The 121,896-nt window shown below is 46.1% G+C and overlaps 4 protein-coding genes across 5 annotated transcripts; 2 read left to right on the top strand and 2 right to left on the bottom strand.

The window, feature by feature from the left end:
* Positions 1–758: 758 nt before the first annotated feature.
* On the bottom strand, positions 759–4,375 carry LOC125534926 (AT-rich interactive domain-containing protein 2). Its single transcript, XM_048697972.2, has 2 exons — positions 3,421–4,375; positions 759–2,388 (listed from the first exon to the last, which is right to left on the bottom strand). The coding sequence occupies exons 1-2, from the start codon at positions 4,105–4,107 to the stop codon at positions 1,549–1,551; spliced, it is 1,527 nt and encodes a 508-aa protein (XP_048553929.1). The 5' UTR covers positions 4,108–4,375; the 3' UTR covers positions 759–1,548.
* Positions 4,376–20,108: 15,733 nt separating this feature from the next.
* On the top strand, positions 20,109–21,152 carry LOC125541461 (uncharacterized). Its single transcript, XM_048704873.1, has 3 exons — positions 20,109–20,120; positions 20,254–20,335; positions 20,434–21,152. The coding sequence occupies exons 1-3, from the start codon at positions 20,109–20,111 to the stop codon at positions 21,150–21,152; spliced, it is 813 nt and encodes a 270-aa protein (XP_048560830.1).
* A 41,138-nt stretch (positions 21,153–62,290) lies between these two features.
* LOC125534929 (uncharacterized) lies at positions 62,291–67,286 on the top strand. Of its 2 annotated transcripts, none has more exons than XM_048697973.2 (7): positions 62,291–62,573; positions 64,952–65,187; positions 65,490–65,640; positions 65,759–65,880; positions 66,286–66,348; positions 66,480–66,569; positions 66,717–67,286. In XM_048697973.2, the coding sequence occupies exons 2-7, from the start codon at positions 64,993–64,995 to the stop codon at positions 66,795–66,797; spliced, it is 702 nt and encodes a 233-aa protein (XP_048553930.1). In that variant the 5' UTR covers positions 62,291–62,573; positions 64,952–64,992; the 3' UTR covers positions 66,798–67,286. The 2 variants fall into 2 exon arrangements, with proteins under 2 accessions (XP_048553930.1, XP_048553932.1); XM_048697975.2 differs by having other exon boundaries at positions 62,292–62,573; positions 66,501–66,569.
* A 3,414-nt stretch (positions 67,287–70,700) lies between these two features.
* On the bottom strand, positions 70,701–72,854 carry LOC125534930 (putative NAD(P)H-dependent oxidoreductase 1). Its single transcript, XM_048697977.2, has 2 exons — positions 71,980–72,854; positions 70,701–71,180 (listed from the first exon to the last, which is right to left on the bottom strand). Exons 1-2 carry the CDS (start codon positions 72,757–72,759, stop codon positions 70,953–70,955), a joined length of 1,008 nt encoding a protein of 335 aa, XP_048553934.1. The 5' UTR covers positions 72,760–72,854; the 3' UTR covers positions 70,701–70,952.
* Positions 72,855–121,896: the final 49,042 nt, after the last annotated feature.

Raw genomic sequence — 121,896 nt, 5'->3', positions numbered from 1 at the left:
GTTTTTGAACTTGTTTCAAATCCACAAACACTTTTCAATCCGTGAATATTTTTTTGAATTTTTGAATGTTTCTCAAATTTGTGATCTATTTTAAAATTCGGGAACAATTTTTCATTTATTGAACATCTTTTGAACTCATGATCTTTTTCCAAATCCAAGAAAGAAACTTTCACAAACATTTTTCACAAGCACAATCTTGGGAAACAGGTACTGACTTGAACCTTTGCAGCACCAAACCTACACAGCACAACAGAGAACAGCACCACCAAAGCTAATGGCCAAAATATTAAACGACGGGATGCATCACTCACACGGACAAGACTGCAGATTTCAAATGATCAGATGCTTGCTAGTTTACAGTTGCAAACTCATCTCAGATTTGGTTACAGTACTAGAAACATAAACATGGCCAGCCAAAAAAAATTAACCACGGGACGGGATGGCTAACCAAACCAAATACGTACGTAGAAACCAACCTCAATTCGCTAAGCTCCAATTTATTCTTCTTCAGATCAAAACCCACAAGCATAATCTTGGGAAACAGACACCGACTCAACAGCAGTCGGAAGCAGCAGCAAGACGACGCCGTCATCTTGCACCACCAAACCTACACAGCACAGCACAGCACAGCACAGCACAGCACCACCAAAGCTAATGCCTAAAATTCAAAAGTGGAACTAAATTCTAGTACATCAGATCAGACTATGCTAAAGCCGATTCCCATTTATCTGTCGGTTAATATGTGACAGAGGAGTAAATGTTGATAATATTTCCCAAGGTTGATAATACTATTTGACATTTATTTATAGCTCACAAGAAATAAAAGAAACAACTCATAAACTAAAACAGACATGTACTTATTGAGATGCCGAACGAAACCCAAAGAAATAAAACAGACATGCTCAGTCTACAACAAACAACAACTGCAACATTAGTTTCACAAGACTAACCTCAACATACCATTCCTATGCCTGCCATCACTCCATATCTAGAGAGAGAAATACGACCGGAACGGGCTACTGTGTACATGATGATGATGATGATGATGATGATGATGATGATACGGGCCATCACTCCATATACTTTTACCTACTGGTCAATGTACATGTCAATCCACAGAGGATACAGGTATACATGATGATGATGATACAAGTCAGTCAGGTTCTCTCTGATAACAACATAATATTCCACAATGTATACAACAGGTTAATCCTCTCAGCCCCAAAGACTGCAACTGGCTTGGATCAGCTCTGCCTCTATATATCCTCCTCATCTCTCACTTGTACAAATCAAGTTTACTGTTCCTGCAGTTCTCTGTTTCAAAAATAAATACCAGTGCATTTTTTTTACTTCTCGGATACAACATACAAGTCCATGTCAAAACTTGGATTGCTGGCAAGGCTCTGAAAACAGTAAGCAAAATGGTCTAACTCTTTGCTCACAGCAACTCATGTGCAATGTCAACCAAATCAATGAATGGGGGCCATTTATAAATCCAAACTCCTGAACAGGCTTCAACCAGCCTCCTAGAATGTGATCAATCAGCAACTACTCATCATCCAGATCCATGCAGTGAGTACTCTGAATGCAAACGGTGCGCTTGGTGCTGTCATACTTGGTTGCACTTTGTCCCATACGGTTTCCCAAAAACCTAAACTCTGTCTCTTCCTCGTCATCACTATCTATCTTCTTTGGTGCGGTCCTATTCTGGTAACACCTCCGCCTAAGCAGAAAACAATTAAAATAATAGCTCACAAGTTCTTTCCTCGGCTTCCAGCGGAAGGATGACTGAAGATGGTTCCATAAATTCCTTGCTGGAGATGGCGCATAGGTCTGCATTACAGCCTTGAAACTTGCCTCCTCTTCATCCGTCCAAGAAAGGGCAACCTCCTCGCCCATATGGTCAAATCCCCACTGGTAGAAAGCAGGGCCGAGTTCACGTCTCAGCTGCAGCCGCCTTTCTGCAATGTGAAACCTGACACATTCTACTGATCGCGGGACGTTGCAGCTGCAAACATATTCTCTGCCTTTGCCAATAGGGTCATGGTAAGTTCGGGTTATTTTGTTCTCATTTTCTGGAGGCCAGATGTTTGTGCCCAGCCATTTGAGGGTTTCCGGATCGCCGTAATTTTCAGGCGGAAAGCCAGTCCACTGTGGCACCACTGCTTGATAATTGGAGCCCACTAGTAGTTTGTTCCTCTGCTGACTTTTAGAATGCTTCAATTGTCCGTTCACACTGCTCGCCTGTTCTATGACCGTCGAGGATCCATTCACATCAACAACTCTTGTTAGTTTATTAGTATCCGAACCAGGTTGTTGAACAATTTTGCTGCATTGAACACCAATTCTGGCACAGGTGGTACTCCTGCAGCACCTGCAACCAGTTTCCTGCGCCATCAGAAGAAAAAAACATTCAGTGACTATGAATAAGATATGTATCCAGTTGCCGAGTAATCGGCTTGGCCAGAAAGGTAAGGTTTCATAGCTCTATTTATAGGGGACTATCATCTTCAAGGCAATAAAGCAAACAAAATATTTTCAACCACCCACAGTACCCGACAGGTAATATCCGGGGCCAAAGCATCAGGGAGATTTCATAGCTCTATTTATAGTATCCGTCATCCCAATGATACATGAGCGAACATCAGGGAGCAAAGATACTGTAGCTTAAATTGTGCACAGTGTAATGCTTAAGCAGGGTTAGGCCAGATTTTGCCCTCTGGTTGGTAGCACCCGCGTATCCCTCCAGAAGTTCTAACACAGAGACGGCAAATGGGAAGTTCACACATTTTGCCCGAACTATATACCACGTCACCAAAATGAAGATAGAAGTAGTTAAATGCTCCTTTTAAATACTCTTCTAAATGCTCTTTTACCAGCATCCAATCTGCACAATCAAAATTAGAAAGAAAAGGAACGGCAATGCTCCATTTGTAGGGTAGGTAGCCAAATAATAAATTTACAAGGGTGTCCAGGCCTTAATTAAAGCACTAATGAAAAGACTGGTAAGACCTGAAGCATGAATTTTATTTATTTACTTATGTTTAGGGGAAATCAAACAAATTATCTAATATGTGGATCTCCACTAGTACAGTCCAGTGGCACTAAGGCCTTTAAATTACCGACCACGAGCAATTTTCAGCTGGAAACAAAACGACAATCTTATCCTTCGGTACAGACGTGTATTTTTTACAGGGGTATTTAAAAGGAAAACGACAATCGAAACAGGGCCTAAACGTAGAAGATCAAAGGGATACAGATAGATGTTGCCAGCTAACATCTCTGTATGTATGTATTGCTGAAGTAATCCAGTGCCAATTCTGTATGTATGTCTGCCTATATATGTGCAGTGCAGTGATGCAATACCAATATGTCAAACATTATCTTCAGCAACAAGTTTATCAAAGGTGTCGGAATCACCTGCGAGAGCGCGCCGTTGGTCACGCTTGCGCGGCGTGCCCTCTTCCTGGACACCGCCTCCCGCGCCGCCAATGCCACCGGGAAGTATCCATCCGCCAACCCGGCGGCGATGGCGCCCTCCTCCGAGACACTCTCGGCGAGCCCCCTCACCCAATCCAGCATCCCAGCAATGTCTTCCCTCTTCCTCTTGAGCGCGCCATGCTGCCCATTGCAGTCCATGGACGGCTCCTCCATCTCAACTCCATTGGCACCGCGGACGCAGAGCAGCAGCTCCTGCCGCATCTCGTCAGACGGCGGTGGTTGTGCCTCCGGGAGCCTCTGGATCCAGCGCTCCAGCGCGCCGAGGTACTTGGCATAGATCAGCTTGACGGGCGCGGCGAGGGCCGCGGATCCGGCAGCTGCGGCCCAGACGCCGGCAGAGGGCGACGAGACCACGGCGTAGCCGCCGGCGGCGCGGACGGCGGTGAAGAGGCGGAGGAGGTCCACGCGGCGCCCGTCGCCGAGGGCGGCCGGGAGCGGGCGCGCATCGCGCTCGCCGGGGTAGACCTCGCCCAGGAACGCGGCGAGGATGGTGTCGAACACCTCGGAGGGGTCGGCGGCGTCGTCGGGGATCTGGAGGCCGACGCAGAAGCCGAGGAGCTGCAGCTTGCTGAGGACGGCGAGGGCGCTTGCGGCGGAAAGATCCATGGACGCGGGGGAGGCCTCGCCGGCGGCGGGGTCACAACGGCGAACAACGGCGGCGCATTTTCTCTCTCTTTTTTTGCTGATTTTTTCCTTCCTTTTTTTTTCTCTCTAGGGTTTGGGTTGGGTGGATGGGGAAAGAAAGTCGAGCCTGTGTGTTTAAATATTTTTCAAAATTTGGCAAATATTTGGAGCAATTACTTTAGGCAAATTTGGATAGTTGTGAGATCAAATAGCCATCTGGCCTGGTGGTTGGGGTCATTTATAGTATAATCCTAACAAGCCGAACAGATTTCGGAAGGATTCTCCTACTTCTAGAGATCTCCGGTGAGAGCCCATCGTCCATGAAAAGTAAGGGTAAGTACAACAAGGTGATGTAAGCGGGTTATCCTCACTATTAAGCGATTGTCTGCGGTCGTCGTGATGGTGCAACCAGCGCCTCCTCCCTCCCAGTGGGATCGCCTTGCTCCGACGCCGCTCCACGGCCCGCCACCCCTCGCGCAGACGTTTTGACCTAGATAGCGCTGCTCGACTATTCCCTCTGGCACCGCCTGCGTTCATTGCGTGGAGCCGCCGGCATGCACGACGTGGACGCCGCCGCCCCACCCTACAGCACCGCCGCTACCCCCTAGCATCATGTGATCCCATGAATCCCTAACATCCCCGTCGGTAAGTGAAAAAAATTGCAATGCCCCTAATCGCACTACATCGACCATGGGGCCCACCTTTCTCCGCTAGTCCTTCACCTGCCTCACCCCACTTCCATGCTCCTTCCTCGGTTCAAAACTTTAGCATGCTCTTGATCCGATATGAGATGTGGCTCGATGACGGGCCGTAAACAAGTTGTTGTTTCAGTCGTGAGCAACTAGGTGAGAGAAGCAGGCATCCACTATGAGGGGAGTAAAGAAACAAGCCAAAAGAAGTCAGGAGGAATCTCTTCACTTCTAAAGATCTCCTGTGAGAGCTCATAATCTATGGAGATTATCCTTTTACCATGCCAACATGCATGGATCCATTGTCTATGGTCACCTGGAGATTCGTTGCACATGTTTTCGGTTTTGTCGAAGTTTTGCCTTGTTTCTGAGTAGTACATAACTTTTTGACAGGTTTTCTTCATGTTTCAAAGTAATGTATGGAGTAAAAGGAGAATGCATCGCTAAACATTCTTCTAGCTTCACCTAGATTCTGCTTCTTAAAGAGTGTATCGTAACATTTCATTGTACCGCAGCGAGCAACGCGTGCACGAATCTCCAACACGTCGAATAGTGGATCCATGAACGTTATTTATAATATGCATGATAGAAAACGGTTCGCATCCTTTATGACAATATAAAAAAAGGTAAAATACACGGGATGTCCTAATCTTTTTTATTTGTGTCAAGTTAGTCCTAAATCTTTCAAACGACTATTTTGGGTACTAAAAGAAAGCAAGTTGTGTCATCGTTCATCCTAAAATCGCCCGCGTCCCTGCACCTGTGGCATGTTGAGCACCTCCATGTCGAACAAATCACTTGACTTTTTGTGAAAAAGACGCAACCGTTGTGATCATTTTCATTCCCGCACCTTTCTTTCCTTTCCCCTCTCAAATGCTTCTGGGCGGTGGTCGGCGGCAGTTTCTTGGGGCCATCTAAATGGTGGTGGGAATGCCAAGCGATGTCACTACCGTGGCTGGAAGCGAGCCCGTGGATCCGATTAAGACAGGAAACGACAAGCCCCCGACCACCCCCCCTCCACGGTACGGTACGAACCCTAGCTTTTCTTCCCAGCGATTTGGCCATTATTTTGAGTTCATTGGGACAATTATGTGTATATTCGAGTCTCTTAGGACATAGATTACATGAAGCATTGATATTAACCACATTTATGTACCACTTCTGTCCGATCTAGGAACTAGGATTTCAATTGATTTATAGTTTCTAGGAAATTTCCCTTTTTTCTCTCACCAGGACCACCTGAGGATGGTTTCGCAGTAGAAATTCATCATCGTGGTTCTGTTTGCGAGCATGGCTCATACAAGACATAAGTGGATGGCTTAATTAACAATTTCGATTACTATGAAGTAGATACTTGGTCACTCCTCTAGATTAAGGACTTTATTAAAGAACTTGGTCATAATGTTGCTGCTCAAGCTTATTGGTTGCTTTATGACAAGAGTCCAGATACTGGGTTGCGCATTATCGACAAAGAAGCTGACACATTAACTATGGCTTTAGTGGTGCCCGATGTTAAAAACTGTACGTGAACCATTTTGATCTTCGTGGTGATCTAGACCTAGATGACGTTTGCATGATTGAATCACCATCTTTTCCACAAGTGTTGGAGATGGTCGGGGGCTTACCTTGTTCCTGCTTAATCGGGCGGACATGCTCGATTCCAATCACATCGTTTGCCATTTCCGCCATCATCCAGACGCCCCATAGAAACTATCGCTGTCGTCGCCTAGCGGCCACAACACAGAAGAAAGGAAAGGAAAGGAAAGGAGCGGGAATGGAAATGATCACAACGGTTGGGTCTTTTTCACAAAAGTACATTTGCTCGATCGTGCCACGTTGGTTAGAGCGGCGCAAGCAAGTTTAGGACCAACGATGAGACACCTTGCTTTCTTTTAGGACCCAGATAGTCATATCAAAAGATTTAGGACCAGTGTATTTTGCTCTTTTTCATATTAGCATAGACGATGCGAAACATTTTCTACAACGCATGTTATAAATAACATGCATGGTTCCACTGTTCGATATATTATGATACACTCTTAAAGAAGCCGAATCCAGATGAAGTTAGCTAAAAATTTAGCGCTGAAATTCTTTTTAGTCCCTACATTACTCTCAGTTGGCATGCAGTTGGTGATAAATTGGAGGGTCCGACCTACTTGACAAGAAACAAGGCGGCATTCCATTGGCTTTTCCATGCTTTTTTTGTTTTATTTTTTCGCCAGTTTTTCTTCATTTCTTTTCTCAGTTTTCACAGAATTTTTATTTTCTTTCCTTTTTCATCTGTTATCTTTATTTCTTTGTTGGTTTTCATTGGATTTTTCCTCGTTTCTTTAGGTTTGTTTGTTATTTTATTGTTTATCATCGGTTTTCTTTGTTTTCTCTTGGGTTTCCCTTTTTCCTATACAAATTTTTGGTATATAACTAATAAAATTTTCTAATACATGTTTATTGTTTTATAAATTCTTGATTAACCTTTTTCAAATACCACAATAACATTTTTTAATGCATGGTCAACACTTTTTCTATACATATTTAACATTTTTTTCAAATGCTTGATTAACATATTTCAAATACAAGTTTTACATTTTATTAATACATTGCCAACATTTTTTATATTCACATTTTAACATTTTTCAAGTACAAGTTTAACATTTTTTAGTACATGATGAGCATTTTTTCTACACACATTAAAAAAATTCAACTACAAGTTTAACATTTTTAAATACACTGTCAACATTTTTATACATATTTAGCAATTTTCAAATACAATTTTAACATTTTTTAATACATGCTCAACATTTTTACTATACACATTTAAGAGTTTTCAAATACAAGTTCAACATTTTTATATACACATTTAATATTTTTAAATACAAGTTCAACACTTTTTCTATACACATTTTTTAATACAAGTTCAAAATTTTTTAATACATGGTCAACATTTTTTCTATACAAATTTATCATTTTTCAAATACAAGTTTAACATTTTTTTCAAAAGCTTGATTAACATTGTTTTCAATACGTGATCAAATTTTTCACACAGATTGTAATTTTTTGTATACATGGTCAATAATTTTCTATACACATTTAATATTTTCCAAATACATGGTTAACATTTTCCAAAAAATACTTAAAATATTTATTTCAATATATATATTTTTATAATATTTGAAAGTGTAAACAAATGTAAAAACGAAATAAAAACGTGAAAAACAGAAGAAAACAACGAGGCAGTTGCCACCCGTGCATTGGGCCGGCCCATCTTCTCACGCAAGTACTAGGCGCTTCAGCGAGCGACAACCTTCTCTTATGTGTACATATACAAAAAAAAAAGGTGAGGCGAGATATAGAAGCGTCCGTGTGCATCAGCCAAGCGTACATATGCGTACACATAAAAGAAATTTTGCACCAATCTAATGGACGCAACGGGTCATCTAGTTTTCAAAAAATTCCAAATGTTACATGCGGAGTATTAAATAGCACAGACAAAACATCCGTACAGAAAACTAAAAAAATGCATCCAAATCTTTGGGGCGCGGATGTCTTCTTCCTCCTACAACCATCGACGACACGCCATGAGCAAAACTCGTTGACGCCTCTCGGCCTCCATCTCATGGGAGCAAACTTGTTTAAAGCCATGAGCTTGTAGTAGCGGCGGTCAGGAAGTTGTCGACGTAGACCGGAAGATGTTGACGACCTTGATCTGCATAGAAAATCATTGCCCCGGAGAAGTAAACACCGGAGAGGGCCTGCATAATGCCCCACATCCGGCTATACGGGGTGAAGGAACACAATTCTCACACACTCACCGACGAGGCGGAACTAGCCAACCTTCATAGACTGAAACTGGAATGGGGGTACCAAGACGCCGCACCATCTGCTCCGCCGGACAGTGCCATCGAGATAAACGTCCAAGAGGAAAAACATATTCTAGAGAACCAAATCTAGGGACACATGACTCACAACGATGCCAAGAAGCACCATCGCCATGTGGACAAGGCGGGGAAGATTTATTCCATGCCGACAACCATCGACGAATGGGGACAAAAATTAAACTAGAAACGTCACCCCATCACCACCGTCTGAGACAGCGGGGTCCCGTCGGCGAACTAGCGACTGAACGGAGAGGGGAGCCTTGATCTCGCCACGAAGGAGGTAGATCGGCACCGCCGCCCTAGCTCCTAGGGTTTGGTGGTAGGGAGAAGGAGGAGAAAACACTTGGATGAACTAATATAATTGACTTTCGGCACTCCCTTTACCAACAGAAGCACCATGTCCAAGACCAAAAATTGACCAGCCATTTATGTTTTAATCGTATATTTAGCACAACACACAATTAAATGATCATATTGTGGGTGTTTGTTCTCTTGGGAAAAAATATACGCATATAATTTCCGTGTGTCCAGTAAACCCTTAGCTCCGTTTGGATGTCTCCATTGGAGAGCTCCGTATTGAATTGATCGGAATTCCAAATCGGTGAGGAAACTGAAATGGGATGAATATGAATTCACCTGTTTGGTTGTCCAGCGAATTGGCCCTTGAAATGCCTCTGAGATTTCAATGCAGAATCTTGTTTGGATGACAAACTTTGGAATTGCATAGCTACATTACCAGGTTATACCTTGTTCTACATCACTCAGAAATGAAATCTGACTATGAATGAATATATAGCAATAAAATAATTAAATATTCTAGAAATGCATCAGGAAACACAAATGGTGATACAATGACAACAATATTTTTTTACGGTAACATAACACAAAATTCGAAACAATAACAAATAGCACGTACTCTCAAATATGGTCTCGTACATGACATAAATCACAACAATTTAGAAGATAGGTCCAAATGCTTGACATAAACAGTTTCGTTTAGTTAGGCGCAATTGATCATAGCATGCCACTGCAGATCTATCATACATGCATTTAAGCAAATATTTCCTATTCCTAATCTTGTCCTCATCATCATTAAAAGTTCCTAGGTCCCTTGGTCCCCTATTCCTTTGTGTAGTAACAAATGCTAATGCAAGAGCACATGTTTCAACAAACAATCTAGTCAGAACAATTCTTTTCCTCTTCCGTCTTTTATTTTCTTCATTTATCCACTCAACCAACTCCAATTGATCCGGCATTGAGCTGTACAATTCGATTATGTAGGATGTAAAACATTGCAGCAAGACATCACATGCACAAATGCATAGAAAACTGGGGATTTCCACCATATACCTTCACTCGGCCTGCAGACTGAAGCTCGGTTCACATATCTGCACAATTTATAAATAAAAAAGTTAGTTAACAGAGAAGAGAAAAGGAATGAACCAAGTTACAGATAGAAGAATGGACAAAGTAAATCCTGCTGCTGGATGAGTCACCATGACCAGAGAGAGCAGGAAGAGCACGAGCTGGACTGGCCAGAGGAGACCTGCACCTCCGCGACCGAAGCCCTGCTGGTGGCTGTCGTGGTCCTGTTGTGACCGTCGCAGTCCTGGTGGTTCGGGACGGGGAGAACGGGAGGAGGGTGTTGGGGAACGTTGCAGAAAACAAAAAATTTCCTACGGCTTCACCAAGATCCATCTATGAGTTCATCTAGCAACGAGTGATCGGATGCAGCTACATACCTTTGTAGATCGCGAGCGGAAGCGTTCAAAGAACGGGGATGAGGTAGTCGAACACGACGTGATCCAAATCACCGGAGATCTTAGCACCGAACGGACGGTACCTCCACGTTCAACACACGTACGGTCAGCGTAATGTCTCCTTCTTCTTGATCCAGCAAGGGGGAAGGAGAAGTTGATGAAGATCCAACAACACGACGGCGTGGTGGTGGATGCAGGGCGTCACAGTAGCAGGGCTTCGCCTATACTACGAGAGAGAGATGTAACAGGGGAGAGGGAGGCGCCAAAAGGCTGAGGTATGATGTCCTCCATCTCCCCCACTATATATAGGGGTGTCTAGGGGGGGAGCCGGCCCTAGGAGATCCAATCTCCTAGGGGGGCGGCGGCCAAGGGGTGGGGGGCTTGCCCCCCAAGCAAGGGGGCGCCCCCCTTTAGGGTTTCCCCCAAACCCTAGGCGCATGGGCCCTTTTGGGGCTGGTGCCCTTGGCCCATATAGGCCAAGGCGCACCCCCTACAGCCCATGTGGCCCCTGGGGCAGGTGGCCCCACCCGGTGGACCCCCGGGACCCTTCCGGTGGTCCCGGTACAATACCGGTGACCCCGAAACTTGTCCCGATGGCCGAAATAGCACTTCCTATATATATAATTCTTTACCTCCGGACCATTCCGGAACTCCTCGTGACGTCCGGGATCTCATCCGGGACTCCGAACAACATTCGGGTTACTGCATATACATATCTTCACAACCCTAGCGTCACCGAACCTTAAGTGTGTAGACCCTACGGGTTCGGGAGACAGGCAGACATGACCGAGACGACTCTCCGGTCAATAACCAACAGCGGGATCTGGATACCCATGTTGGCTCCCACATGCTCCACGATGATTTCATCGGATGAACCACGATGTCGAGGATTCAAGCAACCCCGTATGCAATTCCCTTTGTCAATCGATATGTTACTTGCCCGAGATTCGATCGTCGGTATCCCAATACCTCGTTCAATCTCGTTACCGGCAAGTCACTTTACTCGTACCGTAATGCATGATCCCGTGACCAGACACTTGGTTACTTTGAGCTCATTATGATGATGCATTACTGAGTGGGCCCAGTGATACCTCTCCGTCATACGGAGTGACAAATCCCAGTCTTGATCCGTGTCAACCCAACAGATACTTTCGGAGATACCCGTAGTCTACCTTTATAGTCACCCAGTTACGTTGTGACGTTTGGTATACCCAAAGCACTCCTACGGTATCCGGGAGTTACACGATCTCATGGTCAAAGGAAAAGATACTTGACATTGGAAAAACTCTAGCAAACGAACTATACGATCTTTATGCTATGTTTAGGATTGGGTCTTGTCCATCACATCATTCTCCTAATGATGTGATCTCGTTATCAATGACATCCAATGTCCATAGTCAGGAAACCATGACTATCTGTTGATCAACGAGCTAGTCAACTAGAGGCTTACTAGGGACATGTTGGTGTCTGTTATTCACACATGTATTACGATTTCCGGATAACACAATTATAGCATGAATAAAGACAATTATCATGAACAAGGAAATATAATAATAATGCTTTTATTATTGCCTCTAGGGCATATTTCCAACAGTCTCCCACTTGCACTAGAGTCAATAATCTAGTTACATTGTGATGAATCGAACACCCATGGAATTCTAGTGTTGATCATGTTTTGCCCTAGGGAGAGGTTTAGTCAACGGATCTGCTACATTCAGGTCCGTATGTACTTTACAAATCTCTATGTGTCCATCTTGAACATTTTCACGAATGGAGTTGAAGCGACGCTTGATGTGCCTTGTCTTCTTGTGAAACCTGGGCTCCTTGGCAAGTGCAATAGCTCCAGTGTTGTCACAAAAGAGTTTGATTGGCCCCGACGCATTGGGTATGACTCCTAGGTCAGTGATGAACTCCTTCACCCATATTGCTTCATGTGCTGCCTCCGAGGCTGCCATGTACTCCGCTTCACATGTAGATCCTGCCACGACGCTCTGCTTGCAACTGCACCAGCTTACTGCCCCACCATTCAAAATATACACGTATCCGGTTTGTGACTTAGAGTCATCCAGATCTGTGTCGAAGCTAGCGTCGACGTAACCCTTTACGATGAGCTCTTCGTCACCTCCATAAATGAGAAACATTTCCTTAGTCCTTTTCAGGTACTTCAGGATATTATTGACTGCTGTCCAGTGTTCCTTGCCGGGATTACTTTGGTACCTTCCTACCAAACTTACGGCAAGGTTTACATCAGGTTTGGTACACAGCATGGCATACATAATAGAACCTATGGCTGAGGCATAGGGGATGACACTCATCTCTTCTATATCTTCTGCCGTGGTCGGACATTGAGCTGAGCTCAATTTCATACCTTATAACACAGGCAAGAACCCCTTCTTAGACTGATCCATATTGAACTTCTTCAATATCTTATCAAGGTATGTGCTTTGTGAAAGACCTATGAGGCGTCTTGATCTATCTCTATAGATCTTGATGCCTAATACATAAGCAGCTTCTCCAAGGTCCTTCATTGCAAAACTCTTATTCAAGTAGGCCTTGATGCTGTCCAAGAGTTCTATATCATTTCCCATCAAAAGTATGTCATCTACATATAATATGAGAAATGCTACAGATCTCCCACTCACTTTCTTGTAAACGCAGGCTTCTCCATAAGTCTACGTAAACCCAAACGCTTTGATCATCTCATCAAAGCGAATGTTCCAACTCCGAGATGCTTGCACCAACCCATAAATCGAGCGTTGGAGCTTGCACACTTTGTCAGCATTCTTAGGATCGACAAAACCTTCCGGCTGCATCATATACAATTCTTCCTTAAGGAAACCATTAAGGAATGCCGTTTTGACGTCCATTTGCCATATCTCATAACCGTAAAATGCGGCAATTGCTAACATGATTCGGACGGACTTTAGCTTCGCTACCGGTGAGAAAGTCTCATCGTAGTCAACCCCTTGAACTTGTCGATAACCCTTAGCGACAAGCCAAGCTTTATAGATGGTCACATTACCATCCGCGTCTGTCTTCTTCTTAAAGATCCATTTATTTTCTATGGCTCGCCGTTCAACGGGCAAGTCAGTCAAAGTCCATACTTCGTTTTCATACATGGATCCTATCTCGGATTTCATGGCTTCTAGCCATTTGTTGGAATCCGGGCCTGCCATCGCTTCTTCATAGTTCGAAGGTTCACCGTTGTCCAACAACATGATTTCCAAGACAGGGTTGCCGTACCACTCTGGTGCGGAACGTGTCCTTGTGGACCTTCGAATTTCAGTAGGAGCTTGATCAGAAGTATCTTGATCATTATCATTAACTTCCTCTCTAGTCGGTGCAGGCACCTCAGGAACATTTTCTTGAGTTGCGCCATTTTCCGGTTCAAGAGGTAATACTTCATCAAGTTCTACTTTCCTCCCACTTACTTCCTTCGAGAGAAACTCTTTCTCTAGAAAGAATCCATTCTTGGCAACAAAGATCTTGCCTTCGGATCTGAGGTAGAAGGTATACCCAACAGTTTCTTTAGGGTATCCTATGAAGACGCATTTTTCCGACTTGGGTTCGAGCTTTTCAGGTTGAAGTTTCTTGACATAAGCATCGCATCCCCAAACTTTTAGAAACGACAGCTTAGGTTTCTTCCCAAACCATAATTCATACGGTGTCGTCTCAACGGATTTCGACGGAGCCCTATTTAAAGTGAATGCGGCAGTCTCTAAAGCATAGCCCCAAAAAGATAGCGGTAAATCGGTAAGAGACATCATAGATCGCACCATATCTAATAAAGTGCGATTACGACGTTCGGACACACCATTACGCTGAGGTGTTCCAGGCGGCGTGAGTTGTGAAACTATTCCACATTTTCTTAAGTGTGTGCCAAATTCGTGACTCAAGTATTCTCCTCCACGATCTGATCGTAGATGATTTTTCTGTCACGTTGATTCTCAACCTCACTCTGAAATTCCTTGAACTTTTCAAAGGTCTCAGACTTGTGTTTAATTAAGTAGACATACCCATATCTACTCAAGTCATCAGTGAGGGTGAGAACATAACGATAGCCACCGCGAGCCTCAACACTCATTGGACCGCACACATCAGTATGTATGATTTCCAATAATTTGGTTGCTCGCTCCATTGTTCCTGAGAACGGAGTCTTGGTCATTTTACCCATGAGGCATGGTTCGCACGTGTCAAATGATTCATAATCAAGAGACTCTAAAAGTCCATCAGCATGGAGCTTCTTCATGCGTTTGCCACCTATGTGACCAAGGCGGCAGTGCCACAAATATGTGGGACTATCATTATAAACCTTACATCTTTTGGTACTCACACTATGAATATGTGTAGCGCTACGCTCGAGATTCATTAAAAATAAACCATTCACCATAGGAGCATGACCATAAAACATATCTCTCATATAAATAGAACAACCATTATTCTCGGATTTAAATGAGTAGCCATCTCAAATTAAACAAGATCCCGATACAATGTTCATGCTCAAAGCTGGCACTAAATAACAATTATTAAGTTTTAAAACTAATCCCGAAGGCAAATATAGAGGTAGTGTGCCGACGGCGATCACATTGACCTTGTAACCATTCCCGACGCGCATCGTCACCTCGTCCTTTGCCAGTCTCCGCTTATTCCGCAGCCCCTGCTTTGAGTTACAAATGTGAGCAACTGCACCGGTATCAAATACCCAGGAGCTACTATGGGTACTAGTAAGGTACACATCAATTACATGTATATCATATATACCTTTTGTTTTGCCGGCCTTCTTGTCTGCTAAGTATTTGGGGTAGTTCCGCTTCCAGTGACCACTTCCCTTGCAATAAAAGCACTCAGTCTCGGGCTTGGGTCCATTCTTTGGCTTCTTCCCAGCAGCTTGCTTGCCGGGCGCGGCAACTCCCTTGCCGTCCTTCTTGAAGTTCTTTTTACCCTTGCCCTTCTTGAACTTAGTGGTTTTATTGACCATCAACACTTGATGTTCCTTCTTGACTTCTACCTTTGCTGATTTCAGCATTGCAAATACCTCAGGAATGGTCTTTTCCATCCCCTGCATATTGAAGTTCATCACAAAGCTCTTGTAGCTTGGTGGAAGCGACTGGAGGATTCTGTCAATGACCGCATCATCCAGGAGATTAACTCCCAGCTGAGTCAAGCGGTTATGTAACCCAGACATAGTGAGTATGTGCTCACTGACAGAACTATTTTCCTCCATCTTACAGCTAAAGAATTTGTCGGAGACTTCATATCTCTCGACCCGGGCATGAGCTTGAAAAACCATTTTCAGCTCTTCGAACATCTCATATGCTCCATGTCTCTCAAAACGCTTTTGGAGCCCCGGCTCTAAACTGTAAAGCATGCCGCACTGAACGAGGGAGTAGTCATCAGCACGTGTCTGCCAAGCGTTCATAACGTCTTGGTTCTGTGGGACAGGCGGGTCACCTAGCGGTGCTTGTAGGACATAATCTTTCTTGGCAGCTATGAGGATGATCCTCAGGTTCCGGACCCAGTCCGTATAGTTGCTGCCATCGTCTTTCAGCTTGGTTTTCTCTAGGAACGCGTTGAAGTTGAGGACTACATTGGCCATTTGATCTACAAGACATATTGTAAATATTTTAGACTAAGTTCATCTAATCAAATTATTCAATGAACTCCCACTTAGATAGACATCCCTCTTCTAGTCATCTAAGTATAACATGATCCGAGTCAACTAGGCCGCGTCCGATCATCACGTGAGACGGACTAGTCAACGTCGGTGAACATCTTCATGTTGATCGTATCTTCTATACGACTCATGCTCGATCTTTTGGTCTTCTGTGTTCCGAGGCCATGTCTGTACATGCTAGGCTCGTCAAGTCAACCTAAGTGTTTGCATGTGTAAATCTGTCTTACACCCGTTGTATGTGAACGTTTGGATCAAACACCCGATCATCACGTGGTGCATTGAAACAACGAACTGTCGCAACGGTGCACAGTTAGGGGGAACACTTCTTGAAATTATTATGAGGGATCATCTTATTTACTACCGTCGTTCTAAGTAAACAAGATGCAAAACATGATAAACATCACATGCAATCAAATAATAAACGTGACATGATATGGCCAATATCACATAGCTCCTTTGATCTCCATCTTGGGGCTCCATGATCATCTTGTCACCGGCTTGACACCATGATCTCCATCATCATGATCTCCATCATCGTGTCTCCATGAAGTTGCTCGCCAACTATTACTTCTACTACTATGGCTAACGCGTTTAGCAATAAAGTATAGTAATTTACATGACGTTTCTCAATGACACGCAGGTCATACAAAAATAAAGACAACTCCTATGGCTCCTGCCGGTTGTCATACTCATCGACATGCAAGTCGTGATTCCTATTACAATAGCATGAACAACTCATACATCATATATAGATCATTCATCATTCATCACAACTTTGGCCATATCATATCACAAAGCACTTGCTGCAAAAACAAGTTAGACGTCCTCTAATTGTTGTTGCAAGTTTTACGTGGCTGAATAAGGGTTCTAGCAAGAACGTTTTCTTACCTACGTGAAAGCCACAACGTGATTTGTCAACTTCTATTTACCCTTCATAAGGACCCTTTTCATCGAATCCGCTCCAACTAAAGCAGGAGAGACAGACACCCGCCAGCCACCTTATGCAACTAGTGCATGTTAGTCGGTGGAACCGGTCTCACGTAAGCATACGTGTAAGGTTGGTCCGGGCCGCTTCATCCCACAATACCGTTGAAGCAAGATAAGACTAGTAGCGGCAAGAAAGTTGACAACATCTACGCCCACAACAAATTGTGTTCTACTCGCGCAAGAAGAACTACGCATAGACCTAGCTCATGATGCCACTGTTGGGGAACGTTGCAGAAAACAAAAAATTTCCTACGGCTTCACCAAGATCCATCTATGAGTTCATCTAGCAACGAGTTATCGGATGCATCTACATACCTTTGTAGATCGCGAGCGGAAGCGTTCAAAGAACGGGGATGAGGTAGTCGAACACGACGTGATCCAAATCACCAGAGATCTTAGCACCGAACGGACGGTACCTCCGCGTTCAACACACGTACGGTCAGCGTAATGTCTCCTTCTTCTTGATCCAGCAAGGGGGAAGGAGAAGTTGATGAAGATCCAACAACACGACGGCGTGGTGGTGGATGCAGGGCGTCACAGTAGCAGGGCTTCGCCTATACTACGAGAGAGAGATGTAACAGGGGAGAGGGAGGCGCCAAAAGGCTGAGGTATGATGTCCTCCATCTCCCCCACTATATATAGGGGTGTCTAGGGGGGGAGCCGGCCCTAGGAGATCCAATCTCATAGGGGGGCGGCGGCCAAGGGGTGGGGGGCTTGCCCCCCAAGCAAGGGGGCGCCCCCCTTTAGGGTTTCCCCCAAACCCTAGGCGCATGGGCCCTTTTGGGGCTGGTGCCCTTGGCCCATATAGGCCAAGGCGCACCCCCTACAGCCCATGTGGCCCCTGGGGCAGGTGGCCCCACCCGGTGGACCCCCGGGACCCTTCCGGTGGTCCCGGTACAGTACCGGTGACCCCGAAACTTGTCCCGATGGCCGAAATAGCACTTCCTATATATATAATTCTTTACCTCCGGACCATTCCGGAACTCCTCATGACGTCCGGGATCTCATCCGGGACTCCGAACAACATTCGGGTTACTGCATATACATATCTTCACAACCCTAGCGTCACCGAACCTTAAGTGTGTAGACCCTACGGGTTCGGGAGACAGGCAGACATGACCGAGACGACTCTCCGGTCAATAACCAACAGCGGGATCTGGATACCCATGTTGGCTCCCACATGCTCCACGATGATCTCATCGGATGAACCACGATGTCGAGGATTCAAGCAACCCCGTATGCAATTCCCTTTGTCAATCAATATGTTACTTGCCCGAGATTCGATCGTCGGTATCCCAATACCTCGTTCAATCTCGTTACCGGCAAGTCACTTTACTCGTACCGTAATGCATGATCCCGTGACCAGACACTTGGTTACTTTGAGCTCATTATGATGATGCATTACTGAGTGGGCCCAGTGATACCTCTCCGTCATACGGAGTGACAAATCCCAGTCTTGATCCGTGTCAACCCAACAGATACTTTCGGAGATACCCGTAGTCTACCTTTATAGTCACCCAGTTACGTTGTGACGTTTGGTATACCCAAAGCACTCCTACGGTATCCGGGAGTTACACGATCTCATGGTCAAAGGAAAAGATACTTGACATTGGAAAAACTCTAGCAAACGAACTATACGATCTTTATGCTATGTTTAGGATTGGGTCTTGTCCATCACATCATTCTCCTAATGATGTGATCTCGTTATCAATGACATCCAATGTCCATAGTCAGGAAACCATGACTATCTGTTGATCAACGAGCTAGTCAACTAGAGGCTTACTAGGGACATGTTGGTGTCTGTTATCCACACATGTATTACGATTTCCGGATAACACAATTATAGCATGAATAAAGACAATTATCATGAACAAGGAAATATAATAATAATGCTTTTATTATTGCCTCTAGGGCATATTTCCAACAGAGGGAACGGGAAAGAGGTGGATGGACGGGAGGACGGTCCTGCTGTGGCCGCCGCCGAGATGCACAAGGACGGACATGGGAACGGGAGGAGGGACTGGGGAAGGAGATGGGAAGAGGAGGAGGGAGTCGGGCCGAATCGGACCTATGACCGGAGCTGCGGAGATCCGTGGGCCTCGCCGCCGAGCTCCCTGGTGGTCGCCGCTCGTTCCTCCCCCTTCTTTTCCTTTTGCTCGAGGAGGCAGGGGATAAGGCAGCGAGGGGGTACGTTTTGCGGGAAAGGCCAATTCGGAGCAAATCGCAGCGCCAAGGCTCTGTATTGTGGAACGAAAGTTTGGTGGGAAGGAATACAAAGTTGGATTGGGTTTCGTTTCCAAGCGACAATTCACAGTCCAGCCAAACAGCTGAGGCCTTCTTTGGTTCGTAGGATAGAAATTTTATAGGAATAGGAAAATCATAGGAAGTGAGATGACATGCATCTCAATTCCTATAGAGGAAGAGATGTCATTTGGTGCATAGGATAGGAATTTTTCCATTGAGTCTAGGCTAATGTTTTTTTCCTCCAAAATGTGAAGGATTGAATCCTATCCTACATAGGAATAGGAATCCATTCCTACAAACCAAAGGGCTTCAAAGGAATTTTTCCTTTGCAAATCCTATCTTATAGAATTCCTATAAAATTCCTACAAACCAAAGGAGGCCTGAATTGTAATTTGGAGAATACCAAATCCATTTCAGGCATCTCAATTGGGACATCCAAACGCAGTGTTAAATGAAAAGGACCGTCTTCATTGGATTGGAGAAAAAGATTGGAAGGAGCTTATTTGCAAAGAAATTATTAATAGGAGGTTGGTGACAATCTGGAGTTACTAGCAAATAAGTACAGCTCTGACTAGGAAATAAATCAAATAAATTTGGCTATTGAAACTAACGAATTGCATGCCTAATCAGTTAATTGGGGAATTAGGAAACTCATTACTTGTCCCTGCAATTTATATGCCTCGCTCTCTTCTCCCCACTCAAGGCCTCTCTCTCTCTCTCTCTCTCTCTCCATGTAGGAAGCCACATGGAAAGCATGGCAGAGAAGGTCAGCACCCTCTTTCTCACTCTCTCTCTATGTGTGTGTGTGTGTGTTGTCATTTGCAAGATAGTGTATTTATGTTGTACAAGTGTTGCGTGTTTGTCTTGCATGTTATATGCCTGTGTTGTCAACGACACAGATCTCCACGCTGATCCTCAAGGTTGATCTTGGGTGCTGCCCGTGTTACAAAAAGATCCGCAAGATCCTTTGCAAACTCCAAGGTACGTACGCTGAAATTAACCTTACATCCATGCATGCTTCTGATCCTAGCAGACGTAATTTACAATTTTGATGGAAATGGATCTGCATGTACGTGCAGATGAGGAGAGGATCAGGACCATCTCCTACGACGATGGGAACCATACGATCGCGGTGGCCGGCCCGTTCGACCCGCACAAGCTCTCCTGCAAGATCAGGTGCAAGGGACGGAAGCTGATCAAGGGCATCCACATCCTGCAACACAACGGCGGTGCCGAGCCGCCGGCAATGAACAACGGTAAAAACAATCACAAGGGGAAGACCAAGGAGCCACCGCCATCATCGCCAATTCATGAGCCACCCCCGCCGCCACCCGTGGACGAGAAGCCACCGTCACCCGTGCAGCCGGCTCCCCCTGACAGACACGTGTCACCGGTGATGGAGGCGACGATCGAGGAGAAGAAGCCGGGGGAGAACCCTGCCGAGCTAAAGCTGCCGCCGTTGGGTTCTTCATCACCGGCGGCGGCGGAGCCAGTAGTGGAGCAGGTGAGGCCCGTTTCGCCGGTCGACGTGAAGCCACCGCCGGTGGAGATCCCTTCGTGGCCGGCACCACCGCAACCAATGGCAATGGGACACTGCGGCTGCTCCTGCTGCAAGCCGTGCTACCAGGGGTACTACGAGGGGTGCAGGTGCTGCAGCTGCGGCAGGGTGTACGGCTACGCCGTCAGCGTCGTGCCGACGCCGGCGGGGGCGGGGTGCTACGCAGGCGGGGGGTACAGCAGGTCGGCCTGCCAACTCTTCAGCGACGAGGATCCCACCAGTGCTTGCACCATCATGTGATTCTTCAGTCTTCTTTTGCGCATATTGTTTGCTGAGAAACCTTTTTTTTGTTTTAATTAAGGAATGTTTGCTGAGAAAGCTTTTTTTTGTTACTCCGTGTTGACTTTCAATAACTAGAACATGAAAGTGCGTCTTGCTGCGCCCACCCATGTTCAGAAAATAATGAAAGATATTTGGAAAATAATGATTACAATGACATTCGTGGTATAATTTTATTGGTTTGAGTTATGACACGCGGTGTGAAGGTCTCGCATGTTTGTTTACAAAATCAAACTTCCTACTTTATCTTTATCAACAACCCAAGTATTTCTCAAGTTGTGTATTGATTTGTCGAAATAACATTGAGAATAAGACAATTGTTAAGTCTTAGTTTAAACAGTGGTAAAACATGATGCATGAAATGCGCAATAACACTGATCTTGTAAGTGCACTACATGTTGTACTTTTGTTTGAGAGATATTGCATTGCACCAAAGCTCGTCAAGTACAGGGTAACCAACATTAGTTGGAAGATTAGGAGGTGGAATTGGATAAAGATTATATTACTTTGTAGAATGATTGTGTTGGTGATCAAGCCGTTGGAACTTAATATAGTAGACTAACTGAAAAGTAAAGTTGTTTATTCAAGTATGTTAATCTTAAAATACTAAATTGACACTTTTTGAAACATACACATCACCAACAACACCAACTTATGAAAACATGCAGTGCTAAACATGGGCATATCTACAACTATCAGCTTAACCAACAATACCAAAACTTATGAAAACATGCAATGCTAATATTGGGCATATCTACAACTATCGGCTTAACCAACAATACCAAAACTTATGAAAACATGCAATACTAAATTGTGATGTTATACTCATCTCCAATCCTTCTAGTGAAAGGAAGATATGTTCTATAATTATGGGTAGAGAAGTAGAGGCATTAGGTCAACTCCAACGCTCGACCCAAAATGGACGTCCGTTTTGTCCGGATTTTGTCCGTTTAGGTCAGGCAAAGGGGCGGCGTCCGGCCGTTTTCCTGGATGCGTTGGCAGCGCGCCCAACGCGGCCGACGCATCTGGTCCTCCCCCCCCCCCCCCCCCCCACGTGGTCGTTTTGCTGGATGTAGCCAATTTTTGAACTAAACATTGCAAGATAGTTTACATCCTCCTTGCACTCAAACTAATAGTCGTATGCTAACACTCCTTCCCAAATACGATTGAATACATGCCTAGTCGTTCGAAAGCGGCATCGGAAAAGATGGAGTTTGAATAGCGGGGAATCTTCAAAGTAATCGACATAGAGTTGGGCATTACTTCTCTCCCTGTTGCGGTTCAAGGACGGAGCATGGTCCGGGATTGATCCCCTGAACCTAGGTCGCTGCCTAGCAAATGTGGTCATTGGCGACTAATGCAAAAACCACAAGATCTTTGTCTTCTGACGACGAATCATCTACGAAAAAATGAAGTTGTTGAAAAAAAACCCGTCCCCACTATCCATGCACTAGTAGAAAAGGGGGCAAAGGTCCAGGCCGGGTCAGCCCATTAGTCCTGGTTCAGTCTAGAACCGGGACCAATGGAGGCATTGGACCCGGTTCGTGAGCCCAGGGGGCCGGCCAGGCCACGTGGGCCATTGGTCCCGGTTCGTCTGGACCTTTTGGTCCCGGTTGGCGGGACGAACCGGGACCAATGGGCTTGGCTCCTGGCCCACCACCATTGGTCCCGGTTGGTGGCCTGAACCGGGACCAAAGGCTCCCCTTTAGTCCCGGTTCATGCCACGAACCGGGACCAATGAGGTGCCTATATATACCCTCGCCCGCGAGTAGAGCACTCCAGTGCTCTATTTTTCTCTGGCCGACGAGGGGAGGGCTTTGTGGTGCTCTAGCTCACCTCCTATGCACATGAGGTGTTCGATGAAATGCCCGAGCCACACTAGTTAAGCTTTCTCCTCTCGAAGCTCGACCTCAAAACTCTAGATTTAGCGGTCCGTCACGCCCCACCCCCGTCTTCACCGCCGTCGATCACCCGCGCCGATCTCATCACCGACACCACCGTGGTGAGCCTCCTGTTCTTATCTTCTTTCTGAAAGGAAAAATATTCTTACTTGTATGTTTAGATAGATACTTGTATCATTTTCTTACTTTTATTATTGCATCTTATATAGTGCGATGGTTTTGGTATCCGCCCCCGTCGGCCCTCGTCCTGTCTATGATTCGGATGTGGTATATATATTATCTTTATAACTATTGGTTCATTTATTGTTTATGAAAATTATGCCGACCAACGTGACATAGATTTTATTTATCTAGGATGTATGTGAACCGGAAATTCCAACCGACCCTATTGTCGAGAGGTTAAATTTAGTTGAAGAAGAAAACAATTTCTTGAAGGAAAAAATAAAAAAAATTGAGGAGGAGGAGATGATATTGGAGTTGCATGTTGCGGATGTCGTCGATGATCACAAGATCAAGATGGATGCAATGCGCTTGAAGATTAGAAAGATTAGAAAATATGCCATTCATACCGAGGCTTGGTATCATTATGCCGTTGGATCAATTGTTACCTTGGTTGCGATTATGATCGCCTTTGTTTTCGCATTAAAATGTTTTACATAGTTTCAATGTAAGGTTTAATTAATTAGATGCTCTGGAGAGCTACATGTTGTTAGATGAGAACTATGTATGTACTTTGGTTTTAATGTGATGATGAACTTCTATTAATTTGGAAACTTAATTATATATAATGCACGCAGATGAACCGGCAATGGATGTACGGTGACAGACACACCTCCGAGTACATTAAGGGCGTGCATGAGTTTCTCGATGCGGTTGAGGCAAACAAGCAGAATGGTTTTATGTGTTGTCCATGCACTAAATGTGGGAATACGATGTCTTACTCTAACCGGAAAATCCTTCACACCCACCTGCTTTACAAGGGTTTCATGCCACACTATAATGTTTGGACGAGGCACGGAGAAATAGGGGTTATGATGGAAGACGACGAAGAAGAAGAGTACGATGACAACTATGTGCCCCCTGAATACCGTGATGCTGCAACGAGGGGAGCTGGTGAAGATCAAGAGGAACCAGACGATGTGCCCAATGATGCTGCAACGGGTGAAGCTGCTGAAGATCAAGAGGAACCAGACGATGTGCCCGATGATGATGATCTCCGCCGGGTCATTGTCGATGCAAGGACGCAATGCCAAAGTCAAAAGGAGAAGCTGAAGTTCGATCGCATGTTAGAGGATCACAAAAAAGGGTTGTACCCCAATTGCGAAGATGGCAACACAAAGCTCGGTACCGTACTGGAATTGCTGCAGTGGAAGGCAGAGAATGCTGTGCCTGACAAAGGATTTGAGAAGCTACTGAAAATATTGAAGAAGAAGCTTCCAAAGGATAATGAATTGCCCGACAGTACATACGTAGCAAAGAAGGTCGTATGCCCTCTAGGATTGGAGGTGGAGAAGATACATGCATGCCCTAATGACTGCATCCTATACCGCGGTGCATACAAGGATCTGAACGCATGCCCGGTATGCGGTGCATTGCGGTATAAGATCAGACGAGATGACCCTGGTGATGTTCACGGCGAGCCCCACAGGAAGAGGGTTCCTGCGAAGGTGATGTGGTATGCTCCTATAATACCACGGTTGAAACGTCTGTTCAGAAACGGAAAGCATGCCAAGTCGATGCGATGGCACAGTGAGTACTGTAAGAAAGACGGGAAGTTGAGAGCACCCGCTGACGGGTCGCAGTGGAGAAAAATCAAGAGAAAGTACTGGGATGAGTTTTCAAAGGACCCAAGGAACGTATGGTTTGCTTTAAGCGCGGATGGCATTAATCCTTTCGGGGAGCAGAGCAGCAATCCCAACACCTGGACTGTGACTCTATGTATGTATAACCTTCCTCCTTGGATGTGCATGAAGCGGAAGTTCATTATGATGCCAGTTCTCATCCAAGGCCCTAAGCAACCCGGCAACGACATTGATGTGTACCTAAGGCCATTAGTTGAAGAACTTTTACAGCTGTGGAATGGAAACGGTGTACGTACATGGGATGAGCACAGACAAGAGGAATTTAACCTAAAGGCGTTGCTGTTCGTGACCATCAACGATTGGCCCGCTCTTAGTAACCTTTCAGGATAGACAAACAAAGGATACCACGCATGCACACACTGTTTAGATGACACTGAAAGTATATACCTGGTCAAATGCAGGAAGAATGTGTACCTGGGCCATCGTCGATTTCTTCCGACCAACCATCAATGTCGAAAGAAAGGCAAGCATTTCAAAGGCGAGGCAGATCACTTGAAGAAGCCCGCCATGCGTACCGGTGATGACGTACTTGCTATGGTCAATGATTTACACGTAATCTTTGGAAAGGGTCCCGGCACACTAGCTGTTCCGAATGACGCTGAGGGACACGAACCCATGTGGAAGAAGAAATCTATATTTTGGGACCTACCCTACTGGAAAGACCTAGAGGTCCGCTCTTCAATCGACGTGATGCACGTGACGAAGAACCTTTGCATGATCCTGCTAGGCTTCTTGGGCGTGTATGGAAAGACAAAAGATACACCTGAGGCACTGGAGGACCTGCAACGTTTGCACGAAAAAGACGGCATGCCTCCGAAGCAGTATGAAGGTCCTGCCAGCTACGCTCTTACGAAAGAAGAGAAAGAAATCTTCTTTGAATGCCTGCTCAGTATGAAGGTCCCGACTGGCTTCTCGTCGAATATAAAGGGAATAATAAATATGCCAGAGAAAAAGTTCCAGAACCTAAAGTCTCATGACTGCCACGTGATTATGACGCAACTGCTTCCGGTTGCATTGAGGGGGCTTCTACCGGAAAACGTCTGATTAGCCATTGTGAAGCTATGTGCATTCCTCAATGCAATCTCTCAGAAGGTGATCGATCCAGAAATCGTACCAAGGCTAAGGAGTGATGTGGCGCAATGTCTTGTTAGTTTTGAGCTGGTGTTCCCACCATCATTCTTCAATATCATGACGCATGTCCTAGTTCATCTAGTCGACGAGATTGTCATTTTGGGGCCCGTATTTCTACACAATATGTTCCCCTTTGAGAGGTTCATGGGAGTCCTAAAGAAATATGTCTGTAACCGCGCTAGGCCAGAAGGAAGCATCTCCATGGGCCATCAAACAGAGGATGTCATCGGGTTTTGTGTTGACTTCATTCCTGGCCTTAAGAAGATAGGTCTCCCTAAATCGCGGTATGAGGGGAGACTGACTGGAAAAGGCACGCTAGGAGCGGACTCAATAATATGCAGGGACGGGCATTCTTGGTCTCAAGCACACTACACAGTTCTACAGAACTCTACCTTGGTGACCCCGTATGTCGATGAACACAAGAACAGTCTGCGCTCCAAACACCCGGAGCAGTGCGACGACTAGATTACATGTGAACACATTAGGACTTTCAGCAGTTGGTTGGAAGCACGTCTCAGAGGTGACAACACTGTTTGTGATGAGTTGTACTTGTTGTCCAGGGGACCATCTATGACTGTATTGATTTACAAAGGATACGAGATAAATGGGAATACATTTTACACGATTGACCAAGATCAAAAGAGCACCAACCAAAACAGCGGTGTCCGCTTTGATGCAACAACCGAGAAGGGAAAGGACACATATTATGGTTACATAGTGGACATATGGGAACTTGACTACGGACAAGATTTTAAGGTCCCTATGTTTAAGTGCAAATGGGTCAATCTGTCAGGAGGCGGGGTACATGTAGACCCACAGTACGGAATGACAACAGTCGATCTGAAAAATCTTGGGTACACTAACGAACCGTTCGTCCTAGCCAATGATGTGGCACAGGTTATCTATGTGAAGGACATGTCTACCAGACTGAGAAAAAGAAAAGATAAGGAAACGAATACATCATACGATGAGCCAAAGCGCCACATAGTTCTTTCAGGAAAAAGGGACATCCTGGGATGGAGGGCAAGACAGACATGTCTGAAGATTATGAAAAGTTTCATGAAATTCCTCCCTTCAATGTCAAGGCTGACCCAAGCATCCTGATAAACGATGAAGATTATCCATGGTTACGGCGCAGTAAGCAAATGACACAAGCGAAGAAAAAGTGAAGACTTTCTCCCGCAACTATTATGATGATACCATGCCAAATTTGTAACAGACGAGTATGCTATGCCAACCTTTTCAGAGTTCATTTGAAAACTATGAATTTAGGTCGAATTTTCTCTATAGGTGCATCTATGTTCATTTTTTTAGTAAAGTCAATCACAAACTTGTGATTCACACAAATTTCAAAGAATTCAAATTTTAACTATTCAAATTTGAAAACTAATGGCACTAACAGAAAGTTTATAATTTTTCTAAAACTAATGGCACTAACAAAAAGTTTATAATTTTGCTGACCTAAAAGCAAAAAGAATTAAAAAATAAAGCAAGAAACAAAAGAAAATAAATAATACAGAAAACAAAACAAAAAAACTAGAAAAAAATAAAAATAGCAACAATAAGTATTTTGTTGTAAGTAGAAACAAAATAAAATAAATAAAGCAACAAAGAAAACAAAAAAACTAAAAAAGTGTTTTCAAATTTGAAAACTAATGGCACTAACAGAAAGTTTATAATTTTTCTAAAACTAAAAGCAAAAAGAATTAAAAAATAAAGCAAAAAACAAAAGGAAATAAATAATGCAGAAAACAAAACAAAAAAACTGGAAAAAATAGGGCTCGCCCCTGGCCCATGACCATTAGTCCCGGTTTGTGCCACAAACTGGGACTAAAGGGTTGGCCCTCGTTGCACCCGGAGTTTAGTCCCACCTCGCCAACCGAAGGGCGCCCACACCTGTTTATAAGCCCGTCCCTCTCTGCGTTGTTGAGCTCCTCTCAAAGTGAAAATAGATGCCCCTATACAGGAAATTGGACCTAAATTCATAATGAATTTCTCTGAAATTCATAGAAATTGATTATGAATTTAGGTTTAATTTTCTCTATAGGTGCATCTATGTTCACTAACAGAAAAGTTTATAATTGCTGTGACCTAAAAGAAAAAAAGAAATCACTAAAAAACTATAAGTATTTAGTTCTAAGTAGAAATGAAAAAATAAATAGCAAAAAAGAAAGAAAAAATGCCTATAATATTTGTTATGACTAACTAAAATTACCAAATTGAGTATAATGATAAAACACAGTAATATTAAATAGCAAGAAAAAGAATGACTCAAAAATCAATTTTTATAATAAAGTTATTCATAAACTAGTGATTCACACAAATTTTAAAAAATTCAAATTTAAACTATTCAAATTTTAAAACTAATGGCACTAACAGAAAGTTTATAATTTTTGTGACCTAAAATAAAAAAGAAATCACTACAAAACTATAAGTATTTAGTTCTAAGTAGAAATGAAAAAATAAATAGCAAAAAAGAAAAAAAATGCCACCTACTGGGCCACCACGGCCTGAATACGACTAGAAACCCAACCATGGGCCAGGATTCAGGCCCGCAGTAGGCCCAGTAGGCCCACAGGCATTGCAGTGACAGATTAGGCCCGAAAGCCTGCAGTTGAGAGGAGCTCGAGAGGGTGCGCGCAGCAGCGCTTATAAACCACTCCCGAGCCCTCTCAATTAGCAAGGTGGGACTAAACTTTTGGGCGCGGGGCAGCACAAGGCCATTGGTCCCGGTTGGTGGGACGAACCGGGACCAAAGGGTGGCATTGGTCCCGGTTCGTGGCACAAACCAGGACCAATGCCCCCCTTTAGTCCCGGTTGGTACCACCAACCGGGACCAAAGGCCGCCGCTTCCCGCCCTTTGGGCTGCTGGAAAGAGGCCTTTGGTCCCGGTTGCTCGCACAAACCGGGACTAAAGGGGGGCATTGGTCCCGGTTTGTGCCACGAACCGGGACCAATGACTTTGCTATATAAGCAAAGACTTAGGAAATTTTCACATTTCCCTTGCAGTTGCCCCCGACGACGCCGAGCACATCGACGCCGCCAGGCTGCCCCGACGCCGCCCGCCGCCCCCGCCGTCGCCGTCGCCCGCCTGTCGTCGCCATCGCCCGGGCCCTCGCCGGCCGTCGCCCGTGCCCTCGCCCGACGTCGTCGCCCGCGCCCGACGCCCTCGCCGCGCGCCGCCGTCCCCTGCCTCGACGCGCTCCGCCCCTGCCCCGTCGCCGTAGCCGTGCCGCCGTCCCCTGCCCCGACGCGTCGCCGCCTCTGTGAGCACCGCGCGTCTGCCGCCACCGCTGCCGCCGTGCTATTTTTTTAATTATATACATGCTATTTTTTACATGTTTTTACATTTTCATATATATATATATATATATGTATGTATGTATTTTTTAGATATATGTATTTTTTTATGTATGTTCATATATGTATGTTCATATATGTATGTATGTATTTTTTACATGTTTTTTGTATGTATGTATGTATTTTTTCAATTGTAATGATGTTTAAAAAATACATATATGCAAAAGTTAGATTTTTAATTAGAAAAGTTTTATCTATATATGTTCTCGGATTTAGTACATTTTAGGTTAGTTTTATATATTTAGGAAGAAGGAATAGAAGGTTCGAAGCAGAAGGAAGAAAAGGTTTTATATATGCAAAAGTTACATTTTTAGAAAAGTTTTATATATCTAGCTAAAGGAAGGAGAAGAAAAAGAATGAGTGGAAAAAGGAAAATAAGAAGATGAAGAAAGGAGAAGAAGAGGAGAAAGAAGAGGAAAAAAGAAGAAAAAGAAGAGGAGAAGAAGAAAGGAATAGAGGAGAAGAAGAAAAAATAGAAATTTCTGTTTTTTCTTCTTCTCCTCTATTCCTTTCTTCTTCTCCTCTTTTTTTTCTTCTTTTTTTTCTTCGATCTTCTCCTCTATTCCTTTCTTCTTCTACTCTATTCCCTCTCCCGATAACTTCAACACGAGGGGGGGTCGATATACCCCTCGGATAACTTCGACATGAGGGGCGGTCGATATATATACCCCCTCTCGACTGTGATAACTTATACCGCGGGAGCACCCCCGACCCTCTCGGTCGACCAAAACTCTCGAGGACACCCAAACCCTAGAAAAAAACGATGTCGGTCTCCTACCCCCTCCCGCCGCGCCCCTACCCGACAAACTCTCTCGAGGCCACCCCAAACCCTTGAAGCGTTGTCGAGGCCACCCCAAACCCTAGAGAAGCAGCATCGAGGCCACTAATTAATATATATGATTCCTTACTATGATTAGCTAGCTAGTTCTACGTTTGCCACTAATATATCCATCTGTCATGTTTGAACAATAATTGCCATGTTGTAAATATTTGTAGAAAGTATGGACACCGCCCGAGACGAAGCAAAAGAAGCGTTGTTGAGGGACATAATCGCAGAAGGAAGTGATGCCATCTCGTTGTTTCTCAACGACACCGATGGTCTAGAAGGAAAGGGTGAAGAAGCTGGCTCCGATGACCTAATGCCGGTGCAAGAAGGAGAATGTGAGGATGGCTCCGGTGACCCAATGCCGGTGCAAGAAGGAGACCGTGATGACGGCTCCGGTGACCGAACCGAGTCCGGCCAGGTATATATATATATTAGTTAAGCCTGTGATGACTAGCTAATTGATGCATTCATTGTTTTGGTATGTACACATATTAATTAAGTCTTTGTTCTTTTTTCTAGCCCTCCAGATCGAGCACAACTGAGGTAAAGAGACGAGGCCCGAAGAAAAATTTGAGCTCGGATGAAAGGTTTGAGATCATAGCAATCGCGCCCGACGGCCAACCGATTGAACCCATCCGAACAAAGAACGCATTTGTTGCTCAGTGCGGGGTTCTGGTTAGGGACAAGATCCCGATCAGCATCCAGCAATGGTTAAAGCCGGCTACAGAAGACCCTGAGGTGTCTTACGTTAATGATATGCAGAAAAATGATCTTTGGACTGAGCTGAAGTCAAATTTCACCCTACCGCCAGAGGATGATCCGGAGAAGCCAGTTAAAGAGCAATTAATCAAGTCTTTTGCTCTTAAGAGGATGGCAGACCTATTCAGGAGGTGGAAGAAAGATCTGAATAGGTTTGTCGATAAAAAAGAGACACCAGAATTCAAGGGCAGATATGAGAAGATCAGAGATCACTGGCCCGCATTTGTGGCCAACAAGACATCGGAAAAGAGTAAGAAGATGTAGGTGACAAACAAGAAAAATGCTGCGAAGAAGAAGCTTCACCATCGCACGGGGTCAGGTGGCTACCTCGTAGCTCGGCCTAAGTGGGCCAAGGCTGAGAATGATCTGGTTGAAAAAGGGATCGAAGCAGAGACAATGAACTGGCCAGACCGTTGCCGGACTTGGTGATAACCCACAAGTATAGGGGATCGCAACAGTTTTCGATAAGTAAGAGTGTCGAACCCAACAAGGAGCTAAAGGTAGAACAAATATTCCCCAAAGTTCTATCGACCACCGATACAACTCTACGCACGCTTAATGTTTACTTTACCTAGAACAAGTATAAAACTAGAAGTACTTTGTAGGTGTTTTTGGGTAGGCTTGCAAGAAAGTAAAGAGCACGAAAATAAAACTAGGGGCCGTTAGATAAAGACACAACTAAAATAAATATAGCGAGTGTGGAAAAGTGATGGTAGGTGTGGCGAAATTGTCCCCTAAGCAATTGACTACTTTACTAGACCGATAGCAAGTATTATGTGGGAGAGGCCACTGCTAGCATGTTATCCCTTACTTGGAATTCTATGCACTTACGATTGGAACTATTAGCAAGCGTCTGCAACTACTAACGTTCATTAAGGTAAAACCCAACCAGAGCATTAAGATATATTGGTCCCCCTTCAATCCCGTATGCATCAATTTCTATGCTAGGTTGAAGCTTCTGTCACTCTTGCCCTCCAATACATAGTCCTATCAACATACAACTAACCCTATGGTGTGATCCACGCGCGCGCTCATATGATGGGCACCAAAGGGCAGCAACATAACCACAAGCAAATTAAATCAATCATAGCAATTCATCAACCACCAGTAGGACAACGAAAATCTACTCAGACATCATAAGATGGCAACACATCATTGGAAAATAATATGAAGCATAAAGCACCATGTTAAGGTAGAGGGTACAGCAGGTTGCGGGAGAGTGGACCGCTGTAGATAGAGGGGGGAAGGTGATGGAGATGTTGGTGAAGATGACGGTGGTGTTGGTGAAGATCGCGGTGATGATGATGGCCCCCGGCGGCGTTCCGGCGCCACCGGAAGCGAGGGGGAGAGAGCCCCCCTCCTTCTTCTTCTTCCTTGACCTTCTCCCTAGATGGGAGAAGGGTTTACCCTCTGTTCCTTGGCTCCCATGGCTTGGGAGGGGCGAGAGCCCCTCCGAGATTGGATCTATCTCTCTGTTTCTGCGTTCTGTCCTGGCTCTGTTTAACCGTTTCGCGTATATATGGAGATCCGTAACTCCGATTGGCCTGAAACCTTCGCCCAGATTTTTTCCGAATATTATCTTTCTTGCGGCAAAAGAAGAGTATCAACTGCCTTACGGTGGGCTCACGAGGGTAGGCGGCGCGCCCAGGGGGGAGGGGCGCGCCCCCCTGCCTCGTGACCACCTCGGGCACCGTCTCGCGTGGATTTTTCTTCTGGGATTTTCCATATTTTCCAAAAATAAGCTCTGTCCGTTTTTATCCCGTTTGGACTCCGTTTGATATGGATATTATACGAAACATAAAATATGCAACAGACAGGAACTGGCACTGGGCACTGGATCAATATGATAGTCCCAAAAATAATATAAGAAGTTGCCAAAAAGTATATGAAAGTGAATAATATTGGCATGGAACAATCAAAAATTATAGATACGACGGAGACGTATCACTTGGTTCTTCGGGGCTGGCGGAACCTTGGACACTGTAACAGGGAAGTGCATTTGGACGGACGAGCAACTTGACATACCCTTGAAGAAGCTTCGGTACTATATCAATGCAGCGCAGAAAGGGACGTTCCTTCCAGACAGAGAGAACGACGAGCTCACAAAGGCCCTCGGAAATCCTGAGCACCCTGGACGGACACGAGGCACGCCAGGCTCCATTCCGTGGAAGGCTGGGTTTCCGGACGCAGGCAGTTACAAAAGCCACGAGAGGAGGAAAAAAGTGTAGTAGACCGAACTGCAGTCGCTGCACGCAAGGGTACAAGCGATAGAGGAACGAGAAGCAAATCGCAGCAAACGACTTGCCGAAGCTTCCCCTGAAGCTACCCCGCCATCTCAGCGGAGAAGCAGCGTGGCTTCCACCGAGCTGCTTCAGCCGGAGCTTGTCTTGACGGCTCCTGCCAGCTATCCCGTGGATGCTATCACGGAGGCTCAAAATTGCCACCTTATGACGCAATGGATTAATATGAAGGTCAAGGCGGCTGTTGGCTCTGTTTTTCCTAATGAACCCGGCGCAACTTTTCACTGCCGGCCGATTCCAGAAGGATATGCTAAGGTGATGGTGGATGAAATAACAGAGGGATTTGAGGACCTCCCGCTTGACCATCCTACCGGAGAAGGGGAGACTCGGCTGGGTTCTTCTCTGAAGACTCCATGCCTATGGCGGAAGGAGCTCATCAACCTTCTGAACTGGACGCCTCCGCCTCCTCCTCCTCCTCCGGCGAGTCAGGGCACTCCGTCTCCTCCACCGCCTCCTCCTCCGGCGAGTGACGATCAGGGCCCTCGGACGGCTCCTTCTCCGGCGCGTGGCGGCACTCCGCCTGCACCGGCGCGCCCGAGCAGCCAGCCTCCTCCTTCTCCGCCTCGTCAGCAAGGGCGGAAGAGACCCGCCGCCGCTCCGGCAGCTGCTCCGGCGCGTCGTAGTCCTTCTCCTCCGCCTCGTAAGCAAGTAAAGAAGACAGCCGCTCCATCTGTTCGGCCGACGTCTAGCAGTACAGCCAGAGGCGGGAGGACATACAGATTCGGTCCTTCTCTGAAGACTCCAGAGAAGTTACCATACGAGAGGACCCCGGAGGAGAACGCGAAGATCGCGCGAACCGAAGTGGATGACTGGTTTCAAGGGTTGAAAGCAAAGAGACATCCACCTCCGGAGGAGAAGGTAGATCCGGTTAAAGTGAAGCGCACTCTGGCTGCCCTGGCAAAACCACCCAAGTCTCCGCCGAAAGGCAACTATGAGCGCATTATTGCAAAGACATGGGCCGAAGCGGAGCGGTCGGGAAGTACAGTCAGTGATCAAAGGATGAAAGAACGACGAGCAGCTGGGAAACAAATTGCCCAGCTCGGCGAACAAGCGAAGCAATCGTGCCCCCCGCTCAAGGTGCCTAGCGACATCGTCGATCCGAGGATGGTGCCCGGTTATAGCAATCTTGACGATTACCTGCCCGACGATGTACATTATGATCCCATGGAGGTGCAGATACACAGATACGAGTACGGGAAGCCTCTCGTCAAAGATGAAAAATCTCTAACAACGATGATGCGAAGATTGCATGATTGGTACTTGAAAATCTGCAGAGAGTCTGCGGGGGGAGTACTTTGTATGCGAGAGTTAAACCGGAGCATGACCTCGTTGGAATTGAACTGTTGCCTATTCCATTTGAGGAGTTCTACCGGTTTTTCAATCAATTGGCCCTCGATAAAGCAACGGTCACCTGCTACTGTCTGTAAGTACTACTACTTCTGTCATTAAGTCTCTCTATATAGCTCAGCTCTTTCATTGCATGTATTTATAATTATCCTCACTATATTATGAAGATTGAAGATCGCCGAATTGAAGAAAAGACAAATCGGTGGTATTGGGTTCGTTAACACATATCTCATAGATGCAAGTGAGGTTGAACATCGTCCCGAAGATACCGAGGCCAACTTGCTACGATCATTCAAAATAAATGAAAACAAAGATATAATACTCTTTCCTTACAACTTCAAGTGGGTGTTACTGTCTTGTGCATTCGGTTTCCCTTATATATTAGTCCAGGTTATAGTAATGTAATTGATGAGTTATGCATGCGTGTGCAGGTACCACTATATTCTCCTAGAGATTAGGCTTGAGCAGGGAGTAGTAACTGTCTTGGACTCTAAACGAAAAGATCCCCAGGAGTATGCGGACATGACTGAAATCCTCAAGAAGTAAGTTAAATCGATCATTATCCACCATATCAGCAACTTTGTTCATTTCCTGATATCAAGTAATTGTTTTCTTTGTCCGGCAGGGTTTGGAGAAAATTCACCAGAAAAGCTCTGGGACTGCCGAAGGAGCTGCAATTTAGACACCCGAAAGTAAGTACTATAGTAGCATGTTCCGCGCATCTCCTAGTGATTCAAGCGCTAGTTTCATCAATACCATTTGGCATTCTTGCTTATCAGTTTGATTGACCTCTATTTCTTGTAAAGTGGTTGTGGCAGGAACAAGGGAATGATTTCTGTGGATACTACGTCTGCGAGTCCATCCGCCACACGACCTGTGAGCGGGGCGGGTACTCTGACGAACAATATGAAGTGCGTAAATAACAATATTCACAATTTTATTTTATTACCATCATTTGTGTTGAGTTTCATTCATTCATATATATATGTATTGACCCCCTTCTTCAAATTAGATGTTTCAGATGCGGAATGAACTCCTAGCACCAGATCGCATGTGAGCAATTCAAGAGGAATTGGCGGGATTCTTTCTTGACCACGTGATCGCTGAAAACGGAGAATACTATGTGGACCATGCGTCCGTAATTTAGGAGATTATATTTGTAAGAGATAATTATTGTATATATGTAGCCGGTAGTGTCGGATAGATATACGAGAACTTGTTGTTCGACCAATATCTCGGAGAAGGAGAGGTGGTCGATATCACTTCTGTCTGTATGCATATATGTTCATGACGATCTTCTATTTCCTTTGTTTGCTTACTAGCTAGCTAGCGTGTCTAGTCCTCTCTATACGTATGTATAGTACGTAGCGTCGACCAAGCACGGACATAAGAGAGGACACTTCTCTCTATTAATTAGCTATCTAACACAATATATGAAATACCTAAATTAACCCCCCAAAACCCCCAACCCCCCCCCCTTTCAAAAAAAACAAAATGTTGACGCGTGGATGCCTATTGGTCCCGGTTGGTGCCACCAACCGGGACCAAAGGCCCTCCTGCCTGGGCTCAGCGCGCAGGCCGCGCGGAGGCCCATCTGTCCCGGTTCTGGTTAGAACCGGGACTAAAAGGTCAGGGCATTAGTAACGACCCTTTAGTCCCGGTTCAGGAACCGGGACAAAAGGCCCTTACGAACCGGGACAAAAGGCCCGTTTTCTACTAGTGATGGTACCTTGCGAGAAGTGTCGAACACCTTGCGGTCGTGGTGGACACGCGGCTGATGACGAGCACCTTGGCCTCCCAGCACATGCAATAGGTCTGTACAAGCATTGACGAACGGGCGGCAGGCGGCCTTGCGGTAGTAGGCAGAGGGTGTTGAGGCCGATGGGCGTCACCGGCGGTCGTGGCTTCTCTAGTATCGGAGGTGGCGACAAAAATTCCACAAAGCCGGCAAGAACTCCTCTGAAAATGGCTCGGGCAGTGGGATTTGTGTGAATGTGTTGGGGCTTGGGGCGGCCGGCCTGCACAACGAAGAAGCGGGTAGAAATATGGCGGCGGCTATGGCAGGGGGGAGGGGGCGGGGGCAGGTGCAAAGCCAAGTAGGGAAGGGGTAGGGTGCTTTCTCACCGACGGGCGGGCCAAGGGAGGACAAAGAGAGCACCCGCGTGCGTCCACGCGCTATCCGTTTGGGACACGAATGCGACCCAAATTTGGGTCGGAAATGGGTGGAAGGCGGACCAAAACAGACGCCCGCCCATTTGCGGGCACACGTTGGATCACGATTTGTGTTCATTTCGCCCCAAACGGGCGCGGGGTGATGATATGAGGTCGTTCGTAAGAGTTGGCCTTACGTTTAGGGGTTAGTGCTCAGCCTGGAATGTGTCAACATGTCAGATCCACTACTCACATTTCGCCTAGTTTAGGAGTCCGCTCGAACCTGCCCCTGTTCTGTCAACTCTCCTTATATAAATTCCCTTCTGTGTTATTTTCGTCTAGTCAAAGGGGTTGACCACTCCTCCTCCCTCTAAGTTACATGTGGAACCACACCAAAGAAACATAAAAACTCTATTTCTCTCTCCATCTCTCACCAGACTCCTCTCTCTCTCTCTCTCTCTCTCTCTAGGGTGGGGCAACATCATAGGTAGCTGCCGATCGACAGAGAGGAGACCGACCCAATGAACAAATGGTGTCTCCTATCTATTCTATCTTCCCTCTTTGTGTCATCTCTCTCACCTCCGACGGCAGACAACAATATGCTAGCCGGGGTGAGATGTCGTGAAACTTTAGCCCTTTCCTACTGCTACTTGTGAGCCGCGTTGGGATTTCCTCGAAGAGGAGAGGATGATGCAGTATAGTAGAGATAAGTATTTCCTTCAGTTAAGAATCAAGGTTATCAATCCAGTAAAAGAACCACGCGGAACCTTGTGAACAACACTGTTGGAAATATGCCCTTGAGGCAATAATAAAGTGGTTATTATTATATTTCCTTGTTCATGATAATTGTTCATTATCCATGCTATAATTGTATTGATTGGAAACTCAAATACATGTGTGGGTACATAGACAACAACATGTCTCTAGTGAGCCTCTACCGCACTAGCTCCTTGATCAAAGATGGCTATGGTTTCCTAGTCATAGACATGAGTTGTCATTTGATAACGGGATCACATCATTAGGAGAATGGCGTGATGGACAAGACCCAAACTATGAACGTAGAATATGATCATGTCAAGTTTATTGCTATCGTTTTCTGCATGTCAAGTATATATATGTTCCTATGACCATGAGATCATGCAACTCACTGATACCAGAGGAGTACCTTGTGTGTAACAAACGTCACAACGTAATTGGGTGACTATAAAGGTGCTCTACAGGTATCTCCGAGGGTGTCTGTTGAGTTGGCATGGATCAAGACTGGGATTTGTCACCCCGTATGACGAAGAGGTATCTCAGGGCCCACTCAGTAATACAACATCACAATAAGCTTGCAAGCAATGTGACCAATGAGTTAGTCACGGGATCTTGTATTACGGAACGAGTAAAGAGACTTGCCGGTAACGAGATTGAACTAGGTATGGAGATACCGACAATCGAATCTCGGGCAAGTAACATACCGATAAACAAAGGGCACAACATACGGGATTAGCTGAATCCTTGACATCAAGGTTCGACCGATAAGATCTTCGTAGAATATGTAGGAACCAATATCGGCATCCAGGTCACGCTATTGGTTATTGACCATAGAGGTGTCTCGGTCATGTTTGCATAGTTCTCGTACCCGCAGGGTCTACACACTTAACGTTTGGTGACGATATAATTATAGTTGAGTCATTATGGTGGTTACCGAAGGTTGTTCAGAGTCCCGGATGAGATCCCGGACGTGACGAGGAACTCCGATTGGTCTGGAGGTGAAGATCGATATATTGGACGAAGGGTATTGGAGTCCGAAATTGTTCTGGGGGTACCGGGTGATGACCAGCGTCACCGAAAGGGGTTTCGGGGGGCCCCGCTAAGTGTTGGGGGCCCCATGGGCAAAGGGGAGGGGGCAAACCAGCCCACTAAGGGGCTAAGAGCCCCTTCACCCCATCTCATGTAACCAGGAGGGGTGGGGCGTTCCCCTAGGGCTTCCCACCTCCCGTCTTGGGGGGCAAGTCACCCTAGGGGAGATCCCATCTGCCCTGACCGCCCCCCTAGGGGAAACCCTAGGGGCGCCCACCCCTCCTCCCTTCCCCTATATATAGAGAGGTAGAGAGAGGGAAGCCGCACCCAAAAAAGAGCACATCTCCACGCCGCGGCGCTGACTCTCCTCTCCCTCACATCCCTCTTCCTCTTTGTAGTGCTTAGTGAAGCTCTGCTGAGATTCCGCCACCACCACCACCACCACGCCGTCGTGCTGCCGGAGAACTCGAGCTACTACTTCACCATCACTCGTTGGATCGAGGAGGTGAAGGAGTCATCAAGCCGTACGTGTATTGAACGCGAAGGTGTCGTCCGTTCGGCACTTGGATCGGGAGTTTGCGGGACGGATCGTGATTGGATCGCGAAGACATTCGACTACATCAACCGTGTTTCTTAACGCTTCCGCTTAGAGATCTACAAGGGTATGTACATGCAATCTCTCCTCTCGTAGATGTTCATCTCCTAGATTGATCTTGGTGAGCGTAGGAAATTTTTTGTTTCCCATGCAACATTCCCCGACAAGCACCTCCACATAAAAGAACAAATATTTTCACCCAACGCAATCAAGAGGATTGTCAATCCCCTTGGCGGTTCATTGCAAGGATCAAATCTGATAATGGTTGATAGATAAACATAAATACAAAATAAAAGAATGGTAAATAAATTGCAGCAAGGTATTTTTGGATTTAATATATGATAAAGATAGACCCAGGGGGGCATAGTTTTCACTAGAGGCTTCTCTCTCGAATAAAAAAGCATATGGTGGGTAAACAAAATACTATTGGGCAATTGATAGAAAAGCGCATAGTTATGATGATATTCAAGGCAATGATCATGTATATAGGCATCACTCTGAGACAACTAGAACGACTCCTGCCTACATCTAGTACTATTACTCCATACATCGTCCGCTATTGTTGGGGATATAACCCCATGGTATGACCCGCCTGATTGGGCCGGGTTATCCAAGTGGTGGCTGATGAGCAAGACTAAAGATGGGCTATGACGTTCAAGACCTCAAGGCCTGCCAGGCGGCTCATAGAGTGGACCGACTCAGGGCCTAGTACTTGAAGGCGACGGCTCGTGGCCCAGAAGTATGAGTCTCCAAAGGAAGTTTCCTTACTTAGGAAGCAAGACAAGTAGGAAACATATTTAGACACAGGTTGTAATATGACCCGAACTCTGTTGTAAGCCTAGGGCCTCAGTCTATATATAAAGGGGAGCCCCGAGGCAGAAAGACTAAGTTATGAGCTCTCGATTACTAGGTTAGCCAAGTCGCATCCTTGTAAATGAGATCATCATCATCAATATCAATCAAGCAGGAGTAGGCTTTTACCTCCGCCATGAGGGGCCGAACCTGGTTAAACCCTGTCTCTCGATTTCTGATCAACCCCGTTCAAGCTACTACTTAGAGGCGATGGCCTCACAACTAAGTCCTTTCATGAGGACATCTACCGTGACAAAAGCACGACAGTTGGCACCCACCGTGGGGCTATCGCTCGGTGGTGTTGAGTTCTTCAAGGGATCTCTCCAAGGTATCAAGGAATACTCGATCAACCGCATGAAAAAGAGTCCTCGTGACAAGCTCTACATCAACGACTCAGGCTGGGGCCCCGAGGCTAACTCAATTGAGTACGGGTACCAAGTCCCCTTCGGCAAGATCCATGTCTTCATTGGCAAAATTGGTGAATCAGGACCCGAGCCGGACATCTGCACCAACATCGTCAAGCCGGCTCGGCACGCACAACCCGCTCGGGCTCAAGCCGGTCGGAACCACGTCTTCGTCGGCTTCACCCAGGGTGTTGAACTCGTGGAAAACTCCGTGTCTGGCGAAGAAACTCTTGTTTGCTCTGACGGTGAGTCATCGGTCAGGGAAACCAAGTCAATTCGCTCGATGTATGATGGGCAGCTTGGGGGCTGCTCCGATGATGAGTCGGCTCCGTTCGACCTTGAGCCGCCTAGTTGGACTACCATCTACATGGCAGGTACTGCACTGGCTCTCGACTCCTCCATCGTCGGCGCCATGGATGGAAACGGAACTTCGGCGACTAATCCTAACACGACTGGCCTTGTTAAATTAGCGACTCAAGTCCTCTTTGAGCTGGTCGCTTCATTAGCGATGCTCCTTGAGTCGCTGTTGAAAGCAGAGAACCAGGCAGAACGCAATCATTACCCACACTGATCATGGTCCATATGATGTCTTGTGAGTAGTTTGTTACATTCCTGAGGACATGGGAGAAACCATGTTGCCAGTAATCATGTGCGGTTGAATAATGTTCAATATATTGACATTATGTTGTGGTGTGATTCTCTAGTGGTGATGTGCGAACTTTGACTATATATCAATTCGTCGTTAAGGGCCTAGAGAGGAGCATTGTGTAACTATTTTATCTATGATGGGTAGTTGGAGTGACAAAAAATTAACAAACCCTAAGTTTGTGGACTATTGCGTAAGGGGCTGTTGGAACCCCGAAGTTTAAATGTATGTTGTTCAAGTAAGAACATACGACTCCGTTAGAATAGATGAATTCTTGCAAGATTACAACTCCATTACAAATATGATTTCTTGCATTCTTAACTCCAATATTCCACATGCTACTTCAAGCAGCATATTTACTTTCATGTGGTATATCTGGAAGTCTAGGAATGACAAGCTATTTTGGAGAAAAGAAAGCTCTCATCTACAAGTTTTTTATGCATCCCAAGCTATTGCAAATTGCATATCTCAAGAAGTGGGAGGCCATGAACAATCTCACAAAGAGGAGGGGAAATCATGTGCATGGGACACCAATAGATTTGCTACAACTAACAACAACAAACAGAGTCTTCACAGATGCAGCATAGACGGAACAGGATCAACACATGGGCAATTCAAGAACTGGATTAGGCGTTCTCATGCAGGTAAACCAAGGAGGCTCATGATTGAGCCCTGCTGGCTATGGAGCACATATGAGTTCAAACACTTCAAGTCTCTCGTAACAATGAAAATCATCTCTAGGAAGGTTGTCCCTTGAAGCTGCCATGTTTAAGCATGAAAGTATAAGGAATAGTAACTGTTAATGTAAATTGCTTGAATTATGAATGAATTGGCGCTTTTGGTTGTTTAAAGAAAATTTATTATGGACATGTCTGCCGATTGCACTTTGGTCACTGGACTACAACTGACGCTATTACGGTTGTGAAAGGACATGCGGTGCCCTCATGTGTGGTTTTGGTAATTGATGACACTCTCTATGGACTAATGGTTGCATTGAGTTATATTTGAAGGATTTGTCCATAGGCAGATTGAAAGGACATGCGGTGCCCCCATGTGTGGTTTTGGTAGTTGATGACACTCTCTATGGACTAATGGTTGCATTGAGTTATATTTGAAGGATTTGTCCACAGGCCCTTCTTGAAGTCCATGTGTTGGTTTCAAGGAGTTTATGAGTTGATCAAGGTGCTATTAAGGAATTATCCAAATATTGGTTATGTGAGTGTTGAGCTTATTGCAAGCATGTCTTGAAGAAGAAGATTGTGTGATCATTCATATTTACCTTCAAGACATCATCCAAATGAAGAGAGTTCAAAAGATTCAAGGTTGATCAAGACTAAGTCAAGAGTGAATCAAGTTGATCAACTCACAAAGCGTAGAAGATGTACCGCGAGGGATCAAGTGATCCCATGGTATGGTAAGCATTGTCCATTGTACTTTGTGTACTAACCCATGGTCTATGTGAGAGTTCTATGTGGGGTTAGGTACATGTTCATGGGCTTGCATCAAGAGGAAGATATCACTCAACCCATGGGGGATGACATCAAATTAAGGTTGTGTTGTGCAAGTTCAAGTGGAGCATCACGAAGAAATCATGCTTGTAGCTTGCCGTCCATTATGGTATCAATGGACCTGTGAAGATGTGCCAAAGAGTGGCTCACCCATAGTGGAGTATGGGGGAGCAATCAACTAGTCTTCATCGAGCGAATGCAATCAAGAAAGGTGGTCCAAGTTGACGGAGTCAAGATCGTCATCATCTAGCTCAAGTGGACTTCGTGCAAGGCAAAGGTTTGCCCTTGATAGGTTTTATATTTTACCGGTCTCATGGTGATAGTTTGGAGACTGGGTTATATGATCGATAGCCGTACTATCAAGGGGGGCTCTCAAGTGCGTAGCTTGATCGTATCATTCATCGAGAGATCAAACCATTGCATCCTTGCATCATGTTTCTTGGTTCTTGTTTGGTTCTCTTTGTGAGTCTTAGATCTTATGGTCATCTTGATGACAAGCTTGAGTTCATCGAAAACAGAGTTTGCATGCGTCTTCTATGATGTTTTCGGTGTTGGAGGTTTTACCGGTCTTATCCGAGGAAGGGTTCTCACCATTTTCTTTTGGGCCTTTTCTCATTTGCTTCTTATTGGTATTTCTATCAAGATTGTGTTAGCCCTTGTCACTAGCTTTCCAACAAACTTGGTTTCGTCGAATTCGGAGTCCATTTGCAGAAGTTGTGTCAGTTTTGGTGTCCTTAAAAGGGGCTGCTGTGGATGTAAATTTTTAGTACCGCTCTTGGGAGCGGTACTACCGCTTGGAGCGGTACTACCGTGTCTACTTCCGTGGCTACTTCCGGTCGGGACCAAAAACTCGTCACAAGTCCAGCGGTGGTAGCCACGGATGTAATTTTTTAGTACCGCTCGCAAGCAGTAGTACCTCTACCCTTAGCAGTAGTACCGCTACCCCTAGCGGTAGTGCCGTGAGGTCAAGCGGTACTACCGCTCCGACGGTTCTTCTGGCTTTTTTGCCTCCTCGCTGTTGTGTTTCAAAGGGCTACTACCGCCCTAGCGGTAGTACCGCTTGGTGCGGGCTGTGAGCATAACAGTTGGATTTTCCCCACCTATAAAAGGGGGTCTTCTTCCCCAATGAACCTTATCCTTTGAGCTCATGTTCTTACCCCATTGTTGACCTTCTTCGAGCTTGCTAACTCTCAATCCCTCCATGGATTCTTGCTAGTTTTTGAGGGAAAAGAGAGAGGAGATCTAGATCCACATTTCCACCAATCACTTTCTCCTCTATGTGAGGGGAACCCCTTGGATCTAGATCTTTGAGTTCTTGGTGTTCTCCTTCTTATTCTTCCTCTCATTTTCCTCCCTAGCATTAGTTGCTTCGGTGGGATTTGAGAGAGAAAGACTTGGGCACTCCGTGTGCCCTTGCCATTGCATTTGGTGCATCGGTTTGAGTTCTCCACGTGATACGTGGAAGTTACAAGTTGAGAAGCTTATTACTCTTGGGTGCTTGGTACCCTTGAGCTTGTTCCTCTTGGGTGCTTGGGCGCCCTAGACGGTTGGTGGTGTTCGGAGCTCAATCATTGTGGTGTAAAGCTTCGGGCAAGCGTCGGGGTCTCCAATTAGGTTGTGGAGATCGCCCCAAGCAATTTGACGGGTTTCGATGACCGCCCTCAAGGGTCCCTTAGTGGAATCACGGCATCTTGTATTGTGCGAGGGCGTGAGGGGATTATGGTGGCCCTAGTGGCTTCTTGGGGAGCATTGTGCCTCCACACCGCTCCAAACGGAGATTAGCATCCGCAAGGGTGTGAACTTCGGGATACATCGTCGTCTCCGCATGCCTCGGTTATCTCTTACCCGAGCCCTTTACTTATGCACTTTACTCTATGATAGCCATATTGTTTCTTGTCATATATCATGCTATCACCTAGTAGTTTATCTTGTTTAGCATAAGTTGTTGGTGCACATAGGTAAGCCTAGTTGTTGTAGGTTTTGTGCTTGACAAATTAACCGCTAGGTTTATTCCGCATTTTTTCAAGCCTAAACCATAATTATTTTAAGGCGCCTATTCACCCCCCCCCTCTAGGCGACATCCACGATCTTTCAATTGGTATCAGAGCCTTGTCTCTCTTTGTTAGGCTTAACCGCCTAGAGAGTAAAGATGTCGACTAGGGGATTAGGATTCTCCGACACTCTTAGTTTTGATGGCACAAATTTTGATGTTTGGGTAATTCGCATGCTTAATCTCTTTAGGGTCATGGACCCAAATTTAGACCGAATTGTATATATGGGTTTTTCTCCTCCAAAGGATCCCAAAGATTATCTTTAGAGGATGAGAAAAACTCTTATCTCAATGCTCAAGCTTCTAATGTGCTTTTCGATGCTTTGAGCAATGTAGTTATATTTCAACTCATGTCGTTCCGGGATGCTCATGAGTTGTGTACAAAGATTCAAGATAAATATGGCGTGTCCAAGATTTGTGGGGATGATTGTTCTCCCTCCACCTCCGGACGTGTTGCCTTCTCAACTTCTTCTACTTCACCTACATGTGGATTCCCACAAGGTAATTCTATGGTGAGTAGTGTTGGTCATTGCAATGATGATAGTGTGCTTATCATTGATGACTCTTCATCACTATCTTGTTGCAATGCTCCATCTTTGGATTTTAACACTTCGTGCACCTTACATGTTTCTCATGCTTGTGTTGATAGTCCGTGCATATCATGTTGAAATTGCTTGACTAAATCTCATGATGATATGCTTGCTATATCTTGTTGCCATGATAAAAATGCATGTATTTCCTCGAGTTGTTGTGCTAACAATGTAGAGGAAACCCAACACTCCATGGAACAAGATGTGGTCTTAAATGGTGCTTCAAGGGATCCTACATCATCATCTATTGCATTTTGCCTTATGGCCAAGGCTTCAAAGGTATCTCCCACTTTGAATCCCAATATATCTTGTGATGATATTGATGATGGCAAGTATGATGATGATGTTGATAGTGATGAAGAGAATGATAATGTTGCCTCCTTAAAAATTAAGGGGGATATGATTTTTAAAGATCTTCATAAGAATAAAATTGCTCGTTCCAACTTCATGGAAATCATGTCTATTGCTATTGAGGGCAAGAAATATATTGATGAGTTGGAATCTCGTCTTGAGGAGCATGATGTCGCCATTGAGAAAATGGAAGGTCATGAGCGTGATTATGCTAATGAGATTGCGGACCTCTCCCAAGCTCTTGAACTTGAACAAACCACCAAGGAATCTCTTGAGGAGACTTTTGCTCTAGAATTATCTAGAGTGAAGGAATCTCATGATAGAGCTCTTGAGGTGGCCAATGTTTTTGCAACTAAAAATGCTAAGCTTGACGTTTCCCATGCTAGACTCCTTGAGGATTTTGAGCACCTCGAAAATGGCTCAAGGGTCATCAAGGGTGAGCTCATCAAAATCACCGAGTCTCATGCTCAACTTAAAACTTCATATTCAAAAGAGCTTGTAAAGTTGCCTTCTCCTATTGCTTTTATTGATGATGCTTGTGTTGGGTTTCGTAGTAATTTCAAAAAAATTCCTACGCACACGCAAGATCATGGTGATGCATAGCAACGAGAGGGGAAGAGTGTGATCTACGTACCCTTGTAGATCGACAACGGAAGCGTTAACTTGGTTGATGTAGTCGTACGTCTCCACGGCTCGACCGATCAAGCACCGAAACTACGGCACCTCCGAGTTCTAGCACACGTTCAGCTCGATGACGATCCACGGACTCCGATCCAGCAAAGTGTCGGGGAAGAGTTCCATCAGCACGATGGCGTGGTGATGATCTTGATGTACTACCGTCGCAGGGCTTCGCCTAAGCACTGCTACAATATTATCGAGGACTATGGTGGAAGGGGGCACCGCACACGGCTAAGAATATGATCACGTGGATCAACTTGTGTCTCTAGGGGTGCCCCGTGCCTCCGTATATAAAGGCTCAAAGGGGGGGGGGCTGGCCGGCCAAGAGGTGGCGCGCCAGGAGGAGTCCTACTCCTTCCGGGAGTAGGACTCCCCCCCTTTTCCTAGTTGGAATAGGATTCGCAGAGGGGGGAAAAGAGGAGAGAGAGGAGGAAGGGGGGCCGGCCCCCTCTCCTTGTCCTATTCGGACCAAGGGGGGAGGGGCGCGCGGCCCATCTCCGGCCACCTCTCCTCTCTTCCACTAAGGCCCACTAAGGCCCATATACTTCCCAGGGGGTTCCGGTAACCTCCCGGTACTCTGGTAAAATCCCGATTTCACCCGGAACACTTCCGATATCCAAACATAGGTTTCCAATATATCAATCTTTATTTCTCGACCATTTCGAGACTCCTCGTCATGTCCGTGATCACATCCGGGACTCTGAACAACCTTCGGTACATCAAAATGCATAAACTCATAATATAACTGTCATCGTAACCTTAAGCGTGCGGACCCTACGGGTTCGAGAACAATGTAGACATGACCGAGACACGTCTCCGGTCAATAACCAATAGCGGAACCTGGATGCTCATATTGGCTCCTACATATTCTACGAAGATCTTTTATCGGTCAGACCGCATAACAACATACGTTGTTCCCTTTGTCATCGGTATGTTACTTGCCCGAGATTCGATCGTCGGTATCCCATACCTAGTTCAATCTCGTTACCGGCAAGTCTCTTTACTCATTCCGTAATACATCATCCCGCAACTAACTCGTTAGTTGCAATGCTTGCAAGGCTTAAGTGATGTGCATTACCGAGAGGGCCCAGAGATACCTCTCCGACAATCGGAGTGACAAATCCTAATCTCGAAATACGCCAACCCGACATGTACCTTTGGAGACACCTGTAGAGCTCCTTTATAATCACCCAGTTACGTTGTGACGTTTGGTAGCACACAAAGTGTTCCTCCGGCAAACGGGAGTTGCATAATCTCATAGTCATAGGAACATGTATAAGTCATGAAGAAAGCAATAGCAACATACTAAATGATCGGGTGCTAAGCTAATGGAATGGGTCATGTCAATCAGATCATTCAACTAATGATGTGATCCCGTTAATCAAATGACAACTCTTTGTCCATGGTTAGGAAACATAACCATCTTTGATTAACGAGCTAGTCAAGTAGAGGCATACTAGTGACACTCTTTTTGTCTATGTATTCACACATGTATTATGTTTCCGGTTAATACAATTCTAGCATGAATAATAAACTTTTATCATGATATAAGGAAATAAATAATAACTTTATTATTTCCTCTAGGGCATATTTCCTTCAGCTTGTGCTACTAACTCTATTACTTGTGAAGCATCCATTTTGAAGGAGAATGTTGAGCTACGGGCTCAACTTGAGTTGCTATCTAGCAAATATGGGAAATTGGAAGAAAATCATGAAAAGCTCTCAAACTCTCATGATGATCTTCTAGTATCCCATAATGTGCTAAAGATGGCTCATGAGGCCATGCTTGCTAACGTAACATCTAGTGAGCCTCATGTGGATACTAGCACTACTTCTAGTCAAAATGCTATATTGATATGTGCTAGTCCTTGTAATTCATCTACTCACAATGTTGGTACATCTTGTGATGAATTGCTTTCCTTGCCTTGTTGCTCTAACGATGAAGCTTATACTTCCTCTAGTTCTTGTGTTGAGACTAACCATGTAGAGGAAATCAAAGAGCTCAAGGCCCAAGTCACTTCTTTGAAGAAAGATTTGGAAAAGTGTCATGAAGGGAAGGCCACACTCAACAATATCTTGAGTGTACAAAAATCCCCCAATGACAAAGGTGGACTTGGATTCAACTCCAATAAGAAGAATAAGTCCAAGAGCAACAAGAAGAAGGTCCAAAAACAAGTCAAGAATTCGGCCAAGATCATTTGCTTCAAGTGCAAAATTGAAGGTCATCATGTTAGATCTTGCCCTTTGAAGAAGAAGGCCATTAGTGACAAGCAACAAGGGAAGCGGCCACAAGTTCACTCTCATTCTCAACCTCAACTTGAAGAAAGGCCTCTTCCCAAGAAAACTCAATCTAATGCTTCTCAAGCTGAGAAATCAAGTGAGAAGAAAGTAAAGAGTAGCCGTTGCTACCTATGTCGTGAAAAAGGTCATGTCGCTTCTTCATGCACAAATGGTACCTTATCCAACCCTATTCTAATTGATGATATCTATTCTCTTGGGAAGGATAAGGTTGGTAATGTGTTTGCCAAATTTTTTGGTGCTCAAAGTGGTGTCAAGAAAAGAACCATTTGGGTAGCCAAGCCTATTGTGACTAACCTCTTAGGACCCAACTTGGTTGGGGACCAACTAGCTCATAATTGATCAATAGGTGTTGTTGGAGGTCTTTGGAGACTTGGCTACATTATGAAGAATTAAGGGGACTTCATCATTCTTATTGTCTCAAGCCAAGTCATTCAGATTATCAAGTTTCTATCTTATATCCAATGTTCCTCCTTGCGGTAACTCGTGCTTAAAGTGTTTACATTGATAGTTACTTGCCCCTTTGCATGTTTGGTTTCGTTCCTTGCATGTGTTTGTATATGTTGTGCTTCCAACTTGATTATCTTGAGCAATCAAGTATGTGTGTGTTGGTTTGCACATCATGTACGTGTGTGTCATGTGTTGAGCCTTTTGCATCTTGTTTATTTCTTAGTTGGCTCTTGTGAGAGATTAATGGAATATCCCATTATGGGGAAGTGATGTGCTTTGTGCACCTCACAATTCTATAAATGTGTGTACATGAGTAATACCATCTAGTATTGATATTTCAAGATTATCTAGTCGCTATGTGGTATGTCTTCTCATGAGAAATTCAAATTCTAAATAGTCCATTAATTATCTCTTGTTGGATCCTTTTATTTGCCTCTTGTTTATCCTTAATTGGTATCACATTATGGGGGAGTAATATGCCATGTGTATATTACTAGCCTAGAAAATGTGTACATTTGAGATATTGTCACCTAGGGTTGATATTGTAAATTATCTTGTTCCTAGGTGGCATGTTAGCTCTACAAGTTGCAATTTGCTTTTTGTTTGGTGTGAAGATGATGTCGGATATCCTTGCTATCTACCACCGGGAATTATTTCCATTTATTTCTTGTCTTTTGACAATTGGTACTCACTTGTGTGGTAGAATTTATTGATCATCTTTACATTGGCTTTTGCTTTTATTTGCCTTTTGTCTTGCCTAGGAATGTATCAACTCCCTTTGTCTTCCATACCACTTGTGGATCTTGTTAATTTCTTGATCTTGTCTAGTGTTTTCTAGATATAGTGAAAGTGGTGATCCCACCTTGTGCATTTTGTATTCAAATGCAAATTCTCTATAATGCACTAGTCTTGGGGGAGCTATCCTATTTTCTATAAAACACTCATCTTGCGATCCTTATCAAGTGTGTGTTGGAAGGCAAGCCGTTTTCTTTTTAGTACTTTGTGCCATCATGAAACTTTGTAGAGAGCTTGGTTTGTTTGGAACCATCCTCTCTTTTGGGAGTTTGATATCTTTTATTTAGTGTGTATCAACGAATATCTCATTCCTCGATGTATCTATTATGGATATCCTCCAAGTGATGATTTATTCATTTAGTATCTTTTCTTCACTTGGTTTTTCTTTGTCATTTGGTATCGGTTCTTGAAAGTCTTGAGCATGCATATTAATTTGATGTAGTATCGTTGGCATGCTTTCTTTGTTTGACCCAATATATAGGGGAAACTCCACCAAGTCTCAAATTGGATGGGACATGCATGAAATTCATTTTCATATCTATATGCACATATTTATGTGGAGTTTGTCCTATGTATTGTTGGTTCTCTAAATCTTTGGTCCCAATGAGTTTGGGTACCATTTTGTTTGTATTGTTGTTCTAGGAACAATTGGAGATGCATTGGACGCTCGGCTCACTCACAAGGAAGGTGGTGTCGCCATGTGCTTACTGGAGTCAAGCTAGGATGATCAATGAACTAATATCCACCTTTAATTGGTATCTACTACATCCTTCCATTGATATCTCGGTAACAAGTATCATCATCTTCTTCATGCACTCATTTCTTGCATCAACCTTGTGTAGGTTGCACCATGGCATGTTTTTCATTCTTTCTTGTGATACTTGTTTTCTTTCTCAAAGCATCCCAACAATGATCTCTTGTTGCTAGTTGTGATGTCTTTGATGTTCGTGTGGTTGGAATTCATTTATATACAATAAGACCATATCTAGCCATGTCTTATGCTCTCAAGCAAATTTCTTATTGGTATATTTATGACTTCCTTGTGGATATCTTGTTCCTTCCTTTTTGTAACTATTTCGTGTGTATATCCTTCTTTGTGGATTGATATCATCATGATTTTCATCTACCTAGAATCTTGTACACTTGAGAGAAGTTACATCTCTGGTTGATATCCCTTTCTTTCATGTCCACCGGTTCTTTCTCATGTTATTTCTTTGGTGGCTCCGTGAAAGTGTGTGCCTTGAGTGCGGATCATTTCTCGTTGCATCTTGTTGCACTCTTGTGTGGTGAAGATCATTCTCCTCATGCTTTTCTTGACGAGGCTTGCCATCTAATTGGTATCCCTCGTCTTGATGAGGCTTTCGCTTTCTATCTTCACCATGGGTTGTCACAAGTGTTGGTTTTTCATTTTGCATATTTAGTGTGTTTGTGATCCCATTTGCTGGGTGTTTGTGGGGAGGACATGTCATGCACCGTGTATCTCATTTATCCAAGACTATGTTGATGCTTAATGCTCATCCTTATTTTAGTCTTCTCAAGTGCTTTGCCATGACTCACACACATCATTTTGGTTGAGCCTATTCTTAAGTTGCCTCTTTTACATGTTGCTCAACCACGTGTTTGTTGCTTGTGCTAGGATTTGTTTCCTACTTGCTCTCTTGCACTTGTCGTGAGGTTCTATTGATCTTGGGGGAGTGACGATCCTATTTTGTGCTCGGTGTATCCAATTACAAAACTAAACTGTGAACAAATCATGGGGAGCTTCTCTAGTTTCTCTAGAACACTCCTTTGCTCATATCATAACATCTTTTATTCATGTGGCACGTAGGATCATTGATCTAGTTGGTTCAATTGGTATCTTTTGATAGCTTGCTTCAATTGGTATCTTTTGATTGCTTGATTGCTTGTTTCTCTCTTTGTTATGTCTTTGTGGCATATCATTCTTTTGCAATCTTTGGGCCTCAATATATTTTGTCTTCCTCCAAGTATTTACCGTTGGATATGTGTATTGCATTCCACTCTCTTGTTGAGAAATACACTACTTATGGAGGACCACATATTATATTGGCCTTCTAAGCTTTTCGCCCATTTTGGCAATCGATGCCAATGAGGGAGAAGTTTCAGAGAGTTCTGTGGAGAAGGTTAGAGAGTTATCTCCTCTTGCTTTGGTTTTGTTCCTTAGCATTTTCATCTCATACGCATGGTGATGCATCCTTAGCATTTTCATCTCATACGCATGGTGATGCATAATTCCTTATATAAACTCTCTTGAAAGTGATTGTCATCAATTACCAAAATGGGGGAGATTGAAAGGACATGCGGTGCCCCCATGTGTGGTTTTGGTAATTGATGACACTCTCTATGGACTAATGGTTGCATTGAGTTATATTTGAAGGATTTGTCCATAGGCAGATTGAAAGGACATGCGGTGCCCCCATGTGTGGTTTTGGTAGTTGATGACACTCTCTATGGACTAATGGTTGCATTGAGTTATATTTTAAGGATTTGTCCATAGGCTCTTCTTGAAGTCCATGTGTTGGTTTCAAGGAGTTTATGAGTTGATCAAGGTGCTATTAAGGAATTATCCAAAGATTGATTATGTGAGTGTTGAGCTTATTGCAAGCATGTCTTGAAGAAGAAGATTGTGTGATCATTCATGTTTACCTTCAAGACATCATCCAAATGAAGAGAGTTCAAAAGATTCAAGGTTGATCAAGACTAAGTCAAGAGTGAATCAAGTTGATCAACTCACAAAGCATAGAAGATGTACCGCGAGGGATCAAGTGATCCCATGGTATGGTAAGCATTGTCCATTGTGCTTTGTGTACTAACCCATGGTCTATGTGGGGTTAGGTACGTGTTCATGGGCTTGCGTCAAGAGGAAGATATCACTCAACCCATGGAGGATGACATCAAATTAAGGTTGTGCTGTGCAAGTTCAAGTGGAGCATCACGAGGAAATCATGCTTGTAGCTTGCCATCCATTATGGTATCAATGGACTTGTGAAGATGTGCCAAAGAGTGGCTCACCCATAGTGAAGTATGGGGGAGCAATCAACTAGTCTTCATCGAGCGAATGCAATCAAGATAGGTGGTCCAACTTGAGGGAGTCAAGATCGTCATCATCTAGCTCAAGTGGACTTCGTGCAAGGCAAATGTTTGCCCTTGATAGGTTTTATATTTTACCGGTCTCATGGTGATAGTTTGAAGACCGGGTTATAGGATCGATAGTCGTACTATTAAGGGGGGCTCTCAAGTGAGTAGCTTGATCTTATCGTTCGTCGAGAGCTCAAACCATTGCATCCTTGCATCATGTTTCTTGGTTCTTGTTTGGTTCTCTTTGTGAGTCTTAGAGCTTATGGTCATCTTGATGACAAGCTTGAGTTCATCAAAAACGGAGTTTGCATGCGTCTTCTATGATGTTTTCGGTGTTGGAGGTTTTACCGGTCTTATCTGAGGAAGGGTTCTCACCATTTTATTTTGGGCCTTTTCTCATTTGCTTCTTATTGGTATTTCTATCAAGATTGTGTTAGCCCTTGTCGCTAGCTTTCCAACAAACTTGGTTTCGTCAAATTTGGAGTCTGTTTGCAGAAGTTGTGTCAGTTTTGGTGTCCTTAAAAGGGGCTGCTGCGGATGTAATTTTTTAGTACCGCTCTTGGGAGCGGTACTACCGCCTCTACTTCCGTGGCTACTTCCGGTCGGGACCAAAAACTCGTCACAAGTCCAGCGGTGGTAGGCACGGATGTAATTTTTTAGTACCGCTCGCAAGCAGTAGTACCGCTACCCCTAGCGGTAGTACCGCTACCCCTAGCGGTAGTACCGTGAGGTCAAGCGGTACTACCGCTCCGACGGTTCTTCTGGCTTTTTTGCCTCCTCGCTGTTGTGTTTCAAAGGGCTACTACCGCCCTAGCGGTAGTACCGCTCCTTGGAGCGGTAGTACCGCTAGGTGCGGGCTGTGAGCATAACGGTTGGATTTTCCCCACCTATAAAAGGGGGTCTTCTTCCCCAATGAACCTTATCCTTTGACTCATGTTCTTCCCCCATTGTTGACCTTCTTCGAGCTTGCTAACTCTCAATCCCTCCATGGATTCTTGCTAGTTTTTGAGGGAAAAGAGAGAGGAGATCTAGATCCCCATTTCCACCAATCACTTTCTCTTCTATGTGAGGGGAACCCCTTGTATCTAGATCTTTGAGTTCTTGGTGTTCTCCTTCTTGTTCTTCCTCTCATTTTCATCCCTAGCATTAGTTGCTTCGGTAGGATTTGAGAGAGAAAGACTTGGGCACTCTGTGTGCCCTTGCCATTGCATTTGGTGCATCGGTTTGAGTTCTCCACGTGATACGTGGAAGTTACAAGTTGAGAAGCTTATTACTCTTGGGTGCTTGGTACCCTTGAGTTTGTTCCTCTTGGGTGCTTGGGCGTCCTAGATGGTTGGTGGTGTTCGGAGCTCAATCATTGTGGTGTAAAGCTCCGGGCAAGCGTCGGGGTCTCCAATTAGGTTGTGGAGATCGCCCCGAGCAATTTGACGGGTTCCGGTGACCGCCCTCAATGGTCCCTTAGTGGAATCACGGCATCTTGCATTGTGCGAGGGCGTGAGGGGATTATGGTGGCCCTAGTGACTTCTTGGGGAGCATTGTGCCTACACACCGCTCCAAACGGAGATTAGCATCCGCATGGGTGTGATCTTCGGGATACATCATCGTCTCCGCGTGCCTCGGTTATCTCTTACCCGAGCCCTTTACTTATGCACTTTACTCTATGATAGCCATATTGTTTCTTGTCATATATCATGCTATCACCTAGTAGTTTATCTTGTTTAGCATAAGTTGTTGGTGCACATAGGTAAGCCTAGTTGTTGTAGGTTTTGTGCTTGACAAATTAACCGCTAGGTTTATTCCGCATTTGTTTAAGCCTAAACCTTAATTATTTTAAGGCGCCTATTCACCCCCCTCTCTAGGCGACATCCACGATATTTCAGGTTGCCGATGGCTTTAAGTGGTTCAGTGATGTCACTCCACTTGTTTGTGTATGGTATGGCGGGAACGTGGCATATGGTAAGATGGTTTGACCGCTGCGTGGGTGGACATTGTGGCATGTGAGTAGACAGACGCCTGGATTCATATGGGTCATTTTGAAGTTTGCCATGTACATCCAGACAAAAAAAGAAGGCCGTCATTCAATTCTCGCGGCAAGCAAAGAGGTCAAACTGAGATGCGGCAGTGCCCCCAGTGAGGATGGACAGGTGTGAAGTAGGTGTGGTCAAACCGGTTATGCCATTTGAATACGGTGCGGTAGACCAAATTTTCCGGGTGATTGGTGGTTAAGAACAATTTGAAGCCGCTTCGTGACCACATTTCAGGTATATTGATGTCTTTTTATTGTGTATAGTGAAGGACATTATTATTATTATTATTATTATTATTACTATTTATTATTATCATCATCATCATCATCATTATTATTATTATTATTTATTATTATTATCATCATCATCATTATTATTATTATGTGGCTTATATAGGTACTATATCTAGTATTGTAAGAAGATGTATGGGGCATGTGCAATGCAATGGGGATGGATGGATGCAGCGTAGTCAACCCCATTTGCTTTGGTTTGCTGCCCCCAAAACCAACCAACCAACCAAAAAGATGGATGGATGGATGGATGGATGCTGACTATACATTTACCTGCGTGTGTGTGTGTGTGTACTAGATAGAGTCCATGTGAGTGAGTGAGGGAGGGAGGGTGGTTAGGTGAGCAAATCCTGGGGCTTTTGTCTCAAAATTTGGTTGGTTTGTTTGTTTGAAGGGCCACCCCGCGAACCAAATGAAAACCCAAAACCCTCTAGTCGAGTCGCGCGGGAAAAGACGCCGACCCCCTGTCTTATCCCACCGCCACGTGGGTCCCATAGTTGGCGGACCTGGCTGTCAGTGAGAGAAAGCTAGCATAGCAGTGGGTGGAGTGGGGATGGAAGGGCGCGTCGGACCTGTGACCCTGCGCCTCACGGACTTGAGCCACCAACAATAAACCGTCCCCTCCCGCCAGCCGAAATCTTTTCCCACCGGAACAGGTCGCCCACCCGCTCACTGACAAAGCGAGCCCGGGGACAGGCGTGGCCCGCGCGTCGGTCACGCTGGCCTACACTCCATGCAGGTGGATCGCGGGTTGCCGACAGCTGGGACGGGACGCGTGTCCCCACTCTTCCTTGCTACGGACCGGCTTGCTTGCTTTAATATCTCATCTCAGCTCGGCTCGGCTCGGCTCGGCTTACCGGCTTGGCTTGCAGGGACAAGGGAGGAGCATGGATCGCACGCGAGCGGCATGTGCTGTGGGCCCCACCCCACCCCCAGATCTCAACCCTCCCTCTGTCATTCATTTCGTTACTAGTACGAGTACTAATAATACTCTACCACTATCTACAACTAGTGCTAAATCTTGCAATTATTTACTACTACATATACATATATTTATACACATGATTATATATACTCCTACACACACACACACGCACGATGGGATCAATGACATTCATTTATACTTGTATTTGGCGTCACACTCCCTTTACGATTCTCAAGATTTTAACATATATACCACCATTTACATATGCTCGTCAAATGAAATGCACCCTCCTCGCCCACTTCCTATATTCTCACCCCTTCTCCAATACATAGGCGAGTTTGGGGGAGAGAGAGAGAGAGAAGTGCGTGAAATCTTTCTGTACGAATTGTCGCAAAAAGGTTTTCAACAAGTTCAAGGTGTTGACTACGATGAGAGTTTCCCACTCGTATCTTTGCTTAAGTATGTCCGAATCATGTTAGCAATTGCCGCATTTTATAAAATCTGGCAAGTGGATAAACAAAATTGCATTCCTTAATGGATTTATTAAAGAAGAGTTGTTGTCAATCCTAAAGGTACTAACAAAATATGCAAGCTCCAGTGATCTATCTATGGACTGGTGCAAGCATCTCGGAGTTGGAATATACGCTTTGATAAGTTGATCAAAGCATATAGTTTTATACAGACTTGCGGTGAAGCCTGTATTTACAAGAAAGTGAGTGGGAGCATTACAGCATTTCTGATAAGTATATGTGAATGACATATTGTTGATCGGAGATAATGTAGAATTATTCTGCAAAGCATAAAGGAATGTTTGAAAGGAGTTTTTCAAAGAAAGACCTCGGTGAAGCTACTTCCATATTGAGCATCAAGATCTATGGAGATAGATCAAGACGCTTGATAAGTTTTTCAATGAGTACATACCTTGACAGGATTTTGAAGTAGTTCAAAATGGAACAGTCAAAGAAGGAGTTCTTGCCTGTGTTACAAGGTGTGAAGTTGAGTAAGACTCAAAACCCGACCACTGCAGAAGATAGAGAGAGAATGAAAGTCATTCCCTATGCCTCAGCCATAGGTTCTATAAAGTATGTCATGCTGTGTACCAGACCTATTGTATACCCTGCCCTGAGTTTGGCAAAGGAGTACAATAGTGATCTAGGAGTAGATCACTGGACATTGGTCAAAATTATCCTTAGTGGAATAAGGATATGTTTCTCAATTATGGAAGTGACAAAAGGTTCGTCGTAAAGGGTTACGTCGATGCAAATTTTGACACTGATCCAGATGACTCTAAATCTCAATCTGGATACACATTGAAAGTGGGAGCAATTAGCTAGAGTAGCTCTGTGCAGAGCATTGTTGACATAGAAATTTGCAAAATACTTACGGATCTGAATGTGGCAGACCCGTTGACTAAACTTCTCTCACAAGCAAAACATGATCACACCTCAGTACTCTTTGGGTGTTAATCACATAGCGATGTGAACTAGATTATTGACTCTAGTAAACCCTTTGGGTGTTGGTCACATGTCGATGTGAACTATCGGTGCTAATCACATGATGATGTGAACTATTGGTATTAAATCACATGGCGATGTGAACTAGATTATTGACTCTAGTGCAAGTGGGAGACTGAAGGAAATATGCCCTAGAGGCAATAATAAAGTTATTATTTATTTCCTTATATCATGATAAATGTTTATTATTCATGCTAGAATTGTATTAACCGGAAACATAATACATGTGTGAATACATAGACAAACAGTATGTCACTGGTATGCCTCTACTTGACTAGCTCGTTGAATCAAAGATGGTTAAGTTTCCTAGCCAGACATGAGTTTTCATTTGATTAACGAGGTCACATCATTAGAGAATGATGTGATTGACTTGACCCATTCCGTTAGCATAGCACTTGATCGTTTAGTTTGTTGCTATTGCTTTCTTCATGACTTATACATGTTCCTATGACTATGAGATTATGCAAGTACCGTTTACCGGAGGATCACTTTGTGTGCTACCAAACGTCACAACGTAACTGGGTGATTATAAAGGTGCTCTACAGGTGTCTCCGAAGGTACTTGTTGGGTTGGCGTATTTCGAGATTAGGATTTGTCACTCCGATTGTCGGAGAGGTATCTCTAGGCCCACTCGGTAATGCACATAACTATAAGCCTTGCAAGCACTGCAACTAATGAGTTAGTTGCGGGATGATGTGTTACAGAATGAGTAAAGAGACTTGCCTGTAATGAGATTGAACTAGGTATTGAGATACCGGCGATCGAATCTCGGGCAAGTAACATACCGATGACAAAGGGAACAACGTATGTTGTTATGCGGTTTGACCGATAAAGATCTTCGTAGAATATGTAGGAGCCAATATGAGCATCCAGGTTCCGCTATTGGTTATTGACCGGAGACGTGTCTCGGTCATGTCTACATAGTTCTCGAACCCGTAGGGTCCGCACGCTTAAAGTTCGATGATGGTTATATTATGAGTTTATGTGTTTTGATGTACCGAAGGAGTTCGGAGTCCCGGATGAGATCGGGGATATGACGAGGAGTCTCGAAATGGTCGAGACGTAAAGATCAATATATTGGACGACTATATTCGGACATCGGAAAGGTTCCGAGTGATTCGGGTATTTTCGGGAGTACCGGAGAGTTACGGGAATTCGTATTGGGCCTTAATGGGCCATGCGGAAAAGGAGAGAAAGGCCTCAAAGGGTGGCCGCACCCCTCCCCATGGGCTGGTCCGAATTGGACTAGGGAGGGGGGCCCCTTCCTTCCTTTTGCTTTTCCCTTCCCTTTCCTTCCCTCCTACTCCTACTACTTGGAAGGGCTCCTAGTTCTACTAGGAAAAGGGGAATCCTACTCCCGGTGGGAGTAGGACTCCCCTAGGGCGCGCCATAGAGAGGGCCGGCCCTCCCCCTCCTCCACTCCTTTATATACGGGGGCAGGGGGAACCCCAAAGACACACAAGTTGATCAGTTGATCTCTCCCAGCCGTGTGCGGTGCCCCCCTCCACCATATTCCACCTCGGTCATCGTAGCGGTGCTTAGGCGAAGCCCTGCGTCGGTAGCAATGTCATCACCGTCACCACGCCGTCGTGCTGACGGAACTCTCCCGTGAAGCTCTGCTGGAACGGAGTTCGCGGGACGTCATCGAGCTGAACGTGTGTTGAACTCGGAGGTGCCGTGCGTTCGGTACTTGGATCGGTCGGATCATGAAGACGTACGACTACATCAACCGCGTTGTGCTAACGCTTTCGCTTTCGGTCTACGAGGGTACGTAGACAACACTCTCCCCTCTCGTTGCTATGCATCACCATGATCTTGCGTGTGCGTAGGAATTTTTTTGAAATTACTACGTTCCCCAACACTTCTTTTGTTTTTGGGAGGCTGTATTGCCTGGCGTGAGCTCCTTAGAGACCTTTGTCGGTCCTGCACCAGAGCCCATGGGCTCTACATAGTGAGGAGCGCGTTCGCCTGCTGGCGAGCCTGAAGAGAGCCCGTCTATGTCGGTAGGCATAGGTATGATTCCCGAGGCCACGAGAAACCGTGGGTGTGAGTGTTGTGGAGGGGGTTGCCTTTGAGCCAGAACCCTCTCTTGGTGCTGCGCCATCCACCGACCCCTCCTTCGTGGCTGAAGGGGAAGACGGCGATCATGTTGTGCTCGAGGAGATGGAAGCCGCTTTGCGGGAGAGAAACAAGCATGCCCAGACTTTAGGCAATGCCTTTAGGATCAGATTTGGGCAAGCGATCCAACCCGGAATGGAGGTAATCCTTTATAGTAGCGCTTTGTACGCCTAGTTGCCCTAAGCCTTGAGTGTGGTTGTATGGAGAATTGAACTGAAGGTCGTAGATAATGGTTATCCCCCGGGTGCGGATCTTTGACTTTCTTGGATTAAAAGTGGTTAGCACCCGTAGAATTTGAGCAAGCCCAGGTGGCCGCCCCTACATTGAAGTGGTGGTATCCCCTCATGTCCTTGAGTACAGCTAGGAGTTTGTCCACCACCATCCAGAACGTCAGCGGTCACATCACGCCAAATACGAGTCGAGTAGCGAGAGAGCTTTGAGGAGCCGATGACGCGAGCATTAAAGCCGGCTCGCCCATTTCAGCTTTGCCAGGGGAGTGTGTATATATGTATGTAAACCGTGTAGTTGGAAAGCATTCACTCTCCCCTCCCCTCCTTTCTCTGGAAAATTGGACCATTCTCGCATCCTCTGCCCTGCATGCATTCCCTTTAGAAAAGCATGTTAAACGTTTCTGAATAGATGACATGTAGGCTTGATATAGCAGTGCCTAGGGTTTTGTGCACGCGGGCGGTCCTCATTGGCCCAAACATTCATTTATCCACTTGTCCACTCCCTGCTCTCTTTCTTCACTCCGAGGCAAAAAATATTGCCCTTTTCAGGTGGCCCTTTCTTGCTTGTTGCCCATGTTCAGAAAGATGGTATCAGGTGTGTCGATATACGCTTGTTTGCTTTTCTTTGTTTGGCCTTCAGTGATCGACATGACTAATCGATGAATTGGCTTTTCCGATGAGCAAGAGTGTGAAATCTTGGTGTATAGAAGACTGTTAGGATGGATATGATAGGGAGCTGGGACTTTCTTCACGCGGGCTTTCCCTCTTCCCCATTTCAGGTGGCCCCTTCTTAGTTGTTGCGAAGGATGATTGTAGGCTTCTTAAGACGAGCTTGATATTGCCCTTGTTTAACGTATAGGCAATTCTCCCCTTTCTAGTGCATGCATTCAAGGGATTTGAGCACACCTGGCCACCATCTTGCTTCCGAGAGCGCCATGAGCCTTTTGGTGTTTGCGCCAGTTGGTTCTCTCAAGTAATGTTGTCCAAACACCTTGAGCATTGCAGTAGCAAACCTGACGATGGCGTCTCCACATGTGCTTTAAGACATCCGGAGGTACTTGTCCACTAATCTGTGGCCGTGTAGGCAAGCATCCTCAATGCAGTCGTGCCATAGGTAAACATACTCAATGCAGCCGGGCACTTCTGATAGCCAGAGAAGTCAGTGGTTCCAACAACGTCTTGATTCAAGGTGAAGTAGTCATCGTAGGCCCGAACACCATTGCAGACCTTTTTTCGCATTCAAAAGTGGTGGTGAAAATGGTCCACTAACATTGGGATAAAGTGGTTGTCCATCAACATCAAATGCCCCGCGCCCTATTCTGATCTAGCACTCGACGTACCTGGATTGATCCCTTGAAATTGAGAACACGTCCATCCGCATATGCCCCACATTTGCAAGGACTTCCCTAATAATTGTCGTTTCATCCTCATTCGATGAGGACGAATTCAAGAAGTTGTCGTCCAAATCAACCATGTTTGCTTGAAAGTAAGGAAAAACTATCAACAATTTGTCCATGTCATCTGGCCAACCATTTTTGTTGGGCGTGGGGTCCGCCATGGACGGCACTTGCAGGGGTGGGCGGGGGATGGACGAGCGGTGGAACGGTGGGAGACTCCAAGGTGGATAGGTGTGTGTGTGTGGGGGGGTGAGGTCTGGAAAGGCCTGGGTGTACAACGGCGGCGAAGGACTGGGAGGGAGAGGATACATATAGCGCATGCCGAGGGAAGGGGGAGGGGTTGAGTGGGGCGTCGGTAGGGTTTTGGCCTTTTGGGTGGGTCGAGGATGTCGGAGTTGTACATAGCCCTGATTTGCGGAAAATGAGAGGTGCGGACGGACGTTTACGGTATGACGGGTTGGATGGCAAAACCCATAGTGAAGAGGTAGGTGTGGATTGGATGGGATTGTACGTGTAGAAGGAGGAAGCAAGAAGACGGTCCCCTATCGGGAGGGAAGGGAAGGGAAGGGAAGGGAAGGCAGTCCGGAGGAAAGGTGGATAGGAGGAGGATTGGCAGGAGAAGCAGCGGCGGAATTTCAGCAAGCCCTGGCCCCACATGGATACCTGTGATCATCCGGGTACAGGTAGCAGCATGAATGAGCACGTCAGCGATCACATCAAGGCAAGGCCATTCATTCGCAAAAAAAAAGGCAAAGCGAAGCCGAGCCGAGCCGAGCCGGTGGAGAGGAGACGAGCCGATGACGCCAGCCAGGCAGCGTCGAAGCCGGCTGAAAGTGAGTGTATGTATGCGGGCTCGGGCTGTGCAGTGCAGTTGGAAAGCATTCACTCTCCTCTGCAAAATTGGATCTCCACTTCATCACATCCTCTGCATTCCCTCCCTCCCTTTAGATCGATCGATCCGCGCAAGCAGAGCAAAGCAATTGCAATTGGATTGGATTGGATTGGCATCCGCAGAGAATTGCGCTCCTCTCCGATCCGATCCACGCAGTCGCAATTGCAATTGCAATTGCAATTGCCGTCCGTCCTGGATCGCCATTGCTCCCCTGGACCTGGATCCATCCGCCCCAGCAGAGCAGAGCAGAGCAGGTGAGACCTCCTCCTCTTGATCCGCCAGCATTCTTTTCTTTTCTTTGTTTCTTTCTTTCTTTCTTTCGATGGATCTTTCTTCTTTCTTTCTCTGGACTGGATCGCTCCAATTGCTGCTTTGCTTCCTTTCTGTTTGGATGGATCGAGAATTGTTGTTTGGTTTGGGGTTTAGCAAAGGAATGCTCAATTCGCATCAAGAAAAGAAAAGAAAAGAAAAGAAAAAGGATTTTGTTCAATTTAGATCCATCTGGTCTGGATGGATTCCTCCCTCCCTCGCATTCATCTGCTGCTCCCACTACCTAGTAGAGCCTAGCTAGCTAGCTACCTAACTGGATCAGCAACCAATTCTTTCTTTCTTTCTTTCTTTCTTTCTTTCTTTGGATCGCCGAGGCCCAGCATTCAATTCAATTCAATTCAATTCAATCAATTTAATTCATTCCCTCCCTCCTGGATCAGACCAGATCAGATCAAATCCGCTCCTTTCTTTCTTTTTTTACATATATACACTCCATGCCACTAGAGCAGAGTACTGCAGTGAGTAGTGTAATTGATTGATTAAGAGGTTCTATCCTATCCTACTATAGGAGTACTGGATTTCGCTCACACCAACTTTATATTGTTAGCAGCATGTCTATCCGTCTATCTTGAATATCCGTGTTTGCAATCTACAATTCGATTTGCACCACACAACTTCACTTCACCAGTTGATGCCCTCCATCTTTTACACTGTATACTACTACTGTACCACTACAATGCTAATAATTTCCATCCCAACTTCTCTACTGTAATAATTCAAAAAGAAAAAAAAAGCGAGTCAATTCTCGATCTTAAACCTATCCGATCTGGAAAATTCAACCATTGTGTTGTATTCCCACTTTATTTATTCATTTCATCCTGATCCGATCCGCTGCCAGATCGATCAATCTTCTTCTTGTTGAGAATTCAATCTCCTAGATCGACGATAGATCCTCAATGCGGGCATCTCCATTTCCATCTCCACTGGGAAGGGAATTGCATTAGGCCAAATTCATTTCATTTCATACTGTAATGTAAGCAGCAGCAGCAGATTCCAATTTCGATGCAACACTAGTACTACTAGTACAAGATGCAACTGTAGACTCACTATGCATGCAGATGCAGTCTGTGCGTGTGTGTGCCATCACTCGCTTTAATTGCCAATTTACTCTGCAAAATTGAATTTAATACTATAGTTGCTTCCAATCCAATCCAATCCATTGAGTGTAAGTAAATTCAGGCAGGATCCATAATTACTGTCCTGTCCATCAGAGAGAAGCTAGCAATCGGATCCTATTCCATCCATCCATCCATCGGGATTTATTTACTGCTTGGCTTGGCTTCACATCACATGCTAGTTGCTACTGCCCCAGCAAGCAGCTAGTCTAGTCTAGTGTAGTAAGTAGTATACGTACATTGGTAGACAGACACATCGCTTTCAGGATTGCTACCCCAGCAAGCAAGCAAGCAAGCAACAGGCATGCAGGCAGGCAATTCATACTGTATGATGCAGCTGGCTGGCTCCATGGCTGCCTGGTGGGTCCTGGCAGCAAGTTAGTACGTAGCGCCTTTGCCGGTTCATCGCCATCACGGTGGTCAGTGGATGATTGCTGTCAATCCGTTTGCAAATCTCCTCTCCTCCCCTCTCATCACAGATTTACATGGATGCCCAGATCCGGATCAAATTTGCTTGCATGGACGCGTCACATCACCTCCATCACTTTTTCAAGCCGATCCGCGTCGAATTTCTCGGCCCAAATGATTGTGAATTGTCTAGTGTTATTACGACTAAAATGGTATTACCTCTGTTCCTAAATATACAAGTCTTTTTAGAGATTTCACTGTGAACTACATACGGAGTAAAATGAATGAATCTACACTCTAAAACGTGTCTACATACATCCGTATATAGTCTATAGTGGAATCTCTAGAAAGACTTATATTTAGGAACGGGGGAGTAGTAGATAAAATTTGGATCGTGCGCCGAATTCCTCTTTCTCATGATCACTCCATGAATGAATTACCCTACCCAGTGCTGCTGCTGTGTTATAAAGTGTTTCTTTTTTTTTTGAAAGAAATTATAAAGTGTTCCTTGCTGCCACTAACTCTTCATCTAACTGCATCAACTCTTCAGTGTTCACTACTCCTCTGAATATCACCTGTTTCACTCTTGCACTCTGCTATAATAATTAATCCTCTGAATATCCATGCACTCTGCTCTGAATCTTGAGCTGATTTTGGCAACTTTTGGGTTCGTTCATGGTGCTGTCTACTGTATTGCTGTTGAGAGTTAACTGATACCATATTCCTTATGTTGAGCTGGCTGTGTGTGTGTATTGATTGGTTGAATTTGGTTGTTTCAGTTTCAGCAGGCAGGGAGGCGGCATCAGGCCGGTGAAGCAGTATGATGATGGGGACCGATGTGTGTTCTTCGCGGATGCTGTCGCTGCCCCGTTACGAGAGCGGCGACGAGGAGCTCACCGTGCTGCCCAGGCACACCAAGGTTGTCGTCACCGGTAACAACCGAACAAAGTCCGTGCTGGTCGGCCTGCAGGGTGTGGTCAAGAAGGCTGTTGGCCTTGGAGGATGGCACTGGCTGGTCAGGCTCCCTTCCTTCCTTTCAATTTTTATTTATTCAGGCATCCCACTGAAACTCTGCTTAGCTAGTGGCTGTTGCTTTATATTGATAGATATTGATTGACAATTGCAATGGAGTGAAAGGAATCATGTGTCCCTTTTGACTTCACTTTTCTTTGCACAAAGTAGCTAGTCAAGCAAGCAATTTCAAAGTTGAAGATGCATATATATAAATAAAGCTATAATAAAAGCATTATAAGTAGAAACCAACATCCATCCAAATATGGTATCCCTGAGATATTATTATCCTATTGGAAAAAGCAGGTTCTCAAGAATGGTGTGGAGGTGAAGTTGCAGAGGAATGCCCTCAGTGTCTTGGAAGCTCCGACTGGCAACGAGGACGATGATGAGATCGACGGCAGTAACAACTCGTTCTGCGGCAGCTTTGACATGGGAGACAAAGACATGAACTACTGTAAGACCATTTATTATGCCATCATTCAAAATGTTTGTAGCCAGAATGCATTCTATAAACTGTCTGTCTATCAGTGAAAAAAAACTGAATGTTCCCTTGTTGTGTGTTTTGCTCACAGCAAGCATCGAGTACCAGAAGCCAACAAAGCCAAGGGTCCGGCACACAAGGCCATGGTCTTCCTGCACGACGACGTCCAGCAGCCGGGCCAACAACCTTCACTCGACTTCGAAGCTGCGAGCGGTAATTAATCACTGTCCCTGTCCCAGCAAGTAATCACGACATGACAAGTAATTTGCGTCTGATCTGAGAGATGAGATTGGGCCATATATAATACTTAAATAGTATGATGAAAGGCGTGTGATCATCTCATCCTGCTGTGCTGGCTGGGATAATCACATGGCAATGGGCCATGGTTGGTTAGGCAGGAGTGTGGTCAAGTCGTTCTCATTGTCATTGCTTTTTTGCTAAACAAACTCGTGACTAATTTGTTGACAAGGCAAAAAGATGGATAATTTGATTCTTGGTGTATTTCAGTATCTTGTCTGTCTGTCTGTCTGTCTCATGGGGACCTAATTGAGTGTAGGGTGAGAGTTGCGCTGATTGGTGTTGTGATATTTGTTGTTGTTGTTGTTGTTGTTGTTGCAGAGAGTGAACCTGACAAAGCTTGGAACACCCACACTATGGAGATACTGGAAGCACTTCAACCTTGTAAGCACTCCTGTCCTATCCCATCATCCCATGTAGTAGAGCAGAGTAGAGTAATCCTTGAGCAGCAAACAATAGAATAGAATAGAATCCATGCTAAGCTTTCGATTCATTCCTGATATGATAAATTACAGGGTGGTGAAAAATGTGTGCAGGTGAGCATGAACCCGACTCCATCAGAGGAGCAGCTGTTCCATGGGGTCCAGCAGCATTTCCAGTCCCAGGTACAAACATACATACATACATACATTTTGTCTCAAACTTTGCATCCACCACTAGTAACTGAGAAGACTTGAGATGAGGAAGAAGAAGAATGTAATCATGTGTGTATTCCTTTGTCCCCTCCAAATGCTGAAACAACAAACAAGCAGCAATTGGATGAGTTGCAGGTGATCTTGGGGTTCATCCAGACGGCGAAGAGGCTCAAGACCCTGTACAAGAACAACTCCTAGCCCAGCCCTCCTTCCTCAGATGCATACATACATATGCTTCACCTTCACCAGTGGTTTCAGTTGCTTGCTGTTAGTAGAGAGAGAGAGAGAGGTTAGATGATGCATCATGTGGTTAAGTAAGTAAGTTATTAATGTTAGTCTCCTCCTTGGGAATGAAGCAAGTTGTGAACAGAGAGGGATTTGTACTGGCACATTTGATCAGTACAAATTCTTCAGTAGCTTCTTCTTCTTCCTCTTCTTCTTCTTCTTCTTCTTACTCCTTGTAATGATGAGAGAGAGAGCGCGCTCAAAAATGATGGATGCTGAATCATGTAACCCCTTGCTGCTGCTGCTGCTGTTTGTTATAACTGACCACCAAACCAAACCAATCTCAGTTATTTGGAGAGATACTAAATACTAGCAAGTATTATACTAATTAGTTAATGTGAAGAAGGTACTCTATGGATGGATGAATGAATGAATGAATTATATATATATGCCTCCTTTTTATTTGGTGAGTCAGCATTTTCACATCCTCTTGTTTTTCTACTAGTAGTATTTCAAAATTGATTCATTCCTCTATCTAGAAGAAGAAGAAGAAGAAGAAGAAGAAGAAGAAGATATCTTTGGTGTCTGCAAGGAGATCTGGACGTGCTACTATTTTTTTTTTCTTTTTTAATCTAGATCTACTACCAGTAGTAGTATAGTAAGCAGCTCTCTTTTTCTTTGGCCACCCCTCCCCTCAAAAGATGGGATGGTGTGCTGTCCTGGAATTCCGTGCCTGTGCCTGTGCCTTGGCTGCTCAATGAATGAATGAACCTGGTGTACCATGGGCCACATGTCATGTACTTGTGCCTGCTCTGCATGCGGGCCCAAGAGCAAGTGTAGTACTCCCTTCATTTCAAAATATAGTGCAACTTTGACGACCGGTATAATTTTTGCTTCTGTCGCAGTCGCTCTCGTTGGTTAAATTAATGATTAAAATTGAATTTCAGAAAGTTAAAGCATGAGAATAGAGAAAACACTATATTTTAGAACGAAGAAAGTATGAATATGATGCATGCACCTGGATAGGCCCATCCATCCATTGACCCACCGTGCTGTGCAGCGACCATTGCTGTTCAAGATGGGTGGACCGGGCGCACTGGACCAACAGAGACACCATTGCATGATTCTATCTGCTCCTATATAAAAAGAGACATGGGTGATTGTGGCGCACGGTGGAGCAGGAGCATGCGTGCGCCTCGGGCAGTGTGCGTGCAGGATAACAAATAAAGAGAAGAAAAAAAACATGATGATAAAGTGGGATACGAGTACTACTAAGGGCCTCTTTGATTCATAGGATTTTGAAAGCGCAGGAATAGGAAAAGTGTAAGGTTGGAGTGGCATGCCCATTTGAATCCTATAGAATTAGCAATGATTGTTTGATGCCACGGGAAAAACAAAAAAATTGTAAAAAGAGGTTGGAGTGGATGTTAAATTTCCTATGAAATGTAGTACAAAAGATTCCATAGGAAAAATTCCTATGGAATCCAATCCTATGAATCAAAGGACCAACATAGGAAAAAATCCTAAGGATTTCAATCCTCCAGAAATTCTATAAAATTCCTTTAAATCAAAGAAGCCCTAACCTCTGCCTAGTTGCTCAAACTTGGTTTTCTACCAATTCCAAGCCCATTTGCTTTAAAAACCAATCAATGTTTTTTTATGTATTCTTCTCTCCTTTTTTTTTACACAATTTCAAAGGATTCCTACCAACAGGTCAGGGCATCTCCAATCCAAAGTGGACCCCCAAATTGCCCGCAATCAACAGGCCGGATTAAGCGGTTAGGACACACTTTAATTTGCCATCCAAAGCCACCCCGAATCTGCCCGCGGACACGTCTGGTTATATCAAGTCTCACAAACCGGAAGCAAAGTAGGGGGCTTCGCGGGAGTCCGGATCAACCAACGTACGACTTCGACGCCACAGGTCCACCCAGAACCACACCCCCCATCTCCGTCCGTTCCCTCTTTCTTTGCATCCACTTCCTCCACCGCCTGCCCGCTTTGCCTACTCCACCATTTCACACCTCTCGTCTGTCTACCGCACGGGTACCATCAACCCTCGCGAATGCCATCCGTGGGGGTGATCACGCACGGCAAGTGTTCGGTGAAATGCTGGTGCTACAATTTTGACAATTTTTCCTTTTTCTTTGAAGCACTGGATACAAACACTCCTCATCCGATGAGGAGGATATAGTATGCGGATGAAAGACGATATGATGATGCAGGAGTCCTTGCAGACACGAAGCATGCAGAAGAGCATGTTCTCAATTTCAAGGAATCGACCAAGGGTCATCGAGTGTTGAACTAGAACAGGACACACGGGGGCATTTTGACGTTGATGGATGACTGTACTTTTGCCCCGATGCCCTATTTGTGAACAACTTTCGCCGACGCTTTCGGATGGGCAAAAACGGTGACGGCCGATGCCGTGAGCCAAAGCGAAGGTGGAGATAGCGGCAGTCCTCATGTTGGTGCGGCTGGAGGGCGTGACGACGAGGATTGATGTGTGCCGCCGAACACCCTGTGAACGACCTCCTCTTGAAGCAACACGAGAGAGCATGTTGTGTCCATGTCCGATGGCTGTTGTGTTGCACCAGCACCACCGTACGAATGTCCCGGCGCAAACCGTCCACAAAACGAGCAAGGAAGAAATATGGGTGAATAGAATCGGAGTAAGGCGTGAAATGATCATTACCTCAAATTTCTCTATGTAATCGATGAAAGTAGTGGTTTGGCGAATAGTATAGAATTGCCGGATTAGCAGCTGATGCGGATCGCATCCAAAACGAGTGCAGAGTAAGGAAACAAATGAGGAAACATTTTTTTTCCTGAATTGGCTGTAACCAAATGGGTGAAGAAATTGAGAGATGCCCAAAACGAAAACGATTGATTGATGGGTCACAAACATTTTGAAATAGTACTGTTTGCAAAGAGTTGTCCAGAGGTGCGGATTTTCACCAACAGGCACCGAGAAAAAAAGAGGTGGCTGGTGAGTGGAGGTGGCTGTAGAAAGGAGTATGGGATTGGAGCTGACCGGCAGCGTGGTAGATGTACGTACATCACCGTGGTTGGACTTGGACGTCAGCTCAGATACATGCTGTAGAAATGATCAACAAACACAAAGCACACGACCTTCATGACCAGACCATACATGAAGAAAATACTCCATCACGACAGTTTATACTCCCTACGTATCTAATATAAGTGTTTCTAGAGAATCTAATATGAACTACATACCACTGGCGGAGATTACTGCAAGTATGAGATTAGCCAAAACAATGAAGAAAATTTACTATTCGAGGATTAGATAAGGAAAAGATCAATCTTTGCCCTCTTAGTTGTTCATGTTTTGACATTCTGAGATTCCTGCCTAGCTCCGCCACTGCTACGTACGGATATATGTAGACATATTTTAGAATGTAGATTCACTTATTTTGTTCCGTATGTAGTCCGCATTGCTCTCAAATAGCATATACATATATGTTAAAAATAAAAAAAGGTCACCGTACGTTGATGTGCTTGACACGATTGCCAATCTCTAGTCTAGCATTGCAGCGAGATTACATACAGTTTGGTCCACCACGGGTTTTGTTCGTAAATGGGATCTTTTTTAATGTTGCTGTTTATTTCAAGGGTCTCTCTCTCTGTTTTAATTAACGCACACAAAATAGAACACATTAATATAACACGACGAGGTTGTTCTGAAAAAAAGGCTAAAAAAAGGGTCACACATAATGTTAACGCGTGAAAAAACAGAAAGAAGAGACAAACATCATGGTCAAAGTCAGATATCTCCATCACCAAGACCCGCCCGGCTATGAAAAGTTTAATACTACTACTAGTACATACGTAAAAAGTTGTTTTGACAGGACGACGATCGTTCATTAAAATGATATTACAATATTTGACTAGTAATCACAAATAGATACATATATTATCATATCTCAACATCCCCCAGCTCCTAAGAAGTGGACGAGCGAGGCAATACTTGATCACTAATCGCAAAATAGATACTACTTCCTTTGTACCAGAATACTTGTTGTTGAGGAAACTCATACTAGTTTTTGCCCAATTACAAGTATTTCGGTACAGAGGGTGTAGACATATTGGAGTGGAGTGATCATTCATTCATATCTCGCCGTCCCACAGCTCCTCGAGTGATTTGTAAGGTCCGTCAGGCGACACAAAGTAGTCCCCCTGGCACGCCCTTTTTTGCGGTATCGTGGCGATCATCGCTTTGTCCTCATCGCTCAGCTCCCAATCAACAAAGATGTCCATGTTGTGCTTGAGCCTCTCCTTGTTGAAGCTCCTGGCCACAAAGCACACGCCCTGCTCGTACACCCACCTCAATGCCACCTGTACGCACATACACATCATTGTCATCATGATCGACAAGACGTCTTCATTGATAACGATTATTTCTATCTGTCTGTCTCTCTCTCTCTCTCTGTACAATTCCAAACTAAGAAAACATACATAAGAATTTGAGTTTCATTGGTAGTACTATATAAAGCTTCTTTTACTACAAATATTACTAGTACTCCCTCCGGTCATTTTTAGTCTGCATATAAGTTTTGTTTGAAGTCAAACTATCTCTATTTTGACCAAACTTTTAGAAAAAATATATTAACATTCATAATGCTAAATCATTATTTTTAGATTCATTATGAAATGTAGTTTCATACACTATACATTTGGTATTGTACATATTGATATTTTTTTAATATAAATTTGGTCAAACTTTACAAACTTTGACTTGGCGAAAATCTAATATGCGAAGTACTAAAAAGGACCCGAGGGAGGGAGTATATTGGTAGTAATTTTTGCTGGACTTGGATTCATAATAATCCTCTGTTCTGGTTGTGAATGATTTATGTTGAGACATATGAAATGCATGCTTCATGTCTTTAATTTGTTGGTGGTTATGTTGATTCTCATATGGAACTTGTGAGTTAGACATACATCCCTAATGCTAATGCATGCATGCATGCACATCTTTCTGATGCGTGCTATATAGGATCAACTCGAACAGTCTGACAGCAAAAGCTGATTTCATTTCAGAAACTAATTAGTGTGATGATATGAGAAATTTATTTATATATTTATCTGTGATTTTATTTAGCAAAAAAGAAAAGAAAAGAAAAGAGATTACTACCTGGGCCACGGTCTTGGCTTTGGCGGCGGCGACGTGGTGCATGACGCCGCTGTGCATGACGGCGTCCGAGCCCCAGGAGGCGCCGTACGCGCCCAGCGGCGAGTAGGCGGCCACGACCACGCCGTGCCTCGCGCACACCTCCCGCACCTTCTCCTGCCTCCACCCCACGTTCAGCTCCACCTGGTTCACGGCCGGCGCCACCGCGGCGAGCGCCAGCAGCCGCTCCATCTTGGCGGCCGAGAAGTTGCTGACGCCGACGGAGCGCGCCAGGCCCAGGCGGTGGCACTCCTCCATGCCGCGCCACACGCCCTCCATGTCGAACTCCGTGTGCGTGCTCTTGTCCGCGGGGTTGTCGCCGGCGACGGGCCAGTGGACGAGGAAGAGGTCCAGGTAGTCGACGCCGAGGCGGGCCAGGGACTCGCGCAGCGCCGGCACGACGCGGCCCGGGCGCGCGTCGGGGATCCCGAGCTTGGAGGTGACGAAGAGGTCCTCGCGCGAGGAGATCCCGCCGGCGCCTGAGCGGACGGCCTCGGCAACGGCAACGCCCACGGCCGGCTCGGTGCCGTACATGGCGGCCGTGTCGAGGTGGCGGTAGCCGAGGCGGACGGCGTGAACGATGGTGTCCGGCAGGTCGGCGGGCGCGCGCGAGGAGCCGGTGCCGAAGCCCAGCACCGGCATGGCGTGGCCCGTGTTCAGGGTCACGCACGGGATCGGGATCGCCGTCGCCGTCGGCACGGCGGCGTGCTGGAGCTGGAGGTCGTCGTCGCCGGCTGCGGCCATGGTTGTTGGGACTTGGGAGTTTGGATTTGGGTGAGGATTGGGTTGGAGTTGGAGTTGGGCGTTTGGTTTGACTTGACCGGCCGGCTGCGTGAATGGTGTCCCTTTAAATAGCGCTCGTGCGTAAGATAGAGTATGCGTGAATGATCTTCTCTCTTGCTTGGGAGACAAGATGCTCGTTTTGTTTTCTTTCCGCTTTTCAAAGTCAAAGTCTAAGGGATCCTATCACTTTCGATTCTCTACGAGTTTTTAAAATTCACAACTCCTTGTTACGACTTAGAACTTTTATTTCATTTTAAAAATATCTTTTCAGGCATTTCTATCTCTCAAACTCCCTTTCTCATTTTTTAACCTCTCCGACTCTATGTCCGACACCAACATATGCGCCCCCCCTTCTACTCTCTTGTGTCACTATCAGTTCTCCTCCAACTCCCTTTTGACACTGGCATATGTCCGAGCTCCTCCATGTTGTATGACAGCGTGCAACACCGGCCCTCGGGCCACTACGCGGCGGGGATCTGCGCGCCCTTGCACGGGTGCGTGAGTGTGGCTCGGCACCCTCAACACCACGGAGGAGGCGCGTCCTCACGATAGTAATGCGCTCCGCTACTTCAGGAGCAAGGTGGTCCACAATTTTCCCGACTAGCTAGAAGATGAAGCATCACCGTTCGTTGAGTGACACCATGCGAGGAATGAAAAACCCTAACTTAAATGGACCTCCTACGTACTTGGTGACCTGTGCACCAGATAAAGAGGAATCGAGCACCCCAGCTCCCTACGCACGCGTTTTTGGGCCAGCCCATATGCGGAATTTGAATGTTTTTCACTAATTCAAAATATGTTCATGACTTTTTTTCATAAATTCAAAATATGTTTATGAATTTTCACAATTGCTCCCAAATTTCAAAAGAAGTTCATCGATTCCAAAAAATGTCATAAATTTGAAATAATGTTTTTATTAGAATCAAAAATATTCATGAATTTCAAAAATTATTCCACAAATTGAAAAAATGTCTGTCGATTCAGAAAAACTATTCGCCAACCGCGCTTGGATCGGTGACATTTACGGTGGCCTGGGCCGATGGCCATGGTGAAATTATGTCGACATCTGGCGTCACCTCCGGTGCATCAACCTCACTCAAATTGCAGACAAATTACCTGGCATTGGATTGGCCAACGAAAGTTTGAGCAACTCCAACGCACGAACACATTTCGTTCGCCCCTGTGCGTTTGGATCCATGCAGACAGAAATCTTTGCCCAATGCACAAACCCATTTGGATTTTCTGTTCGTTCCGTATCCGCTCGGACCCAATTCCAGTGCAAATTTGGGACGGATTTGAGTCCAAGACAGACATAAAGCAAAAGTTTTTTGTGTCCTCTTTGTTCGCCTTTATCCGTTGCATGCACCATGTGAACCATCTGCCATCCATGCCCACCATCCCATCCCATCTCTGTTCTCCTTTTCCACTCTCGTCTCCCACCCTCCCGCCCACCCCGCTCCAGACCACCAACCACGCCGCGGGACACAAGGCAGCCTCCAAGGGCAGCCTTCGTTATGCCAGCCGGCTGGCCTCCTTGGTGCCGTCTCTCTCTGGGCGGTTAACATGCATCGGCATCACTTCTCGCCGCGAGCTCCCCTGACTGCTACATGTTCGACGAAATGCACAAAATGCATCCACCCCCGTTGGGCGCACCTGACGATCCAAAAAAAATAGACACTGACATCCGCACGGCCGATCCAAAAGGCGAACAAAACGCGCGTCCGTTTGGGTCGGCCGGTTGAAGTTGCTCTTACTCCGCGAGCTCCTGCTATGAAGCTCTATTCATCGGCTCCACCATTGTACCCTCTTCTCGCGCCTAATCTGGACCCCTCACGACGACGCAGCCAACTTCTTCAGCTGTTTTTTTGGACCTTTATAAGTACCAAACGTTCGGATTTTAGCAATAGGCAAGAATAATCCCTACTTCACTCTAATTATATACATGCATGTATTAGAATGACTATTTTTTTCACGTGCACTTCTCTCTCTAATTACATGCATATATGCACTAAATGACGAAAAGCTGAGGTCATCCTAGATTCTTTCTTTTTTCAAACTTCAACATGTTTTGTAGCTTAAACCGTCGTCCCAAATTGAAAAAACGTCTTCACAAAAAAAAATCGTCTCGACCAGATCTTCAGAACTAAATCTCATGTTGATATGCTCTAATGACTTTTTTTCGGACCAAAAGTTACCACATCTGGGCTACATAAGTTATCATGTATGTCATACATAAGTTATTGTATCATTTACACAAAAGTTTTCAGGGTATGTTTTCAACAAACTTTTATCTCAGGGTCAGAAAGTGATTATGATGTTTGCCGCGAGTTATAAGCTTTGTTGTGTATATTATCATGTTGCACAAAAGTTATCGGAGTATGTTTTCCAACAATTTTCATTTCCTCGGTCAAAAAATTACCGCGATATTTGTATATGAGTTATCAGCTCTCATGTGTGTGTATTATCATGTTGTTTACACATGAGTTATTGTGAGATATTTTTTAAGAACATTTCCCCTGGTCAAAAAGTTACCATGGTCAAAAAGTTACCACATCTGGATGAAGTAAGTTATCAGCTCTGTTGTATGTATATTACCATGTTATTTACACACAAGTTATGAGGGTATGTTTTCAACAAACTTTTATACCGGGTCAAAAGTTACCGTGGGGTTTGTAGTGAGTTATCAGCTCTGTTGTGTGTATATTACCATGTTATTTACACATAAGTTACTGGGGTATGTTTTTCATCAACTTTTTTCTTTCAGGGCAAAAAATTATCGCGGTGTTTTTATATGAGTTATCAGCTATGTTGAGTGTATATTACCATGCTATTTACACATCAACTATAAGGGATGTTTGTCAACACCATTTTTTCTTGAGTCAAAAAGTTATCACGTCTAGACTGAGTAAGTTATCAGCTTTGTTGTGCGTATGTTATCATGCTATTTAGTATTACACATAAGTTATCGAGGTATGTTTTTCAACAAATTGTTATCCCGAGTCAATAGTTACTGTGTTAGATAACCATGTCCTCCGTTAACCAAAGCTTTGTTTCTAATCTGTGCGAGTTTTGGGTTGTAGTATAGTACTACTTGATGTTGAGCATATACCATGCATGATGTATGTGGTGCAGGGCTCTTAGTCACGGGACACTGTCACGTCCTTGAATCACTGGGCTGGGCACATCGGCCAGCACAAAGCTAACTAGCATGATGGGAGGCTAGGCTAGGCAGAGTGGGTGAAGAGACGGCGTGGGGAAGCGCGCGCATGAAGGAGTGGACGGGACGGCGAGTGACAAATATCCCAGAAAATGCCGAAATGGTTCTTGGTTGATTTTTCTTCATCTGCTTCGGGCGGTTGAGGACGTGTTTAGTTGCTTCCGCTGCCGGGTCTGGCTTAGAGAGGAAAAACGAGTCAAGCTGAGCAGGGCCAGGATAAGCAAAAATAGGGCCAAAAACGTGGGTGATCACTTGATTGGTTGCCTGCATTAGGGGTCTTGTCATCGAGATGCAATTTTCACACGGTGTTTGGTTGCATACATGTATTTGATTATCGACGTTAACAACAAAACTTAACAGTCATCAGGTTGGGCTTCACATTTCGTGAAACACTTTGAGCGCACCGGAGCTTCCACTGCCCATCGTGCCCACCACCAGCTCCTGGCGACCGTGGACGCGCCCGGCTCGCCGCGGTCGTGGACGAGCTTCAGCTAGCCATTGTTGAGGATCTTGCCGCGCCTTAAAATGGCTCGCATGGATGTCGTGCTGACGGCGACCGCCCAGCAGAAGAGCGAGGCGGCTGTGGCGCGTGGTGCGCGCCGTGCTCTGCATGCTGCCGCGTGGCCTGCTACCGTCCGGCGCAAGCTGGCCATGGACCTCGGCCTCCTCCGCCGCCGCAAGAAAGCCGGCAAGGCCCTCGGCGGCCTTTCTTCGGCGGGGTCGTCGTCCTTCTCATGCCATGCACTCGACCCGGCCCTCGCGGTGCACGAGCCCTCGCGCGACCACCGCGAGGTCGAGTTCAGCTGCAACAACACCCCTTTCTCCGCCACCGCCGCCAGGAGCCGCTACCACCGTGGCGACGAGGACCCCGGGTACTAGTGCAGCTACGACACGGTTGACAAGGACCGGTGGGCGGCAGGCATGGAGGGCGACAGCTTCGGGCGCGTGCCCTTGAAGGGCATCTTCTTCCTCTGCTGAAAGCGGAACAAGAACAAGGCCTCCTCATGCTCGTCCTCGTCCGCGGCGGCCCTGCGCCCCACGAAGCGCCAGGCGTGGATCTGGAGGCGCGCCGTGACGCGGTCCACGCGTGGGGGAAGCAGCCGCTCGCGGAGGCCGACCCAGACATGCACGCCCTCATGGAGCGCGAGAGGGAGCGCCAGGTGCGTGGCATCGAGCTCATCACCTCAGAGAACTTCATCTGCCGCGCCGTGCTGGATGCGCTCGGCAACCACCTCACCAACAAGTACTCCGAGGGCCACCTGGGGGCTCGCTACTACGGCGGGAACCAGCACATCGGCGGAGGAGTGCGCGCCGGACTGCACGGCGGAGGAGTGCGCGTTGTGCGTCCAGTACTCGGCGCGGGTGGCGGAGGCCTGCGAGTGGTCCTGGTGCCCCCGGCAGTCGGTGCGGGTGGGGGACACCTGCTGCTGGGGCCTCGTCGCGTGGCGTGACGGCGTGGTCGGCTTCGACTACTACCTGCGCTCTGCCTCGTCGCCTTGAGCGCTGCGGGCGTCGCGGCGAGGCGGGCTCGGTGGACGGATCCGGCGACGGCAAGTTCGACGGATGTTGGGGATACTACTACTGGACGTAAACCGGCCAGGAATAGCCGGATTAACTCCAAGAAGATCAGAAGCTCATGAAGACGTAAGGATGGTGGCGCTTTACGAAGACCCAAGGCCCAAAGGCGAGTTAAGGCCTGTAGATGTAAACCGACTTTCTCATGTAACTTGCATTGTAAGATAAGAAGGATAGAGACTGAACCGGATACGTTTATGATCCGGCCTCGGGACTCTGTAAACCGGCGGACGTCAACCTATGTATATAAGGGGACGACCCGGCAGGGGTTTAGGGACAACAGATAACAACTCAAGAGCCAAGCAAAGCGGATTCGCTGCCTGGTCATCGAAACCCCAGCAATACCAAACATAACTAGACGTAGGCTTTTACCTTCATCGAAGGGGCCGAACTAGTATAAAAACCCTCGTGTCCCTTGTCCAGTTTAACCCCTTTAAGCTAACCCGTAGTGATGGCTCCACGACTAAGTCCTTTCACGAGGACATCTGCCGTGACAAACCCACGACAGTTGGCGCCCATCGTGGGGCTATCGCACGATAGTTTCGATTTCTTGAAGGGCAGCTTCGAAGGACTCAAGGGATACGCTGTGGGCCGGATGACGAAGAGTCATTGCGGCAAGCTCTACATCGACGACGCAAGGTGGGGTCCCGAGGCCGGTTCGATTGAATACGGGTACCGGGTCCCCTTTGGTGGAATTCACGTCTTCATCGGCAAAATCGGCGAACCGGGCCCTGAGCCGGACACCTGCACCGACATCGTCGAGACGGCTCAGTGTGCAACCATTGCCCCGGTTCAGCCCACAACAAGGCATGTTTTCGTAGGTGTCATCCATGGAGCGGAGTATGAGGATGGACTAGCATCTAATGGAGAAACCCTTATCCGTTCCGATGACGAGTCTTCAACCGGAGAAACCGAGTCCCTGTATCATCTGCAGGATGGCCTGATTAGCGGAGGGTCCGATGGCAATAGTATTCCGGACCTCCTCGATCTGCCAAGCCGGGTCGCGGTCTTCATGGCCGGTACACAACCAGCGCAACATTCTTCTACCGCTGTGGAAATGCTCTCCGGTTCAGCAACAACAACGCTGGCGGAAGCAGGAGGCTCAGCACCGCCCCCGGCTTAGGTTTTGTCTAATTTATTCGATGCTTTGGCAACATTGCTGGCAGCAGAGGTGGAGGCAGCAAACCGGGATCAGCACAATGCGGAGATTGCAAAGATGAAGGATCAGATAACTTAGGCTAAAGCGGACCTGGCAGCAGAGAACGCCAGGATGGCTACAGAATGGGCCGAGTTAGAAGCTCAGGCCTACCGGCTTAGGCTGGATCAGAATGCTTCAGACAATGTCATGAGAAGATACCGGTCGCACCTCCCGTCGGGCTATGAACCGAGAAATCTCTTCAACACGCCAGGAGCAGGAACCAGTAACCAGCCAGTGGTAAACCGGATGGAGGCGCCGGCAACAGGAGCGCCGGTTCAGCCACGCACGATGAACCTGCCTCGTCAGAACAACATTGTGCCGCAGTATGTTCCGACGCCCTCGGGGCATTACTCCAACCCGTTGGATAACATTGTGGCTGCCGCTTCATGATTGGCAGCCCTCCCAACTGACGGCGAGTCACCAGTGGCGATTGAGACACGATGGGCCAGAGAGCTCCTTCAAACAGCTTTAAACCAGCGCCAGGCTTATTCTCATAGTCGCGAGAGGATTCATTCCACCCCCCGTCCGAGTCGGAGCTACAACAGACACGTTGAGGATGAACCAGCCATATCAAGCAGTGCACGTCACCGTAACTCGCCGCGAGGGCACAACCCGGCAGGTAGTGGTGCTAATGCGCAGGATGTGGTGGATCATGGTCGTGTACGTCGAGAAGCCGAGTTAGCAGCTCTACACGCCGCTCGTCAACCTACTCCGGTTCGCCCTACCGCTTTAGTGGAGCCAGGCGTGGTCTTCAGTTCTTTAGGGGTGCCGTGTCTTACCCCCGCTTTGCATAATGTACGACTGCCCAAGGATTTTAAAGGCCCTCGTAAGGTGCCCAATTACACCACCGATTTACAACCGGAGTCATGGGTGGAGAGTTATGAGATGGCGATGGAGATGCTGGACGTGGATGAAGCGGTGTGTGCTAAATACTTCACCATGATGTTGGAGGGGACAACTCGAACTTGGTTAAAGAGCTTACCAGCTAACTCTATCGAGTCATGGGCTGAGTTAAAACACCGATTTATCCAGAATTTCAAAGATACATGTAAGCAACCTATGTCAATTGTGGACCTAGCCGCTTGTGTTCAAGAGGAGGGGGAATCTACGACGCATTGGGTGAAGCGAGTCTTAGCTGTTTTGCATTCATCAGACCGCATTAATGCAGATACAACAGTTTTGATGTTGGAGGGCAACTGCCAGTTTATGCCATTAAAACTGAAGCTAGGGAGGCTCAAGCGTCACTGCAATGATATGTCAACCCTTATGGCTGCTTTGGTGAAATATGCCGATTCAGATAGTACCAAAGACCCCGAGTCTAAGGATGACAAACCGGGGAAAGGGAAAAAACACGGCAATACCAAGGGGCAGCAGCACAATCCGGCACGTGATACGTCTCCAACGTATCTATAATTTTTGATTGCTCCATGCTATATTATCTACTGTTTCGGATGTTTATGGGCTTTATTATGCACTTTTGTATCATTTTTGGGACTAACCTATTAACCCAGAGCCCAGTGCCAGTTTCTGTTTTTACCTTGTTTTAGAATATCGCACAAAAGGAAAATCAAACGGAGTCCAATTGACCTGAAACTTCACAGAACTTATTTTTGGAACAGAAGAAACCCAGAAGACTTGGAGTCTACGTAAGGGAAGCTTCAAGGAGGCCACGAGGTAGGGGGGCGCACCCACCCCCCTGGGTGCGCTCTCCACCATCGTGGGCCCCTCGTGGCTCCCCTGACGTACTTCTTCCGCCTATATATCTCCATATACCCTAAAAACATCCGAGAGCACAATAGATCGGGAGTTCCGCCGCCAGAAGCCTCCGTAGTCACCGAAAGCCAATCTAGACCCGTTCCGGCACCCTGTCGGAGGGGGCAATCCCTCTCTGGTGGCCATCTTCATCATCCCGGTGCTCTCCATGACGAGGAGGGAGTAGTTCTCCCACGGGGCTAAGGGTATGTACCAGTAGCTATGTGTTTGATCTCTCTCTTTCTCTCTCTCTCTCGTGTTCTTGAGGTGATGCGATCTTGATGTATCGCGAGCTTTGCTATTATATTTGGATCCTATGATGTTTCTTCCCCCTCTACTCTCTTGTAATGGATTGAGTTTCCCCTTTGAAGTTATCTTATCGGATTGAGTCTTTAAAGATTTGAGAACACTTGATGTATGTCTTGCCGTGGATATCTGTGGTGACAATGGGATATCACGTGATTCACTTGATGTATATTTTGGTGATCAACTTGCGGATTCCGCCCATGAACCTATGCATAGGAGTTGGCACACGTTTTCGTCGTGATTCTCCGGTAGGAACTTTGGGGCACTCTTTGAGGTTCTATGTGTTGGTTGAATAGATGAATATGAGATTGTGTGATGCATGCCATATAATCATACCCACGGACACTTGAGGTGACATTGGAGTATCTAGGTGACATTAGGGTTTTGGTTGATTTGCATCTTAAGGTGTTATTCTAGTATGAACTCTAGGGCTGTTTGTGACACTTATAGGAATAGCCCAACGGATTGATTGGAAAGAATAACTTTGAGGTGGTTTCATACCCTACCATAATCTATTCGTTTGTTCTCTGCTATTAGTGACTTTGGAGTGACTCTTTGTTGCATGTTGAGGGATAGTTATGTGATCCAATTATGTTATTATTGTTGAGAGGACTTGCACTAGTGAAAGTATGAACCCTAGGCCTTATTTCCTAGCATTGCAATACCGTTTACGCTCACTTTTATCATTAGTTACCTTGCTGTTTTTATATTTTCAGATTACAAAAACCATTATCTACTATCCATATACCACTTGTATCATCATCTCTTCGCCGAGCTAGTGCACCTATACAGTTTACCATTGTATTGAGTGTGTTGGGGACACAAGAGACTCTTTGTTATTTGGTTGCAGGGTTGCTTGAGAGAGACCATCTTCATCCTACGCCTCCTACGGATTGATAAACCTTAGGTCATCCACTTGAGGGAAATTTGCTACTGTCCTACAAACCTCTGCACTTGGAGGCCCAACAATGTCTACAAGAAGAAGGTTTTGTAGTAGACATCAAGCTCTTTTCTGGCGCCGTTGCCGGGGAGGTTAGCGCTTGAAGTTATATCTTTAGATCTTGGAATCAAGTCTTTTAGTTTCTTGTTTTATCACTAGTTTAGCTTATAAAAGAAAACTATAAAAAAATGGAATTGAGTTTGTCTCATACGCTTCACCTTTTTAATATCTTTCGTAAGTATGATGGAAAGGATAATTGTGCTCAAGTTCTAGAAGAAGAAATCTATAAAATGTTTGGCACTAAATCTTTGAATGATGAGCATGATTGCAATGTTATTAGTATGAATTCTTTGAATATCCATGATACTAATGATGATTGCACTAGTTATGATGTCTCCTATAAACATGTCAATTTTTGTGGAGTACATTGGGTGTGTACGAACACACCAAATAGGGAAGATAGATATTGCAAGAGGCATAGGTACTTAGAAACTAAATTGTTGCAAGAAAGGCTAGATGAATGTGTTGAAAATTTAAATTATATTGGCCATACTTGTGAGCTTTGTAATGAACATGATCATTTCAATACCCAATGCAAATTGTTTCATGATCGTATCGTGTCCAAAAATTGTGATGACTTGATTTCCCTTGCACATCATAATGAACTTAGTTTGCTTATGAGTTACGAAGAAATGAAACGTATAACTAATTATCTTCCAAAATTTGCCCGTTATAAACTTCTTGGATTTGATCTAGAGGAAATTTATATGTATTGTGCGGTGAATTGTATTGAAAACCCTTATATTGCCAATTACATAAAGAAAACAAAACAAATAGAAGATGAAGAGAATACTAATGAAAGGGAAGAGGCTTCCCAATACCCTCCTATTATTTCTTATGATGAATCAGGTAACGAGGAGGAGCCTCCTATTCAACCAATCTCATTAATAAGGAGCTCCAAAAAGAGGATTGAACCCACACATGATGTGGTGAAGAAGAAGAAAAGAAAAAGGAAGAGAGGTAAGAACATATCTCTCCCAAATAATGCTGCTCCGATTACTATTGTGCCTCATGAAAATATAATTGTGGAAGATAATGATACCTCTTATGATCTTGAAAATCTTTTTGGCACTTGCTTGGAAGAATATGATAATTGCTATACTATTGGTGCTATCCATACTATTAATTATGAGAGTGATTATGCTTATGATATGAAAAGGCCCAAGCTTGGGGATGCTATGTTTGATGAAGATGATGTTTTTGAGAATATATTTGCTGAAGTTAATGTTTGTCCTAAGCTTGGGGAGGCTATGTTTAATGAAGATGATATTTTTAGTCTCCCAAGTTTTGATATGCAGATTTATAATGATGATAGCATGCCTCCTACTTATGATGATTATTGTGATGATACTTATGCTATAAAAAGTAGTGATTATATTTATAAAACTTGTCATGATCATCATTACCCATTTTCTGAACATTACTCTTTTAATGTGGAAACAATTTATAGTATTCGAGTCTCTTATGATACTCCCACTATTCCGAGTGAGAAGAATTTTGCTTATGTGGAGAGTAGTAAATTTTCTATGTTTGTAGATCATGAAAAGAATGCTTTAGGTGCTGGTTATATTGTTGAATTCATTCATGATGCTACTGAAAATTATTATGAGGGAGGACTATATGCTTGTAGGAATTGTAATAATATCAAGTTTCCTCTCTATGTGGTTAAAGTTTTGAAGTTATGCTTGTTTTACCTTCCTATGCAAGTTGATTCTTGTTCCCACAAGTTGTTTGATCACAAAATCCCTATGCATAGTAAGTGGGTTAGATTTAAATGTGCTAGTCATATTCTTCAAGATGCTCTCTTTATGTTACAATTCTTATCTTTTATGTGAGCATTGTTGAAATCATCATGCCTAGTGTCGGTGTCAAAACCGGCGGATCTCGGGTAGGGGGTCCCGAACCGTGCGTCTAGGCCAGATGGTAACAGGAGACAGGGGACACTTTGTTTTACCCAGGTTCGGGCCCTCTCGATGGAGGTAATACCCTACTCCTACTTGATTAATATTGATGATATGGGTAGTACAAGAGTAGATCTGCCACGAGATCAAGGAGGCTAAACCCTAGAAGCTAGCCTATGGTATGATTGTTGTGTATGGAGTTGATTGCCTATGGGCTACAACCCTCCGGTTTATATAGACACCGGATAGGGTTAGGGTTACACAGAGTCGGTTACAATGGTAGGAGATCTTGAATATCGCATCGCCAAGCTTGCCTTCCATGCCAAGGAAAGTCCCATCCGGACACGGGACGAAGTCTTCAATCTTGTAGCTTCATAGTCCAGGAGTCCGGCTGAAGGTATAGTCCGGCTACCCGAACACCCCCTAATCCAGGACTCCCTCAGTAGCCCCTGAACCAGGCTTCAATGACGACGAGTCCGGCGCGCAAATTGTCTTCGGCATTGCAAGGCGGGTTCCTCCTCCAAATCCTTCATAGAAGATTGTAAACACCAAAAATAGTGTCCGGCTCTGCAAAATAAGTTTCCACATATTGCCATAGAGAGAGTAATATTAACACAAATCAAATCTGCTGACGTATTCCGTAGTGCGCTATAACACTACGGCCAAGTACTTTACTCGAATCGTTTTTACTTTTCCACCTCAGCATGTTTTGCGAGGCGGTTTTCTTGGCACGTCTTGTCAAAGCAGAGATCGTGTACCCCCCTTTACGGGATTCTCATCACTACGGACGTGGGTAACCCTAACCGCGCCATTTACCACGGCGCTTGGGAGGCAAGCGAGTTTTATTAGGCAGGTGGGGACACACAACCGCATCCGCCCATATAAGGGGATAAGGATCCACCTTTTTACCTACGCCTTCTTCCTCCTTTGCCTATCCATCTCCTGCGCACTCGAGCTCCAGCGCCCAAGCCCGCACTTCCCACCTCAACCTTCTCCAGCGATGTCCGGAGCGGGAGGCAAGTGGAAGGTCTCCTCCGTTACGGAGGGTGACGTCAAAAAGCTTAGGAAGGCCGGATACTTGTCCAAAGACATTGTGCACCGGCTTCCCGAGGAGGGGCAGCTTGTCCCCACCCCAAGGCCCCATGAGAGGGTAGTATTCCTTCCCCACTTCCTCCGCGGACTGGGTTTTCCACTTCACCCATTTGTCCGGGGGCTCATGTTCTACTACGGCCTGGATTTTCACGATCTGGCCCCGAACTTCATCCTCAACATCTCGGCGTTTATCGTCATGTGCGAGGCTTTCCTCCGCGTCCGCCCCCATTTCGGCCTCTGGCTCAAGACCTTCAATGTCAAGCCTAAGGTGGTGCGCGGCAACCAGGCGGAGTGCGGAGGCGCCATGGCGGGCAAGATTGCCAACGTCCTGTGGTTCGAGGGCTCCTTCGTAGAGACCCTAAAGGGGTGGCAAGCCGGGTGGTTTTACATCACCGAGCCACGCGATCCGAAATGGGTCGCAGCCCCCGAGTTTCGATCCGGACCCCCCACGTGGCTCATGTCCTGGAAAGAGACGGGCCTATCATGCGGTAACGAGAAAGAGGTGACCGGACTGAAGACATGCATCCAGTCCCTGGTAAACAAGTCAATCAGGCTTGTAAACGTAGTCCAGGTCATGCTCGTTCGCCGAATCCTCCCGTGTCAACAACGGGACTTTACTCTGTGGGAGTTCGACTCGGCACATCACCGAACCCTTAACAGGCTCTTCGACACGACGTATGAAGACGTCTGGAAGGCGCTAATCAAAGGTGCCGAGGCTCCCACATCCGCTTACGAGGACCGCAGATACAGCTCGCAGCGTCACGCTAGCGAGGTAAGCTATTTTCACCTTTTACAAGATGTTCAACTTTTTTCATAGTTTAACTCTATGCGGGATCTAAACTCCCTTACCTTTGACAGGCTTGGCGGGCGGTATCCGGACCTATTAACTGTCCGGCCCCGCTGCCCGAAGACCCAGCCCCAGCTCTACTAGTGAAGCTGCTAGCTCCGGCGCCTTATGTGGTGCCGGAAAAGAAGGCCAAGAAGAAGAAGACCATGGGGACTCGAAAGAGTACCCGCAACGTGGTGTTGTCGGACTCGTCGTCCGACGAGTCCGAGATGCCCTCCTCCCGTGAAAACGAGGAGGAGGAAGAAGAAGGCTCTCCCCCTTCCCCCAGCGGGGGGAGGAAAGAAAAGGAAGGCCGCCCCAAGGGGGAAGGCCGAGGGGTCCAAGAAGAGGAAAACCCCTCCGCCGGACTACGTCCCCGACGCCGACGAGGACGAAGAGGAGTGGCCGGACAGAGCCAGGCGTCCGGCGAAATCATAAGTGTTCGGACACCAGAGTAATTCATGATATTCCTTTCGTTGCACAGCTTCCCCTAATGTCGAATATAATCATGCAGCCCGCCCCGGGCCGAACTCAACGAGTCGTCGAGCGGCTCCCTGGATTCTTCGGACGTGAACTCAGTTCCGCCCGCTGTCTCCCCCCGCACTGTGGATGACGCCGAAGTGGCGTCACAATGAGCTCCGGGGTAGGAGGAGGTGGTCCTGGAGGAGCCGCAAGGCGACCTCCCGGACTCCAGGAGTAAAGGGGACAAGACCCCCCAGGGCTCCAAGTCTGGCTTTGAGCCGGACGCCGTGCCGGAATCTTCAACGATTCCGGACCGCGGCAGGCGAACTCCTTCCAAGAGGAGCAAGCCTTCTGAGCCGGCAGCCTCCGTCCAACCGGAGGCGCCGGACAATCTGCTGGAGGTGCTTGAAGGCACCTCCATCGACGAGGAGCACCGTACTATTATGAGTACAGTGATCCAGAAGGTTCAATCTGTCAAGAGCGGACTGACTGAAGCTTGCACTAGCCTTCTAACAGGCTTCGAGGTAAGTAAAAGATATGTAAAAATATTACCGCATAGACAGTAGCCCCTGATGCTCTGTTTGGCGTTCGGAAAGAAAAGCCGAATAGAGGATCTAGTAAATTTCGCAGGAGTCTAACAAAAAGAGTCAATATGCGTATGCAGGCTTCGCTGCTTTCCACCGCCGCACTGACTGCGGAGGTGGGTGTCCTGAAGCAGGACCTCGAGCGGACCGAGCAAGAGCTCGGCCTTACCAAGCGGCAGCTCGAGGAGAAAGAAGGTAAGAAATACCTTACATAAAAAGTGCCTATAGAGAGGCGTGATTGCAAAAAATAACAGGATTGTACTGCTTATTGTAGGGGCCACGATTGAGGTGGCGACCCTCAAGTAGGCGCTATCTGAGGCCGAAAAGAAAACGGCCGCGGAGCGCACCGAGCGAGAGAAACTTGGGGCTCAGGTCGGCGAGGTGCAACAGGAGCTTCAGGCTCTCATGAAAAAACATGAGAGTTTGGAGCTTGAGTCAAAGACCCAAGTGTCCGAGCTCGCGGCGGCCCTTGAGACTGCCAAGTCTGCCAAGGCCGAAGCCCAAAAGGCCCTCCAAGAGTTGGAGGAGGTGAAAAAGATAGCATCGGGTAAGGCATTCTTCATGCAAAGCAGAAATATAAAAGTAAACTACTTGTTACTTACCCGAATCCAGAGCTCTCCAAGGGCATTCGCAGATCTTCCCCGCAGCGTATCCGCCGCCGCCGCATTCTACCGAGCTGAAGAGGGTAGCTCGACGGAGAAGGTGTTCTGGTCTCAGTATGCTGAGGCCGGACACCTTGTGCCCTTGGGCGACCAGCTGAAACAGCTGGTCGAGCTCCACAAGTCGGCCGAACAGGCCATGAAGGGCTTCATAGTTCGGCTGTGGCCCGGAGAGGCCCTGCCTGGGAGCTACTTTGGGCTGGTGCGGCGGCTGGTGGAGGCCTGTCCAAGGCTCGAGGTCATCAAGCGGTCCGTCTGCATCGAAGGAGCCCGTAGGGCCCTTGCCCGTGCGAAGGTGCACTGGGGTAAGCTGGACGGTGAGAAGCTTGTGAGGGACGGGCCGCCGCCGGGGAAGGAGCATCGCAAGCCAGAGAACTATTATAAGGATGTTCTTGCAGGTGCCCGCCTTGTGGCGGATGAATGCACCAAGGATGTAATTTTTGAATGAACTCGCTCATGTTTATCCTGTGCGCTGAAAACTTGTTCATATGTGCTAAGCAATGCTTATTGAATTTAAAATATTATTTTCTGTGCGGCCGTTTATCAAAAATTGAGAGATGGCCAGTCGTCGGCTTCTGCCCCCATGCCACTAGTGCTGGGGTGTTCGGTGATAAACCTGAGCGCTCTTTTTCCCATGGTTGGGTCCTTCGAGGGAGGCGCTCAGCACGACGAACCAGGCAATCGGACTATAATGCTTGAACACTCTCACTTAGCCATAGAACTTTATAATTTTAAATTTCGGCGAAGCCCCTAGTTCGGAAGACCGAGTTCGGGGCGCTATCCACGCCTTGGCTGGGGTTATCCAGCTCCTTGCTCGAAGCGACATAAGTCTTTAGGGACTCGAAAAACTTCTTGAACAGCGACCGGTCTCTCGCCTCATCATGACAGTCAGTTTTAGCTTTCTCCACTGAGGTGCTTAACCCAGCTCAACCGGGGCACAATCGCAGTGGTTCTCCTAGTGCTACCTTAGCCGATAGAGCGGAACGTAAGGCACCAAAACACAGGAGCCGGGCAAACCCAACTATTGACCCAAATCATGATTCGGAGCCGATGCATATAGTGCTATAAGTTCGGGGTGCCGCACTTGTGAAAGTGTACGAACTTCTCACACCATATTAAAGGGTACTGAAGCCCCTGGCGTACTTGCCGTACCACAGTGTACGGGTGCAACATGTCATTAATGAACATATATAAAAGAGAGTAATGCAGGAAATAGGCAAAAGCTATGCATTGTTTATAGAGAGGCTATTTATCAAAGCCGAACGATACAAATAGTGCAGTAAGCAAAAGATATTGGACTATTCAGTATGTCCTGACCAGGGGCAGGCCGTGGAATTATATTTAAAACAGGTATACCGCTCGTAACAGAGACCACCTGGGAGTTCCATAGTGCGGCATGGCTTGTCTGCCTCCCTGGATCTTGCATCATTTGTGCGGCAGTCGAATTGCCGAACAGGTCGTCCGGAGTATGGAGTCCTGAAAGTAAGAAAAAATAAAAAAGAATCCGGCAGCCCCTAGTACGTTTTAAGCCGTATTTTGGGTGTGCCGTTATTGCGCCCCTTCCCCTGTGCCCATGGTATTTCCAGGGCGTAGTTATATACGCGAGGTACTGGTTTCGCTATGTTGCGAGAGCTGGGGTTGGGGGCGCATTGCTACGCTTGCTCAGAGCGTGCCAGGCGGTCCTGCTGTGGATTACTCCGGGCGCGCTTGGCAGTGTCTGGCTTTTTAATGGCCAGACTGGAGAGTTGCCTGAGAAGGCTACTTTGTACCTCCGCTGCGAGAGCCGCCGTATGCTCCTCCGTACGGAGGGAGCGTTCGGTGTTTCCGTTGACCGTAATTACTCCTCGAGGGCCTGGCATTTTGAGCTTGAGATATGCGTAGTGCGGCACCGCATTGAACTTTGCGAATGCGGTTCGTCCGAGCAGGGCGTGATAGCCACTGCGAAACGGGACTATATCGAAGATTAACTCTTCGCTTCGGAAATTGTCTGGGGATCCGAAGACCACGTCAAGTGTTACCGAGCCTGTACAGTTGGCTTCTACACCTGGTATAACGCCTTTAAAGGTCGTTCTTGTGGGTTTAATCCTTGAGAGATCTATGCCCATTTTCCGCACTGTATCCTGATAAAGAAGGTTCAGGCTACTGCCGCCGTCCATGAGGACTCTTGTGAGATGAAATCCGTCGATGATTGGGTCGAGAACCAATGCGGCGAAGCCGCCATGACGGATGCTAGTTGGATGGTCCCTTCGATCAAAAGTGATTGGGCAGGAGGACCATGGGTTGAACTTTGGGGCGACTGGCTCCATCGCGTATACGTCCCGTAGCGCACGCTTCCGCTCCTGCTTGGGAATGTGGGTTGCGTATATCATGTTCACCGTCCGCACATGTGGGGGAAAGCCCTTCTGTCCATTGTTGTTCGGCGGCTTGGGCTCCTCGTCGTCGCTGTGCAGCCCCTTGTCTCTGTTTTCGGCCCTTAACTTGCCTGCCTGCTTGAACACCCAACAATCCCTGTTAGTGTGATTGGCTGGCCTTTCAGGGGTGCCATGTATCTGGCACAAGCGATCGAGTATTCGGTCCAAACTGGACGGGCCCTGAGTATTCTTTTTGAATGGCTTTTTCCGCTGACCGGATTTATAGCCTCTGAATCCGGCATTGACTGCCGTGTCTTCATTGCTGTCGCTGTTAACGCGGCGTTTTTGCTTATTCCGACGTGTCCTACCACTTTTGTCCTTGGTGTCCGAATTACCAAGGTTCTTTGATAAGTTGTTACTGCGAGCTAGCCAGCTGTCTTCTCCCGCGCAAAAGCGGGTCATGAGTGTCGTGAGGGTTGCCATGGATTTCGGCTTTTCCTGTCCCAGGTGCCGGGCAAGCCACTCGTCGCGGATGTTATGCTTGAAGGCTGCTAGGGCCTCTGCGTCCGGACAGTCGACTATCTGGTTTTTCTTTGTTAGGAACCGTGTCCAGAATTGTCTGGCCGATTCTTCTGGCTGCTGAATTATGTGGCTTAAGTCGTCGGCATCTGGCGGTCGCACGTAAATGCCCTGGAAGTTGTCGAGGAATGCGGCTTCCAGGTCCTCCCAAGAACCGATTGAGTCTGCTGGCAAGCTGTTAAGCCAATGCCGGGCTGGTCCTTTAAGTTTGAGTGGGAGGTACTTAATGGCGTGTAGATCATCGCCGCGTGCCATGTGGATGTGAAGGAGATAATCCTTGATCCATACCGCCGGGTCTGTTGTGCCATCGTATGATTCGATGTTTACGGGTTTGAAACCCTCTGGGATTTTATGATCCATTACTTCGTTCGTGAAGCATAGCGGGTGTGCGGCGCCTCTATACTGGGCTATATCACGACGCAGCTCGGAAGAGCTATGTCTGTTGTGTTCGGCCCGGCCGGATTTGTTGTATCCGGAGTGAAGATCATTGTCGCATGCCCTAGGGCGCCTGCGCGATCCGTAGATCGATCTTGTTTGTCTTGCCTTATCCTCCAGTATGTCTCGCAGGTTGGGCGCGTTTTTCTGTGCCTTAGTTGAGTGGCGTCGGGGCATGGTTTGGGTGGAGGGCCGACAGGCCTCTCTATCGCGGCCGCGAGGTGGCCGGTCTGCCATGTCATGCGCTGGTGATGTAGGTGCTTCCTCCTCTGATTGGGGTAGCGACTTGCGCTTCGGGTAACTCTTGGAGGGGCGTTCGAGTTCATACTCTTCGGCCGCAAGGTCTTCAGTCCATCTGTCAGCTAGCAATTCTTGGGCAGCTCTAAGCTGTTGCTGCTTTTTCTTGAGGCTTCTTGCCGTGGCTAAAAGCCTGCGTTTAAAACGCTCTTGTTCGGCGGGGTCTGATGGTATGATGAATTCGTCGTCATCGAGGCTAGCCTCGTCTTCGGAGGGAGGCGTATAGTTATCATCCTCGACCTCTCGGTCTGCCACTCTTTCATGAGGGCTGGTTTCTCCATCTTCCTGTGCCGAATTTTGATGAGTTGGGTGTTCTTCGGCGCTATCCGGGGTAGTATTATCTCCCGTGCCAGAATCACTGTTTTTGCTATGGTGGGATTTAGAGCGGCGCTGCTGACGCCGGCGCTTTTGCTGTTTCTTGGGGGCATCATCCCCCACTGTTCCATCGCCATCTCCATTTTTTGGAGTATCCACCATATATATGTCATATGACGAGGTGGCCTTCCAGCGCCCTATAGGTGCTGGTTCTTGTTCGTCTCCTGCATCGTCGTCCATGCCGTCGATGTCTTCGGAGTCGAAGTCCAGCGTGTCGGTTAAGTCGTCGACAGTGGCTACGAAGTGGGTGGTGGGTGGGCTTTGAATTTCTTCATCGTCCTTATCCCAACCTTGCTGACCGTAGTCCGGCCAGGGCTCTCCTGATAAAGAGAGAGACTTTAGAGAATTCAGGATGTCGCCGAAGGGCGAGTGCTGAAAGATGTCCGCGGCGGTGAACTCCATGATCGGCGCCCAATCGGATTCGATCGGCAGGGGCGCGGGGGGTTCGGAGCTCGGAGAAGAATTTGGCTCCTCAGAGTCACGGGCCATGCGGAGTGCGGGGCTAGAGTTCGGCTCAATCGCCTCTGAGATCACAACCCCTGAGGCAGCGTCCAACCGCTGATCCTCGATCGGTGCAGTAGGCCCCGAATCAATGGTCGGAACCGATGCGTGTGCGGCCTCCAAGGCGCTGTTCGGTGGCAGAGCTATATCATGCCCATCGAGACAGTGCGGCGCGCTTGGCTGTGGCTCGAATCCGTCGAAGATCAAGTCCCCGCGGATGTCGGCCGTGTAGTTTAGGCTTCCAAACCTGACCTGATGGCCAGGGGCGTAGCTTTCGATCTGCTCAAGGTGGCCAAGCGAATTGGCCCGTAGTGCGAAGCCGCTGAAGACGAAGATCTGTCCGGGGAGGAAAGTCTCACCCTGGACTGTATCGTTGTTGATGATCGAAGGAGCCATCGGGCCTAAAAGCGACGACACAGAGGAACTCTCAATGAAAGCACCAATGTCGGTGTCAAAACCAGCGAATCTCGGGTAGGGGGTCCCGAACTGTGCGTCTAGGCCGAATGGTAATAGGAGACAGGGGACACTTTGCTTTACCCAGGTTCGGGCCCTCTCGATGGAGGTAATACCCTACTCCTGCTTGATTAATATTGATGATATGGGTAGTACAAGAGTAGATCTACCATGAGATCAAGGAGGCTAAACCCTAGAAGCTAGCCTATGGTATGATTGTTGTGTATGGAGTTGATTGCCTACGGACTACAACCCTCCGGTTTATATAGACACCGGATAGGGTTAGGGTTACACAGAGTCGGTTACAATGGTAGGAGATCTTGAATATCGCATCGCCAAGCTTGCCTTCCACGCCAAGGAAAGTCCCATCCGAACACGGGACGGAGTCTTCAATCTTGTATGTTCATAGTCCAGGAGTCCGGCTGAAGGTATAGTTCGGCTACCCGAACACCCCCTAATCCAGGACTCCCTCACCTAGCTAGGGGCATTAAACGATAGCGCTTGTTGGGAGGCAACCCAATTTTATTTTTGTTCCTTGCTTTTTGTTCCTGTTTAGTAATAAATAATTCATCTAGCCTCTTATTAGATGTGGTTTTATGCTTTTTGTTAGTGTTTGTGCCAAGTAGAACCTTTGGGAAGACTTGGGAGAAGTCTTGTTGATCATGCTGTAAAAAACAGAAACTTTAGCGCTCACAAGAATTGCTGCCATTTTTATTTGGAGAGTGCTATTTAGTTAATTCTTTTTTAATATGATTAATAGATAAATTCCTCAGGTCCAGCAATTTATTTCAGAATTTTATGAGTTCCATAAGTATACGTTTGATTCAGATTACTACAGACTGTTCTGTTTTTGACAGATTCTGTTTTTCATGTGTTGTTTACTTATTTTGATGAATCTATGGCTAGTAAAATAGTTTATAAACCATAGAGAAGTTGGAATACAGTAGGTGTAACACCAATATAAATAAACAATGAGTTCATTACAGTACCTTGAAGTACCGGAGGGGGCAATCCCTCTCCGGTGGCCATCTTCATCATCCCAGTGCTCTCCATGACGAGGAGGGAGTAGTTCTCCCTCGGGGCTGAGGGTATGTACCAGTAGCTATGTGTTTGATCTCTCTCTCTCTCTCTCTCTCTCTCTCTCTCTCTCTTTCTCTCTCTCTCTCGTGTTCTTGAGGTGATACGATCTTGATGTATCGCGAGCTTTGCTATTATATTTGGATCCTATGATGTTTCTTCCCCCCTCTACTCTCTTGTAATGGATTGAGTTTCCCCTTTGAAGTTATCTTATTGGATTGAGTCTTTAAAGATTTGAGAACACTTGATGTATGTCTTGCCGTGGATATCTGTGGTGACAATGGGATATCACGTGATTCACTTGATGTATGTTTTGGTGATCAACTTGCGGGTTCCGCCCATGAACCTATGCATAGGGGTTGGCACACGTTTTCGTCGTGATTCTCCAGTAGGAACTTTGGGGCACTCTTTGAGGTTCTATGTGTTGGTTGAATAGATGAATGTGAGATTGTGTGATGCATACCGTATAATCATACCCACGGATAGTTGAGGTGACATTGGAGTATCTAGGTGACATTAGGGTTTTGGTTGATTTGCGTCTTAAGGTGTTATTCTAGTACGAACTCTAGGGCTGTTTGTGACACTTATAGGAATAGCCCAACGGATTGATTGGAAAGAATAACTTTGAGGTGGTTTCATACCCTACCATAATCTCTTCGTTTTTTCTCCGCTATTAGTGACTTTGGAGTGACTCTTTGTTGCATGTTGAGGGATAGTTATGTGATCCAATTATGTTATTATTGTTGAGAGGACTTGCACTAGTGAAAGTATGAACCCTAGGCCTTATTTCCTAGCATTGCAATACCGTTTACGCTCACTTTTATCATTAGTTACCTTGCTGTTTTTATATTTTCAGATTACAAAAACCATTATCTACTATCCATATACCACTTGTATCATCATCTCTTCGCCGAGCTAGTGCACCTATACAATTTACCATTGTATTGGGTGTGTTGGGGACACAAGGGACTCTTTGTTATTTGGTTGCAGGGTTGCTTGAGAGAGACCATCTTCATCCTACGCCTCCTACGGATTGATAAACCTTAGGTCATCCACTTGAGGGAAATTTGCTACTGTCCTACCAACCTCTGCACTTGGAGGCCCAACAACGTCTACAAGAAGAAGGTTGTGTAGTAGACATCAGCAGATCAGGGGAATAATGGTAAGCGCAAGGCAGACAATAGTTTGGACTTTGTGGCTAACACCAATGCTCAGGACAACAGTCTGCGTCGTAAGGGTAAACAGCCCAAGAGGGGTGGAGGGTCAGGCCCCAATCTGGAGCGCCTGTTAAATCAACCTTGTCCAAAGCACGGATTGAAGGAAAGGCCAGCTTCACATCTTTGGAAAGATTGTTTCATTATGCGGGAGTTCAAGAATTCCAATATGTTTCAATATGACAATGGCCCGCCCGGCGGTTCAGGAGGCGGTTTTCATGGGCCGGGTGTAACACCCACAATGCGGCTATATCTCCCACGTGTCGGGGCACGACTTAGAGGCATAGCCGCATGGTAGGTTTGTCGCAAGAGGGGTAATCTTCACACAATCCCATGTACTGAATAAGAAAGGGATAAAGAGTTGGCTTACAATCGCCACTTCACACAAATACAAGTTAAACATACATCATCCAGAATACAATCAAAGGTCCGACTACGGAACCAAAATAAAAGAAGACAACCCCAATTGCTAGATCCCCGATCGTCCCAACTGGGCTCCACTACTGATCAATAGGAAACAAAACAACACAACGAACAAAATCTTCATCGAGCTCCCACTCGAGCTGGGTTGCGTCACCTGCACTGGTATCATCGGCACCTTCATCTGGTTTTTGGAAGTAATCTGTGAGTCACAGGGACTCAGCAATCTCACACCCGCGAGATCAAGACTATTTAAGCTAATGGGTAGGAAAAAGGTAGTGAGGTGGAGCTGCAGCAAGCACTAGCATATATGGTGGCTAACTTACGCAAACGAGAGCGAGAAGAGAAGCAAAGCTCGGTCGTGAACTAAAAGTGATCAAGAAGTGATCCTGAAAGCTACTTACGTTCAAGCATAACACAAGAACCGTGTTCACTTCCCAGACTCCGCCGAAAAGAGACCATCACGGCTACACACGCGGTTGATGCATTTTAATTAAGTTAAGTGTCAAATTTCTACAACCGGATATTAACAAATTCCCAACTGCCCATAACCGCGGGCATGGCTTTCGAAAGTTCAAAACCCTGCAGGGGTGTCCCAACTTAGCCCATCACAAGCTCTCACGGTCAACGAAGGACATTCCTTCTCCCAGGAAGACCCGATAAGACTCGGAATCCCGGTTACAAGACATTTCAACAATGGTAAAACAAGACAGCAAAGCCGCCCGAATGTGCCGACAAATCCTGATAGGAGCTGCACATATCTCGCACACTGGATGAGCCAGACGTCGGGTTGGCATAGACCCTAGTTGCCCAGGGGGCGCCGGACATCACTCAGGTTGGACCAACATTTAGAGTAGCACTAGCCGGGGGGGGGGCGTTAAAATAAAGATGACCCTCGGGAGCACGAGTCCCAAGGGAAAAGTAGGTGGTGGTGAGGCAAATGGTAAAACCAAGGTTGGGCCTTGCTGGATGAGTTTTATTCAAAGCGAACTGTCAAGGGGTCCCCATAACACCCAATCGTGTAAGGAACGCAAAATCAAGGAACATAAGACCTGTATGACGGAAACTAGGGCGGAGAGAGTGGAACAAAACACCAGGCATAAGGCCGAGCCTTCCACCCTTTACCAAGTATATAGATGCATTAAAATAAACAAGATATAATAATGATATCCCAACAATATCCATGTTCCAACAAGGAATAAACTTCTTCTTCACCTGCAACTAACAACGCTATAAGAGGGGCTGAGCAAAGCGGTAACATAGCCAAACAACGGTTTGCTAGGACAAGGTGGGTTAGAGGCTTGACATGGCAATATGGGAGGCATGATAAAGCAAGTGGTAGGTATCACGGCATAGCAATAGAGTGAGCAACTAGCAAGCAAAGATAGAAGTGATTTCGAGGGTATGGTCATCTTGCCTGAGATCCCGCAAGGAAGAAGAACGAGTCCATGAAGAAGGCAAACGGACATAGTCGAACGAATCCTCACAAACGCGACGTTATCGGAAACCAACCTGAAGAAGCAACACCGGAAAGAAGCAAACAACATAGTAGACAACCATCACATGAACATGGCATGATGCACAACCAAGTATGATGCATGTCCGGTTAAATATGCATGGCATGGCAAAGTGCACGAACAAAACTATAAGTTAAGTGGAGTTCAACATGCAACGAGATGCATATTGACAAAACACCACATCCTTTTATTTAGTTCGCTCTTGGTTATGTACTCATCAATATTAAATGTTGTTACACATTGCAAGGGGTGAAGCATAATTAAACTAACTATCTAGTCAAGTTTAAATGAGGCCGGAAATAACAAACACCAATTCCGGAAACTCCTCATGCGCATATTTTAGGTTTGGTACTGTTCTGCCCTAAAGCATATTTTAGAGTTGTTAAACATGCAAAGAGATTCCACCATGTTAAACTATGCATTTTCTACCCCATTTACATATAAAGTTTATTAAATTTGGAGCTACAGTTGTTTAGTTATGAATTAATTCATTTTAACATGGCAATTAAGCAAATAAATGCAAACAGAAGTTTAAACATTTTAAACATGGATGAAAGTGGCATATCATGAAACTAGAAGAAAAACTAAGCATTTTACATATAAAGTTTGTTTTAATCCGATGCACTGTTTGTGAGTTATTATATGCATGAACTCTAGGGACTTTTCTGTAAAACTGACAGCCTCTGGAGAAATGACAAAATCGCCAGATCTGAAAAAAACCATTACGGGCCGAAAAAAGAACTGGCCCAATAACAGGAAAAAAGGTGGGGCGCTGGGGGTGGCCTCACCCATGGGCTTGGCCCATGAGTTGGAGGGGAAGCAGGCCGGGGCGTTGCTGGGCCTTGGAGGCTGAGGGAGGCATGGAAGCAGTTGGGCCGCGGCGCGGTCAACGCTCGGAGCAGGGACGCGTCGTCCCGTCCTGCTCGAAGCAGGGGAAGCAGGCCACGACGGCAAGACAAGCGAAGTTAGCGGCGCCAGGTGGGATCTGGGCTGAGGCGAGGTGGAGGGAGGCGGACGGCGCGGATCCGGCGGGGACAGGCTGGAGCTGGCCGGATCCAGCAGCGGGGGGTGGCGAACGGGCAGTGGCCATGGCGGTTGAGGATAATGGGAGGCGCGGCCATGGCTTCGGGCTCCATGGGTCCTGCAGGTCCAGAGAGAAGGGCGCGTGAGGGAAGGAGGAAGAGGAGCAGGGAAAGAAGAGGGATTACAGGGCCGGCTGGCCTGGCGCTGCTGCTCGCCGGCGGCTCTCGGTGGCGGAAGGCGCACGGAAGGAGCGGCGGTGCTGGTAGCCTACTCCGGCGAGTAGGGACTCCGGGGAGCAACCTGAGGCGACGGTAGGGCGCGGACGTCCGCTTCTGCTCGAACTGAAGTAGAGCAGCGACGACGATAGTTTGCAGGAAGGGTCGCGGGGCACGGCGGCGGCTGCACATCAAAATGGGAGAGAGAGGGAGGGAGGGAGATGAGCACGGGCAGTAGGGGAAGGAAAGAAAGAAGGAACGGGAGATGAGGCGCGAGGCTGGCTCCGGTGCTGCTGCTGGTGTTGGCTTGGGGCTCGGGCAGGATTGGTGGGGACCGGCGGATGGAAGGATCGGTGGTGGCCGGTTGGCTCGGTGAAGAAAACAAGGGAGATGGAGGGGAGATCCCAAGGGGAACTCGGTGGAGTGGCGGCGCGGAATAGGAAGGATAGGACAAACTGCCTAGCATCTAGGGTTGGTCTAGTTTAAATAGTGAGTGGGTTACATTAGGGGCTATCTCGTCCCTCCGATCAAAATCGGACGGTCAGGAAAAATAGGCTAGGGAGTCCAAATGAGAAAACGGTGATGTTTTGTAGATGTTTGGGGATGATCCGAATCCAACGGTGACGACTGTCCGGGTCGGGTTCGGGTAAGTTTCGGACATGCGCGAGGGGTCGATGCACTGTGCAAAGAGGGGGTAGGCTGGGCCTAGGCTGTGTAGGAGAGGTCTCAGGCTGAGAAGAGAGAGAGACGGAAATGCAGCCCTGCAAGGTTTCCGGAGACCGAAAACGTTCGACGTTTGACCGGCTATATTGCCGCTATAGTTTAACAGTTGGGCTATCAAACGGACTCTGAATGCGATGAAACTCGGTAGGCGGTCTATTGACAACACAAAAACACCGCATGCCAACTTTCAACCCATTACGAGAATATTTTCCGACCACTTATAAAATACTATTTCGGACATGCCGCGGGCGCGTGCAAGTGTGACTGGGCTGAGAACGGACAACAGAAGGAACGAGGAGACCGGGACGGATCCAAGTTTTGAAAACACATGATGATGCAGTGCATATGATGACATGACAAGATGCAACACGCAAGAAAAATACATGTCAAAGACAACGAATAACTGGAAGACACCTGGCGCAACGGACTCGGGGCGTCACAACACTCCACCACTACGAGAGGATCTCATCCCGAGATCTAGGATGGCACCGGAGAGAAACGGAAGAGGAAGAGGTTAAACAAAGTTGCTTCTTTGACAAACGAGTGAAACCAAAGAACCTTGCGAGGTTAAACAATTTTGAGAAAAGAATACAACGAAGATGAACGAGGTTGAAAACACTCCGTTAGAAAAGAGGAACAAGGAACATTACTAGAACCTTGTAGGTTGAAAGACATAAGAAAAGTGTCACAAAGGACAAGAAGTACATGCAAGCACTCCGGATGAAATGAGATGTACAAGGAACGATAAGGATCAATTACGACAACACTCCGGTTGGAAAAGGAAGGTGAGGGAGTCCTGGATTAGGGGGTGTTCGGGTAGCCGGACTATACCTTCAGCCGGACTCCTGGACTATGAAGATACAAGATTGAAGACTTCATCCCGTGTCCGGATGGGACTTTCCTTGGCGTGGAAGGCAAGCTTGGCGATGCAGATATTCAAGATCTCCTACCATTGTAACCGACTCTGTGTAACCCTAACCCTATCCGGTGCCTATATAAACTGGAGGGTTGTAGTCCGTAGGCAATCAACTCCATACACAACAATCATACCATAGGCTAGCTTCTAGGGTTTGGCCTCCTTGATCTCGTGGTAGATCTACTCTTGTACTACCCATATCATCAATATTAATCAAGCAGGAGTAGGGTATTACCTCCATCGAGAGGGCCCGAACCTGGGTAAAACAAAGTGTCCCCTGTCTCCTGTTACCATCCGGCCTAGACACACAGTTCGGGACCCCCTACCCGAGATCCGCCGGTTTTGACACCGACATTGGTGCTTTCATTGAGAGTTCCTCTGTGCCGTCACAATAAGGAAGGATGCCTTCTCCTGTCTTTAAAGACGGCGCCGTTGCTAAGGGAGCCTTGGCTGTCGGCCAAACCCTCCGGCTAGGTGGTTTTCTCATGACCGCCTGTTCGGCTGTTGCGCCGACGGTGACCTCTCGGGTCATCAAAAGCAACCTACACGTCAGCTCGGAGCTCGTCGAGCAGCTAGATCCAATGGAGCTCTCTTCCGTAAACGAGCTCTTGGATCGCATCGCCGCCCTGGGGGTCGCTACGGATTACGACCAGGTTGGGCTTAAACCCGATCTAAGAGAAATTAACTCCCCCCAAGTCACCCACCACGTTGCCGTGGTAGAGGCGCAGTGCGGCGACCCTTCATCTATTCTAAGGACTAGCCACGTCCGAATTCCCGACTCCTCCAAGCCGGATACCCGTGGAGAGAAGGATGTAACTCAAAACCTGAGCTTAGGATCAGGCAACGGGCTAGATTTATTGGACAACATCCAAGAATCCGAACTTCAAAGTTCGGAAACTCTTCGGCCTCCGAATCTTGGATTGGGTGAGGTTTCAGATTCAACGACACCCGCCCACCCGAACATAAGCGATCTCTCCCAAATCAGGCAGAAGCCCGAGGAAACAGTACATCATTACTGGACCAGATTCCTCCTGGTTATGAACATGATAAAGGATTGCCGCGAGGGAGACGCAATCTCAATTTTTTGCAGTAATTGCACGGACGAGGGAATCCTTAACGCCGTAAGTCGTCGTGATATTACACGCTTCGCTGACTTGGCATCCATAGTACAAAAATACTGTGCGATGGAAAGCGCCTGGAAAACCAAAATACAATTTTGGGATAATCTGGCCTTGAATAATAATCCCGTCCGAACTAAGAGGGTGCATCATCATAGGACACCCGGGATAAACACCAAAAAGCCAAAACCCTCTACAGGGCATGGAACCGTACTGGAAAGGTGGCTTGATGGACCCTGTAGAATTCACAGTACAGAGGACGCCACACCAACTCACAGCCTTAGAGCATGTTGGATACTCCGGCAGGTGGCCAAAATTGGCGAGGACCTCTTAATCCTGGAGGCCGCAGAAAGCCAGCCCGAGGACACTAGTACCGTTCTCACAGTCTTCGAGACCTTCGCATCAAACAATATGCGAAAAAGAACACTCCACAGCCTCGCCGAAGTCTATCAAGTTGCAACAATAAATCAATGGAGCGACACTGCTATTACCTTCAACGCAAGTGATGAACCTAGATTCCGAATAGCCCGAGCACCAGCCGCATTGGTCCTCAGTCCCATAGTGGACGGCTTTCGCCTCAATATGGTGCTCATGGATGGAGGCAGCGGACTGAACCTCATTTATGAGGAAACCCTTCAGAAAATGGAAATAGACTGGAACCGCATCGAGCGAAGCAGCACAACCTTTAGAGGAATAATCCCCAGTCGGGAAGCGCGCTCCATAAGAAAAATCACACTAGATGTAGTGTTCGGCACGCCGGATAATTACAGGTCCGAAGAAGTCATGTTTCAGGTGGCCCCGTTTAAGAGCGGACATCACGCTTTACTAGGGCGGGAATCATTCACAATCTTCCAGGCAATACCCCATTACGGGTACATGAAGCTTAAGATGCCCAGGCCAAATGGAATTATCACTCTAGCTAGTGATCCGGACATAACACTCCGCGCCGAAAATAAGACGGCCGCATTAGCCCTTGAGGCACTATCCGAAGCCTTAGCGGCCGAGGAGCTGACTGCGCTGCGCTCCACGGTTAACAGGGATGATGTGATACTCGATAAGAGATCCAAATCCACATCCTTCAAGCCAGCTGACGAAATATTCAAATTCCAGGTCCATCCGACGGACCCCAATAAAACAGCTTCCATCGGGGCACGACTGAACCCATGATGTAGACGCCGCACTGCGAGAGTTCCTACGAGAGAACTGGGACATTTTCGCTTGGCACCCTTCAGACATGCCAGGGATCCCACGCAGGCTGGCCGAACACAGCTTAAATATCCTAAAAGGATTCAAACCTGTCAAACAAGCCCTTCGGCGTTTTTCTGAACCCAAGAGACAGGCTATGGGAGAGGAGCTAGCCAAGCTATTGGAGGCCGGATTCATTAGAGACATAAAACATCCGGACTGGCTAGCAAACTTGGTGATGGTACCAAAGAAGGACAAATCCTGGCGCCTGTGTGTCGATTTTAAAGACCTTAACAAGGCTTTCCAAAAGGATCCCTTCCCCCTCCCCCGTATCGATCAAATTATCGATGCCACCGCAGGACGCGACTCGTTGTGTTTCCTCGACGCATACTCCGGTTACCATCAAATAAAGATGGCAGAATCAGACCAAGCTGCAACAACATTCATCACACCATACGGCCCATTCTGCTTCAACACAATGCCCTTTGGGCTGAAGAACGCCGGCGCAACATATCAGCGCATGATCCAGACATGTCTGGCAAATCAGATCGGCAAAACAGTGGAGGCATATGTGGATGATGTGGCCGTCAAATCAAGACACGTCGAATCTCTAATAGACGACTTGAGGCTTACATTCGATAACCTCCGAAAATATGACATCAAGCTCAACCCGGAAAAATGCGTCTTCGGCGTTCCAGCCGGAAAGCTCTTGGGCTCCATTGTATCCGGTAGAGGAATTGAAGCAAACCCAACCAAGATCCGAGCTTTTTTACAATTGGATATCCCAAAGGACCTCAAACAAATACAAAAATTAACCGGATGCGTGGCGGCTTTAAGCCGCTTCATCTCTCGCTTGGGAGAAAAGGCACTACCCCTCTATCGCCTCCTTCGGCGCACCGAACACTTCGAGTGGACAGAGGCTGCCACGGTCGGACTTGAGGAAATAAAGGCCATATTGGCAACAAACCCAGTCCTGGCCGCGCCGAACACCGGCGAACCAATGCTATTGTACATTGCAGCAACACATCAAGTTGTCAGTGCAGTGCTCGTTGTCGAGCGGGAAACGGATGGACACAAATTCCCCCTTCAAAGGCCGGTCTACTACATTTCCACTGTCCTCACTCCATGCAAATCACGGTACCCGCATTATCAAAAGATTGCATACGCGGTATTCATGGCATCCCGGAAGCTACGACACTACTTTCAAGAGTGTTCCATAACAGTAGCCTCGGAAGTACCACTCAACGATATTATCAACAACCGTGATGCAACGGGCCGGATTGCAAAATGGGCCATCGAGCTCCTCCCGTTTGATATAACCTATAAGCCACGGCGAGCTATTAAATCGCAAGTTTTGGCCGACTTCGTCGCAGAATGGACGGAGGCCGAGCTCCCTAAAGAGTACGGCACATATTCAAACTGGATTATGCATTTCGATGGCTCCAAAATGTTGGCCGGACTGGGGGCTGGCGTCGTCCTGACGTCCCCCACAGGAGACACTATCCAATATGTACTCCAGATCATGTACATGGATTCCAACAATGCAGCCGAATACGAGGCCCTCCTACATGGTCTTCAGATAGCAGTATCCATGGGTATCCAGCGCCTAGAGGTACGCGGGGATTCAAACCTCGCGATATCCCAAATAAATGGAGACTTCGACGCCAAGGACCCAAAAATGGCAGCTTACCGCAACGCCGTCCTAAAAATGTCAGCTCGGTTCGAAGGGCTGGAGTTTCACCATATAGCCCGAGAAAACAATCAAGCAGCGGACGTCCTGGCACGCATCGGAGCAAAACGCGATGCGGTCCCCCCCAACATCTTTCTGGAAAGATTGTTCAAGCCATCCGTAACATGGGAGGGGGAACCCATAAATAACAGCCCGGACCCAGCCGCACCACTCGACGCCGAACAATCTGACACAATTGGAGGCTCTGCCAATGAAATTACACCTTCAGCCCACGTAATAATGGCGGTCATCGCCCCATGGACAGAACCATTCCTAGCCTACCTTACTAGACAGGAACTCCCGGAGGACCAAAACGAGGCCCGCTGCATAGTGCGACGATCTAAAGCCTATAGAGTCCACGAGGGAGAGCTTTATAAGAAAAGCACTACCGGAATCCTTCAAAGGTGCATCTCCGAAGAGGAAGGGCGGAACCTTCCGGCTGAAATTCATGCCGGACTCGGTGGTCACCACGCCGCTGCCCGGTCCCTTGTTAGCAAGGCTTTCCGTACATGCTTTTATTGGCCGACGGCCCGGGCAGACACTCAGGACTTAGTCCAACGATGCGCTGGTTGCCAACTTTTTGCCAACCAAAGCCATATGCCACCCACCGCACTCCAAACTATACCCATCACCTGGCCTTTCGCGGTCTGGGGGCTTGACATGGTCGGACCCCTTAAAGGTGGGACCGATAGAAAAAAAATACTTACTGGTCATGGTGGATAAATTCACCAAATGGATAGAAGCCAAGCCTGTTAAAACAGCCGAATCCAGACCTGTGATAGACTTCATATCCGGGGTTGTACACCGTTATGGCGTCCCCCACAGCATCATAACCGATAACGGTACAAACGTTACCGCCGACGAGGTAAAACTCTGGTGCAAAAACATGGGCATCAAGCTCGATTATGCTTCCGTCTATCACCCACAAACCAACGGCCAGGTCGAATGTGCAAATGGTCTTATCATGAGCGGCATTAAACCCAGACTGGTGCGGTCCCTCAAGGAATCTAACATGCACTGGGTAGAGGATCTCGACTCCGTGCTATGGGGGCTGCGGACCACGCCAAATCGCACCACCGGATACACACCATTTTTTATGGTGTACGGCGCAGAGGCAGTCCTGCCCTATGACATAATTCATGACTCACCTAGAGTGCGCATGTACGAAGAAAGAGAAGCCGAGCTCGATCGGCAGGACAACTTGGACGCCCTGGAGGAGGAGCGTGACGTGGCAAAAGCCCGTTCTGCATTTTATCAACAGCAGGCCCGAAGATATCAAAGTAGAGAAGTACGGGCCAAAAATTACAATGTTGGTGAACTAGTTCTACGCCTGCCGGATAAGAAAAAGGATAAACTCAAGCCCAAGTGGGAAGGTCCATTCATAATCGACCAAGTCCTAACTGGCGGGGCGTACCGCCTGTGAGATGCGTCGGATAACCGACTCGAGCCGAACCCGTGGAACGCTACCCGTCTCCGAAGATTCTACGCCTAGCGCCGGACTCTGTGTTTATCTCCTTCCTCTGTCCATTTTTTGCATTTTTCTGTCTTACATTTTTCTCCTTCCCCTCTTTTCTTTTATAGCCCTTAAAGGCTTATCTAGTGACGCGCCACTCGCGCTCATTAAACCTGGGGGCTTCTTTACCAGAAGCTTATTTATACGGGCTTCATGCCCAACACATGCGTCAAACTTCCGCATGTACCTTTTTCTTCACCATTATATGCATCGATATGACTTAAGTTTTGGCCAAGCTGGGTTGCCTGGCTCCTGTGCTTACCCCTACGTTCCGGATTGTTCTGCTAGGTGGTAAAGGGAGCACCTCTGCGATTGTTACTGCCGGGTCAGCCAGATGTGTACCTCAGACTGGGTGAAGCCGAAAGCTAGCGTTCTTAAGGGAATATTCGGTCGGTGAGATAAAAGATGATCTTTTTACTCATTTTATGCGCCCCCAGATGCATTTTTTTGCGTCTTTTTATGCAGTCCGGACATGCACTTTAGGGCATGCCTCCCAGTGAAAGGAACCCCTAACAGAACTATTCTCTCTGGAAGATGTTTCTTACTAACCATGTAATATAACATAACTAGTCGGGCACTTGTCTGATAAAGCACTAATGACCCCTACGCCTGGTCTCCACGCATACCACGGTTCTTATATAACCGCTATGGTATTCGGACACACTCAGGACCGTCAGGTCCCGAGGTCGAAGCGAAAAGGTCGGCAACGACAAACGATCTACAATCCGTCTAGAAGGCATTACACATGTCAATTCAAAATTACATAGTCATTCTGACTGATTGTATTCCTCTTCTATACCATCTAACAGGCTGTCTAATTTACAGTCCTGCTGGGAATACTTCGCGGCCAACTCTACTTGGCCGTATACTAAGCTCATAGGGATCTCCTTCCCGTCAGGCCCCACTGGTCCGACCTCGGCCATGTGGTTTGGGTCAGACTTCGTAAAACGGGTCTTCACCATGGCCCAGGCTTCCCTACCGCCTTGTCGGCAGGCCGATATCTTCCACAACCGGAAGCGCCGCCGAGCTCCCTTCAGCTTCTCCGCAAGCTCTCCAAGGCCCTCGGGCATGGAGTGGGCAGGCCATAAGGCTTGGGCAATACCTCGCATCGCCTGCCGAATTCGCTCGTGCAGTTTCATGAGTTCGGGAAGAAGGTCACCCGTAGAACCGGGCATCTCCTCTGCAGGACGACCTGTGAGCATACCTACAGACATTACTCTGTTAGTCGACTTCCTCGCCGAACTCTTTTTTCAAAGTTCGTTCAAGCACTTACTAAAAATGCCGCGTCGAAGCCGCTGATTCTCCTCCGTGGAGTCCGACAGCTGGCCACGAACATCTTTAAGTTCGACATCCAGCTTGGTGTTGGCATCTTGAAGATCATTCTTCTCTCGCCTCACCCTTGTCAACATACTCTCACCGGCCTTTAGCTGGCGTAAGAGTTGTTGTTTGTCCGGATCGAGTCCGGCGCCATCTGCAATATGATTTGCCAGATTTGCACCCACACCGCACAATACTAATCTTTCGAAGTGTATCTTACCTGAGGGGGTCTCTTTGGGTTCCCCTTCTGCGGCTAGTGCGGCCTCTAGTTGGGCCTTGCATTTTTCCAGCTCCTGGGACAATACAGTATTCTTCTCTGTAAGAACCTGCATATTAAATGATCGTTAAATCAGTTGCTCTAACTGTTTTAAGTCTCGGGGGCTACTGGTATATATATATTTGACCAAAATTTTCTTACCCGTATGTCTTTTACATACTGCTCCGTGGCTCTGGCTAAACCATTTTGAGCGGCACGGAGGTACGCATCTCCCGAATTAAAGGCATCTAAAGCCTCTTGGGAGAAACAAGCGTCGCGTAGAACTGTGGCGACGCCTGTGGTTCATGGCACTCTCCACTTCAGAATTTGTGGCAGACAGCCTGTCCTCATCCTCTGTCGGAGGAGCATCCGGTACGCGCCTTGTGCTCGCCTTCGCTTCCTGGCCAGACGTTGGAGCCTGGCTGGTGGAGGCGCGATTGGCAACCTCTCCGGATGTAGTCCAGCGAGGTCACTTCGTTCTGAAGATAGCACGAACGTTAATATGCCCTGACTGAATAACACCAGGGAAACAGTGGGTGCGCTATACCTTTGCGCCGGCATCTCAGTCCGGACTTCATTTCTTTTTGCCCCACGGGGCCCTGCGGCCCCTCATTGGCTAGCCTCCACAGGTTCGGCCTCCTGCCTCAGAAAATTCCCCTGCAAAACACGGTTGTCATTAGAAACACCGGAATACGCGAGAGTACAATCTCTCTCGAGGGAATAAGACTCCGGCTTCTGTCACCTGGGAGGCCGGGATTAACCCTGGGTAATCAGCCGTGATGGCAACCAAGGTATTGTCCTTCCTTAGCTGATGGAACACCCCGTCGATAAGCTCCACCGATATGTCCGGATCCTCTTCGGAGTTCGGATCAAGGGACCGTTCTGGGTCCTCGGGCTATGGAGGGCGGCTGTTTATATCCTTTACCTCCTTTCGCAGTTCCTGCACTGAAGTCGTTAGACTACATATCTAACCATGGGAGTATAGAACACACGGGCAAGCGCAATTATTCACTTACCCAACTTGGAGGATCGTACATAGTGAATCCGGCCTGCAGATTGACGCGGAGGAATTCCTCCTTTTCTCCCTTATACAAAGCGGATAAGATCTTTACTAAGGCGGCGGTTGAGTCCGGCCCCTTACGACCGTAACGTGTGGCGTCATCCTCCCCGTTGAAATCCCACATGGGGTGGCCTCTATATTGAAGCGGCTGGACCCCCCGCATAATGCATGCGGCCATGACTCCAATCATGGTTAGGCCGGAATGAGCCAACAGTCTTATCCGACCCATCAGGTAAAGGACGTCTCTGTCACTTTCTCTTTGAGAGCTCCACGGATGCCAACTCAAGCGTTTCTTCAATGGAGCACTGCTAAACTCAGGGAGACCGACCCGGATAGGGTCCGGTAGCGGGACGTCATCTATGTAAAACCATTACAAAGGCCAGTCCTCGGACGCCTTCTTTGGGGTTCCGGATAGGTATCCGGTCCCGGCGATGCGCCATACTTCGGCTGCGCCCACTTGATATATAGACCCCTTTTTAGAATGGGGCACCAGGCAGAATAACCTCTTCCACAGCGCGAAATGAGCCTCAACGCCTAAAAATAGCTCGCAAAGGGCGACGAAACCCGCGATGTGCAATACGGAGGTGGGCATGAGATTGTGCAGCTGGAGGCCGTAGAACTCCAGAAGCCCGTGGAGAAATGGGTGAATTGGAAATCCCAGTCCCCTTATTAGATAGGGGACGAGGCACACCCGCTCTCCTTTAGAAGGATTGGCGGTGCTCTCCGCTTGTTTTCCGCCATTATAGGTGGCGAGACCGGCTCGGACCGGGACCATGTATGCCTGAGGGAGGAATCCCTTGGCCTGAAGTGACGCTAACTTGCTATGCGGGATGGTGCAACTCTCCCAGTCCCCGGGTTTGGGATCGGAGGGGCGAGGGGAGGAGCTGCGACGGCTGGTCATGATGGAATGGACCTTGGCTGGAGGCGCTCCGATGATAACTCGCGGAAAGGAGAAGATGTGGTTTGGACCCAAATCCCCATCCCGTTAAATAGGCGGCTCGTTTATACGGCTAGGGGTGTGGATGTAAAAATTCCCCGGCTTTTTGCATTTGTTTGAACACGTGGAAGACGGCCATTATTGGGCATGGAAGCCGAAGAGCGCTACATTACAAAAATCGGACATTATTCCTACAGGAACACAAGATTTGGAGAGGAACCCGCCTTGCAATGCCGAACAATCTGTGCGCCGGACTCGTCATCATTGAAGCCTGGTTCGGGGGCTACCGAGGGAGTCCTGGATTAGGGGGTGTTCGGGTAGCCGGACTATACCTTCAGCCGGACTCCTGGACTATGAAGATACAAGATTGAAGACTTCGTCCCGTGTCCGGATGGGACTTTCCTTGGCGTGGAAGGCAAGCTTGGCGATGCAGATATTCAAGATCTCCTACCATTGTAACCGACTCTGTGTAACCCTAACCCTATCCGGTGCCTATATAAACCGGAGGGTTGTAGTCCGTAGGCAATCAACTCCATACACAACAATCATACCATAGGCTAGCTTCTAGGGTTTGGCCTCCTTGATCTCGTGGTAGATCTACTCTTGTACTACCCATATCATCAATATTAATCAAGCAGGAGTAGGGTATTACCTCCATCGAGAGGGCCCGAACCTGGGTAAAACAAAGTGTCCCCTGTCTCCTATTACCATCCGGCCTAGACGCACAGTTCGGGACCCCCTACCCGAGATCCGCCGGTTTTGACACCGACAGAAGGCATAGCATATTAATTTGGCAAAATGAAGGCACTTGGATGAGAGTCTGGTTAGAAGAGGAATGATAGACACAACACTCCGGTTAAAACAAGTTAGAGAAGGAATAAGAATGATATAATTTGGACAGCACTCCGACTGTAAATGGAAGGAAATGAACAATAACTTGACAAGATGAGAGGATACTTGACGAAATCAACAGTACACTGTCTTTGGAACTATTGAAAGAATGGCACGAGGGGTAAGAAAGATTTCAGACGGCACTCCGGTTGAGAAGGGATGCAAAAGTTGATAAGATGAGAGAACTTAGATAGAGGGCACGACACTCTGGTTGAATGGATAAGCAAAAGGAAAGAACATGATCTTTGACAACAAATTGGATGATGGGTCGAAGAGGGCAACATCACAATGCCTCCGGAAGGACGAATAAAAGATATATCATTGGAATAAAAGAATGGAGAAGAAAAGGCCAACTTCTGCAACAACTGATCTTGGAAAACACCCTTCCAAGAAGGTTATAACGGAGTTGTTGGAAAAACCACCAACAAAAAAAAAACAAGCTTGTAGTGGACTTATGGAGAACATCTCAAAACTATGAGGTGAAATTCTGCCACTACAGAAACAAAAGATTGGATTGATGTCAACAAGGAGATGAGAAGCTTATTTCACCGGGATGATAAATGAAGAACTTGGATCATTTATGCGCACCATAAATAGCAACAATCCTTAGGGAAAGATTTAGGTGAAATATAACCCAAGATAATTCCAACAAAGAGACTAATGGGTTTAAATACCTCATTCTTGATAACAAGTGAATCGTGAAACACGAAAGAAAATTGTCAGGAATGACATAACACCACCTCAAAAGATAAGATAGAAATAATTGCACTTCAGAATGCAAGATGAAGAATACTTGAGCTCCTCTGAAAAGAATCTCGATGAGCACTTCGAGAAGGAATTAAATCCTTGATGAACCATCATGTAGAGCCTCCATGAAGAACTTCGGTAATAAAAGAATGATCAAAAGGAAGTGAAGGATGCAAAGAATAAGATTGAAGGCTTGCAATGAAACTTTGGAGCTTCGCGATGATATAACCGAGAAAAACTTGGAACTCCGGATAGAAAGATGAACAAATGAAATAAAGAATTTTGATGAACCTCCGAAATAAGGAATTGATCATTTGGATGAAACAAGAATAAGAATTACATTATGCTTATCCTTCACCAATTTAAATTGATGACAAGCAACGGATTTGGCATACTACTTATTCTCGTAGAAAGGATAGACATAGCTCAAACTTGAAGAGGCCTTCAACGAACCACCGGTAGGATTTGGAAACAACGAATGGATTGATATGATAATGAAGGAAGAGAACTCTTGAACGAACCACCGTAATACTTGAAAATGAACGAAGAAAAGATAAAGAAACACCGGGGAGAATTAGAAAATGAACGAAGATACACGAGAGAATTTAGATACAAGTGAACGAAGAGATCCCGAGCTGATTAGAGAATACTTGAATGATGCACCGATAAGATTAAGAGAATGAGAGCTGAAAGCTGGAATGAATAATTCTGAGATGATGGGCTTTGGATGAATCAAATCTGAAAAGACTCCTGATTGCTCCGGATAGGTGGAAAGAATTCTCACAATCGAAAATAATTATGAGAGGATGGCATAAGGCTAGAACCATGAATCTTTGAGAGAACGGATAAGATTGAGGAGAAACTCTTCTTCGGTCTTCAAATGTTGAGAATGACGATTAGAAACATCACCATGAATTGTTGAGGCACTCCGGAATGAAAATTAGAAAGGTTGAACCAATGATGGAAAGAATTTGAACATATCTTGAAGAAAAACAAATGACTGATGATAATTCATTCTTACGTCAAACTTTGAAATGAATTTGAGAATAACTCCGGGAAGATTAGAAGAGTCGGGTAAGATCCTGGAAAGGACCTCTGGGTTATGGGCCCACTCAAAAGGAAACACTGTTGAACGATTTAAGAGTGAGATTGCGCTGGATGAATTTAATGGCTTGCATGAGATAACAACCTCGAGATTGGTTGGACAGATCTAGGAATGGAAACTTGAATCTTCTGGGATATCTTTAGCACTCCAGAACAAATGAATAGCGAGAGGTGGATTATTAACAGGTGCAACAGCATGGAAAGCATTTGAAACAATGAAAGGAATATGATCGACAAAGCTTGACTTGAATCCACTGGAGAAGAAAAGAATGAAGAATGATAAACTTGAAGCTCCATTAGTATCTTCCTGAGTATGACCGGATAAGAACATTGACAAAAAAGAATGGAGAGGCTTCACATGAATAAAATGGATACCTGATTAAGACATCTGAATCCTTGAAGGAAAAAGGGTGGGAGGGTGGGAAAACAAATACAACTTGGTACAGATGAAGCAAACACCGTTGCAAAGAACTAAAAATTGAACTCGCGAATGTAGAAATGATCGGATCCACTTGAAGAAGCACACCGGTTGAAAAGGATTGACATGACAATCTCGATTATTAGGAAGGATTAGTATTCACATAGAAATATGAGAACACCGCTTAGGAAAGGTATGGAATCAACACTTGTCATTGAAGCAACTCGAATACCACAACTGAAAACAAAAACAAAGTATTGGCTTGCAAAATAAGACGGAACAAACATATGATAGAGATTTCATCCGAAGTTTTCATGGTGGGGCCCACACGGGCTCGATCATACATCACCATCATGTACAAGGCAGTGCACATGACATACGAAGCATCCCCGAGTCAGCATAGCCAAGGACTCTTTAAGACACAACGAGACCACTGTAAAACCAACCGTGGATAGGCGGACCACTAGACGTCGAACCCCAATCTCATATCATGCATCTGTTGGAAAGATATCATAGGAGCATACTTGAATTCCCACTTATAAACTCCCGAAACTTTCTGGTTATGCAATCAGGTGTTGGGGATACATGGGAAGCATAATATCTCACCCAAAACTAGCAAATCCTACATCCAGCTGTATCCATCCTTCAACACATAACCAAGAAACCTTTGGAAATCATTTACCTCAACCTTCAAAAAGCATCCGTTATACGAGTTATGGCAATACTCCCGAACTCCTGCCCCGGTACTGGGTGGCGTCGAGGTTATCTCACCAACAACTGCATAAAAGAGATTTTCGATGTCGGCGAACTCAGGTATTCCAGAACTGCAATGATAAAATTGTGACGACAACACCTCGGAGCTCAACTCCCCGGGACACCGCTACAACCCCTAAATGTCAGGAGGCACCAAGAACAATGTTCTCATCAAAAAACCATCGGAACGATTCCACGATACCCGCGTGATCCTAATTTTTTTTGTGAAATTTGATGAGAGATGAGTCAAAATTCAACGTCAGGAGGCCTCACCAGAGCGACGAAGGGACCGAGGAGTAAAAAGAATCCTACTCTCCAATATATATAATCCTAAGACTCAAAACATTTTGTTCTAGACTCAACAACGTCAGCGATTCGATCAAGCAGGGGGCTCCTAAGTCGGGGATGGCTCTGATTACCAACTTGTAACACCCACAATGCGGCTATATCTCCCACGTGTCGGGGCACGACTTAGAGGCATAGCCGCATGGTAGGTTTGTCGCAAGAGGGGCGATACGTCACCAACGTATCTATAATTTTTGATTGTTCCATGCTATTATATTATCAACCTTGGATGTTTTATATGCCTTTATATGCTATTTTATATGATTTTTGGGACTAACCTATTAACCTAGAGCCCAGTGCCAGTTTCTGTTTTTTCCTTGTTTTAGAGTATCGCAGAAAAGGAAAATCAAACGGAGTCCAATTGACCTGAAATTTCACGGAACTTATTTTTGAAGGAAAGCAACCCGGGAGACTTGGAGTCCACATAAGGGAAGCAACGAGGAAGCCACGAGGCATGGGGGCACACCCACCCCCTGGGCGCGCCCTCCACCCTCGTGGCTCCCCTGACGTACTTCTTCCGCCTATATATCTCCATATACCCTAAAACGATCTGGGAGCACAATAGATCGAGACTTCTGCCGCCAGAAGCCTCTGTAGCCATCGAAAGCCAATCTAGACCCGTTCCGGCACCCTGCCAGAGGGGGAATCCCTCTCCGGTGGCCATCTTTATCATCCCTGCGCTCTCCATGACGAGGAGGGGGTAGTTCTCCCTCTGGGCTGAGGGTATATGTACCAGTAGCTATGTGTTTGATCTCTCTCTCTCTCTCTCGTGTTCTTGATTTGGCACGATCTTGATGTATCGCGAGCTTTGCTATTATAGTTGGATCTTATGTTTCTTCTCCCCCTCTACTCTCTTGTAATGGATTGAGTTTCCCCTTTGAAGTTATCTTATCGGATTGAGTCTTTAAAGATTTGAGAACACTTGGTGTATGTCTTGCCGTGCGTATCTGTGGTGACAATGGGATATCACGTGATTCACTTGATGTATGCTTTGGTGATCAACTTGTGGGTTCCGCCCATGAACCTATGCATAGGGGTTGGCACACGTTTTCATCGCGATTCTCCGGTAGAAACTTTGGGGCACTCTTTGAGGTTCTATGTGTTGGTTGAATAGATGAATATGAGATTGTGTGATGCATATCGTATAATCATACCCACGGATACTTGAGGTGACATTGGAGTATCTAGGTGACATTAGGGTTTTGGTTGATTTGTGTCTTAAGGTGTTATTCTAGTACGAACTCTAGGGCTGTTTGTGACACTTACAGGAATAACCCAATGGATTGATTGGAAAGAATAACTTTGAGGTGGTTTCGTACCCTACCATAATCTCTTTGTTTTTTCTCCGTTATTAGTGACTTTGGAGTGACTCTTTGTTGCATGTTGAGGGATAGTTATATGATCCAATTATGTTATTATTGTTGAGAGGACTTGCGCTAGTGAAAGTATGAACCCTAGGCCTTGTCTCAACGCATTGCAATACCATTTACGCTCACTTTTATCATTAGTTACCTTGCTGTTTTTATATTTTCAGATTACAAAAACCTTTATCTACTATCCATATTGCACTTGTATCACCATCTCTTCGCCGAATTAGTGCACCTATACAATTTCCCATTGTATTGGATGTGTTGGGGACACAAGAGACTCTTTGTTATTTGGTTGTAGGGTTGTTTGAGAGAGACCATCTTCATCCTACGCCTCCTATGGATTGATAAATCTTAGGTCATCCACTTGAGGGAAATTTGCTAATGTCCTACAAACCTCTGCACTTGGAGGCCCAACAACGTCTACAAGAAGAAGGTTGTGTAGTAGACATCAAGCTCTTTTCTGGCGCTGTTGCCGGTGAGGTGAGTGCTTGAAGGTATATCTTTAGATCTTGCAATCGAATCTTTTTGTTTCTTGTTTTAGCACTAGTTTAGTTTATAAAAGAAAACTACACAAAAAATGGAATTGAGTCTACCTCATACGCTTCATCTTTTTAATATCTTCCGTGAGTATGATGGAAAGGAAATTTGTGCCAAAGTTTTAGAAGAAGAATGCATTAAAATGTTTGGCACTAAATCTTTGAATGATGAGCATGATTGCAATGTTGTTAGTATGAACCCCTTGAATATCCATGGTACTAATGATGATTGCACTAGTTCTGATGAAAATGTCTCCTATAAACATGTCAATTTTTGTGGAGTGCATTGGGTTTGTAAGTACACACCAAATAGGGAAGATAGATATTGCATGAGGCCTAAGTACTTAGAAAATAAATTGTTGCAAGAAAGGCTAGATGATTGTGCTGAAAAATTAAATTTTCTTGGCCGTACTTGTGGAGTTTGCAATGAACAAGGTCATTTAGCTATTCGATGCAAATTGTTTCATGATCTAATCGTGTCCAAAAATTGTGATGACTTGATTTCCCTTGTACATTATAATGAACTCAGTTTGCTTATGGGTTACGAAGAAATGAAACATATAACTAACTATCTTCCAGAATTTGCCCGTCATAAACTTCTTGGCTTTGATCTAGAAGAAATTTATATGTATTGTGCGGTGAATTGTATTGAAAATCCTTATATTGCCAACTACATAAAGAAAAGAAAACAAATACAAGATGAATAGAATACTAATGAAAGGGAAGAGACTTCCCAATACCCTCCTATTATTTCTTATGATGAATCAGGTAATGAGGAGGATCCTTCTATTCAACCAATCTCATTAATGAGGAGCTCCAAAAAGAGGATTGAATCCACACATGATGTGGTGAAGAAGAAGAAAAGAAAAGGAAGAGAGGTAAAAAGATATCTCTACCAAATAATGCTGCTCCTATTACTATTGTGCCTCATGAAAATATAATTGTGGAAGATAATGATACTTCTTATGATCTTGAAAATCTTTTTGGCACTTGCTTGGAAGAATATGATAATTGCTATACTATTGGTGCTATCCATACTATTAATTATGAGAGTGATTATGCTTATGATATGAAAAGGCCCAAGCTTGGGGATGCTATGTTTGATGAAGATGATGTTTTTGAGAATATATTTGCTGCAATTAATGTTTGTCCCAAGCTTGGGGATGCTACGTTTAGTGAAGATGATATTTTTAGTCTCCCAAGTCTTGATATGCAAATTTATAATGATGATAGCATGCCTCCTACCTATGATGATTATTGTGATGATACTTATGCTATAAAAAGTAGTGATTATATTTATAAAACTTGTCATGATTATGATTACCCCTTTTCTGCACATTACTCTTTTAATGTGGAAACAATTTATAGTATTCGGGTCTCTTATGATACTCCCTGTCGGTGTACTAGAGTAGGGGTACCCTAGTATCCCGAACTTGTGCACGGGCAGTCGCAGCATCCCGCGGCAAGGCTTGCCGGGTGACCGCCAAGGTCCTCCGTGGTTCCTTTGGAGCCGTTCAAAGACAAAGTATCCAAGCCAAGGAAACAAGACCCGGCAAGAGGAGCTTGCCAGGAAGGCCAACCAAGGCATCTCAAGGAACTGGACAAGTCCCCGGCAAGAGGAGCTTGCCGGGAAGGCCAACCAAGGCATCTCAAGGAACTTGCCGCGACGCGCCACGCGTCCCGGCAAGGCCCAGTGAGCGACAAGCTCCCGGACGTGACAAGACAACGATCGCGGCAAGGCGCTTGCCGCGGCAAGCCACCACTGTGTCCGCGCTCCAGCATATCCACCAACGTGTCGCTCTGGGACCCTTCCAGGCGTACGTGGCGGGAGGCTGTGCAGCCAGCGGTGCGCGGTGGCAAGCGGCACTGACAAGATTGCCATCGTGGCAAGCGGTGGCGTCCCTGACGGTCCCTTTTGCAATATTTAGGCGACGCAGACGGGCATTTAATGCCCTTGTCCCCTGCTGTCAGGGTTAGGTATGATACACTGTAGCAGGTAGCTGTACCAACCGCAGCACCTTTCCATTTTTACCCTTGTCTACGTTGCCACCTGTCGGTGACCCCTTGAGCATATAAAAGGAGGCCCATGCGCAACGTAGGAAAGGGGAGGGAAAAAGAGAACACTCACGCTCGATCTCGTTAGCTGCTGGAGTGTACTGTAGCACTCCGCGCTCCCGAGCAAGAACTCAATACAAACCACAAAGCAGGAGTAGGGTTTTACGCATCCGTGCGACCCGAACCTGGGTAAACTGCTCGTGTGTTTCGCCTTGATCCACTCTTCGTGCGACCCTCGCCCCCGCCGAACCGAAAGGGACTCGGTCCGCCGGTCCCATAGGTGTTCGTGGATCAGTCCCCCGACACTCCCACTATTCCGAATGAGAAGAATCTTGCTTATGTGGAGAGTAGTAAATTTTCTATGCTTGTAGATCATGAAAAGAATGCTTTAGGTGCTGGTTATGTTGTTGAATTCATTCATGATGCTACTGAAAATTATTATGAGGGAGGAACATATGCTTGTAGTAGTTGCAATAATATCAAGTTTCCTCTCTATGTGCTTAAAGTTTTGAAGTTATGCTTGTTTTGCCTTCCTATGCAAGTTGATTCTTGTTCCCACAAGTTGTTTGCTCACAAAATCCCTATGCATAGGAAGTGGGTTAGACTTAAATGTGCTAGTCATATTCTTCATGATGCTCTCTTTATGTTACAATTCTTATCTTTTATGTGAGCATCATTGAAATCATCATGCCTAGCTAGGGGCGTTAAACGATAGCGCTTGTTGGGAGGCAACCCAATTTTATCTTAGTTCCTTGCTTTTTGTTCCTGTTTAGTAATAAATAATTTATCTATCCTATGTTATTATTGAGGTTTTATGTTTTAATTAGTGTTTGTGCCAAGTAGAACCTTTGGGAAGACTTGGGGAAAGTCTTGTTGATCATGCTGTAAAAAACAGAAACTTTAGCGCTCACGAGAATTGCTGCCATTTTTATTTGGAGAGTGATATTTAGTTAATTATTTTTTAAGATTATTAATAGATAAATGCCTCAGGTCCACCAATTTATTTGAGAATTTTATGAGTTCGAGAAGTATACATTTGATACATATTACTACAGACTGTTCTGTTTTTGACAGATTCTGTTTTTCGTGTGTTGTTTGCTTATTTTGATGAATCTATGGCTAGTAAAATAGTTTATAAACGATAGAGAAGTTGGAATACAGTAGGTATTACACCAATATAAATAAAGAATGAGTTGATTACAGTACCTTGAAGTGGTGATTTATTTTCTTATACTAACGGAGCTTACGAGTTTTCTGTTAAGTTTTGTGTTGTGAAGTTTTCAAGTTTTGGGTGAAGATTCAATGGACTATGGAATAAGGAGTGGCAAGAGCCTAAGCTTGGGGATTCCCAAGGCACCCCAAGGTAATATTCAAGGACAACAAAGAGCCTAAGCTTGGGGATGCCCCGGAAGGCATCCCCTCTTTCGTCTTCGTTCATCGGTAACTTTACTTGGAGCTAGATTTTTATTAGCCACATGATATGTGTTTTGCTCGGAGCGTCATTTTATTTACTTTTGTTTTGCTTGCTGTTTGAATAAAATACCAAGATATGAAATTCTTAAATGTTAGAGAGTCTTCACATATTTGCATAATTATTCAACTACTCATTGATCTTCACTTATATCTTTCGGAGTAGTTTGTCTTTTGCTCTAGTGCTTCACTTATATCTTTTTAGAGCACGGCGGTGATTTTATTTTGAAGAAATAGATGAACTCTGATGTTTCACTTATATTATTTTGAGAGTCTTTATAACATCATGGTAGTTTGCTTTGGTTATGAATTTAGTCCTAATATGATGGGCATCCAAGAGGGATATAATAAAAACTTTCATATAAAGTGCATTGAATACTATGAGAAGTTTGATGCTTGATGATTGTTTTGAGATATGATGATGGTGATATTAGAGTCATGCTAGTTGAGTAGTTGTGAATTTGAGAGATATTTGTGTTGAAGTTTGTGATTCCCATAGCATGCACGTATGGTGAACCGTTATGTGATGAAGTCGGAGCATGATTTATTTATTGATTGTCTTCCTTATGAGTAGCGGTCGGGGATGAGCGATGGTCTTTTCCTACCAATCTATCCCCCTAGGAGCATGCACGTATTACTTTGTTCAGATAACTAATAGATTTTTGCAATAAGTATGTGAGTTCTTTATGACTAATGCTGAGTCCATGGATTATACGCACTCTCACCCTTCCACCATTGCTAGCCTCTCTAATACCACGCACCTTTCGCCGGTATCATAAACCCACCATATACCTTCCTCAAAACAGCCACCATACCTACCTATTATGGCATTTCCATAGCCATTCCGAGATATATTGCCATGCAACTTTCCACCGTTCCGTTTACTATGACACGCTCCATCATTGTCATATTGCTTTGCATGATCATGTAGATGACATTGTATTTGTGGCAAAGCCACCATTCATAATTCTTTCATACATGTCACTCATGCATCATTGCACATCCCGGTACACCGCCGGAGGCATTCATATAGAGTCATATCTTGTTCTAAGTATCGAGTTGTAATTCTTGAGTTGTAAGTAAATAAAAGTGTGATGATCATCATTATTAGAGCATTGTCCCAGTGAGGAAAGGATGATGGAGACTATGATCCCCCCCACAAGTCGGGATGAGACTCCAGACGAAAATAAATAAATAAAAGAGGCCAAAGAAGCCCAAATAAAAAAAAGAAGAGAAAAGAGGCCATAAAAAAGAGAAGGCCCAAATAAATAAAAAATAAAAAAATAAAAAAATGAGAGAAAAAGAGAGAAGGGACAATGCTACTATCCTTTTACCACACTTGTGCTTCAAAGTCGCACCATGATCTTCATGATAGAGAGTCTCCTATGTTGTCACTTTCATATACTAGTGGGAATTTTTCATTACAGAACTTGGCTTGTATATTCCAATGATGGACTTCCTCATAATGCCCTAGGTCTTCGTGAGCAAGCAAGTTGGATGCACACCCACTAGTTTCTTTTGTTGAGCTTTCATACACTTATAGCTCTAGTGCATCCGTTGCATGGCAATCCCTACTCACTCACATTGATATCAATTGATGGGCATCTCCATAGCCCGTTAGTATGCCTAGTTGATGTGAGACTATCTTCTCCCTTTTATCTTCTCCACAACCACCATTCTATTCCACCTATAGTGCTATGTCCGTGGCTCACGCTCATGTATTGTGTGAAGATTGAAAAAGTTTGAGAACATCAAAAGTATGAAAAAATTGCTTGGCTTGTCGTCGGGGTTGTGCACGATTTAAATACTTTGTGTGGTGAAGATGGAGCATAGCCAGACTATATGATTTTGTAGGGATAGCTTTCTTTGGCCATGTTATTTTGAGAAGACATGATTGCTTTATTAGTATGCTTGAAGTATTATTATTTTTATGTCAATATTAAACTTTTGTCTTGAATCTTATGGATCTAAATATTCTTGCCACAATAAAGAGAATTACATGGATAAATATGTTAGGTAGCATACCACATCAAAAATTCTGTTTTTATCATTTACCTACTCGAGGACGAACATGAATTAAGCTTGGAGGTGCTGATACGTATCCTACGTATCTATAATTTTTGATTGTTCCATGCTATTATATTATCAACCTTGGATGTTTTATATGCCTTTATATGCTATTTTATATGGTTTTTGGGACTAAGCTATTAACCTAGATCCCAGTGCCAGCTTCTGTTTTTTCATTGTTTTAGAGTATCGTAGAAAAGGAAAATCAAACAGAGTCCAATTGACCTGAAACTTCACGGAACTTATTTTTGGAAGGAAAGCAACTCGGGAGACTTGGAGTCCACGTAAGGGAAGCAACAAGGAAGCCACGAGGCAGGGGGCACGCCCACCCCCCTGGGCGCGCCCTCCACCCTCGTGTGTCCCTCGTGGCTCCCCTGACGTACTTCTTCCGCCTATATCTCCATGTACCCTAAAACGATCTGGGAGCACAATAGATCGGGAGTTCCGCCGCCAGAAGCCTCCGTAGCCACCGAAAGCCAATCTAGACCCGTTCCGGCACCCTACCGGAGGGGGAATCCCTCTCCAGTGGCCATCTTCATCATCCCGGCGCTCTCCATGACGAGGAGGGAGTAGTTCTCCCTCGGGGCTGAGGGTATGTACCAGTAGCTATGTGTTTGATCTCTCTCTCTCTCTCTCTCATGTTCTTGATTTGGCACGCTCTTGATGTATCGCGAGCTTTGCTATTATAGTTGGATCTTATGTTTCTTCTCCCCCTCTACTCTCTTGTAATGGATTGAGTTTCCCCTTTGAAGTTATCTTATCGGATTGAGTCTTTAAAGATTTGAGAACACATGGTGTATGTCTTGCCGTGCATATCTGTGGTGACAATGGGATATCACGTGATTCACTTGATGTATGTTTTGGTGATCAACTTGCGGGTTCCGCCCATGAACCTATGCATAGGGGTTGGCACACGTTTTCGTCGAGATTCTCCGGTAGAAATTTTGGGGCACTCTTTGAGGTTCTATGTGTTGGTTGAATAGATGAATCTGAGATTGTGTGATGCATATCGTATAATCATACCCACGGATACTTGAGGTGACATTGGAGTATCTAGGTGACATTAGGGTTTTGGTTGATTTGTGTCTTAAGGTGTTATTCTAGTATGAACTCTAGGGCTGTTTGTGACACTTATAGGAATAGCCCAACGGATTGATTGGAAAGAATAACTTTGAGGTGGTTTCGTACCCTACCATAATATCTTCATTTGTTCTCCGCTATTAGTGACTTTGGAGTGACTCTTTGTCGCATGTTGAGGGATAGTTATATGATCCAATTATGTTATTATTGTTGAGAGGACTTGCACTAGTGAAAGTATGAACCCTAGGCCTTGTTTCAACGCATTGCAATACCGTTTACGCTCACTTTTATCATTAGTTACCTTGCTGTTTTTATATTTTCAGATTACAAAAACCTTTATCTACTATCCATATTGCACTTGTATCACCATCTCTTCGCCGAACTAGTGCACCTATACAATTTACCATTATATTGGGTGTGTTGGGGACACAAGAGACTCTTTGTTATTTGGTTGCAGGGTTGTTTGAGAGAGACCATCT

Source organism: Triticum urartu, chromosome 2A (genome assembly GCF_056163025.1).
Source record: "Triticum urartu cultivar PI428250 chromosome 2A, HENAU_Tu73, whole genome shotgun sequence".
NCBI classification, from domain to species: Eukaryota; Viridiplantae; Streptophyta; class Magnoliopsida; order Poales; family Poaceae; genus Triticum; species Triticum urartu.
The sequence above is the reverse complement of the archived record's forward strand: the minus strand, read 5'-3'. Positions and strand labels throughout refer to the sequence as shown.

Bases quoted from the DNA above. Each gene is read 5' to 3' on its own strand.
- LOC125541461 (XM_048704873.1), top strand. The intron at 20,336-20,433 runs GTACGTACGCTG...ATGTACGTGCAG, and splicing joins GATCCTTTGCAAACTCCAAG to ATGAGGAGAGGATCAGGACC.
- LOC125534930 (XM_048697977.2), bottom strand. From the start codon at position 72,759: ATGGCCGCAGCCGGCGACGACGACCTCCAGCTCCAGCACGCCGCCGTG. The intron at 71,181-71,979 runs GTAGTAATCTCT...ATGTGCGTACAG, and splicing joins AAGCCAAGACCGTGGCCCAG to GTGGCATTGAGGTGGGTGTA.
- LOC125534926 (XM_048697972.2), bottom strand. From the start codon at position 4,107: ATGGATCTTTCCGCCGCAAGCGCCCTCGCCGTCCTCAGCAAGCTGCAG. The intron at 2,389-3,420 runs GTGATTCCGACA...CTGATGGCGCAG, and splicing joins CCAACGGCGCGCTCTCGCAG to GAAACTGGTTGCAGGTGCTG.
- LOC125534929 (XM_048697973.2), top strand. From the start codon at position 64,993: ATGATGATGGGGACCGATGTGTGTTCTTCGCGGATGCTGTCGCTGCCC. The intron at 65,188-65,489 runs GTCAGGCTCCCT...TGGAAAAAGCAG, and splicing joins TTGGAGGATGGCACTGGCTG to GTTCTCAAGAATGGTGTGGA. The intron at 66,349-66,479 runs GTAAGCACTCCT...GATAAATTACAG, and splicing joins ACTGGAAGCACTTCAACCTT to GGTGGTGAAAAATGTGTGCA.